The sequence below is a fragment of the Salvia hispanica genome, chromosome 2 (genome assembly GCF_023119035.1).
Source record: "Salvia hispanica cultivar TCC Black 2014 chromosome 2, UniMelb_Shisp_WGS_1.0, whole genome shotgun sequence".
Lineage (NCBI taxonomy): Eukaryota > Viridiplantae > Streptophyta > Magnoliopsida > Lamiales > Lamiaceae > Salvia > Salvia hispanica.
In genome coordinates this window covers 39,181,677-39,295,660 of record NC_062966.1, presented here as the reverse complement: position 1 = coordinate 39,295,660, position 113,984 = coordinate 39,181,677, and the positions used below count along the sequence as shown (strand labels likewise).

General features: G+C 36.9%; 17 protein-coding genes and 2 pseudogenes across 25 annotated transcripts; 5 read left to right on the top strand and 14 right to left on the bottom strand.

Annotated features, from left to right (window-relative positions):
- Positions 1-5,665: 5,665 nt before the first annotated feature.
- Positions 5,666-7,698, bottom strand: LOC125208158 (salviol synthase-like). Its single transcript, XM_048107733.1, has 2 exons — positions 6,777-7,698; positions 5,666-6,419 (listed from the first exon to the last, which is right to left on the bottom strand). The coding sequence occupies exons 1-2, from the start codon at positions 7,671-7,673 to the stop codon at positions 5,781-5,783; spliced, it is 1,536 nt and encodes a 511-aa protein (XP_047963690.1). The 5' UTR covers positions 7,674-7,698; the 3' UTR covers positions 5,666-5,780.
- Positions 7,699-10,535: 2,837 nt separating this feature from the next.
- On the bottom strand, positions 10,536-13,638 carry LOC125207988 (annotated as a pseudogene).
- Positions 13,639-20,539: 6,901 nt separating this feature from the next.
- On the bottom strand, positions 20,540-22,471 carry LOC125204937 (annotated as a pseudogene).
- A 6,085-nt stretch (positions 22,472-28,556) lies between these two features.
- LOC125207014 (desmethyl-deoxy-podophyllotoxin synthase-like) lies at positions 28,557-30,898 on the bottom strand. The gene is made up of 2 exons (XM_048106224.1): positions 30,004-30,898; positions 28,557-29,078 (listed from the first exon to the last, which is right to left on the bottom strand). Exons 1-2 carry the CDS (start codon positions 30,889-30,891, stop codon positions 28,557-28,559), a joined length of 1,410 nt encoding a protein of 469 aa, XP_047962181.1. The 5' UTR covers positions 30,892-30,898.
- Positions 30,899-34,385: 3,487 nt separating this feature from the next.
- Positions 34,386-37,784, bottom strand: LOC125204938 (cytochrome P450 71D9-like). Its single transcript, XM_048103712.1, has 2 exons — positions 36,810-37,784; positions 34,386-35,150 (listed from the first exon to the last, which is right to left on the bottom strand). Exons 1-2 carry the CDS (start codon positions 37,695-37,697, stop codon positions 34,515-34,517), a joined length of 1,524 nt encoding a protein of 507 aa, XP_047959669.1. The 5' UTR covers positions 37,698-37,784; the 3' UTR covers positions 34,386-34,514.
- A 1,423-nt stretch (positions 37,785-39,207) lies between these two features.
- Positions 39,208-42,887, bottom strand: LOC125204939 (26S proteasome regulatory subunit 7-like). Its single transcript, XM_048103713.1, has 10 exons — positions 42,724-42,887; positions 42,084-42,165; positions 41,903-41,994; positions 41,745-41,822; positions 41,452-41,513; positions 40,812-40,956; positions 40,490-40,708; positions 40,217-40,398; positions 39,677-39,852; positions 39,208-39,598 (listed from the first exon to the last, which is right to left on the bottom strand). The coding sequence occupies exons 1-10, from the start codon at positions 42,808-42,810 to the stop codon at positions 39,441-39,443; spliced, it is 1,281 nt and encodes a 426-aa protein (XP_047959670.1). The 5' UTR covers positions 42,811-42,887; the 3' UTR covers positions 39,208-39,440.
- Positions 42,888-43,724: 837 nt separating this feature from the next.
- LOC125205536 (uncharacterized protein C23H3.12c-like) lies at positions 43,725-47,120 on the bottom strand. 2 transcript variants are annotated; one of them, XM_048104549.1, is made up of 8 exons: positions 46,752-47,120; positions 45,690-45,754; positions 45,441-45,539; positions 44,984-45,031; positions 44,629-44,698; positions 44,455-44,526; positions 44,247-44,375; positions 43,725-44,101 (listed from the first exon to the last, which is right to left on the bottom strand). In XM_048104549.1, exons 1-8 carry the CDS (start codon positions 46,944-46,946, stop codon positions 43,958-43,960), a joined length of 822 nt encoding a protein of 273 aa, XP_047960506.1. In that variant the 5' UTR covers positions 46,947-47,120; the 3' UTR covers positions 43,725-43,957. The 2 variants fall into 2 exon arrangements, with proteins under 2 accessions (XP_047960506.1, XP_047960507.1); XM_048104550.1 differs by lacking the exon at positions 46,752-47,120 and adding an exon at positions 46,498-46,560.
- Positions 46,796-50,847, bottom strand: LOC125205535 (O-fucosyltransferase 36-like). Of its 4 annotated transcripts, XR_007173772.1 has the most exons (5): positions 49,332-50,847; positions 48,999-49,248; positions 48,441-48,629; positions 47,706-47,797; positions 46,796-46,914 (listed from the first exon to the last, which is right to left on the bottom strand). XR_007173772.1 is itself a non-coding variant. In XM_048104546.1 (4 exons), the coding sequence occupies exons 1-3, from the start codon at positions 50,624-50,626 to the stop codon at positions 48,453-48,455; spliced, it is 1,722 nt and encodes a 573-aa protein (XP_047960503.1). In that variant the 5' UTR covers positions 50,627-50,847; the 3' UTR covers positions 47,583-47,797; positions 48,441-48,452. The 4 variants fall into 4 exon arrangements, 3 of the variants coding, with proteins under 3 accessions (XP_047960503.1, XP_047960505.1, XP_047960502.1); XM_048104546.1 differs by lacking the exon at positions 46,796-46,914 and having other exon boundaries at positions 47,583-47,797; XM_048104548.1 differs by lacking the exons at positions 46,796-46,914; positions 47,706-47,797 and having other exon boundaries at positions 47,991-48,629; positions 49,332-50,371; positions 50,448-50,559.
- Positions 50,848-53,006: 2,159 nt separating this feature from the next.
- Positions 53,007-56,463, bottom strand: LOC125205437. Its single transcript, XM_048104364.1, has 7 exons — positions 56,222-56,463; positions 55,464-55,919; positions 55,334-55,386; positions 54,885-54,922; positions 54,351-54,669; positions 53,918-54,237; positions 53,007-53,749 (listed from the first exon to the last, which is right to left on the bottom strand). The coding sequence occupies exons 1-7, from the start codon at positions 56,232-56,234 to the stop codon at positions 53,146-53,148; spliced, it is 1,803 nt and encodes a 600-aa protein (XP_047960321.1). The 5' UTR covers positions 56,235-56,463; the 3' UTR covers positions 53,007-53,145.
- Positions 56,464-60,502: 4,039 nt separating this feature from the next.
- LOC125204685 (RING-H2 finger protein ATL3-like) lies at positions 60,503-62,171 on the top strand. Its single transcript, XM_048103392.1, has one exon. It carries the CDS (start codon positions 60,948-60,950, stop codon positions 61,797-61,799), a length of 852 nt encoding a protein of 283 aa, XP_047959349.1. The 5' UTR covers positions 60,503-60,947; the 3' UTR covers positions 61,800-62,171.
- Positions 62,172-62,346: 175 nt separating this feature from the next.
- Positions 62,347-65,851, bottom strand: LOC125203242 (probable ubiquitin-conjugating enzyme E2 33). 2 transcript variants are annotated; one of them, XM_048101552.1, is made up of 10 exons: positions 65,674-65,851; positions 64,645-64,761; positions 64,476-64,530; positions 63,905-63,943; positions 63,657-63,720; positions 63,497-63,558; positions 63,366-63,405; positions 63,252-63,279; positions 63,023-63,114; positions 62,347-62,793 (listed from the first exon to the last, which is right to left on the bottom strand). In XM_048101552.1, the coding sequence occupies exons 2-10, from the start codon at positions 64,699-64,701 to the stop codon at positions 62,517-62,519; spliced, it is 714 nt and encodes a 237-aa protein (XP_047957509.1). In that variant the 5' UTR covers positions 64,702-64,761; positions 65,674-65,851; the 3' UTR covers positions 62,347-62,516. The 2 variants fall into 2 exon arrangements, with proteins under 2 accessions (XP_047957509.1, XP_047957508.1); XM_048101551.1 differs by having other exon boundaries at positions 64,645-64,758; positions 65,674-65,850.
- A 1,035-nt stretch (positions 65,852-66,886) lies between these two features.
- Positions 66,887-70,762, bottom strand: LOC125207575. The gene is made up of 9 exons (XM_048106975.1): positions 70,731-70,762; positions 70,460-70,581; positions 70,221-70,374; positions 68,840-69,092; positions 68,492-68,620; positions 68,369-68,418; positions 68,000-68,097; positions 67,639-67,926; positions 66,887-67,533 (listed from the first exon to the last, which is right to left on the bottom strand). Exons 2-9 carry the CDS (start codon positions 70,502-70,504, stop codon positions 67,057-67,059), a joined length of 1,494 nt encoding a protein of 497 aa, XP_047962932.1. The 5' UTR covers positions 70,505-70,581; positions 70,731-70,762; the 3' UTR covers positions 66,887-67,056.
- Positions 70,763-75,481: 4,719 nt separating this feature from the next.
- On the top strand, positions 75,482-79,501 carry LOC125207357 (pectinesterase-like). The gene is made up of 3 exons (XM_048106656.1): positions 75,482-76,006; positions 77,126-77,621; positions 78,636-79,501. Exons 1-3 carry the CDS (start codon positions 75,506-75,508, stop codon positions 79,325-79,327), a joined length of 1,689 nt encoding a protein of 562 aa, XP_047962613.1. The 5' UTR covers positions 75,482-75,505; the 3' UTR covers positions 79,328-79,501.
- A 1,170-nt stretch (positions 79,502-80,671) lies between these two features.
- LOC125207585 (alanine aminotransferase 2-like) lies at positions 80,672-84,943 on the top strand. The gene is made up of 15 exons (XM_048106986.1): positions 80,672-81,026; positions 81,775-81,825; positions 81,915-81,965; positions 82,230-82,295; positions 82,377-82,438; positions 82,664-82,742; positions 82,839-82,943; positions 83,038-83,148; positions 83,225-83,362; positions 83,440-83,514; positions 83,635-83,755; positions 83,848-84,002; positions 84,080-84,154; positions 84,307-84,510; positions 84,643-84,943. Exons 1-15 carry the CDS (start codon positions 80,775-80,777, stop codon positions 84,757-84,759), a joined length of 1,662 nt encoding a protein of 553 aa, XP_047962943.1. The 5' UTR covers positions 80,672-80,774; the 3' UTR covers positions 84,760-84,943.
- A 1,160-nt stretch (positions 84,944-86,103) lies between these two features.
- Positions 86,104-88,751, top strand: LOC125203943 (proteasome subunit alpha type-5). 2 transcript variants are annotated; one of them, XM_048102466.1, is made up of 10 exons: positions 86,104-86,193; positions 86,301-86,338; positions 86,422-86,503; positions 86,625-86,705; positions 87,189-87,302; positions 87,375-87,476; positions 87,908-87,966; positions 88,120-88,222; positions 88,340-88,405; positions 88,501-88,751. In XM_048102466.1, the coding sequence occupies exons 2-10, from the start codon at positions 86,325-86,327 to the stop codon at positions 88,591-88,593; spliced, it is 714 nt and encodes a 237-aa protein (XP_047958423.1). In that variant the 5' UTR covers positions 86,104-86,193; positions 86,301-86,324; the 3' UTR covers positions 88,594-88,751. The 2 variants fall into 2 exon arrangements, with proteins under 2 accessions (XP_047958423.1, XP_047958424.1); XM_048102467.1 differs by having other exon boundaries at positions 86,125-86,183.
- Positions 88,752-91,525: 2,774 nt separating this feature from the next.
- On the bottom strand, positions 91,526-95,404 carry LOC125207967. The gene is made up of 5 exons (XM_048107493.1): positions 94,903-95,404; positions 94,238-94,799; positions 93,221-93,704; positions 93,061-93,142; positions 91,526-91,852 (listed from the first exon to the last, which is right to left on the bottom strand). The coding sequence occupies exons 1-5, from the start codon at positions 94,957-94,959 to the stop codon at positions 91,598-91,600; spliced, it is 1,440 nt and encodes a 479-aa protein (XP_047963450.1). The 5' UTR covers positions 94,960-95,404; the 3' UTR covers positions 91,526-91,597.
- Positions 95,405-99,199: 3,795 nt separating this feature from the next.
- LOC125205159 lies at positions 99,200-100,406 on the top strand. Its single transcript, XM_048103981.1, has 3 exons — positions 99,200-99,463; positions 99,794-99,900; positions 100,082-100,406. Exons 1-3 carry the CDS (start codon positions 99,305-99,307, stop codon positions 100,158-100,160), a joined length of 345 nt encoding a protein of 114 aa, XP_047959938.1. The 5' UTR covers positions 99,200-99,304; the 3' UTR covers positions 100,161-100,406.
- A 230-nt stretch (positions 100,407-100,636) lies between these two features.
- LOC125205158 (1-phosphatidylinositol-3-phosphate 5-kinase FAB1B-like) lies at positions 100,637-108,364 on the bottom strand. 3 transcript variants are annotated; one of them, XM_048103977.1, is made up of 12 exons: positions 108,050-108,364; positions 107,024-107,712; positions 105,973-106,719; positions 105,668-105,821; positions 105,241-105,585; positions 104,362-105,165; positions 103,959-104,290; positions 103,733-103,856; positions 103,462-103,632; positions 101,888-103,375; positions 101,380-101,646; positions 100,637-101,294 (listed from the first exon to the last, which is right to left on the bottom strand). In XM_048103977.1, the coding sequence occupies exons 2-12, from the start codon at positions 107,635-107,637 to the stop codon at positions 100,944-100,946; spliced, it is 5,397 nt and encodes a 1,798-aa protein (XP_047959934.1). In that variant the 5' UTR covers positions 107,638-107,712; positions 108,050-108,364; the 3' UTR covers positions 100,637-100,943. The 3 variants fall into 3 exon arrangements, with proteins under 3 accessions (XP_047959934.1, XP_047959937.1, XP_047959935.1); XM_048103980.1 differs by having other exon boundaries at positions 107,024-107,600; XM_048103978.1 differs by lacking the exon at positions 108,050-108,364 and adding an exon at positions 107,811-108,006.
- Positions 108,365-112,003: 3,639 nt separating this feature from the next.
- LOC125207013 lies at positions 112,004-112,974 on the bottom strand. The gene is made up of 3 exons (XM_048106223.1): positions 112,960-112,974; positions 112,582-112,740; positions 112,004-112,501 (listed from the first exon to the last, which is right to left on the bottom strand). The coding sequence occupies exons 1-3, from the start codon at positions 112,972-112,974 to the stop codon at positions 112,271-112,273; spliced, it is 405 nt and encodes a 134-aa protein (XP_047962180.1). The 3' UTR covers positions 112,004-112,270.
- Between the last annotated feature and the right edge of the window lie 1,010 nt (positions 112,975-113,984).

Genomic DNA, 113,984 nt, shown 5'->3' with positions numbered 1-113,984 from the left:
CCCCCATCCTCTCCTCACACAAGAAAAAATTCGCTATCAAAGCCGCCTCCACCTCCTCAACCAATCCACCAAACCCCTTCCTTCCTCACCTAAAAGCAGCCGCTTGCGCCGTCATATTCTCCGCCGCAACATTCTGGAAGCTTCCCACCCCTGCCCTGGCGCAAAGCCTAATAGGTAGCGCTGAGTATTCTCTCCCAATTGTTGGACATAATTTATCATCATATATTCAAGAAGACATAATTGAATATAAGTAAAGCAAGATCTTCGAACATCATGTATTTCACGTAAAACCATAAACATAATAGGATCGAAATATACCTTGGCGATCCATAGCGGAAGTGATTGAGGAAGGAGGAGACGATTTCCTTGAACTCCTTTCGGCGTATGGCGCAACTCCAACTCCAAGGATTTGTTTCTCTCTCTTTCTCACGTTTATGTGTTCTCTGTAATGTGTGTGTTTTGATGGGATCACCACACTTGTATTTATAGGCAGAGAGAGGACAAACCCTAATTATGAAACCTTAAAAGCCCTTTCCATCAAAGAGGCCCAAAATAATTAGTAAATACGTTTCTTATTGACCAAGAATATAATCTTCCGTCTATTAATATTACCAATTGATCACAATCAAATCTTAATGATATATACGCACGATTTGATGGCCAAGGGAATGAATATTTATTCCATAAAAAGATTATGTAATCAATCTTTTCCAATCATTGGCAATCAATCGGCACATATATATATATATATATATATAGAGAGATGCGATCATATCATAACTCTCAAATCACATGATAACTCTATAACTAAATCTGGACCACACATATTTTATAATCTTGTGGTTGAGATTCAAACTTAGATTTACTTAATAAAAATAGGCGCAGAGGGTAAATATGTCATTTCGCTAATTTAATTTTTGAATTTCGCTCCAGATTCACTCCAGATTTCACGCTCTTCTCATCGGTTTCTTTTCAGCGATTTTCGATTCTCTCATCTTCTATATATATATATATATATGAAAATATATTCTCTTTGGAGCAATATAACATGATTATTTGATTAATTGATATGTGACAATAATTAATTGATAGTCAATTAATTAGGGTAAAATGTGTCTTATACCAAATATATGTATTATACTAAAAATCCAATTCTATTTAGGATTCTATCACATGTCACATATGTGAGACATAAAACTTACAGTATACCTCATATTCCACTAACTCATTGTTACTCACATTTTATTCTTAAAAAAATACTTTAAAAGGAGGTCCCACCTCCCATCAACTTTTTCAACTCACTTTTCATTACATTTCTTACAAATTTTGCCGGATTAAAGTGTGTCAATATTCGAGGGACGGAGATAGTAAGTTGTAAGTTGTCAACTTAATCGTTGTCTATTCAAATGGGTTCAATATAGTATGTGTAACTGTCCCAATCACGTTAGTTGCATTTTCATTTTCCATCTAATTTTCTAAATATTCCTAGAAATTAAGTTAATATTCTTTATTACTCTCTCCGTCCATGAAATATTGTCAAAGTTTGACTTGGCATCGATTTTAAGAAATGTGATTTGAAAAAAGTTAATGGAATGAGGGTCCTACATTTATATATTAATTTTATAATAGAATGTGACTGTAAAGTGTTGGTGAATAATGGGGTTCATTTATCAAAAATAAAAATAAATAAAGTGTCATTGATGAACCAAAATGGCAAAACCGAATAATATTTCATGTAGGGGGGAGTAGCTTTTAGCTGATTACCCAGATAAGGTATTTAGCTTGAAAGCACCAAGATAAAAAAAAAAATATATATATATATATATATATATATAATTAAAATTTTATGATTTAATATTTATACTGATTACCCAGATAAGGTATTTAGCTTGAAAGCACCAAGAATTAAAAAAGGTTAAAATTTTATGATTTAATATTTATATAAGTTACTTTAGTTGATTCACTCGTTTCAATATTATAATATGTGAAATGGTTCCATCTTGTTATTTGTTTTTCGTTTATTTTGTTGACTGTCACTCTCTTATATCGATTTAAGTAACACAGGTTTGAAAATTAACAAAACTTTATTTACATAATTAAACTTAAGTTGATTCAATCGTTTCAATATTATAATATGTGAAAACGGTCCATCTTGTTAGTTGTAATTATCTGACTATGCCACTTTTTTATATCGATTTAAGTAATACTACAGGTTTGAATATTAAAAATAATTCTACGCAATTATTAGAGTATAATATAATTAGTCGCTATCACGGATAGAAAACACATAATGATGTGGCAGATACTACCACACTTGCTATTTTATTAATTAATTGTGGGAATTTGTTAATAGGTAAATTGACGAAAAAATCTGTAATACTTGGTCAGATTATCGTTAATCCTATAAATTAGTAATAAGTTATTTATGATTTTGACATTTTTTCAATCATCCCATAAATTCAGATTTAGGAAAACTCATAAGAGCATCATTAACGTGGGGTCCGGGCCGGAGTTCCGGCCCATCCCCCATCCCGCGGTGTTGGAGTAGTGAGTTTTCTGGCCTGGGCCGGTCCCAGGGCCCGGCCCGGCTCAGCGTTAGCAGTGGGGTCTGGCCCGGGGTTAAATGGTGTTCGGGCCGGGACGGGCCACAATTTAAATATATATATATATATATATATATATATATTTTAATAAATTCAAAATTTAATCAATAAAATGCATGAATGAAGAACAACTTTTCCGTGTTTTAAAATGTTCGGCATTTTTTATTTTACGAGTGAAATATGTTGAAGTGGTGAATAGTGCAATTTAATAGTTGTGGCTCGGGTTGGGGCCTGCAGGGTTGGAGGAGTTTTGGGCCGGGACTCAAATTTAGGAAAATGATGACGTGGAGGGGACTTGGGGCCTGAACTTGGGATGGAGTTAATGATGCTCTAAGTATCTAACTTGGTATTGAGGTTGATCGATATAATAACTGATCCAATTGTTAATATTGAGGTTGGACTTCGATAAAATGTTTTACAACTTGTGTCTTGAAATATAGGAAAAGGGTCTTACAAAATATACGCCCAATCCTAATTTCAAAAGCCCAATGGGAGAATCACATAATATAGTACAAACCTATAATTTATGTCATAATAATTTTCCTTTTCCTGGGCCATTGTTCCGTGGGCCCCCACTTCGATACGTGGACTCCCAGACATTTTTATTAGACATAGATCATATTTTTGTCCTTTTACGCCACCACTATGAGTTGTCTAATGTATTTTAATTTAATAAATTACCAACATTAGAGATTAAATAGGAATATCCATTCTTAGAGACAAGAGATAGTTAATCAAAATAGGGTCTCTTCCCGTGCCCATGCATTCACCATCTCTTAAGGAATGATGAATTTCTTTAACTCGGATAATTCACGTCAAACGTCGCGGGAGCTATTGCCCGACGATCACTCCGGCGTCAAATTTAGGGATAAAAGGTAATCGCGGGAGCTTTGCCGGTCGATCAAACCAAGATTTAGGATTGAGAAAGAAAGTAAAATACGATAAAAAGGAAAATAAGATAATTCGATCTTTCTTGAATGAAATAGAAGAATACAATATCTCATATTTATAAGACTACCTAACTTAGAGAACAAGAAAATAAAAATCCTAATAATATATGGAAAATATATGCTAAATCAATATTAAACTAAATAATAGAGATATGAGATATGAGATATTCGTAGAGATATTCTCGTATCACCATCCCTCTGGTTCCTGCTGGGATTTCGTAACCATTGATTTCACATCTTTGGGAGTTCAATTTGGGAATAAAAGTGGGGCAGGTGGGTGCAATCTCAGAGTCTCTTTGATAATTAATTTGAGGTATTTTAAGTCATGGAACTTTTCTTCGTCTATATATGATCCCTCGTTGTCAAAAACCTTTCTGACCTCTTGTTGAGCTTTGATGAGTATGCCATGGTTTCTTATCAACTCTGACATAGTCCATTCTATAGTAATAGTTGACGTGTCAGTTCCTGAAAAAAACATATCCTGAATTGGTAATGATTCTTGTTAAATTTCTGCATCATTGCCCAAATCAATAAAATTCTTTAACAAAAAATGACCAAAACTAGTAAACAACTTGATTAAATGCATGCACAAGCATTAAATGTTATTTAATTCTTCCGTCCACAATTAAGTGTCTCAAATTTCTTTTTTTATCCGTTTGATAAAAAGAGCACATACCAGCATGTCAAAGTCCCATATTTTTCATATTTGAGGAGAATATCGCTTCACCTCCGTCATCCGCGGCCGCTCTCTGCTGCTAGATCATGCCATCGAGCTCCTCATCCAATTTGCAGTGTAACCGTCGGATCTTGGACCATGCTCCGGTGATCAACGGCAGCAATTTAACGGAAGCATAGAGGTCCGCCATCATGAACCCCGAAGCCAACGTTATGGATTCCATAAAAATCGAAATCATCATTTCACCGCCGCTGATACGGATCAAAGAGGAGAACTCAGCCCAAAAGACTAGCATGTTAAGTGAGAGAGCCCAGTTAGTCTATTACCCACACCAGTTGTTCTCACAGCCGATGTGGGAATGGAGTCCGTAACAGCCGCCCTCACAATAACATCGAACGACTGCATGTAGAGCCTCTCTGAGAGATCAATTGTTGATCCTTCGCGAGAAGCGATCCAATTGCACATGTTTGTGGCTTCTTCTTCCCTTATGCTGCGGAAGGACCGCACGCGCCGAGCGCTGAAAAGCTCGACGGTGCAGATCTTCCGCAGGTGGCGCCAGTAGTCGCCGTGGGGAGAGGTGGTGATGCCGGTGGAGGAAAATTTTTGTATATGGTTATTCATCTATTTATAGAGGAATATTTTGTCAACATGCATGTTAATTGTTTTGTCAATGATTTATTCGGTAAATTAACCTCCACACCAAAGAGTTGGAGAACTCATACTAAAAGACTGGTCTGTTAGAAGAAAAAACTTATTTAGTCTATAAATCGTACATCGGTTGCTCTTACGGCCAGGATGAGACATCGAGTCCGTAATATGATTCACATGATGGTTCTACCATATGTAAATAGGAGTAATTCTTATCAATAATACATTACATGTTGTACTTTGTACTCCCTCCGTGAAATGTTGTCCAGTTTTGATTCTTCGATCCGTCAGCGAAATGTGTCCACTTTGCTTTTTTTCCATTTTTCGTAAATGGACATCACTTTCCACTAACTCATTATACTCACATTTTATTTTATTATAAAACTAATATATAAATGTGGGACTTACATTGCACTAACTTTTTCGATTGACTTTTCTTTACATTTTCTTAGAATACACGCCGAGTCAAATTTGGACAATATTTTGCCAACGGAGGAAGTATATATTCATTGTTAGTACGATATTATATGTATCAATTTAGGTTTCTTAAGAAAAGAAAACATAAATAGTAATTTTCATTGTTACTTCTAGCTTTTAGCCCGATGGAAAAACTCAGAACCCAATCATTTGGATAAGCATTTGAAAATTCTAATAGGCAAACGCAAATTGACGGAAAAATTAAAGAGTTATATCAAATCATGGTTAGTCCCGCGAGTTTAAAAATCAGTATATTTTTTGCAATTATCCCATGAGCTCGGACAATACACCTAGTCACTCATATTTATCACTACAAAATGACGCCATTTTATTTCAATGATAAATAATAGACTGGCATTACATAGTGAGAAGTGTATGAAGAACCATTCCAAATTAAAAAACTCTATCACTCAAAATAAATCCACCCTAAATTAATAAATCACCTTTGTGTAAAGGTCGCTTAACAATAGGGATCAAATGCAAAGGGTGTTTCCTATGAACAGTGGCGCCAAAGCCCTCTGTCATATCCAATTCTTCACATTTCATCCCGTTCGGCATTTCCCAATCAAAATGATAGAGAAGCATAGCCAGTGGAAGCTCCACGTTGGCGAGCCCGAACAACATGCCGGGACAAATTCTCCTTCCCGCGCCAAAGGGTATGTACTCAAGATTGCTCCCATTGAAATCATGGGAACTTTCCTCAAATCTCTCGGGCATAAACTTCTCAGGATCGTTCCAATACTCGGGATCTCTTCCCAGTGCCCATCCATTCACTATAACTCTTGTTCCTGCTGGGATTTCGTAACCATTGATTTCACATCTTTGGGAGTTCACTTTTGGGATTAAAAGTGGGGCCGGTGGGTGCAATCTCAGAGTCTCTTTGATGATTAATTTGAGGTATTTTAGCTCATGGAACTTGTCTTCATCTATATATGATCCCTCGTTGTCAAAAATCTCTCTGACTTCTTGTTGAGCTTTGACGAGTTTGCTAGGGTTTCTAATCAGCTCCGACAATGCCCATTCTACGGTAGTGGCTGACGTGTCAGTTCCCGCGATAAACATATCCTGAAATGGAAAGTATGAGCTCAAATTTAAAAAAACAACCATATCTATTATAATTGGGCATAATGGAAAGGATAAGCTGTTCCATAAAATCCGTGCATTAGATGACTTTTAGACTTTTAGTTATGTAAATGTTTTTTTTTAGAGTTTTAATGATATTAATAGTCTTTACATGTGACATTAAAGATTAAAAAAAATAGTCATCAATCTTAACTACAAAATGATTAATTGCCTATTTTAGCCTTATATATAAAATAAATCTTATAAATCTATCATAATTTAGGCGATCGATCGCCTTAATCTAATGGCTCTAATTTGGCCTCGGTTTCATATTTGGATTAAAAAAGAAACAACACATACCAATAGCACTGCTTTGACATTGTCTATAGTTAAAGTCCCATCTTTCTCAAATCTGAGGAGAATATCCAAGAAACCTTCAAACTTGGCCTCATCATCATCCCCGTCATCCGCGGCCGCTCTGTGCTGCTGGATCATGCCATCGAGCACCTCGTCCAACTTGCGACGCATCCCCCGGATCTTGGACCGGGCTCCGGTGATCAAGGGAAGCAATTTGACGGAAGGATAGAGATCCGCCAACATGAACCCCGAAGTCAACTTTACAATTTGCATCAGTATCGAAACCGTCATCTCCCGCTGCTCGGTTTTCGCCTTGTTCACGGCCGCCCTCACGATGACGTCGTACGACGTCATGTAGAGCCTCTCCGAGAGATCAATCGCTGATCCCTCGCGAGAGGCGATCCAACTGCGCATGTCTGTGGCTTCCTCTTCTCGAATGCGGCGGAAGGAGCGCACGCGCCGGGCGGTGAGGAGCTCGGCGGTGCAGATCTTGCGGAGGAGGCGCCAGTGGTCGCCGTGGGGGGAGAAGGTGATGCCGGAGGAGTCGTAGGCGAGCTCCTCCGTGGCCAGCATGAGGGGGCGGTTGGCGAAGATGGTGTCGTGAGTTTTCATCACTTGCTTTGCGAGATCGGCGGAGGAGGCGATGAGGAAGTGGAGCTCGCCGAGCTGGAGGTGCGTTAGGGGGCCGTGTTTGGCGGAGAGGGAACGGAAGAAGCGGTGGGGGCCGGAGGAGGCGCGGAGCATGAGGTGGAGGTTGCCGATGAGAGGGAGGGGTTTGGGGCCGGGGATGTGTGAGTAACTCTTTGCTGATTTTGAGATTGTGAGAGATTTGAGGAACATCAAGAGAAAGAGGAGAAAGGGAAGAAGAGGGATGAGTGTTGAAAGGATGCTAAACTCCATGGTTTACAAGTTCTCTACTTTCCTATGTGAAGTTGTTACTCTCCTTATATGAGCTTTTAGTTAACTTGTTAATTCATGTAACTATCATGAATAGGCTATTTAGGGATAACACGGGTTTTAATGCGTAATTGGTATACGAAGAAAGAATGATAAAAAAGTACTCCCTCCGTTTCACTATAGTTGAGGCGAAATTTTTCGGCGCGGAGTTTTAGAAAGTAATGTTGGGTGTGTTAAATATATAGATAAAAAAAGTAAGAGAGAGAAAAAGGTAGAGAGAATAAAGTAAGAGAAAGTAAAGTAAGAAAGAGGAAAAAGTTACCATATAAGGAAATGACTCAACTATGAAGAAACTTATCGAAATGGTAAAATGACTCATCTATAGTGAAACGGAGGGAGTGCTAGTTGAACTTATATAGTGGAAGGTGAGATTCATAAATTATAAAGTAAAAGAGAAGGAGAAAATGTTATTGTAGATTGATATGGAATATTTTTATGGGACGGACGAAAAAGAATATTCTGCCTATTTCTATAGCTTCAAATTTATCAAAAAATATTAGTACTCCCTTCGTCTCACTACAAGTGAGGCATTCTTATGTAGACGTTGTTTTATAAAAATGATAATAAATTGTTAAAATAATAATACATGCACAACTTTCTTCTATATTTTTTTCTCTCTTATTTTACTTTCACTCCACTATAACTATATTTATTATCATTTTTGCAAAATAACGTTAAAAAAGAAAAGCATTAATTGTAATGGGACAAAGGGAGTATTAGTTTTCAAACTTTGTTTGTCATATTGACAGGACACGTACTATGTGATAAAGTCTATATTCTAAAAAAATTAGTAACATTAATACGAGTAATTTTTCTTGCATTGATCATACATTTCCTATTGTATGATTTCTTTAATCTTAAATTCAAATATTTATGTATTACTTCCTCCGTCCCTGATTAAGAGTCACACTTGTATTTCTGCACTCGTTTTGTAAAAATAATGATAAATAGTTAAAGTGGAAAAATGGTAAAGCTCTATCTTATTCTCTCTCTTACTTACATTATTCTCTCTCTTATTTTACCATTTTTCTACTTTAACTATTTATCATTATTTTTACAAAATGAGTGCAGAAATACAAGTGTGACTCTTAATCAGGGACGGGGGGAGTATCAATCTAGATTCCTTAAAATTTAGGATTATGATTTAAAATTTTAAACCTCGAAATATTCTATTACAATTAGCCGCCAATCCAGACTAACGTGAAATACGTCGGCCGTCACCATGGACTTATATAAAAAATTTTAGTTGTATAGCATGTGAAAATGTCCAATCTTGTTAGTTGTTTTTCCCTTATTTTGTTGACCGTGTTTGTATTTGTGAAAGGATCATGGTTTTAATAATTTCAATGGAATACTATAAAGTAAACAAAAAATTCAACGCAATTATGAAGTGTCGTCTATATAATATAATTACACGCTATCACTGAAATAAAATAAATTTAAAATGGAAAGATTCGGTCAAACTGTAGTATCCCATAATTTAGGTGTCCTTACATCATATTTAGATTACTAATGCAAAAACTGTTTTATTTTGTTGTTAGTTGTCTCCATCCACCAAAATTTGTCCAACTTTGATTCAGCACCGATTTTAAAAAAATTAATGAAAAGTTAGTTGAAAAAGTATGTGAGTCCTACTTTTATATATTAATTTTATAATAAAATGTGAGTAGGAATTAGTTAGTGGAATATGGGGTCTATTACCGAAAATGGTATAAGTGAAATGCGATAAATTTTGAGGGACGGATGGAAATGAAAAAATGGGATAAATTTTGGTAAAGGGAGGTAGTAATATTTTTGGATCTCAGTTTACATAAGATCTCATTAAAAGAGAGTGATAGTGATACAACTTTATCATTTTTATAAAAAATCCTAAAGTGTACATATAAGTGTTTTAGATCCAGTAATATATTCTATTCTATTAATTAAATTTGTTTTCGTAGGATTAGTGTTATGGAGGCAGTATCCACCATGAGCCCACTAGTTTAGGCCCAATATCCATCAGCATTAGGTATGGAGTAGGCAGATCACAGATGCACATGAGAATAGCCCACATATTTGATCATCCCATACTAGTAAATAGCCCACATATTTGAACATGTTCTATTGGTTAATATTGTGAGCATTTTCCTCTTTCCTAGGAATTCCATTATAATCCCTCGGTCCACGAAATATTATCTACATTTCACTCAGTGCGGGTTTTAAATAATTGTCTGACTTTGTTAAAAAAAGTGATTGAAAAAAATTAGTGAAATATAAGTCTCACATTTATATATTAGTTTTATATCAGAATGTGAGTATGTGAGTGTAATGAATTAGTGAAAAGTAAGATTCATTTATAAAAACGAAGAAAAAAAATGGATAATATTTTGTGGACCGAAATGGCAAAAGTAGAGAACATATCTCAGACAAAGGGAGTACTTAATTAGTTAGTTATTGATAGTATTGCATGTTTTCCTTTTCTAGTAGTGGATAAGATAGCACGTTTCCATTTCTAAGTAGTGGTTAGTAGCTTATAAATCTTGTAATCCCTGTTGGGGCAATCATCGAACACCAAATCTCCTTAATTATTACTCCTTCCGTCCGTGAATAGGAGTCCCGATTCACTTTTACCATAAATGGTAATAGGGTCTCACCTTGTACTAACTCATTCCACTCACATTTCATTTAAAACTAATATATACAAGTGCGACCTCTATTCCACTAACTTTTTTCCACTCAATTTTCTTAACATTTCTTAAAACTCGTGCCACCAAGAAATGCGACTTCTAATAGCGGACAGAAGGAGTATATATGACTGAGTGTCCTTTATACCTAAGAATCCATCTCAAATTTCTTTAAGGAGTAAGATCCTACTCCAAAGGATCTATTTTGTAAAAATTAGAGATCTATATATTGCATTCGATAATCCTAACAAAACGTGCTACATGTCTCAAAAGTAGACGATCCCAAATCAATCATACAGACACACGCATATATGAAGAGTGGCGTTTATGTCAAACGATAAATTATGGTGGGCTGGTGGCATTATATATTACTATGTGTTCATATTCTACGTCTTGGAGGAAGAAAGCGATGTGATGTCTTCAGTTGCTTGCTCTTTTTCCCTTAAGCGAGGTGTCAAGCACCAGGCAAAGGTCGCTTGATAATAGGAATCAATCGCAAAGGGTGTTTCCTATTAACAGTGGCGCCATATCCCTCTGTCATGTCCAATTCCTCGGGTTTCGCCTCATTTGGCATTTTCCAATCAAAATGATAGAGGAGCATCGCAAGCGGAAGCTCCACGTTGGCCAACCCGAACAACATGCCGGGACATATTCTCCTCCCCGCGCCAAAGGGTATGTATTCAAGATTGCTCCCATTGAAATCATGCCCGCTTCCCTCAAATCTCTCGGGTATAAACTTCTCTGCATCTTCCTAGTCCCCATCCATTCACTATCACTCTGGTTCCTGCTGGGATTTCGTAACCGTTGATTTCGCATCTTTGGGAACTCATTCTTGGGACTAGAAGCGGCAATGCAGGGTGCATTCTCAGCGTCTCTTTGATGACTAATTTGAGGTATTTTAGCTCATCAAACTTTTCTTCGTCTATGTATCCCCTGTCATCAAAAACCTTTCTCACTTCTTGTTGTACCTTGCTGAGTTTGGCAGGGTTTCTTATCATCTCCGACATTGCCCATTCTGTAGTAGCGGCTGACGTGTCTGTTCCTCCTAGAAACATATCCTTAAAATGGAAAGGATTTTAAATATAAAACTACTACTGTCTTTATTATTTATGCATCATTAATGAATACTCTCTCCATCGGCCATCAGATGTCACACTTTGATTCAGTGCGGAATTTAAGAAATGTAATGGAAAGTGGATTGAAAAAGTTAGTGGAATGTGAATCTTACTTTTATATATTAATTTTATACTCCCTCCGGCCCTCATTGATTGACACCAATTTCCTTTTTCGTTTGTCCCCAATTAATTGACACCCTTATTGTTTACAATTTTTTTGTAATGGACATCATATTCCACTAACTCATTCCACTAACATTTTTATTATAAAGTTAATACTCTCTCCGTCTCATTTTAAGTTATTGACTGCTTTTCGGCACGTGTTTGGGAAAAATTATACTCCCTCCGTCCCAGATAATTCGACCCAGTATTCCATTTCGGATCGTCCCACATAATTTGTCCCACTTCACTTTACCATTTTTGATAGTGGACCCCATATTCCACTAACACATTCTACTCACATTAAATTATAAATCTAATACTTTAAAAGTAGGACTCACATCCCACCAACTTTTTCAACTCATTTTTCATTAGATTTCTTAAAACCCGTGCCGAGTCAAAGTGTCCCGAATTATCTGGGACGGGGGGAGTAATAAATAGTTAAAGTGGAGAGAAAGTAAAGTAAATAAGAGAATAATGTAGATACGACTCTCATCTATATTATTATCGCTTACTTTACTTTCTCTTCACTTTTACTATTTATTATCATCTTCGCCAAACAACGGCCAAAAGAAATCAATCACTTAAGCTGGGACGAAGAGAGTGTATAAAAGTAGGACCCACGTTCCACTAACTTTTTCAACTCACTTTCTACTACATTTCTAAAAACACGTGCCAAGTCAAACGGTGTCAATTAATAGGGGATGGATGTAGTAATAAAAAATGAGTGAGAATAAGTTAGTGGAATGTGAGTTCCATTACTAAAAGTAGTTAAAGGTAAGTGTGACAAGTATTGGCGACGGATCAAAAAGGAAACTAGTGACATTTAATGGCAGACGGATGGTATAATTGAAAAAGTAACCATATATTTAGCACTACTATAATTACTCCCTTGTTCCACAAGAATATGCACTCTTTCATTTTTAGTCCGTCCTACAAAAATTTGCTTTAATTGCTTTTTCTCTAAACCTTTTTCTCTTACTTTTTCAATTTTGCATTAAAACTCATGCTGAACTCAAAATGCATATTCTTTTAGACGGATAGACGGAGTGTAATTTAGCAAGAGAATGGAGGAGAATATACCAGTAGCAGTGCTTTGACGTTGTCTATAGTCAAAGTCCCATCTTTTTCATATTTGAGGAGGATATCCAAGAAACCTTCCAACTTGGCATCATCATCACCATCCCCGTCATCCGCAGCCGCTCTGTGGCGCTCGATAACGCCATCGAGCACCTTATCCAATTCGTGGCGTAACCATCGGATCTTGAACCGGGCTCCGGTGATCAACGGCGCCAATTTCACGGAAGGAAAGAGATCCGCCACCATGAATCCAGAACCTAACTTGAGCGATTCCAACAACAGATAAACCACTCTCTCACGCTCTCCGGTCTTCGCCTTGACAGCCGCCCTCGTCGTAATATCATACGCGGCCACGTATAGCCTCTCTGACAGATGAACCGGCGATCCACATTGAGAAGCAATCCATTCGCACATGCTCGCGTTTTCTTCCCCTCTTATGCTGCGGAAGGACAACACGCGCCGAGCGCTCAGAAGCTCGGCCGTGCAGATCTTCCGCAGCTGGCGCCAGTAGGCGCCGTGGGGGGAGAAGCCGACGCCGCAGGAATTGTAGGCGAGCTCATCGGTCGCCAGCATGCGGGGCCGGTTCGCGAAGACGGCGTCGTGAGTTCTCAACACTTGCTTTGCAGAATCGACCGATGAGACGACGAGGAAGTTGAGCTCGCCGAGCTGGAGGTGCATCAAGGGGCCGTATGCAGCGGCGAGATCTTTCAGCAGGCGGTGGGGGGTGGCGGCGCGGAGCATGAGATGGAGATTTCCGATCAAAGGGAGGGGCTTGGGGCCGGGGATGTGTGAGTAAGCGTTTGCGGATTTTGAGATTGTGAGAGATTTGAGAAACATCAAGAGGAAGAGGAGAAAGGAAACAAGATAGTATATTGATATGCTAAACTCCATACTCTGCAATTTCTCTTATCTTCTCCTCATTTTGTATCTATTTATATAAAATTTGAGTTGTTAACTTACTAAGTTTCTAATTTAACCTTTTGTGATTCACATGGGTTTGTTTATTTTTGGGTTGGGATTTTGTCAAAACTTAAACCAAATTAAGGTAAGTTGTATCGCTAACTCACCCTTAAATTATTAACTACAACTAAATAGATTTGGGTTGGGATTATTAAATCAGCACAAGATCATACAACCACGGATATCACTACAGTGTAAAAAAAATGACAACAATTAGGGTATTAATGTTAATTAACAAAAAGTTAATTATAACTAACTTTTAAAAAATTTCTCAAAACTTTAAACAATTATAACTATCTTAATTTAAATTATTTTTTCACACTACATATATCAAATTAAAGATAATTTTATAAGGATTCTAACGAGATTTTATATGCATATGTTCTGATGTCAAAATCTTTAAAAAAATTATAAGTTTTCAATTTTTCAACAAACAGCCTAATATCAATATAGATAACATAATTTGTCAACATAAGAGTAAAGGCCAAAACTGGTCCTGAACATATGTCCATTTTATGATTTTGGTTCTATACTTTATCTTTTAAATTTTTGCATCCTGAACATTTCAACTCAGATCACAATTGGTCCTACACTAACAATTCCGTCAATTTTTAAACGGTTTTAACCCGATTTTTAAACGGTTTTAACTCGAATGAGACTGTTAAAACCATCAAAATCAGTAAAAATCGGGTTAAAACTATTTAAAAATTGACGGAATTGTTAGTGTAGGACCAATTATGATCCGAGTTGAAATGTCAGGATGCAAAAATTCAAAAGATAAACTATAGGACCAAAATCGTAAAATAGGCATATGTTCATGACCAGTTTTTGCCTTTACTCATTATTATGTGTACAATGTCGTCAATATTAAATTGTGTTGACATATTCAATGCATTGTGTTGATATCTTTAATACATTGTATTGACATTACGATTCAACACCCTAAACATGGTAGTTAATCTTATATTTTTAATATAAAAATATGAAAAATGAATTTACACATGACAAAGATCATTAGATCTCTTAATTCATATGGTCTTAAATTAGTTATAGTTAGCAATTAATGAGTGAGTTAGCAATTGATGACTCCCCATTAAATCAAGCTATAAAAATCAATTCGAACTGGAAAATCATAAATTTACATGTATATAAATATTGGACCAGCTAATTAGGGAGTGAATGTTTTGTATTTGAGTTACTAGAATCATGACCATATTCTCACGGGTGAGAAATTTTAGTATTGTAATAAGTTCTCAATACATAGTGATAACTTTACCGGCTCAATGCCATGATTTTTCCCTCCAATTACTAGGGCCTTACCAAGTGTCCCTATTTTATTTGATAAGTATTGATGAGCCCTAAACCCTAAATCTTAGATGATCACATGGTTTCAATATACACTTTCTTAGAAAATTTCAGTTGTCAACTTAAAAGTTTCTGTCACTGAGATTTAATATTCATTAACCCTTAGATGATTCAAATGGCCGGATTAAATATACAATTTATTAGAAATTTTCAGTTGTCAACTTACAAGTTTCTGTCACTGATTTAATATTCATTAACCTTAGATGATTCACATGGTTTCAATATACACTTTATTAGAAAATTTCAGTTGTCAACTTATAAATTTCTGTCACTGATTTAATATTCATTAACCTTAGATGATTCACATGGTTTCAATTTGAGCTGTCAACTTATAAGTTTCTGTCACTGATTTAATATTCGTTAAATTAATCATTAGATGATTCACATGGATTCAATAAATATTTTATTAGAAAATTTCAGCTGTCACTGATTTAATATTCATTAAATTAACCTAGACGATCCACATGGATTCAATATTATAATCCTTTCGTTCGCTGATAGATTTCTCAGTTGCTAATAGATTTCTCAGTTGTGACCGATTCGTATTTATAAAAAAGAGTGAACTACGTAAACGGTATCTGATCTTTCACTTTCGCACATAAATGATACCTGATCTTTATTTTATATCGTTTTTGGTACCCCTTGACAAAAATAACCGTATGTACTAAATATGTGATTTTTTCGTTATGGAGGATATTTTTGTAAATTTAAATCAAATAGAACCAAATATGTGATTTTTTTAACTTTTTTATTTCTTTTTTTTTCTTTAGTTTTATTCTTCTTCTTTCTTTTTTCTTCATTTTCTTCTTTTTTTTAGTATTTTATCGTCCTTTCTTCTTTCTCTTTTCCTTAGTTTAAGTTTCCTCTTTTTCTTTTCTTCTTTTTCTTCTTTCTTTTTAGTGTTTTATACATACATCTAATTGTATTCATAATATAAATCAATAACAAAACACCTAATTAAATTAATTATTTTAAGTAATTAAATTAATTAAATATTTTAATTAAAATTATTTATACTCATTTTAGGGTTGAAACACCTAACTAAAAATATTCAACTCTTTATCATTATAAATATAATTCACAATTTTAAATTTTGACTAAGACTATATTGATTAGTTATTAATTTAATATAAAATAATAATTATTATTTATTAATTATTACTAGTTTTTACTATTATAATAGTAATATTATTATAATAATTAAATATAATTATAACTATAATTATGATTAAATATATATTAAAAAATAAATTAATTATTAATTTATAACATCAAAATAGTAATATTAATATTGATTAATCATAATAGTAATATAAATAGTGAGGAGAATGAGAGAATGCATTATAATATCACTTTTGGTACTAGTTTTGTCAATGCCCAAAATACCCTTTATGACACAAATGGAAAAATGAATTTATTTAGAGGGTATTTTCGGATGAAAATTACATCAGATACCAAAAATGTGATTAATAGGTACCAAAAATGATATAAAATAAAGACCAGGTACCGATTATGTAATTCACTCTATAAAAAATTGATTATTTGATTTTACAGAAGAAAATGGTAGATAAAATTAATAGATTTGACTCAAATTTTTACAAAGTGATTTCGTAAAGTAGTAAAAATGAAATGAGTTACTCAACGACGGACAAATAAAAAGTACTTCCTCTATCCCAAAAAAATATGGGTTCAGTACAGGTTTTAATGCAAATTGTTAAAGTAAGATAGAGGTAGAGTGATAAGGTAATTAAAGTATTATTAGTGGAGAATGGATTCCACCTTATTAAAAAGAAAAGAGTTTACAAAATTAGAAATGCATATTATTATGGGACGAACTAAAAAAAATAGTAGTACATATTCTTGTAAGATAGAGGAAGTACTGAAACTTTGAAAGTGTTCCATCATGTTAGTTGTTTTTCCCTATTTTGTTGATTGCGTAATTTGTAATTTACTCGAGGACGCTATGCCACTTAATATATTCGTTTTGCAACTTGTATTTATCTAAATAGATGTTTCATTTATTGTTTTAAGAAACTATACAACTTTGTAAAAAAGTACTATTAAAAAAATTAGTAATATATGAATTTTACTTTTATATATTAAATTTATAATAAAATATAAATAAAGTAACTCAACGAAACATAAAGTCAACCTGCAAAAAAAATAAAACATATACTGACTGATATTTTATGTCAAATGGAGGAGTATCATCTTAAGGACACATGGTTTGAACGTTAATACTAATTCAACACAATTATTGAAGTTTCATCTATATAATACTCCATTCAGTTCCTAATAAATGTCCCATATTTAAATGATACAATAAAATAGAACAGCTGGGAAAATTTACTTCTCTATTCTCATAATCCTTAACAAAATTCCCAAATCTGAACCTTAAATATCTAAAGAGTGAATTATATAAATGGTATCTGATCTTTCACTTTTATACATAAATGGTATCTGATCTTTATTTTATATTATTTTTGGTATCTATAAATCACATGTTTGTTATCTGATGCAATTTTTACCCCAAAATATCCTCTAAACAAATTTATTATTTCATTTGTGTCATAAAGGGTATTTTGGGCATTGACAAAACAAGTACCAAAAAGCGATGTTATAATATCTTCTCTCATTCTCCTCACTCTTTAGAATATTATTATTAACCAATATTAATATTATTATTTTGATATTATAAGTTAATAATTAATTTATTTTTTAATATCATTTAAATATAGTTAATCAGGGTCTTATTCTAATGCTCCCTAATCCAAAATCAATACCAAATCTCCACCCTAGATTTTAAAATGAGTGGACGAGATTAAATCTTACGAATCTCAATAAATAGTAGACAAAATATTAACAAAAGGGTAATATCGTCATTATATTATCATATGATAATTTTTGTGAATGTTTTTTTATATCAACATAGTGTATTACAAATATCAACAATATGACATAAGAATATCAACACTAGTATAAGATAATATCAACACATATTTATTGAGATTTTACATGGTTTTATTGATATTTTTACATGGTTTTATTGAGATTTTTTGATGTATTTGTTGATAAAAATCTGGTTATCAACATTTACGAAAACTAAAATAAAAAATATCAAATTTCATCATCCGAACGTCGTCGGAACATATGCAATTGAGATCTCGTTGGAATCCTTATAAAATTATCTTTAATTTGATATATTTTTTGCGAAAAAATAATTTAAATCGAGAGAGTTACGTAAATTTAAAGTTTTAAGATGATTTTAATGAGAGGGAATCGGCATTAATACCCTCTAATTTTATTTATTAATTTTCTTAATTAAAAATATAATTCATATGATATTATTTTAACTACTAAATTTTCTAATCTAATGGCTAAGATTTAGTTTTAATCTGAAATTACTATTACTTAGCAATTGATCAGCCCACAGTAAGACTGATACAACTTTTATCTTTTTCAAAAAAAACCTTATTCCATGTTTTTAGGCCCAGTATATTAGAGGCAGCAATCACCGAAAGCCCATTAATGCAGGCCCAACATACGGGCCCGTTGAAGATATTATACATTACCTTTGTACTTTTTTGGTATTAAATGTCAATGTTATATGTATCAATTTAGGCTTTTTAGGGAATAAATAATATATAATTTATCATTTTAACTTTTAGTTCACTTTGGGGATTAAAAGTGGGATCGGTGGGTGCAATATCAGAGTTTCTTTGATAATTAATTTGAGGTAATTTAGCTCATGGAACTTGTTTTCTTCTATACATGATCCCTCGTTGTCAAAAACCTTTCTGACTTTTTGTTGAATTTTGACAAGTTTGCTAGACTTCTACTCCCTCCGTCCCAGATGTCTCAGTTTTCCATTTCGGTCTGTCCCACATAATTTGTCCCATTTTATTTTTACCATTTTTTGTAGTGGACCTCATATTCCACTAATTCATTTCTACTCACATTTTGTTATGAAACTAATATATAAAGGTAGGACCCACATTCCACTAACTTTTTCAACTCATTTTTCATTACAATTCTTAAAATCTGTGTCCGGTCAAAGTGATTCGAATTATCCGGGACAGAGGAAGTAATTATCTCTGACATTTTTCATTCTATCGTAGTTGCTGACGTGTGTCAATCATGCAATGAAAATAACCCGAAATGGAAAAATATAAGCTCAAATTGAAAAAAGTAACCAACTGATAAGCTGTTCCATAAAATCCGTAAACAATAATTGACCAAAGCTACAACTACTAACAAGAATTGAATGGTTTTGTCGTAATTGCTTAGACTGAAAATTTGTCTATTTTTACCTTTCAATACATTTTTTTAATATTTTATAGTCAAAGTAATGTATTCCCTCTGGTTTTATTATTTCCAACTTCCATAAATTAAAGTCTCATTTTTTCAAAAAAAGAACTTAATAAATAGATTTCATACTCTATTAAATTATCATAGTCGCATTATAAAAATAGACTAACTTTCTTCACTTACATTTTTTCTACAAAATCTAATATTTTCTAAAAATTTGTGTGTCGAACCAAAATAAGACTATAAATGACGGACTGAGGTAGTACTTCCTCCATCCCATTAAAAATGACTCACTTTCATTTTTGGTTTGTCTCAACCAAGATGACTCATTACTTAAAATGGAAACCCCTTTATCTCTACTTTATCTCCTCCCTCTTACTTTATTCTCTGCATTTAACACACAAAATAAAGTTGCATAAAATCGCGTGTCGCCCAAGAAAGGGGTTATCTTCCTTTGGGCGGAGGGATTATTTGTTAATACGCATTTAGCATGTATAAATTCAGCACATACGTTTTGACTAAATATTTTATGTACACGCGTCGATTCTGTTGATCTTACCGTCATGCAGTATTTTATATACATGAAAATGTCGGAAATATTAGAAAAACTAAATAAATGAAACGAATTTATTTTTGTCGGATGTATAAATTCTAATTTGACCTCTAAATAAATGAAAAATACAAGTGATGATAGCAGAAGAAATTAATTTTTAATGAATCTTTTCAATGCTTGAATAAATGAATACTAGTATTAGTTGAGAAGTTGAAATCTGCTCTTGACAAGCAGGAAGTCATGAACATGATTTTCTATGAATAGAATATCGGTAAAGGTAGTACTCATGCCGATTTATCCCACAGTCCAAAAGGTGTTTGCTGAAAGTCCTGTCCAAATAAATTAAAAAGAACAAAGAAAGCATGCCAATGCTCGAACGCACAACAGATGTTTGCTGAAATTCCCAGCATAATATAGTCAAAAAGTCAACCACAAGACCAAAACGAAGAACAGCTTGGGGGGGGGGGGACTGTTGACTTAGGCCCACCAGGTGTTCGTTGAAATTCCCGAACAAAAAATAGATCGCAGAAAAAAAGAGTACTCGATGACTTGACAATGGAAATCATTCCTTTTTGTGATCTTCAGCACATATGATTTTAAGTAGTATTTAAAATTTACAATATCAAGCAAACAAACTCCCATCGCTCAAAGTAAAGACTCCCTAAATCAGTACAGCACTTGCACGCAAAGGTCGCTTAACAACGGGAATCAGACACAAATGGTGTTTCCTATTAACCGTGGCACCAAAGCCCTCCGTCATATCCAATTCTTATGCTTTCATCCCATTTGGCATTTTCCAATCAAAATGATAGAGAAGCATTGTAAGTGGAAGCTCAACATTGGCAAGTCCGAACAACATGCCAGGACATATTCTTCGTCCTGCACCAAAGGGTATGTATTCGAGATTGCTCCCTTTGAAATCATGCTCGCTTCCCTCAAACCTCTCGGGTATAAACTTCTCTGCATCGTTCCAATACTCAGGGTCCCTTCCTAGTCCCCATCCATTCACTATCACTCTGGTTCCTACTGGGATTTCATAACCGTTGATTTCGCATCTTTGGGAACTCACTCTCGGGACTAGAATCGGCAATGGTAGGTGCAACCTCAGAGTCTCTTTGATGATTAATTTGAGGTATTTTAGCTCATCAAACTTTTCTTCGTCTATGCATCCCTTGTCATCAAAAACCTTCCTTACTTCGTGTTGTGCCTTGTTGAGTGTGGTCGGGTTTCTTATCATCTCCGACATTGCCCATTCTAACGTAGCAGCTGACGTGTCGGTTCCTCCAAGGAACATATCCTTAAATGGAAAAGATGTTGGAAAAAATGAAATAAGTGTATGTAAATGGAGAACTAGAACAATTATGTAAGGCTTATCAATAAATCTACTTGTCATCAATTGTTTTAAAATGAAATCCATGAACTTTTAACATGGTATCAATAGGATTTCCGATTATGCCTTAAACAAAATCGGGTTAAAACCGTTTAAAAATTGACGGAACTGTTAGCGTAGGACCAATTGTGATCCGAGTTGAAATGTAGGACCAAAATCGTAAAATGGGCATATGTTCAGGACCAGTTTTACCTTTACTCTTTTAAATTTATGCATCATTAATATAAAAATTGAAAAAACAACATACCAGGAGCACTGCTTTGACGTTGTCGATAGTTATAGTCCCATCTTTTTCAAACTTGAGAAGGATATCCAAGAACCCTTCAAACTTCGCATCATCATCATCATCATCGCCGTCGTCAGAGTTGGCTGCTGCTCTATGCTTCTCGATGATGCCGTTCAGCACCTCATCCGACTTGCGACGCATCCGTCGGATCTTGATCCATGCTCCACTGATCAACGGCAGCAATTTAACGGAAGGATAAAGATCCGCCAGCATGAATCCCGAAGATAACTTCAAGTATCCCACAATGATCGAAACCATCGCCTCGCGCTCTCCGGTTTTCGCCTTCACGGCCGCCCTCGAAGTGATGTCGTACATCGCCAAGTAAAGCCTCTCGGAGAGATCGATTGGCGATCCATCGGGAAGCGATGGATTCGCATAGATTTGAGCTCTCCTCCTCTCTTATGCTGCGGAAGGACTGCACGCGCTTGGCGTTCAGAAGCTCAGCGCTACAGATCTTCCGCAGCTGGCGCCAGTAGGCGCCGTAGGGGGAGCTGCCGACGCCGGTGCTGCTGTAGGAGAGCTCCTCCGACGTCAGCAGCGCAGGGCGGTTCGCGAAGACGGTGTCGTGGGTTCTCAACACTTGCTTCGCGAGGTCGACGGAGGAGACGAGGAGGAAGTGGAGCTCGCCGAGCTGGAGGTGCATTAAGGGGCCGTGTTTGGCGGCGAGGGAGCGGAAGAGGCGGTGGGGGGCGGAGGAGCGGAGCATGAGGTGGAGGTTGCCGATGAGAGGGAGGGGTGTGGGGCCGGGGAAGTGTGAGTAAATCTTTGCTGATTTTGAGATTGTTTGAGATTTGAGAAATATGAAGAGGAAGAGGAGAAAGGGAAGTAGAAGTGTGAGTGTTGATGGAATATCAAACTCCATAGTTGTGTGTTCAAATTTCTCATGCAGTGTTTGAGTTGAAATTGTTGTTATTATATACCGAAAATTTCAGCAGTAATTTGTTAATATCGGTCAAAGATTTAAGAGTGTCCACTAGAGTAGAGGCGGAAAAGCTACGCCACAGCCACAAAAACTTGTCCGCCTAATCATCAGAAAATAAATTAAGAAAATTTAAAAAAAAAAAACATTTTTGACCGCCGCGGCGGTCTTGGCGGCTCATAATAGGCCGCCAAGGAACCGCCGCTCCGCCTCGTCCACCGCCACGGCGCCCTGCAATAGACTGCCGCGGCGGTTCCACTGTGGACTCTAATATGTCCCACAATGTTACCCACTCTGTCCCTTAAAGTTTGTCCCATTTTTCTTATTTGACTTTTTACCATTTTTTGTAATGGAGTCCATATTCCACTAACTCATTCCTACTCACATTTAATTATAAAACTAATACTCCCTCCGTCCGTGAAATGTTGTCCAGTTTTGTCATTTTGGTCCGTCCATGAAAAGTTGTCCACCTTTTTTTTCTATTTTTGGTAAATGGACCCCACTTTCCACCAACTCTTTACACTCATGTTTTATTATAAAACTAATATATAAATGTGCGACGCTCATTCCACTAGCTTTTTCAACTCACTTTTCTTCACATTTCTTAAAACTCATGTCGGATCTAACTTGGACAATATTTCATGGAGGAAGGGAGTATATAAAAGTAGGACCCTCGTTCCAACAACTTTTTCAACTCACTTTTTCAACTCATTTTTCATTACATTTCTTAAAATCGTATCAAGTCAAAGTGGGACAATATTTGGAAAACGGAGGGACTAGTTTTTAATTTGTGTTTTTGGTTGACTATAAAGGTTTAAAAAATACTTTTAATATTGAAGTAGTCAAGCACGAGGTGTGATGATTGAATGTCTTGGCTATAGTGAAAGCTAGTGTACCTGTTTGTGCAAAGAAAATAAAATTTGTGACTATCTATTTTTCGTAGCTTTGACTAAAGATTGTAGAATTTTTAATCAAAGCATCTGTTTGGTCAAATAGTTTGTATGAATTAAATAACAGCCAGTAATCAGTATACACGTTTTGACTTGGATGCCTTATTGATAGGTTCACTCAAACCATCTAGAAGAGCAGATATAGGTTGGCTAGAAGGATGGCTGAATAAACTGAATCATGAACAAATCCACAAAATAAATTCACTTTCATTCTGATCAAATTACATTTAAACAAGAAGAGTTCGGTACAGAGTGAGCAGAGATACTAAATGCCAATGTCAACTGAAATAAAAGGTGAATAATGTGGTTTCTAACTCACAAATCTCTCACTCTCTTCTCTCATATATCTGCTTGAATAAGCAGAGATTATAGCTCTAAATTGCTTTGAATAATAGAGAGTAATATGAGAAAAGATGAAGACAGAGAGATGATCGAGTGTAGAACTTGAAATTTAATTTGTGATGATCACTCGATCTTAAATAGACAGAAAAAATACTAGCTTAACCACTAAAACACGTAATGCAGCAACTAATCCACTAACTAAGCAACTAATAAGACTCCTAAAAAATAGCAACTAAACTTGACTAGAAAGATACTGCAGAGAACAAGTCAAGACTTGCTGTTACAGATTATTCGAATAACAGAAATACTAAATTTGAAATACGAAACTTAAAATTCAAATCCAAGTCTAATTCACTTCACCACATATCTCCTCCTTGGATTAGACCCCTGGACACACTCCAACTTCATGAATGAGTTGACTGAACCTGCTCACAGCAAGAGGTTTAGTAAACACGTCAGCAATTTGATCTTGTGTTTTTGCAGTAGCTCAACTTCACTTCATCATCTTGCTGCACTTCTCTAAGATAGTAGATACTTAGCTTGAAATGCTTTGTCTTGCCATGAAACACTGGATTTTGTGAAATGGCAATAGCTGCTTGGCTGTCCACATGTAGTATTGTTGGATTGCTCTCCTTCATGCCCAGATCGATCACACAACAATTTCCTTAGCCAAACAGCATGTTTAGCAGCTGCTGTTGCTACTACAAACTCAGCTTCTGCAGTGGATTGTGCAACTACTTCTTGCTTCTTTGTGCTCCATGAGAAGCATCTTGATCCCAAAGAAAACAAAAACCTGTTGTACTCTTCATGTCCTCTGCTGAACCACCCCAATCACTATCCACATAGCCAACCAGCTTCATTTCTTGAACTTCCATAAATCTCACACTATAGCCTTGAGTTCCTTTCAAGTACCTAAGTACTCTCTTTGCTGCTGTAAGATGTTCTTCATTTGCACAGTGGAGAAATCGAGACAGCACAGCATGTTGAATATCCGGTCTGGTAGCTGTTAAGTACATCAAGCATCCCACCATCTTCCTGTATTCACCTTCAAGTTCTGACTCCTGCTCGCTTCCCTTCTCAACTTCTCCTTCTGATTCGCAGGAGTTGAAACTGACTTGCATTCACTCATATTGAAACGCTTTAGCACCTCCTTGGTATACTTCTTTTGACATAGAAAAATGTCACCTTTCTTCTGATGAACTTCCATGCCTAAGAAATATGCCATTTTTCCAAGATCAGTCATTTCAAACTCCTTCATTAATCCATCTTTTAGCTTCTGAATTTCACTTTCTTCATCTCCAGTAACTAACAGATCATCCACATAAATGGACACCACAACCAGACCACTCTTATTTTGTTTAAAATAAAGAGTCACTTCACTCAAGCTTTTCTGAAATCCGAGCTGCTGAAGATGAGCATCAATCTTGTTGTACCAAGCCCTTGGAGCTTGTTTTAAACCATATAAAGCTTTGTTGAGTTTGTAGACTTTCTCCTCCTGACCTTCAACAATAAAACCATCAGGCTGGTTTACATAAATTTCCTCACTTAGCTCACCATTGAGGAAGGCTGATTTTACCTCTAACTGGTAGACATTCCATCGTTTCTGAGCAGCAACAGCAAGTAATAGCCTGATAGTATCCATTCTAGCAACTGGAGCAAATATATCAGAGTAATCAACACCACTTACTTGAGCATACCCTTTGACAACTAGCCTGGCTTTATATTTGTTCACCGTGCCATTTGGATTCAACTTTGTTTTGTAAATCCATTTGACACCTATAGCCTTTTTGTGTGAAGGCTTATCCACCAGCTCCCAAGTATTGTTCTTGTTAATCATCATCAATTCTTCCTTCATCGCATTCAACCATTCTCCACTTGCTTTAGCTTCCTCTATGGAACTTGGTTCGATCAATGCTACATTACACCTAGCATAGATCTCACCAAGTGACCTGGTCCCTCTTACAGGTTCATGGTCGATTGATTCCTCAATCAGGAACTCAGTTTCAACTTCACCATTTTGCTCGTTTTTGCTCTTCAATGCAGTCACTTCTGGAGCTTCATTGTTCCCCTTTTCATCTCCTGTCTCCTCCCATTTCTTATCTTCAAAAAAGGTCACATCTCAGCTTACAATAACCTTATTCTCGGCTGAACAATACACTCTATAAGCCTTTGATTGTGGATCTATAACCCATAAATATTCCAGCCTTCTCTTTTTGATCTAACTTGTCTCTTCCAATTGAATAAGATAGAAACATAAACATCCAAATATTCTCAGATTACTGACATTTGGCTTGTAACCATGCCAAGCTTCAAATGGAGTGAGATTGGTAAGTGCCCTCGTTGGCAATATATTCAGCAAAAGCACCGCAGTATTCACAGCTTCTGCCCAGAAAGGTTTGGCCAGCTGTTTCCCATGGAGCATACATCTTCCCATCTCCACGATACTTCTATTTTTCCTTTCACTCACTCCATTTTGTTGAGGAGTGTAAGGAACGGTGAATTGGTGTTTAATACCAGCAGCTTCACATATTTCTTTGAATCTGTTGGAGGTGTATTCACCTCCATTGTCTGTCCTCAAGATCTTGATCTTGCAATTTGTCTCATTCTCCACCTCATGTTTGAACTTGAGGAAGATTCCATCAACTTTTGCTTTATGTCTAAGGAAGTTTACCCAACAAAATCGTGTAGAATCATCTATGATTGTCACAAAATACCTGCTCCCATTCAGAGACTTTTCTCGCATTGGACCACAAATATCTGAGTGGACCAGCTGAAGCTTTTCCCTCGCTCTCCAGCTTGATCTCTGAAATGGTTTCCTTGCAAGTTTCCCTTCCAAACAAGTCTCACAATCATGCATTCTTTCTTCCAGCTGAGGCATATCTTCTGCAAGACCATTTCTTTGCATATACTCCAGGCCTTTGCAATGAAAATGACCCATTCTCCTATGCCATAACTCCTCCTGTTCACCTTGCACACAAGCCATAGCTGTGCTCCCTCTTTTTGCAGGATCAAATGAAAAGACTTATTTTGCATTGGAATTTTGAAGAGTAATTTCTCATCTTTGCTGGAAATGACACATCTTTGATTTTCGAAAGTCACACTCATTCCCTTCTCCACCAACTGTCCTACACTTAGAAGGTTTTGGTCTAATTTGGGAACAAAGTAGAAATCAGATAATAGCTTCATACCTCCGGTTCCTTCAAGCAATACATTGTCTTTGCCTTTTACTTCTAGCAATTCTCCATTTCCTATCCTCACAGTGATATCAACATCTTTGTTGTCTATCTCAGTGAAGATAGATTGGTTTCCAGACATGTGGTTTGAACACCCACTATCCACCAACCATCCTTCACTTGTAGTTCCAGTGGCATGACACGAAGCAACAAACAATTGCTCCACTTCTCCTGTAGCAGCATGTGCCTCTCCTTGTGGTGAGTTATTCCCCTTGCAAATCCTTTCAATATGGCCCATCTTTCCACATTTTCTGCATTTAACATCTGGTCGCCTCCAACATTTAAAGAACGGGTGACCAGTCTTCCCACAATGTTTGCAGGCTTCGTTACTACCTTTTCCAGAATGAGATCCAGCAGCATCAGTATTGGATATTTTGGTGTCTGCCTTCTTCTTCCAGGGACTACCATGCTTCACCTTGGCTCGCATTGCACCTTCAATAGTTGCTTCACCCGACCTCAACATCTTCCTTTGCTCTTGTGCTTGAAGAGCATTCACAACTTCAGCAAATAACATCTCCGAGATTTCTTTGGTGTTCTCTAGAGAGGCTATTGTTGCTTCAAATTTTTCAGGCACAGAACATAGGAGTTTTTCAATCAGCCGTTCATCTCCTAGATCAGTGCCTAAAACAACCAATTTGTTGGCAGTCTCCAGTAGCTTATCTGCAAATTCTTGAATTGATTCACCATCCTTCATCTGCAGCCTTTCAAGTTCCCGTTTCAGATTCATCACCTTCATGGCTTTGATTCTTTTGTTTCCTTCATACTCCTTCTTCAAGAACTCCCAATTACTCATAGCAAAATCTAGATGCATGATTCTGTTGAATATTATAGGAGTGACAACAGCATATAGACTGGATCTCGCCTTCGAGATCCTGGTAACACGTTCCCTATTAGCCCTGATTTGGGCTACTGTTGGATTGTCTCCCAAAGGAGGTACTTCGTAGTCATCCTCCACAGCCTCCCACAAGTCAGCCCCTTCCAGAAAGGCCTGCATCCTTATTTGCCAGATCTGGTAGTTGCTCCCATCAAGAATTGGAAGAGCAACACTCATGACTCCTGCAGCCATCGATCCAGTTTCCATCGCCCTTAAGATGCTAAAGGCTCTAGATACCACTTTGTGGTTTCTAACTCACAAATCTCTCACTCTCTTCTCTAATATATCTGCTTGAATAAGCAGAGATTATAGCTCTAAATTGCTTTGAATAATAGAGAATAATATGAGAAAAGATGAAGACATAGAGATGATCGAATGTAGAACTTGAATATTGATTTGTGATGATCACTCGATCTTAAATAGACAGAAAAAAACACAAACTTAACCACTAAACACGTACTGCAGCAACTAATCCACTAAATAAACAACTAATAAGACTCCTAACAAATAGCAACTAAACTTGACTAGAAAGATACTGCAGAGAACAAGTCAAAGACTTGCTGTTACAGATTATTCGAATAACAAAAATACTAAATTTGAAATACTCAACTTAAAATTCAAATTCAAGCCTAATTCACTTCACCACAATTCCAATCAAAATGATAGAGGAGCATCGCAAGCGGAAGCTCCACGTTGGCCAACCCGAACAACATGCCGGGACAAATTCTCCTCCCCGCGCCAAAGGGTATGTATTCGAGATTGCTCCCATTGAAATCATGCTCGCTTCCCTCAAATCTCTCGGGCATAAACTTCTCTGCATCGTTCCAATACTCAGGGTCCCTTCCCAGTCCCCATCCATTCACTATCACTCTGGTTCCTGCTGGGATTTCGTAACCGTTGATTTCGCATCTCTGGGAACTCATTCTTGGGACTAGAAGCGGCAATGCAGGGTGCAATCTCAGAGTCTCTTTAATGATTAATTTAAGGTATTTTAGCTCATCGAACTTATCTTCGTCTATGTATCCCTTGTCATCGAAAACCTTCCTCACTTCGTGTTGTGCCTTGTTGAGTGTGGTCGGGTTTCTTATCATCTCCGACATTGCCCATTCTAAGGTAGCGGCGGACGTGTCCGTTCCTCCTACGAACATACCCTTAAATGGAAAAGATGTTGGAAAAAATGAAACAAAATGTCTCACAGTGTAAATGGAGAACTATAACAATTATGTAACTCTTCTCAATAATTCTACTAGTCATCAATTGTTTTAAAATGAAATTCCATGAAGTTTTTTAACATGGTATCAAGAAGATTTCCAAATATGCCTTCAACAGAATAAAGTGATTTATCTAAATTTATAATGTGTTGGGCCAATCCAAGCCCACAATTGAATCGGGTTGGGCTTTTTTTTGGTAAATTTGGACTCTGCTTACTTCCACTTGATAGAAGGAACATATACTCCCTCCGTCCCCCATTACTAGACACGGTTTGACCCGGCACGGGTTTTAAGAAATGTAATGGAAAGTGTGTTGAAAAAGTTGGTGGGATGTGGGTCCTACTTTTAAAGTATTAGTTTTATAATAAATGTGAGTAGGAATGAGTTAGTAGAATACGGGATCCACTACCAAAAATGGAAAAAGTGAAGTGTGTCAAGTATTCGGGGACGGACCAAAATGGCAAACTGTGTCAAGTAATGGGGGACGGAGGGGGTATAAAATTATGTTAAAATCATAGTAATAAACTAATAATTAAAATATAGGATTAGTAGTTGTGGGTCTTATTTGGGCTGGTCTTGGGCCTGGGCTAGGCTTATGATGGGCCTAAGTTGGCTATAGGGTAAAAAAATGACCCAATTGGAGCTCACGTCAACCAATGAGCCTATATCATGGTTTCACTGGTAGGCTAAGCCATACAAGGTTTAAGTCGTGCCGACCCAGTTGACAACTCTTACTCAAGTAATGAGTTACGGCCCGGAATAGAATATGATTCAAGTAATTTGGGACAGAAGTATTAGAATTTTAAATTCTAATTCTAAATTTATGCATCATTGAATAAAAATTGTAGGGAAAAAAAAAACATACCAAGAGCACTGCTTTGACGTTGTCGATAGTTAAAGTCCCATCTTTTTCAAACTTGAGAAGGATATCCAAGAACCCTTCAAACTTCGCATCCTCGTCCGCGTCGCCGGCTGCTCTATGGCGCTCGATGATGCCATCGAGCACCTCGTCCAGCTTGCGACGCATCCGTCGGATCTTGATCCGCGCCCCGCTGATCAACGGCAGCAGTTTAACGGACGGATAAAGATCCGCCATCATGAATCCCGAAGCTAACTTTAACGACTCCACAATGATCGAAACCATCGCCTCGCGCTCTCCGGTTTTCGCCTTCACGGCCGCCCTCGAAGTGATGTCGTACAGCTCCAAGTAAAGCCTCTCGGAGAGATCGATCGGCGATCCATCTCGGGAAGCGATCCATTCGCAGAGATTCGAGCTCTCCTCCTCTCTTATGCTGCGGAAGGACTGCACGCGCTTGGCGTTCAGGAGCTCAGCGCTGCAGATCTTCCACAGCTGGCGCCAGTAGCTGCCGTAGGGCGAGGTACCGACGCCGGTGCTGCCGTAGGCCAGCTCCTCCGCCACCAGCATCTGAGGCCGGTTTGCGAAATTAGTGTCGTGAGTTTTCATCACTTGTTTTGCGAAGTCGACGGAGGAGACGATGAGGAAGTGGAGCTCGCCGAGCTGGAGGTGCATCAGGGGGCCGTGTTTGGCGGCGAGGTCACGGAAGAGGCGGTGGGGGCCGGAGGAGGCGCGGAGCATGAGGTGGAGGTTGCCGATGAGAGGGAGGGCTTTGGGGCCGGGGATGTGTGAGTAAATCTTTGCTGATTTTGAGATTGTTTGAGATTTGATAAACATGTAGAGAAAAATAAGAAAGGGGAATAGAGGGATGAGTGTTGATAGGATGTTAAACTCCATGGTTGTATGTTCAAATTTCTCTTGTGTTTGAGTTGAAGTAGTTGTTATGATATATAAAAAATTTCAGCTGTCAATTTGTTAATATCGGTCAATGATTTATTATGTCCCACCATGTTAGTTGTTAATTTGTATTATTGGTTGACAATTTTAGATGTTGCTATGATCGATGAAAATTAAGGTTTAAAAACTACTTCTTTTGTGAAAAAAAGGTTGTATCGCCGACCCTCATGCGCCCCCGGGCCCGACATCAGTGAGGGGAGTAATTTTAAAAACTACTTTTAATATTGAAGAAGGAGGTGTGATGATTGAATGTCTTGGCTTTAGTGAAAGCCAGTAGTGTCTAGCTATTTTATAGCTTTGACTAAAGATTGTACTCTCTGTTACTCTTTGTGGAACATGAGACCCACCTTTTTATACTCCCTCCATCCTAAGATATTAGATCCACATTTTTTTGGCACGGGAATTTAGAAAGTGTTGTAAATGGAGTTGGTAGTAAAGTAAATTTTTACCATAAATAGAAATGGATCAAATATGTTGAGACATCCCAAAATAGTATATGAGTCTAATATCTTGAGACGGAGAGAGTATTAATTTTACAATAAGAGGTGAATTAAAGCAAGTTAGTGGAATATGAAACCTACTTACCGTGATATTGAAGTGTGGGTGTTATTATGGGACTGATCAAAATGGCAAAGTGTTACTCTTATCGTGGGACAGATGTTGTAATAATTTATAATAAAAGTAAAAAAATCTAAATCAAAGCATCTGTTTGGTCAAATAGTTTGTATAAATTAAATAGCACGCAGCATGCACGTTTTGACTTGGATGCCTTACACTGATAGGTTCACTCAAACCATCTAGAAAGATATAGGTTGGCTAGAAGGATGGATGAATAAACTGAATCATGAACAAATCCACCAAATAAATTCGCTTTCATTCTGATCAAATTACATTTAAACAAGAAGAGTTCGGTAGAAGGATGGCTGAATAAGCAGAGATACTAAAGCCAATGTCAACTGAAGTAAAAGGTGAATAAAGCCAGAGTTTGCCACTGCGTACCATTTCAAATTGGCAGCCAAGATCAAGACGTATGTCGCTCCAGCTGTTGTATCTAGCATACGGAAAGAGTAACGTGATAGACTGATTAATTGTAAACCATATACTTGGGTGTAGCACTGAATTTCTGATATCCTTTGATGACTTTGTTGACAGCGTCCAGAAAATCTTTCTCGGTGACCGTCTTCCTTCTAGCACGGATAGCATACATTCCTGCTTCTGTGCACACACTTCTAATGTCGGCACCTGAATATAGACAGAGAGCCAGTTAGCATCCCATCAAATTAATATGGCCCATCTTTCCACATTTTCTGCATTTAACATCTGGTCGCCTCCAACATTTAAAGAACGGGTGACCAGTCTTCCCACAATGTTTGCAGGCTTCGTTACTACCTTTTCCAGAATGAGATCCAGCAGCATCAGTATTGGATATTTTGGTGTCTGCCTTCTTCTTCCAGGGACTAACATGCTTCACTTTGGCTCGCATTGCACCTTCAATAGTTGCTTCAACCGACCTCAACATCTTCCTTTGCTCTTGTGCTTGAAGAGCATTCACAACTTCAGCAAATAACATCTCCGAGATTTTTTTGGTGTTTCAAGAGAGGCTATTGTTGCTTCAAATTTTTCAGGCAGAACATAGGAGTTTTTCAATCAGCCGTTCATCTCCTAGATCAGTGCCTAAAACAACTAATTTGTTGGCAGTAGCTTATCTGCAAATTCTTGAATTGATTCACCATCCTTCATATGCAGCCTTTCAAGTTCCCGTTTCAGATTCATCGCCTTCATGGCTTTGATTCTTTTGTTTCCTTCATACTCCTTCTTCAAGAACTCCCAAATACTCATAGCAGAATCTAGATGCATGATTCTGTTGAATATTATAGGAGTGACAGCAGCATATAGACTGGATCTCGCCTTCGCTTTCCTGCCTGTTAGCCCTGATTTGGGCTACTGTTGGATTGTCTCCCAAAGGAGGTACTTCGTAGTCATCCTCCACAGCCTCCCACAAGTCAGCCCCTTCCAAAAAAGCCTGCATCCTTATTTGCCAGATCTGGTAGTTGCTCCCATCAAGAATTGGAGAAGCAACACTCATGACTCTAGATATCACCTTAAGATGCTAAAGGCTCTAGATATCACTTTGTAGTTTCTAACTCACAAATCTCTCACTCTCTTCTCTAATATATCCGCTTGAATAAGTAGAGATTATAGCTCTAAATTGCTTTGAATAATAGAGAGTAATATGAGAAAAGATGAAGATAGAGAGATGATCGAATGTAGAACTTGAATATTAATTTGTGATGATCATTCGATCTTAAATAGACAGAAAAAATATTAGCTTAACCACTAAAACACGTACTGCAGCAACTAATCCACTAACTAAGCAACTAATAAGACTCCTAAAAAATAGCAACTAAACTTGACTAGAAAGATACTGCAGAGAACAAGTTAAAGACTCGCTGTTACAGATTATTCGAATATCAGGAATAATAAATTTGAAATACTAAACTTAAAATTCAAATCCAAGTCTAATTCACTTCACCACAAATAAAGCCAGAGTTTGCCACTGCGTACCATTTCGAATTGGCAACCAAGATCGAAATGTATGTTGCTCCAGTTGTTGTACCTCGTACGATACAGAAAGAGTAACGTGATAGAGTGATTAATTGTAAACCATATACTTGGGTGTGGCACTGAATTTCTGATATCCTTTGATGACTTTGTTGACAGCGTCCAGAAAATCTTTCTCGGTGACCGTCTTCCTTCTAGCACGGATAGCGTACATTCATGCTTCTGTGCACACACTTCTAATGTCGGCACACACTTCTGTGCACCAGAAAATTTGTCTCATTTCACTTTTTACCATTTTTGTAGTGGAGTCCATATTCCACTAGCTCATTCCTACTCCTATTTTATTATAAAACTAATACTCCCTCCATCCGTGAAATGTTGTCCAGTTTTGTCATTTTGGTCCGTCCATGAAAAGTTATCCACTTTGTTTTTTTTCTATTTTTGGTAAATGAACCCCACTTTCCACCAACTCTTTACTCTCATGTTTTATTATAAAACTAATATATAAATGTGGGATGCTCATTCCACTAACTTTTTCAACTCAATTTTTTTCACATTTCTTAAAATTTACGCCGGATCTAACTTGGACAATATTTCATGGAGGAAGGGAGTATATAAAAGTAGAACCCTCATTCCAGCAACTTTTTCAACTCACTTTTTAAACTCATTTTTCATTACATTTCTTAAAATCGTATCAAGTCAAAGTAGGACAATATTTAGGGAACGGAGGGACTAGTTGTTAATTTGTGTTTTTGGTTGACTACTAAGGTTTAAAAAATACTTTTAATATTGAAGTAGTCAAGCAAGAGGTTTGATGATTGTATTTCTTGGCTATAGTGAAAGCTAGTGTACCTGTTTGTACTACATGCCACTAACTTTTTCAACCCACTTTTTATTACATTTCTTTAAACCCATGCCGAATTAAATGGTGACAAATTATAGGGGACGGAGGGAGTACAATATCAAGCAAACAAACTCCCATCACTCAGAGTAAAGACTCCCTAAATCAGTACAGCACTTGCACGCAAAGGTCGCTTAACAACGGGAATCAGACGCAAATGGTGCTTCCTATTAACCGTGGCGCCAAAGCCCTCCATCATATCCAATTCCTCATCTTTCATCCCATCTGGCATTTTCCAATCAAAATGGTAGAGGAGCATCGCAAGCGGAAGCTCCACGTTGGCCAACCCGAACAACATGCCGGGACATGTTCTCCTCCCCGCGCCAAATGGTATGTATTCAAGATTGCTCCCATTGAAATCATGCTCGCTTCCCTCAAACCTCTCGGGTATAAACTTCTCTGCATCGTTCCAATACTCAGGGTCCCTTCCCAGTCCCCATCCATTCACTATCACTCTGGTTCCTGCTGGGATTTCGTAACCGTTGATTTCGCATCTCTGGGAACTCATTCTCGGGAGTAGAAGCGGCAATGCAGGATGCAGCCTCAGAGTCTCTTTGATGATTAATTTGAGGTATTTTAGCTCATCGAACTTATCTTCGTCTATGTATCCCTTGTCATCGAAAACCTTCCTTACTTCGTGTTGTGCCTTGTTGAGTGTGGTCGGGTTTCTTATCATCTCCGACATTGCCCATTCTAAGGTAGCGGCGGACGTGTCCGTTCCTCCTAGGAACATATCCTTAAATGGAAAAGATGTTGCAAAAAATGACATTAAGTGTATGTAAATGGAGCAACTCTTATCAGCACTTCTACTTGTTATCAATCGTTTTAAAATGAAATTTCATAAACTTTTAACATGGTTTTTTTCGGAGCGGATCACCTCATTCAAATAATACACCATTTCATACTACACTAATAAAATAATGACATATGGATATTTTTTAATCAGCGCCATTTCAGTGAATATTAGGCTGAAAAACAACTGAATCATCTTCTTTCTCTTCACTCGCTGCCTTCTGCTGCTGCTGCTAGTTTTTCAATTTTCAGTAGCTCGACAAAATCTAAATTTATGGCATGGATGGGATGGATGAAATCAGAGATGGAAGAATGGGGTTTTATTTTAATTAGAGGGATTCATAATTTTGAAATGAATGTTTTTTGGTGATTAGGGCTTTGATTTTATTTTTTTTCAAATTCTTCCTCCGCGTTGCCTAAGTGCCATCATTAATACGGATTATATTATTAATTTCTTGTAATTATAATTTTAGTTTATATTGATTCCTTTCTGTATTTCTGAATACAAATTTATCATAGACAGGATGAACAACCACAATTAAAAAACATCAGAGTGGAATTTCTATTGGGAAGAAAAAGGGGAAAAAATAAAAGAATGATAAATAACAAAGTGAAAGTGAAATTTCAAGAACAATAATGGTGTTTCAAGAATGAGCAGCTCGAAAATTTGCATTCATGACTTGAAGTAATATGGTGTATCTCCTCCAACAAGATGGAATTGGAAGTACGTTTATTTATTGGTTTGATTAATTAAAATGTTGGTGTATGATGATTAATCTTTTAGTCTTTTATTTTATTAATTTAAAAAATATCCACATGTCATTATTTTATTAGTGTAGTATGAAATGGTGTATTATTTGAATAAGGTGATCCGCTCCAGGTTTCTAAAGGAGTACGTTCCGAATATGCCTTAAACAAAATAAAGTGATTTATCTAGATTACAAATGGGCTGGGCCAATACAAGCCCACAATATAAGGGGGTTGGGTTGGGTTGGGTTTTTGTTATAAATCTGGACTCAGCCCAGTCCCACTTGGTAAGTGGTTACACATAAAAATTACTTTTATTAGATATAATAAATTAAAAATTTAGGATAAACATACACAAAATGACAATTATTAAAATCATAGTAGTAGAAGTAATTAAGATATAGAATTAGTAGACTTGGGTTTTATCTGGGCTGGTCTTGGGCATGGGCTGTGTGCCTTTAAAAATGACTCAATTGAAGTCCATTTCAACCAATAAGTCTAGATCATACCTGTTTCGTTTCACTGGTGGGCTGATACCGAGTGACAACCCGAAACGGAATACGAGTCGTAACTTTGAGATGGATATTACTCCCTCTGTCCCCTATTAGGAGTCACTTTTTGGCCGGACACAGATTTTAAGAAATGTAAAGAAAAGTTGGTTGAAAAAGTTAGTGGAATGTGGGACCCATTTTTTTATATTAGTTTTATAATAAAATGTGAGTGAATTGAGTTAGTGGAATGTGGGACCTGCTTACTATTTATGGTAAAAATGAAGTGTGACTATTAATGGAGGACAGATAGAAGTATAATTTTAAATTCTAATTCTAAATTTATGCAGGGAAAAAAAAAGACATACCAGGAGCACTGCTTTGATGTTGTTGATAGTTATAGTCCCATCTTTTTCAAACTTGAGAAGGATATCCAAGAACCCTTCAAACTTCGCATCATCATCGCCGTCGCCGGCTGCTCTATGGTGCTCGATGATGGCATCGAGCACCTCGTCCAGCTTGCGACGCATCCGTCGGAACTTCATCCGTGCTCCGCTGATCAACGGCAGCGATTTAACCGAAGGATAAAGGTCCGCCATCATGAACCCCGAAGCTAACTTGAGGGACTCCAGCAACAGAGAAATCATCTTCTCACTCTCTCCGGTTTTCGCCTTGACAGCTGCCCTCGTCGTAGTATCGTACGCGGACGTGTAAAGCCTCTCGGAGAGATCAACCGGCGATCCATCCCGAGAAGCGATCCATTCGCACATGCTCGCGCTCTCCTCCTCTCTTATGCTGCGGAAGGACTGCACGCGCCGAGCGTTCAGAAGCTCGGTCGCGCAGATCTTCCGCAGCTGGCGCCAGTAGGCGCCGTAGGGGGAGAAGCCGATGCTGCTGGAATTGTAGGACAGCTCATCGGCCCCCAGCATGTGGGGCCGGTTCGCGAAGACGGTGTCGTGGGTTCTCATCACTTGCTTCGCGAAATCGACGGATGAGACGATGAGGAAGTTGAGCTCGCCGAGCTGGAGATGCATCAGGGGGCCGTGTTTGGCGGCGAGGGAACGGAAGAGGCGGTGGGGGCCGGAGGAGGCTCGGAGCATGAGGTGGAGGTTGCCGATGAGAGGGAGGGGTTTGGGGCCGGGGATGTGTGAGTAACTCTTTGCTGATTTTGAGATGGTTTGAGATTTGAGAAACATGTAGAGGAAGAGGAGAAAGGGAATTAGAGGGATGAGTGTTGATGGGATGTCAAACTCCATAGTTGTGTGTTCAAATTTATCTTGTGTTTGAGTTGAAGCACATGTAGGATTATATAGAAAATTTTGTTAATATCGGTTAAAGATTTAAGAGTATCCACAATAGAGGCGGAACAGTACAGCCACAAAAATTTGTCCGCCTAGTCATCACCAAATAAATTTAGAAAATATAAAAAAAAAACGTTTTTGACCGCCGCTCCGTCTCGTCCACCGCCGCGGTGGTCCCCTGTGGACACTCTAATAGGGGTGGGGAAACGGTCGGTTCAGTTTAACCGAACCGATTAGCCGGTTAACCGACTCCCTTTTTAACCAAATACGAGAACCGTAACTGAACCTTTAGTCGGTTCGGTTCCTTGAGGAACTGGTCGGTCCTAACCGACCGGTTCTTCGATCCACCGAAGGAACCAAAGGAGAGAGCATCGGCGTGGAGAGTTGGACAGCAGCCTCGTCGAAGAGAGCAGCAGTGTGGCGAGAGCAGCAGCCTCGTCGTCGCCGGCGTGAGAGAGAGCAGCAGCCTCTCGTTGCCTCGTCGGAGAGAGCAGAGCAACGAGGAGAAAGCAGTTGCCTCGTCATCGCCGGCATGGGAGAAAGCAGTGGCGCCAGTGTGCTACGAGAATTTAGATGAAAGAGCTCACGAGATATTTGAATTGACTTCATTGCAAACACTATGTAATTTTTCATGGAAGATAAGTCGATGTACCTATATCAATATGAGAATTTTAAGTTATTTGCTAATGATCCATATTTATCTAATACATTGATGTTCCAAATTTAATAAACAAAGTAGCTGTTATGAGATTGGTTATTGAATCAGAGAGATGATTCGTGGTTTCTCTTGTTTGAAATGCAGACAAATTACAGGGATATAGAGTTTGGTTTCTATCACAGCATTGTTTTTTCAAAACTTAAAAGGTGTAGGGTTTATGAAATTAAAATAATCTACAAAAAATTAAAATTAAACTCACTAATCAATTCTTCGATTCTAACCTTTCAGTTCTTGGTTAGAACCGAGAACCGCCTATATCCCAAATCCACTATCCGGGACCGAACCTTAACCTTATTTTTTCAGTTCTTAGTTAACCGATAACCGAAAAAATAAGGTTTGGTTCTCGGTTAACCAAGAACCTAGAACCGTTTCCCCACCCCTACACTCTAATATGTACCACAATGTTAGATATTAATTTGTGCTTTGGTTGACTAAGGTTTAAAAAATACTTTTCATATTAAAGTAGTCAAGCACGAGGTGTGATTATTGAATCTATGGATATAGTGAAAGCGAGTGTACCTGTTTGTGCAAAGAAAGTAAAATTTGTGACTATCTATTTTTCGTAGCTTTGACTAAAGATTGTAAGAATTTTATAACCAAAGCATCTGTTTGGTCAAATAGTTTGTATGAATTAAATAACAGCCAGTAATCAGTATTCACGTTTTGACTTGGATGCCTTATTTGATAGGTTCACTCAAACCATCTAGATATAGGTTGGCTAGAAGGATGGCTGAATAAACTGAATAATGAACAAATCCACAAAATAAATTCACTTTCATTCTGATCAAATTACATTTAAACAAGAAGAGTTCGGTACAGAGTGAGCAGAGATACTAAATGCCAATGTCAACTGAAATAAAAGGTGAATAAAGCCAGAGTTTGCCACTGCGTACCATTTCGAATTGGCAGCCAAGATTGAGACGTATGTCGCTCCAGCTGTGTATCTCGTAGCATACAGAAAGAGTAACGTGATAGAGTGATTAATTGTAAACCATATACTTGGGTGTGGCACTGAATTTCTGATATCCTTTGATGACTTTGTTGACAGCGTCCAGGAAATCTTTCTCGGTGACCGTCTTCCTTCTAGCACGGATAGCGTACATTCCTGCTTCTGTGCACACACTTCTAATGTCGGCACCTGAATGTAGAGAGAGAGCCAGTTAGCATCCCATCAAATTAATTTCAGGTACAATGCAGGCATTAGTTAACATCTTACCAGTAGAATTTGGGCAGAGCCGAGCAAGAAGCTCAAATCGAATGTCCCTCTCACAGTTCATTGTGCGTGTGTGAATCTTGAAGATCTGGGTCCTGCTCTCTAGATCTGGCAGTCCGAATTCGACTTTCCGGTCCAGTCGTCCAGGACGTAAAAGGGCCGGGTCAAGGGTGTCAGGTCTGCATAGAGAGAACATGTTAAATGAATGAAGTGCTTGGAAAATTTATGCAAAGCTCAGTGACCAAAAGCAATCATATTATGTTCAAACACATTGCTTTATTAAAGATTCAGTCAATAATGCATTTAATGTGGCTCTTGTATCCTTAACTTAAGAAAGTAGACAACTCTGGCTTCAAAAATGCATAAATAAGCTAAGCTAGTAAGTACTTGTTATAATTCATCAAATGGAAAAGGGATGATGAACCGGTGTAGGTGCATCTCCTACATATTTGATAGTTATGATCCTACTACTGTGCATGCTAAAAGTGATGCCCACTGTGAAAAAGCTACAAATTAAGGCAAAATACAGTACCAAGTACGAACCTGTTTGTTGCCATAAGAACTTTGATGTTCCCACGAGCATCGAATCCGTCCAGTTGATTCACGATTTCGAGCATGGTGCGTTGAACCTCATTGTCTCCACCAACCCCATCATCAAATCGTGCACCTCCAATGGCATCTACTTCATCAAAAAATACAATACAAGCTTTTTTGGAGCGAGCCATCTGCAGAGGGGAACAGAGAAAAGATACATCAAGTACATTCCAATTAAGATGATAATGTGCAAGGAAAATAGCAAATCAGAGGGTGTGGCACCTGAAATAGTTCACGAACCATGCGAGCTCCCTCACCAACATATTTCTGGACAAGCTCACTACCAATAACACGGATAAAGCATGCATCAGTTCGATTAGCCACAGCTCTTGCTAGCAGAGTTTTGCCAGTTCCAGGAGGACCATAGCACAGAACACCCTTTGGAGGATCAATCCCCAGCTTAACAAACTTTTCAGGGTGAAGCATAGGCAACTCAACCACCTGAGGATAACCGTTAATATTCATAAATTCAGTTCCGGTTGATAAATTAAACCTATAATTATAGGGCATGCCGACAACATTACAGCATCATCACATAACAAACCTCTCTCATCTTTTCAATTTGCTCCTTGCATCCCCCAACATCATTATATGTAACATCTGGCTTTTCCTCCACTGTCATCATTGTAACACTTGGATCAATCTTTGGAGGTAAAGGGATCTGAACTTGATATTTATTCCTGTCCACACTGCAAGAGAACAGGCATTAAACTTCAGATTACGGGCAGCAAAAGAAACAAATAAGAAAACCCCACACGACCAGCAATCAGAATCTCAGGCTTAAGCATGCCGACTCCAGAAAGATAATGTATACAGTTTATCTTCTATATCTGCTTATCAATAAAAAGTAACAACTGTGGATTGGTGAATTCTTTTAGGTCCTAAGCCATCTCACTTTCGCAATGAACAAGATAAGAGGAGAAGACAAATATTCAGGTCCTAAAGGACAGGAATTCTCAGATCACAATATGTTCAGAGTCAATGGATATTCATGCGCTGATTAACCCAATTCTTAGTGGGAGACAGTGAGTTAACATCACACATACAGTTCAGTAAAGAGAAGAATAAACCATGAAAACTCCAACTGTGCAATGCATCAAGACACTTTAGGTCCACAAGAAAAAATGACTGCTACAGATAAACCGATTGCTTGGACAGATGAAAATAAAGATGGAAAATCTCACCCGACACGCATGCCTTCTTCAATATCAGTAGGTGAAACTTTATCACCCAGTCCCACAACAAACTGCAACAGAAAAAACACATGAATCATGATAAACAAGATTAACCACACAACATTAGCAACAAAAGAAAAGTATAAATGTCAATCAAGTACTGCCACTAGTATGAGGTAGGATACAAGAGAGGTTAGATATATGTATAGATAAGGCGGTGTTAACCCATCTCTTCTTATTTTTACAGGAATGAACAATAAAAACATTATTGGGGCAAATCTAAGAATGAGGCAAGAACATACCTTGGCAATCTGCTTGACATTTATAACATATTTAGCATCCTCTGTGTTTGGATTGATAATCTTTGTGCATCGTGCAACCTATACCAAGAGGGGGGGAAAAGCTATATCACAAGTTGTGAGTCTAGAGGGATGTTTAGTAGACATCTAGAAAGTAATACCTGAAGAGGTTGTTCCTCCTGCATCATTTGCTTATCAGATACAAGATCCCACTGACTTGGTGCAGCTAAACCTGTGTCCGATTCCTTAATACCTGTTATGAATTGGAAAACTGCAGATTAGCAACAAAATAGTATACTAACTAGGCACAAAAATGAGAGCGGAAGCAGCACATTTGCATACCACATAAATCATTAATCTTCTTTGCCATCTCCTTGATTTCCTTCTCAGCTTTCTTTATGCTGTTCGAGTAAGGTCCCAAACCCTGCATATACCAACATACAAACAATTTCAATTGCCACACCGAAACATACCATGTGTCCCCATACAAAGCCAGTCGGCGTAACAACTGCTTACACATTAAAAAAAAAACTTTCCCAGTTCAAAATACAGGAATTAGAAATTATTAAGCTCAAAAATAGTAAACAGAAAGTTCTCTAAATTTTCAGCAGATACTAAAAGCACTTGCTAATTGAGCTAAAAATTAGCAAAAAGCAGAAATTTCAGCACATCCCAGTTCAGAACCAAAACCATCTACAATTAGCATACACGAAGCATCATCAATAACATTAAAACTACCTAAGTTCAGTCCGACAATCAGCTAATTAAATTCATGGAAAACTAAACAAATCCAATTTCCACTAAAAACATTCATCAGCTAGATCCTAATTCCCTCAGTCTACAAAAATAAAAAAAGCACGAGTTACAAAGATAAACAGCACCGAATTTCAGCTATTTAATGTCCAGAGACACAAACACACAAGCAATAGAATCCGGTAAATTAGGGCTAATAAACAAAATTGAGAGAAGAGAAAACACTTACATAGGTTTTGAGGAGGGCGATGTCATCCTCATCGAGTGGCTTAGGGTTCTTCTCGTCCTTGATCTCATCCTCTGGATCGTGCGCCATCTCCCCAAATTGTAATCAAATTTTTCTTCTGGTTTTCGGTGAAGTGAAACCTTTCTTGGGGAGAAAGAAGAAGTGAGCAATTTTAAGGAGTGAAAAACAAGTTATTACTATTCGAATTGTATTGTGAAATTAGTAATGGGCCGATTTGCAGGCCTAATAAGATATGGGCCTAGTGTGTCACAAAGCCCAGTTTAGGAAATTCTAGTTTTTTATTTTATTTTTTTATTGTCAAATTTAACACAATCTTTTACTAAATTCATAATCACATACTATGATAGGGATATTATGATAGGGATGTGATCAAATCAATAGTGAAATTCTATCAAAAATGAAAGCAAATTCCAGTTGGATTTTGTGATGCAATCGTTAGCTTAATGTCACGTGTTATCTAATAATGTAGATTATGTAGTCTAATAATGTATTCCCTCCGTTCTATAGTAGTGGAGGCATTTCTTTTCGGCACGGAGATTAAGAAAAAGTTGTGTTAGGTGAGTTATGTAAATGAAGAATAAAATAGGAAATGAAAAAGGTAGAGAGATGTAGAGAGAATAAAGTAAGAGAGAGTAAAGTAGGTGGAAAGAAATGTGTTGACTTTTACCAAAAAACGAAATGACTCTACTACTATGGAACGTACCAAAATGGCAAAATGACTCTACTACTATGGAACGGAGGGAGTACGTTTTTTTGTTTAATAATATAGATTGTGTAGTCTAATAATGTGGCTCGGCTAATAATGTAATGCTTTAAGTGTAATGATTCAAGAGCTAAAATTTGCCTTGATTTTTTACAGAATTTCATTTATTGACGATAGTGCACCCTATGATAATAATAACAATCTTTAAGTGATATTCTTTCATGAACTGAAAATAAGTAAAAAAAATAGTATAAGCATTTGGCAAAAATGGAGTTACATATCTAAAATAACAAATCCATTGCATTTGTCCCAATTTCAGAATTCATGAACCCAGATTATAGTTTATTGCACCATTGCCTTAACTTAATGGGCAATTTTTATTGCTTTTTCTACAAGGGACATATACAGATTTGCTCAAATTCTAACCAGGAAAACAAGGGTAAATAGCAAAGAATTTCTCAAGAATGAATGGAATTCACTAAACTGGAAAGTAGCATCTAACTAAACTGATGGCTAAACAGAATCTCTGTATTTCTTCACATCTGCATCTATCAGGTAGTGTTTCTGGCAAATCTTCGATATCGCGCACTCACTCAGACCATTCTCGCTGTCCTTCTTTTGGATAAGCTTTTCCAGTTCTTCCGACGGCTGAAAAACCTAAGCAAGATAACAAAACATCCCGAGGCAATTAGTTTCTAGCGGAACCTAATAAGCCATGTTACGAACTTTCACACATCAAACTATTGGCTGGCATAAATTTTTATTCCAAGATGTGGAGGTAAGTTGGAAATGATGCTCTTACGAATAGAGAATTCGTCGAATTTCCACTGTTTTTGTCTTGAGTGGAACTATCTTCGGTTTTGGACGTCTGATCAGAAGGATTAGGTCGATAGGAGGCATCAGTGACTAAGTGCATCAGCTTTTCACTTCCCTAAAAGGAAAATGAAAGTCGTAAGCAAATAAAGAAAACGGTTGTGTTTTTGACAAAATGTTTTCTGATGATCCCATACCTGTGATGCTCTCCAGTGAGAATAGGCGCGGAACGAGAGCCAAAAGAATGGGATGTTAGGCAAAGGAAGAACCTGCATATGATTACCAAGATTTGATGAAAAAGGATTGACTTATTGAATAGAGGAAATAGAGCACAAGATAAAATCGAATCATATTTAGGTTCAGTGGCATACCATGAAAACTGATGTCAAAGGCACCATCATGGCTGAGCAGTAGAAGTATTTTGTGTGAATAACCGATCCCCTGGTAATCATGTTTCACATTTTATTCGAATGATAAATGTTTAAGGGGTATGCATTCATTGCCAGAAAGATTAACAACCTAATCAAATAACAGTAAAAAAATGGGGAAGCCGGAAGTCTATAGACGATGAAACCTAGGCACAGAAGCCATGCTACATTTATGATACTCATGCCTTGGCACAATAAAGCCAGAGTACAACATGAGATATAGTGCTACTCTTCAATTAAAAATCGATGATTATGATCAAGCTTGCGAAAATTATCACATAAGATTCAATAAAGTTACCTGAATGCTAGATGTCGGAGTCTTCGACGAACAAGTCTTGGATTCAAACTGCCACGGGTAGACGCAGAGTATAAAGAAAATATATCTCCACAAATCAAATCATGTAACAACTGCATGACATTTTAATCTTCTAATAACTAATTTTGTTTTCCCATAAATTTCTGGTTGCTTGAACTTTTAAATTCTAAAAATTATTCCTAGTTCTATCATTTTGTGAGGTGCATAGCAGTATGCATGCACTAATGAAAATGGGCTTCGCAATATACACCAATATTATGATCTTTCCCCAATGATTTCTCTTGCACAAGATTTCACATGCTGTTCTCCAGCAAGATATGCAGCTCAAAATTTGCATTTTCATTTTATCTTAGATTTTAGGCCGGCTTCAAAATAGGTGGAGAAGAGAGGGGTACTGACTAAAGATGTCATGATCATACATGGAATGGAATCAGATTACCTCGATGGATACACAATATCCACTCTATTAATCTCCTTTGGAATAGATTTAAAGAAGATTTCTGATGGCTTCACACGTGACAATAACTTCACTCCCAACCTACATGTTAGAAAGATCAGCTAAATTTAAACGGTACTGAGAACACATTTTCCCCATTCCACAAACTCTAGCTTAGTGGCTAGTGAGCTGCAAAAATAATTCACAACTCAAAAGAAAAGACCACGAATAATATCATGCATGTAAATATACCCATGAATTTTACTCTTTAAAGTTCCTTGGGGCGCCTTCTCCAGCTTAGTCCAAGCTCCATTCATCTATATATATTACCAATGCTAACAGTTAGATTGACACACTCAAAACCTAGTAACTTTCCAAACATTAATTAATCCATTCACACTTCATATCAAGATACCATTATTGGTACTACTACTTTGTGATGTCAAATATGTTCATCTTAATTTCTTATAGCAACCGATCTTTCATAGTACTATGTGACAAACTTTACACGGAGTATTACTCAATGATAACAACACTATCCAATGGAGAAGAAGGGATGTATTCTAGTAGAAATACATGAACAAAGAAGATAGACATATAAATTGATCAGTAAGATAACAAAACAAAATCAATCAATGACAACTCAGAGAGCCACAACCATAATGCATTATGTGACTGGTTTCATATGATATTACTGTTACTTATCACTCACCACTCACCAGTGAGATCATTCACCAAAAAACAATTCATGCAATCAATCAAAATCACACGAACCTTCTCAATGATAACAACACTATCCAACGGAGTATTACTCAATGATAACAACACTATCCAACGGAGAAGAAGCAATGTATTCTAGTTGAAATACATGAACAAAGAAGATAGACATACACTGATCAGTAAGATAACACAAAATCAATCAATAACAACTCAGAGAGCCACAACCATAATGCATTATGTGACTGGTTTCATATGATAACACTGTCACTTATCACTCACCACTCACCAGTGAGATCATTCACCAAAAACAATTCATGCAATCAATCAAAATCACACGAACCTTCTCCTTATACATTTCCAGCCAAATGCAATATCAGTACTGAATTTTCACATTAGTCGCCCAAAAATCCCTAGAAACACCAAATGCACAATAAACTACGCAGCACAAAGCAACAGCGACGGTATATCCACTTAAACAAGTGTAAATCATCGCAAGTGACAAAATCATTTACCACTAAACCGTTCCGCACGAATCAAGATGAAGATAAAACAAAATGCAACCGATCAGAAACAAACAAAATCCAACATCAAGACCTTGTTTGCGAAGAAATCAACGGCGAGCTCGACTTTCGAGTCCTCGGATGGCTTATCGCTGGAGAGTTTGCTCCAGAGCTCCTTCACCGTCGACGGAGCGGTGGATGGCTGAGCGGCGGCCGCAGAAGGATCAATCGATCGGCTGAAACACCAATTCCTCCCTCTGATCGGAAACACCACAACTTTAGCCCTCATTTTGTTAAAAAAAATAAATTAAAATCGCTGAAATTGGAGCTATTTGTGTTTGAGAAGAGATTCACGGTGAGGGAACGTTGTTTTCGGAAATTCGAGACGAAGAACTGATTCCTATTAGAGAAATGAAATCTGAGAGCGAAAATGTTTGCAAATTTACAAAATTCAGCGGCGGCGGTTGTTGAGTGCTTAATTTTCTACATTTTTGCATATGTTAAACGTGACCGAACCGAAAATGTTGAATCTCGGTTAACCGACAATCGAAAATTTTCGGTTATTGGTTCAGTTCGGTTCCGGTAGCAAGGCATTGATCGGTTATCGGTTCGGTTCCGATGGTTAGAACCGAGAGAACCGATTAATTTCATGTTTATATATTTATTTTTATTAAAAACCGAGAGAACCGATCATATTTATGAACCGCAATTTTTTTTTTTAACTTCAGTTCAGGTTCGGTTAACCGAGGAACCGAACCGAGGCCAATGTGGTTTCAATTTGGTGCTTCAATTTCGGTTAACCGGATATTCGGTTCGGTTAGAACCGAACCGATCGAATACCCTGTGCTAATTATATTCAAGATTCATATTTGTGGTTATAAACTTATTTGAGTTCAATTTAATTCTTTAAAAATAATCAAATATAAACATAATTTGCTAGTAAGATTAAAAATTCAATTGAAGTTTTTTATGAATGTGTACATAAATCGAGTAGTAAATATGCCTATACAATTCAAAACAGTTAAATCAAAGGGAATCAACAATGCACCGGGAAAAGGGTTCGCAAACGAAAGACGAGACTTCCCAGCAGCGAGACGTGATCGTGGCCGAGGAAGCTCGTAAACGAGAGTCAACAGCTCGCTGTGAAGGGAAAACGTCACAAATTGTGATAGTGTGTCCAACCCAAAATTACCAAAATCAAAACATACCGAACTTTCGAATCAAACCATACTCAGACAGTTCTAGTTATAATCGATGAATTCTTCACACATACGAACCACATGTAGATAGACGATAAATGCATCATCGAACGAAATTGATCAAGTCTCGCATCGACAAGAAAACATAGTGACAAAGGAACTTCAAAATTTGGTTCAGAGATAGTTCACAAGGGATATTCAACATTTTCTCTAATGTACATAAGTAGACCTAACCTAAAGATTAAATGGCACTGTATACAACAAACAGACTCCTACTAAGGCTAACTTTTATGGAGAACAAAACTGCATAGCAAGTAGAAATTTATGGCTGAAGCTCTTATTACATTTATGGAACAATATAAATCAGGTAAGATCACATTTACACTCAGTGTCCAAATAAATATAGCCGTCCCGTCCGTCACCCTCAGCTTCCCATGGTAGCATATTCAACGGATTCCACGAAAATAAATAAAGATTCAGCAGTTTAAGCTATTAGATTAGTAGAGTCGACTCAATTTTGAAGGATTGGCATGTCAAACAGTAAAAGAGAGCAGAAGAATCTTCACAGGGAGAGATGGATGTACAAGATTCGAGATTCACTCATCTTCTGCAATGAAGTTTGGAAGCTCGCCCTGGCACAAGTACTCGTCACATTGTGATGATGATCCCCAGTCCTTGCGGAGGCGTAGAATATCATCGGTGAAAGTGGATCCAGAAGATCCAATGAAGACGGAAGAAAGAGCGCAAATAGTCTTGTCCAGCATCGCCTCAACCTTCACACATTTGAGAATTACAGTGTTGGGTAAATTTATTCAAATAGTAGTATCCAAAAGTCTCTGATATCTCACTAATCACTCCAAAGTTGGGTTTGATAATCTAAGTATCCTCCAAATCTATCAATTCTATCAATCTTATCTATCCTATCGACCAAAACGAAATTCCACCCCCTAGACAACGCCATGCATAACCAAGAAGATGTAAAGCTAGTTCTTAGTATGTATAGATTCAAGATCAAGTGTCTATTTTTTATTCTTAAGAGTGAAACAATTGTTTGAAACCAGACCCAAACAGTGATAGACTCATAGAAGCAACAAAATGGAATGAAATAAGATTAGAGAAACCAGAAAAAAAGGTAAGCCCACCTGAGAATCTCCCTCAAGTCCGTGTCTGTACAATAAAGCATCCCACTTTTCAGCTGAATTACGAGCTGGTCTCCGAACAAGTGGTACAGTCTTCCCATTCAAGACAACAAGTGATTGAAGTAAACCAGTTTCACTTTCTGCAGCATCGGTAGATAGATATATTACTGGAGTACTAGCCCTCTCAACAACTCGATTGATGCACTCTGCAGCTTGCGGAACAGGATAAAAGCAGCTCGGTTGTTTGGCATTGCTGAGAAACCATTGAGAAATTCATGTCACATAGAATCACTAACTAACATGTAACAATGCCTGAAAAGATAGCGTAAAAAGTACCAGAATTTCAAGAAGCCGTGGCGCCTGAAATGAAGAGCCACGAAGTCTTTCCCCAAGAACGTCTGTATGAAACGTTGAGCAGTAAGCAAAATAAGCCTACTAGGCTCAATCAAAGTCTTGCATTTATGTGCAATCGGACCTCCTGGCTGCATCACCCACTCTCTCTCAACATCAGCAAAGAACACATCTCCGATTGCAATGACATCACTGTCTGAAGAAAACTTTGCCAAAACATCCTCAACAGTCCTCTGATTTGGCTTCTTAACATCCTCCTTCCAAACAGCCTCAACCTTACTCAAAGAGACCCCCGACCCCTTCAACTTCTTCACACGCTCATCATCCATAAAGCACGGCTGTGGCAACGAGAAATAACACATAAACTTGTCAATATGCAAATGGTTCTTCTTGCTCTCTGCAAACTCTTCAAAGGTCACCACAACTTTCCTCCCCAAGCACTTATTAATGTGATCAATATCCAACACCCGATGGAACTCATAGTCCACCTTTGAACTTGGGATCACCAAAACCCGATTCAACAAAGCCGCAAAGAACATATGCTTCTCCAAACAAATCAAATGGTTTGACATTTGGCCTGACACACAAATAGCAAACAAATACTTGTTCGGTTTAGGATTCCACTCTATCGTCTTCCTATCAGCCAATCTCTGATCCACCTTCTTGCACCTAGTCCAGTCAGACAAACTCGAATCCGAGTAATTTGCAGACAAATCCACAGAAGCCTCACTCTCATGACCTGACAAAAGAGTCCCCTGAATTTGCCTATTCAACGAAATTTGCCCAAAAACTCGCGATTTAAAGTCCTCCAACACGCTATCATCACTACCAGAGTTCAAATTCACTGAGCCACTACCATTTACCAAGCTAAAATTCGATCCACCAACCACTGTAGTATAATTCCACATCTTAACAAGCTCAATTTCCTGCTGCTTAAGCAAATACAAAGCACGCAGCTCAGATTCACGCATTCGATTCACCACAAGACCACCACCCCCAATATCCCTAACCGACGGCACTCGCATCTGGAACACGCTCTTCAAATCGGTAGTCAAATACACAATCAAAATCACCAGGGGCAGAAAAATCGCGAGAATGTACCTCTTATTGAACCTTCGCGCGGCGCCGGAGACTCTGCCCCTCAATTCGTCTTCGATTCGGAAAGCCGAGCGGTGATTGTGGCGATCGGGCGACTTTACGGCGTCGTTCTGGTTCCGCCTCGCATTTTGCGAAATCAGATTCTCCCGATCCCCCTCCTCATCCGATAGCTCCCTCTCCATCACACTAATTCACGCACTGGGCGTGAAATCGAGGAAATGCGGCTGTAGAAGTAGCAATTAGGCTTGTATGCTTATTCTCTCCGGTAATAGACGTATCGTTTTTGTGTGAGAGAGGGAGAGGGAGATTAAGGCGTGTTTGGTTGGAAGGGAAGAGTGAGAAGCCACAGCTAACTCTGTATAACTGGTTGATCGGAGAAGAAGATCGTCGGTGGAAAGTGACCTGCAACCGTCTCAGCCAGCTGCAACATTACCCGTTTTATATGGGCTTTGTTTACATTTATCGGCCCAAAACTTTTATTGGGCCCGGCTCATATTTTTTAAGACTATCGGCCCATTACCGAATTTATTATGTGTTTAAAAAGTGACTAGTTTTTAATAAGGCAAATTGTGGTTTGGGTTTTTCCGTTAATTTTAATTATTGCATGAAAAGTCATGAATTTTATCGGACTGTGTAAATTTCACATCTGATCCGATTCGATAGATTTTTGACACAAACTTATCCTACGTGGCGCACCGAAGGCGTGATTTGACAAAACTCCACTAATTATAATTGTTTCTCTTGTATCTTTGCAATCTTTGACCTGGATTTATCACAAACACATAAGTAATACAAATGAAAACATACAAATTGAATTCAGCATACAAATCGACATAAACATACAAATCGAATTCAGCATAAAAGTAGCATTAGTTCCACGATTCGAATTGAACCCTAAATTTGGCATTTGCCAAGTCACGCCTCCAGCGTGCCAAGTAGGATAAGTTTGTGTTGGAAATCTATCGAGTCGGATAGGACGTGAATTTTACACAGTCTAATAAAGTTCATGACTTTACATACAATATTTAAAATTCACGGTAAAAACCAAACTATTTTGAAAATAAATAAATTTAGAGGCAATTTGTCCGACATCATGAATTCTGGTTGGTATTTTTGCACAAACTTAAAATTTATAGACTTAAACATTGTAGTGACTAGTGAATTAGGCACGAAAATTCACTGTCAGACATATATTTATGAATTTTATCACCAAAATTAATATGTTTAACTAAATTTGTAAAAGAGAAAAACCATGACATAATCATGGATATCGGTGGGATTGCCATGTGGCAGTTTTCAATATTCCAGATGTCTCTAGACCAGACTACTTAGTTCTCTTGTGTATTTATGATTGTTTTCCCACTCTATCATGCAACTAATTAGTTGAATTCAAGGCGAAAATATGTTGGGAATAACCAAGGCGCTGAGCAGAAACCACGGCGGAGCTGCCGTGTTCCGCCTCGGGCAGCGGTGGATGGTTGGCAAAGCGGCCAACCGCGCTGCCGTCCATGGCACTAAGCTCCCGGTGCCTAATGCGATTCCGGTGAGTTTTTTTGCCCTTCAGTTTTATCAGCTCATAAATCCAAATTTCTTTATACCTTTGGCTTTGGAGCTAATTATAATAATTTTCTTGAAATAGAAGTTTATAGTTAAATTGAACGTGAGTATATTAATTTTATACTCTCTCCGTCCCAGATTAAGATTACTTTTTGCTATAAAAGTCCATCAGTTTAAGATTAGAATTTTTCATATTTAATCATACAATTTTACTTACCTCATTGTTTATCAAAATTACATCAAAATGTCATTATCTACATAAAAATAAACCAAAATAAAAATAAAAAACTTAACCTACCCCAAAAAGTCAAGAGGGAACTACATTCAAACAACTCACTTCATTTATTACACACTCTACTATCTCACTTCATTTATTACACACTTCAACTCTTTCTTAAAATCTGGTGACTCATAATCTGGGACGGATAGAGTAATAAAATATGAGTAGAATATATCAATAGAATGTGGATCTATTTACCATTAGTAGTAAAATTGAATTGAGGTTTTTATTGGCCGGTGGATCAAACTGGCAAAATGAGACTTTTATTGCCGAACAGGTACTGGCAAAATGAGATTTTTATTGTCGAACAGGTACGGTATTTATTGGTGGAAAGAGGAAGTATTTAACTCTGGTTTAATGGATGACATAAATGGTGTTCAAATTATTTGAATTCAAATAATTTGATTAAGCTTTTGTGTACCATTCCTTAATTAATTTGCATTGCATATTTCATACTAGTAATCATAGTAAGCTTTTGCAGGACAAGGAATTGGATATGGAGATCCACCAATCTATAGAAGAAAAGACAAGAAAGAGAAGGGAGATAGAAAATACAGTTGATTCCCATCTCAAAAACTGGCCACTTCTCTACTTTGAACAAGTAGTGTGCTCTAAGTAAAGAGCATGTGACATTTGTTACATTTCTTGTCTCCAAATAATCTTCATCACATGTATAAATATAATCCCATCAATGTAATGATATTTTGACACTTGAAACATGAAGATGGAATGAATCAGATTCATGGCTTTTACTGAGATTTAAGTATGATTCTTGGACATCAAAACCTAGTATTGGACACTCTATACTTCCTAGCACAAATGTATAGAAACTATGCATGAATTCTAAAACTTGCTAGAACTAACCTAGGCTGCTTCTTCCTCTTCGACTTCAACGAGCCTCCCACGAACCCATTTCTTGGTCACGTTCGCCTCTCTCTTAGCCACCTTTTCATCCTCCGGCTCCAGCCGGTTGACGACCGGAGTTTGTTTATGAGCTGAGATCCCGTTAGGGTTTGGTTTATTATCAGCGCAGGTCGAACCAGAGCCGTTGATCATGCCATCCAACACTGATGAGATACAGCCATTGGACCCGGTTGCTTCTGTTTCAAGAGGGTAAGGACTCGAGCCGTTGCTGTTGCCGTTGATGAAATCTGCGAAAATGAACTCATCGAAACTGAAGCTGTCGGATTCTTCAAGATCTTCGGAGATGCTGTGGACCCCGTTTACTTTCATTGGCTCTATGAGTTCCAAATTTTGCTCGTCTGCATACGTTTCGTTTTCAAGATTTTGAATTCCATTCTCGTCTTCAACGGATGCTGTTGCATCTTCGCTTTCTATTGATTCGATGAGCTTATGTGCTTCCGCGATCAGCATCCGGCTTTCCATCAAAGAGGCGTGCGCGAGAGGGCTCGTCTTAGCAGCTATTTCAAGCGCCTTGGCTGCCTTCTCAGCTTCTGCAATCAACGACCTGCGTATACATATATGCACACACAGAGAGGATCAAATGAGAATAGGTTTATTATACAAACACATAAAATCAATTAACCTAACATAAACAAATAGAAGTATTATCTACAACCACATATAAATTCCAGAAATCAAATAGAAGCAATCGACTATGGATATAAGAACTTACTTGGCCTTCATGACGGCTTCAGTTTTCGGGTCGTCAACAGCAGCAGCTCTCTTGGCTCGAATGTTTTTCAGCATCTCCAGTTTGGTGCTTGCCAGTGGGTCCTTGTATGATGGTGCTTTGCTTCTCTTTGCTCTAATTCGTTGGTTTACGCTTTTCGTCTTGCGAGTATCATTGTTCTCGTCTTTGTCATTGTCTTTGTCTTTACGACCTCTGTTTTGAGTCTGTCTCTCACCAGGAGGTTTTCTCTTACGCTTCCATTCTGTCCCCTCTGGTATGCCATGATATTTCGCTAGACCAGAGTAAACCCGAGTCCGGTATTCCTAATTTATACGAGAAACGTAAATGCAAGATTCAGATGCTGGCTTAGGACATGCAGTAAAACATATAGAAACTTTAGAAAACAGAAGTTCGATGGAAGGAACAGAGATCTTACGGGATCAGCCCATTTTGCAGCTATGGCCTCTGATATCTTCCTCTTCTGCTCTGCTGATTTGGGCGCTCTCTTGCTTCCCTTCAGTCTAGGCATGCTTCTTCTTTTTTCAACACTCTGCTGCCATTCCTGCTGGAGCTCTTTATCCAAGATCTTGTACGAGTCCCATTGCAATTGTTCCTCGCCTTGAAGACCCTTCCGGGCAGTCTCTGCAATTAGATTTTGCCAGCTGTAGTAGCAAGTATCCTGGACCATCAATTTCTTACGGCGTTTCTCCCACCCAAGTCGGACACCAGCTCCAATTTTCAACCTCGTCTTTTCACTGCACGGATGCAGAAAAACAGTGATCTCCAAAGCCAATGAAGACATACAAATGAGATCAGTTTCCTTAAATCTATCAAATGCAGCCCAAATCATGTGAACTCTAGCATAAACACCTAAGGCACTCATTTTCATAGCCTAAAGGAAAACAAGTAAAAATAGTGGCTAAAATGCCAGACCAAAGAATGTGCGAAATATACGGGAAAATTAGCCTACCTTTGAGCATGCCCCAGGTTAATCAGTTTGGCTTTAACCTACATTGTCATAAATCATTAGAACGTCAGAAATCAATACATAACTTAATGATAGAACTGATAAGTGGAATAGATGAAGCTAACAATGAAAGAGAAGGCCTTACCAAAAGAGATGCAACAGAAAGCAATAACGCAGTGATCAAGAACTAGATTATACTCCATTAGACAACAATTAAACAACATCAACATGATGTTTTAAAACTGCTAGGCCTTTAGATTTATATTTGATTCAAGACAACTTCCAAGTCTATTCAGAAAGAGATACAAACAAATATACCAAATTATCACCAATCATATAAAATTTAGTTAGAAAGTTTATTTAACTATGATACCACGAAATTGGTTCTCCTATTTTCTCGTTCCTATATTGATGTTTTCACAGAACTATCTCAGTTTCTTACATGACATCACCTTAGGATTTTGCATTGCCAGCCTTGTTCTTTCTTTTATCCGCCTCAAGGTTTCTGCACATAAACAACAATTTAAAACATTGCTCGATTCATTAATATGATTCACTTAATAATGCCGAGCATTGCATCACCTGGGCTGTGCTTCCTGCCTTTGTTCCACGGCGTATTCCCTTTATTCGCTTTGGAAATCCTCATCCGTCTCAACCTCTCCCTCTCGTCCACGTCTGTTGAGTCTTCACTTGAAGATTGTGGCGGTTCAATTTCAGTGGAATTCGACCTCACTGAATCAACATCCATCATCAACACATTCTGAAGCCTCTTCACCCCTCCACTTTTGCAAGTTACACTCGCAATTTCAAGCGTACCAACGGCCTTTATCGTCAGCCTACCCCGCCATACCCCGGCTCTCCCCGAGGTGAAGCCCCCACCAAATTTTCCTCCATTACAAAAGCCCCTCCCCGAAAATGTGGATGCCAATACCAATCTCCTATCATTCCCAACTACAACTCTCTTACCAAGATCGAATTCCGGCCTAAATGCTATTATATTGTTGAGGAAACAAGAGCAAGGCTGTGAAATAGCAATATCTGCAACACAAACACAGAGACAAAAAAACATTCCACTTTTCAAATTCATTCAGGCAATTACACAAACAGTTGTAAATCACCAAAACAAAAGCATTGTAAATCAACAATTATATTGTTGAGGAAACAAGAGCAAGGCTGTGAAATAGCAATATCTGTGACACAAAACACAAAAAAACACTCAACGTTTTCAAATTCATTCAGGCAATTACACAAACAGTTGTGAATCACCAAAACAAAAGCATTGCAAAACCCTCACAGCTGCACAAGCACAATAAAGTAGGGGTTTTTTCGAGGTAATTCACCTAATAAAGGCATGGGGAGCTCATTAAGTCGGGAATCCAAGCTCACTGTTCAGGTACAGCCACAAATCGCCGCCGGTTGATGGAATTCCATGCAATAACTTCAAAAATCGGAAAAGCAGAGTGGAATTCGGATTAATCCGGAAGAGAATTCGAGAATTGATAGAGAAAGGAAGTGAAATGTGATAAAACGGAGGAGCGAAGTGAGAGCCACACACAGATTGTTTTGGTGTGGGAGACCGCCGGTGGATAATGATAATATATTTTTACATTTTTATTATTTGTTTTTTCTACAAAATTTTAGTATTTTCTTTTACATTTACCTATGTTTATTTGACGACGTCGTATTAAGATTATGGTTTACTTAATTTTTTTTTTTTTTTTAACCACATGTAAGATTATGGTTTACAAGTCTCTCCGCGGATGGCAGGGTTTGAAGTCGTGACCTCAAGGTCACCACAGCTCCGCTGCCAACTGCGCTACGTCCCGTTGGTTTTTACTTATTGTTTTTGCTATTACTTATGTGATTGTTTCTACACTATTACTTCATTGTTGGCCAATATTAAGCTCTAAGCAAATTTTATCAAAAAAAATTTACTATACTTGATAGAATTGGTGGTTTTTTTAATCAAATTATAGGGTATGCATATATTTTTGTTCTTTCGAGTTGATTTTTATGAAGAAATTGTTAGTATTGGTCATAATTGAAATACAATCACAAAATATATAAACAATAATTTGTTTGTAATTAATACTATGAATAACTTATTTAAGGTTATAAGGTCAAAAGTAAAAAAAAATTATTAAATAAGGTTGTACTCTACCCACTAAAAAGGAATTATTGCAATGTAGTATACTTTTAAAATTAAAACTGAAAAATTAATGGGCTTTTTTCACAATGTTTTAAATTGGGCTTGAACCTAGGAGACATGGTTAATTGGGTCTAGTTTGGAGCAAATAAATCATTTTTCTACTATTTTTGATTGGACATAATTATATTTATATGTGTCCAAATTGAGAGGGTGAAGACAATAATATACGAATAAAAATCGTGAAAAAAGTATAATGCCAAAAAACTTTACAACACAACATCAATCGATTAATTTGGTTGTCACTTGTCCCATGTAGAGATACACATTAATTTTGTCTAAACATTAAAAATTTAAAACCAACATACCATCATTAATTCTTTTACAAATATAATTTCTTCAATAATGCTTATTGCCAACACTCTAATTAATGCTTAATGCTTAATGTCACTTGTCCCGTGAAGACAATAAATGCTTATCCGAATTTTTTAAGTTTTGGTTTATAGTTTCGATTTCGATTCCGTTTCGATTATAATTGACAAGGTCAATTATCAATAACAAGATTCGTTTAACTGAAGTATGAGTTTTATTGGCCATGTTAAGTAAAAAATTGAACATCATACTAGTCAATTTTGATCGAGTAGTAAATACAGATTTTATCGAAGAAAGTTGTGAATACGACTAGCACAATTTTGCTATAGTTTATCCTCAAACACCAACAAAAGTCATCGAATTGCACCTTAAAAATGTTTGGTCCTAATATGGTCGATTAAGTGCATGTACCACTTGAACAAATCTTGTATTAATAGGAATGAAAAGAGTAACATTTTACTCGACATTACTTTTAGTGTTGCCTAATAGTACTAGTACTACTAGTATTGAAAGTAAATTCATGAATTGGGCTATAATTGATTTTTTTTTTTTTCCAAAATTGTTATATTTGAAAGCTTTTTCGGTGTGCCACATTTATTATAGTTAAATCGTAGAGTGGAACAATACCTAGGAGTCAAAATGAAAAAAAAAAAAAAAAAAAAAGAGAATGCTATGATTTTGTCCCAACTACATACACTAAATATGTCATAATTATCGTCGCAAAACCATGGCTTAAGATTTAATCATTACATCTTGTGGGCTGGCTTTCACCCTTGTCGACAAAATTGACTTTATACAATGTGACAACATTGTATTATTTCATAATATGTGATCGATTTTCTTATTACATTTTCATATTAAATTCAATGTTTCTTTTAACTTCAATGTAGGATATAATAGTCGTAATAAAATATTTTTATAGATAAATTAAATAGTTTTACTAATTAACTAATCAATAAATCAATTTTTATTTAAATTTAATTGTGCCAATTAATATAATGGCATTACTCTTTAAAAAGTGGCTATTATATTAACAATATAAATTTAAACCAGCAGTACTTATTAACTAACAACAATACATAGACACTTTAGAATATAAATAGCGAAATCAACATAACAAAAAAACGGTATAACTAAAATAATACAGTAACATAAAACACGCGAAACATACACAAGAAAATAAGAGCAAATGTGCAACATCAACACACACACATTCTGGTATTATCTGTCAATCTCATCCATCGTAGAGCAGCACTCGTTTTACAACCGCTTCAAACCAAATAATTGTTCCAAACAACAATTATAACACACGATCACACACAATGTGGCCTTTTAATTGAAAAATAATGAATTCGAATAATGATATTGATATAATAATTAAAAATTTCAATCTAATTTAAAAAATTAAACTAAATTAGTATGTATACCATCCGTAGCCCTATTTCAAAATTTGAAAGGTGGATCATTTTTAACTATTATAATCCTATCCACATCTATTCGTCCCATAATTAATCACAGATCTTGTCGCATGTTCCTATTCAAACTTAAATAATTAGGCTATGGACTAGGCTACTTAAACGTATATTAAATTCAAATCGTAATCAAGTAAAGAGTAAGTAAAAAATATGATATGATTATATCTAATTAGGAGGGAAAATCATTTCATATTCATCATTTTGTCCTAATATGGTTTAATAAATTTCAAGAATTCATATATACGCACCACTTTTGACTTTTTTGTCTACCTTACCTAAGTTAGGAGAAATATTTCTTTCGGTGGGAGAAAATAAAATCAAACTTTTGGAAAGTTTGTTGACCAAAAATCCTAAATTATGGGGGAAATGATAGGTAAATGGCTGAATATGTTGAGACCATGATCAAAATCATTTTTTTAATGTCTAATATCAATAATTATTTGAATCAAAATTAAGTTTTCAAGAGGATAGGTTAGGTAAAAATGGGTTTAATTCGAACTCAATAGGTTTAAATAACAATAAAATTATACTCCATCTACATTATAACAATAAGTTTTTAATTGTTCTATTTAATAATTTATCTATATTTTAAATTTTGATATAAATAATTCTATTTTTAAAAATATGTCAACATCTTGGCAAATTCAAAAATTGAGTGGTTGAACAATGCAAAAGCCAAAAGGAAATGCTTATCGTTATCAAATTTGGCTAGATTAGTTATCAACAAACTTCTTGATCTTTACTAATAACAAGATAATTAATCTCAATTTATGTCTAATGAACCATGCATAAGTCAAGACTCATCATCATAATGGAAAATTGCCATTTTGATGAAAATAACTTTATTTCGAATTTATTATCTTTAATTGACATCTCCACAAATATTTTTTCAATCACTTCTGTTTTTTATTTATTTATTGAGTTATGCCAACCTTAGCTTTAGTACTATTTTCTGTATTTTATATGGTGCTCTAAGTATTCGACTGCTCAACATTAAATCGATATTATTTGATATTAAATCCCTTATAATAAAAATAAAACTCGATTTTATTGTATTCAACCAATAAAAACCAAACTAGCACCCCAATATATATTCTATATTATCACTTTGAACGCATGATGGGATGCGTGCTGCGTGCATATGAATATATTGATTTGAAGTAATAAATGTACATGTGATAAAACCCATAAATTTATTGTAAATTTAATATTATTGGATAAAAAAAATCCATAATCTTATCCCAAATCATCCACATACATCTCACATATACTTAGTAATTAGTAATTACTCCTTCCATCTCATCTAAAATTGACACATTTTTTTTACCTATCTTACAATAGTAGTAATAAATAGTTAAAGCGAAGATAAAGTAAAATCAGATAGAATAATATAGAATAGGCTCTCTTCTATATTACTTTTATTTTCTCTTTTATTTTATTTTCTATTTAACATTAACTATTTATTACTATTATTTTCTCAAAATATATGCCAAAAAGAAGAATATCATCTTAACTAATTACCAAATTGTTCAAAAAATTAATATGAGTAAATAGGAGTAATACACATATCCTCTTCCTATATCACTTCAATTGGAAATTTAGAATCATTCTTCAAATTGCAGTTGGTCTTTGGCCCCTATTCTAGGCGCCTATCTCTCTCTCTCTCTTTGCCTCACACCATTTCATCACCTTCACTACTTCCATAGCCAGCTTCTTTTTATTCTATGCATTTAGAATCCAATCACATTCCTCAAAAGATCACATTTTCCAGTAGCAAAATATCACATTTTTTCACTTAATTGGATTTTCAAACTTCATCTTCAAATTCTAGCCCCCTTTTCACCCTCTTTGAACCTCAAGAGCTCATCTCAATTTCAAGAATCACTCCCCTCAGCCGTTTGAAGGAGCCCTTTTGAGTTCTTGAATCACTTCACAAAAAGATTCAATCTTTCAAGAAACCCATTTCATTTCTCTCATCACATCACGAAAAAGATTCAATCTTTCAAGAAACCCATTTCATTTCTCTCATCGCATCGCAAAAAAGATTCAATCTTGGCCCAATTCTTGAGAAAAATGGGCGACGCGGCGGAGAGAAGCGGCGGCAGATTCGGAGACACGGGAGTGATAGAGCTGACAGGGAAGATACTGGTGGTGGCGATCGTCCTCCTCTTCTTCGTCGTGGTGTTCGTCTTCTGCCTCCACCTCTACGCCAAGTGGTTCTGGTACCGCCGCCAAGAAACCAGCACAGCCACCGCCACGAGGCGGCGCCGCCGCCTCGAGTTCCCCCACGACGCTCCGCCGCCGCCCTCCGCCCTCCGCCGCGGATTGGACCCTTCCCTCCTCAAAACCATACCCATCACAATGTTCGATCCAAAGGAGTTCAAAGAGGGGCTGGAATGCGCTGTGTGTCTGTGTGAAGTCTCTGAGGGGGAAAAGGCAAGACTTTTGCCCAAATGCAACCATGGATTCCATGTTGATTGCATTGACATGTGGTTCCAATCGCATTCCACCTGCCCCCTCTGTCGAAACCCCGTGGCGAGCTCCTCGGATTTCGCCACGGGTGATGCTGAGGAGGGTGTGATTCAAGCTCCGGCGGTGGAGGATTCGGTTGTTGTTGCAATTGAGATACCTAATTTCCCAACCAATGTGTTGATTTGGGGGAATGAGACTCAAGTTAGCACCTTTGGCCCTTGTGCTGAAGAGGGCCATCAAGGCAATGCAGAGACCTCGAGCTCATCATCACCGTCGTCGTTGTCTTCGTCTTCAGTGGCTTCCACGAGTAGTGGGTCTGAGGAAGACGAGCAGAAATCCGCAGTCCCAACGAGGCTGAGGTCGTTGAAGAGGCTGCTTAGTGGCAGTAGAAGGGTGAATCCTTCTAGTCCTAGAATTCTTGATCTTGAACAAGGAGTTAGAGGGTTGAGTTGATTGATATATGGTTCAAGAAATGAGCTTTGATTTGGTTTTATGATCAAATTGGAGATTGAGGCTTCACTATTTGATTGATTGAGACGATTATGGTTCAAAACTTTTGAGCTATGATTTGCTTAGAATGATGGAGAGGTGGTGAGATGGATAATTTGTTCTATTTCCTTTGATTCTTGAAGCATATGAATTGGAATATGCTAAAATTGTTGTATAAATGTATAGGTTGGCTTCTCTGTTTGAGGGAGGAGATGTTGCCTCATCCTCTTAACAGAAGAGTGTTTGGATAGAAATCTTGTCAATGTAATAGCTATCTATGTATTCAAAGAGCTTATTATATCTATCAAGATTATCCAAGTTTGATTCTTTGCCTCATCTTTGATATCCTCATCTCCTTTTCTCATTCTATATTGTTAGAGATTGGTACATATTTCAGAACAATAATTTTTCTTACCACATGCTAACCCATAGTGCAGTAGCCCCGTCCCAACGAAAGGAATAAACGCACACAAAAAACGAAAAATGGGGCGGACGATTAAGAGTATGGAGATGGATACAAATCACATTTTCTTCATTTGCACGACCACTGTATAGGTCCTGTTTAGGTACATTAAGACTTATAAGATATCAAGTAATTTGACAGATTGCGACATCATTACAGATGCTAATATAACACCTAAATCACACTCAAAATATCCCTTTCAAGGTGGTCATATGTCATCAAAGTTGAAGCAGGGGCAGAGCCATTACGGCAGCAAAAATGCAAACAAGCATCAGCGACAGCCAGGTAGGGAAAGACCGGCGTTTCTGCTGGATATTCATCTCTTTCGGGACATCTATATTATTCTGGTCCACCTTGGATCCGCGTTTCTTTAAAGTGGGGCGGGGGTTTTCATCCCTGACGGGTTCTTGTGCTGCCTGATTTGCAGATTGCTCGCTTGCCAACTGTTGTTCGTATTTCTCTAGGTACTCTGGAAATAGTTTCCTAAAAGTTGGGCTGTTTTGAATGCAAAACAAGTAATTTATGTTTCTCACTAAATAGCAATATATTGGTGAATGAATTATCACATTCCCCTAAACATATGGTGGAGCAGTGCAGATTTAGCTAATGATTTACCAACAACAAATGAAATGAAATGAAAGTTACATGTGGCAACCTCCAATTCATCTTATGCAGACAAAGAAATGACGATAAAAGAGAAGCCATTGCTTTAAGTAAGACTTACTTTTTACAATTGAAAGCCAGAGAGGCACTTGCAAGCCTCTTTTTCTCCGCTTCTGTACTTGAGACACTGCCAGTGGTAGGGCTGTTATCCATCTGCAACAAAATAGGAGACAAACAGCACATGGTTGTAAATTTCGACTGTGGAAACTAGTTTAATATGTAAGGGATTAAATGTCAAACATATATAATAAAATGAACAAACTCTCCTCTACAAATAGTATGGAACCCACCATGAATGAGAGGAGCCCATTCAGTATGCTGCATAGAAATGGGAAAAATCAGCACAATATACTTGAATTTGGTAGAGAAAATGAAGTGCAATATTTTTCTCGACAACCCTTTACCTTGAGACAGACCACATGGGGTTCCAACTCTCAGGATGGTCTGAAAGGAAATCAAGCAAGAAGTGTGACACAAGAAAATGAGTACAAAAAACACGAGGAATAATATGCCTATTCAACCCCGAGTAACTTACAATCACTCATGGACAGGCACAACTTCTTTTGTGTCATAAAGCGTCCATTTGGAGTAGTCATGCTACAGAGAAAATAGAGAACATTCAGACTAAAATATTAAACAGTAGAGTTCCAGATCATGCCTAAAGCAGTACACATGGCATAATGTCAAAAACTTACGTGATCCCTGGAGGTTTAAATGGGTACTCTGGTGGAAACTTTATTTTTCCATAGTAATATCCACCTTGAATGGTCAGAGATTGTAATAGAAAATCAAAGACAATAATTTAGTACAAAGATATAAATCATTCAAGAGTTAAAAGAATTAGTAGTTCATCTGCAGATAAACATGATACACATGCAACCCATTTATAACTTTTATCCAGACTCGGACATGCTGAAGATGAAAAAAAGTTAAGAGCCAAAACCTGCAAAGGGTGTTCCTTGACTTCCCTCCAAAACATAATCTGATCACAGAATTAGGAAACAGAGCCATATCATTAGTAGATGAAACAGTCACAAGATATCATTAGAAGTTGAGAGCAAAATAATCAACATCAAAGGCTCTAAACTTCACGAGCATATAATTGAAAAGAAGAAACCCATCACACAGGAAATACCCTCTTCGTCTTTTCAACAGTCAGTACCATGAAGAACATCTTAGACAAGAATAAAAGATGGGAAATAACCTCCCATCAAGGCATCAACTAATATGATTCAGCAGGAAAATGTGGATGAGCAGCCATTATTAGCTGATCTTATAGTTTAACTATGTTACTTGTGGACAAGTAAATTTTGTCGAATGAATGAGAAATAAACTAATGTATATTCATGAGGGGAAAAAAAAACGAAAGCAAACAATGCTTATGAACATGTTTGTAATTTATATAGAGAGATAACAAGACCATGAAAATTCAGAAAGAGTTGGGAACCACATCCTGTTTAAAAATTATAAAAACATTGAGGTCAAATTAAATGAATAGGCCGGGAGAAACTCACGCCACTCAAGAATGTCATTTGGTAGAGGGCGTGCCACCACATTGGAGACAGGTTCCTGCATGTGACATTATTAGAATATACTTATAATACTAATGAAGTTCACTATAAAGAATACCCATAGCCTGATGCCTGAGATTTCAAACATTTCCAGAAGTTAAAGACAACTTACTTTACATAGGGCTCTATATTCCTTTTGGAGGCGCTTTAAACATGCTTTTTCGCCCATTTTAAGGTCACCTTGCAGGGGATATTGCTCTTGCCACTGTCTCTAATGGGTAGTTCACTGCTAAATGAAAGTTTATCTCTACAGTTAGAAAACATTTTTTCCCTTCCTTCTTTAAATTGCCAATAGGCGATAAGACTGACACTCTGTGAAATTTCTACAATAGGTGTTCCAAAGACAAGACAAATGAAGCAATTCCATGATAGACACAACAAAACAGAAGATCAAAATCAGATAGTACACATACAAAAAAACAGTTGCCAAATTGGAAGAATATCAAATTCAGATGCTTTCCATACATATACATACAAACCACGCACATTGTACAGTGTAGAGAAAAACCTTTAGTGCACTGGAGCATTTGGAAATATCGATAATTACACCAAACACCTATTTAAGGTATTATCCATTATTTTTAAGCAACCTGCTCCTACTCTCTAAATCCTCGTGATTTAGGACTAAGCCCCCGCTAACCCCCCTACCATCCTGATCAGTATTCAGCAAAAGTAATCACTATTCCTTGTAAGCATAGCTACATAACATAAGGAATCACAAAAGTTCAATCAATTGATGCACAGAATGGTGTTTACACAGCCTGAGACCAAATCAATGAGGAAATGTTCACAGCACCTTCTTCTCCACAATTACAATTGCTACAAAATCCAAAGATTGGTCAATGAATAAGCACATATTTTCCTAGAATCCAATCAACACCATAGCTCTTATTCCCCAACACTCCCGAACGAATATGCTGGCATTTCTAAAATTCGATGATTTGATTTCCCAATTTGATCTAGCCCCAATTTCGCACACAAACAGAACCAATTATCAATCAAAATCAGAAAATTACACAAATCGGTGATCTCCATCTCATTCTAGAATTGAAAAACAGTAAAATCTCAACCTAATTAGCAAACGAAACAAAAATCGAAAAATCAAAGCAGCCAAATACAGTAGCACATACTGAGTCCTTACCGGAGTTTGAAAACCACAAATTAAGCGAAAAATTGAACGAAAATCCTTCAACAGAATTCAACTTCCAGCTAAATTTTCAGCACGGATAATACAAATTCGATTAATTTTAAGAAATGATTCAACAAATCTGCGCGTTGAATTTGGGAGGAAGATAAACATTTGGGCTTTTAAATTGTGAATTTTTTTGGGGGGGAATGAAATGAAAAGACGATTATAGCCCTAGACGATTTGTAGAAGTTTAAATAGTTTGGTGAACTTTAAACATAACCCTTCAAGTTTAGTTAAATTCCATCCGGCCCCTAAACTTTACTACTTCATTCGCCATTAGTAGTCTCATTTATGGGTGGCGCGGGATTTTAAGAAATGTTAAGAAAAAAATGGATGGATAAAAAGTTGGTGAAATAAGGGTCCCACTTATATACTCCCTTCGTCCGCCATTAGGAGTCTCATTCATGGGCGACACGGGTTTTAAGAAATGTTAAGAAAAGTGGGTGGAAAAAAGTTAGTGGAATAGGGGTCTCACTTGTATATATTAGTTTTAAATGAAATGTGAGTGGAATGAGTTAGTGGAAGGTGGGACCCTATTACCATTTATGGTAAGAGTGAACCGGGACTCTTATTCGCGGACGGACTAAAATGGAAAAACGAGACTCTTATTTACAGACGGAGGGAATATATATTAATTTTAAATAAAATGTGAGTGAAATAAGTTAGTGGAAGGTGAGACCATATTACCATTTATGGTAAAAAGCGAACCGGGACTCCCATTCACGAACGTACTAAAATGAAAAAACGGGACTCCTATTCGCGGACAGAAGGAGTATTTTTTAATTTTGGTATATTTTGGTTTAAAATCTCAACATCAAGATTGTTAAAATGAATTTTGCAAGTAGCCGTTTTGGCATTTCAGTTGGGAAGAATCAATCAATTGCTCAAGCTTTGGTGAAGTGCAGATTCTATATACTCCCTCCGTTCCATAGAAATTGGCCCTTTACGGTTGGCACGGATTTTAATGCGTAATTTGGTAAAGTAGGAGAGAAGGAGAAAATGTAATTGAAATTGTGTGGTGGATGATAGCCCCATAAATGAAAAGTAAAAAAGAAGAGAAAAAGGTTACCATAAATAGATATGTGACTATTTGTATAGAACTGACGGAAAAAGAAATATGGTCAATTTCTACGGGACCGAGGGAGTATTTTGTTAGTATATGTACTTTTACTAAATGTGAGCCATGCTTGAATATATAATTAGTTGAACACAGCCAATTCAAAAGGAGAAAACAAAGAAAGAAACAAAAAAATTGATCTGACTATAATCACCTAAATAGTAGTACAAAAAAGCAAAAATTAGTAAAACTGAAGCAACCAGAAGTCCAGAACCATCTCATTCTTCCTTCTTGGCAGCTTCGTCTTTCTCTTTCCTCACATCCTCAACGAGCATGCGGAGAAGTGCTTCGCACACTTGAGACGCGTCTGCTTCTAATGGATCATCGTTCAACGATGAGTACACCATCCAGGCGTGGTCTAGCTTGCGCTCTGGCCTGACCACGATCGAGCCAGGAACCTCTGCATCGCGGCAAGTGACAAGCCCATCGCTCTTCTCACCGTACCTAATCTGAAGCAGCTGCGCGCAGGCAGCCATTGCAGCACCCAGAGGTACGATCACAGGCAGCGTTGTAGGTTGCCCAGAGAACATGGGGAGCTCTGCATGAGCAACACGAGATAATGTGGCCAAAACTGCAGGGGAGATCCTCGCCTCGGTGTGGAAGGAAACGACAGGCAGCTCCCTCGGTAATTGGTATTTCCTCAAGAACTCTTTCCTTTTCTCATAAGTCAAGTCTTCTAAAGCCTGCATATCGCCCTATATAACACGTGCAACATTAGCACAATGTTAAAGTGTTAAACCATACGAGCAAGCGTAGTGTAGCCTTCCAAATTCATAAAATCATACGTATAACTTCCATACCTTGATTACTTTACATATGAGGATCTCCATCAGCTTACGCATGTTTACATAATCGCCAAGTTGACCTTCTCGGAGGATATCAGAAGCGATTGGACTTCCACCGTATGGACTCTGCGCTAACGCTAATCCAGCAACCTTGTCTTTCAGTTCATCCCAATATATGGACAAAGCGGCCGCAGCATCTATTCCGCCTTTACTATGACCGAGCAGCAACACACGTTTCTTGGAACCCCAATATATTTCTTCTATATAGTCCTTAATCTCTTTGGCATTCTTTTCCACTGAAGCCTAAAACTTTACTTCGTCAAGGAACAGAAGAACTAAGAAGCACACAATGGACAGCACAATTAATCACACATACCTCACTGTGAATTTTGGCTATATGACAAGTGAGCCCCATCTTCAAAAAACTTGTCTTTGTGCTCATGAAATAAAGAGGACCGTGGTTGCTGAAGAGACCTAACGAACAGCGCAAAACTACAGTCAATATTGGCAATGTCCTCACAGATTTTATGATATAACAGCAAGAGAGAAGCTATCTTTATAGCCTTTTATACAGTATGAAATGTTGACAATGTCCTCACAGATTTCGTTCTCGACCAATTTTCCAACCATATAATAGAAACTGAAGATTCATCATTTTCTTTCATATATACGTGATATTGACACTGAACTGCTCGATTGCATTGAAATCAAGAGAAAGTGAATACAAGGAGAGAAACATCAGTACCTGGGACTAACAAGTAAATCATTGTGTTTGGCAACCGGTGCACACCATGTCTGATTCACAAGGCCAACACCCTGTTATAACGTTGGACTATGGGACTAACTTGTCAGATTTAAGACTAAATACCGTATTTCATCAAGTATTTCTGTAAATCTTTCAGTTCCATCTTCAACCGGTGGCATGTCTGGATCTTTTTGTAGCCAGCCAATATCATCGGCAGAGCCCTGAACTGTCCGCCTAACCTTTTCAATGAGGCTAGTAGCAGAGGAAAGTTAGAGAAATCAATTCCCGGAAGGAACAAGATAATATGGTAACAGAATATAATTGTAAAGCATCCAAGATAGCTATTTAGAAAGAATTTTAAAGGACAGTTGCAGATATTGGTTTTTAGCATGTCATGCCAATATACCGACTCCTAAGTGTCGTGTCCATAAATAAAAGATATATCCACAAGTGGGTTTAAACTATATGTACCCCTGAAAAATGGAACTGCCATTTGGGTTGGTATTTGCTGGCACAATCGCATTAGAATTTTGAGAAGACGCTCGACCCGAGCCCATAGTGATTGCACCATGGACTAACGGAGCATCAAATTCGGAAGCAGATAAATCATGTCCACTTGAAGAAACATTTCTGTTAGTTACTAAAGATCTGGTCTCTTCTATAGCATCTCCCGACACAAATTGAACCATTTCATTTCCAGGAGGTTCTTCAGATGCAGGGATTACTGCAATGAGCGTGGAAGCAAATGTGGCATCAGAGGAGAGTTTGACTAAGATATGTATACTGAACATAGCAACTATCTTATCTTTTGTGTTTTTGTTGAGAGAGGCATCTGAACAACAAGAAACATATAAAGATGGAGGAGCTGTCATCAAAGTAAAATCTTGCACGAAAAACTTACAAGAACTAACATGGGAATTTGTTACTACTAAACAAAAGATTAGTTCCGACCATTATCCATCTTAAAAGCTTAGCTTAAACAGACGATGCATCCTTCATCCCTCGACTCAAACTTCACACAAATCTCATAATTTGTCTAGCTCATGCTTCTAGCACGATATCGTATTCGAACACCATGCCTCCTTATTGAACATCAATTCTCAGTAAGGTTGCATCCCATCACAAAACATATTCTGAATCAACAGACAACATCCTAACACAAAATTTTGTCCAGTAAACATCATGAAATCAAGCAACCACGCTTCCCTGTCACTGAAATTCAACAATCAAACCCTAGCATTTAGCCCACATAGCATCCAGTTTCAAGATTTTCCTCCTAATGCAAACAAAAGATGAGCTAAAGAAAACAAAATTGAATCCCGACTTCCAACAGTTGAAATTCTAAAACATACAAGAACTAATTGAGTTGACCAAGGTAAGGGATAGCAAAATCACAAAACATGCGAATTTGTTACTACTAAACAAATGATTAGTTCCGGCCATTATCCATCTTAAAAGCTTAAACAGACGACGCATCCTTCATCCCCCGACTCAAACTTCACACAAATCTCATAATTTGTCTACCTCATGCTTCTAGCACGATATCGTATTCGAACACCATGCCTCCCCTTATTAAGCATCAATTCTCAGTAAGGTTGCATCCCATCACAAACATATACCGAATCAACAGATAACATCCTAACACAAAACCTTGTCTAGTGAACATCATAAAATCAAGCAACCACGCTTCCCTGTCACTGAAATTCAACAATCAAACCCTAGCATTTAGCCCACATAGCAACCAATTTCAAGATTTTCCTCCTAATGCAAACAAAATATGAGCTAAAGAAAACAAAATTGAATCCCAACTTCAACAGTTAAAATCCTAGGTCAATAGCGATTAAGAAATTACTTGAAATATCAGGGAAACAGCGGGTGAAAATCGACGTGGTTCCGGCGAGATACGCCGCCGCCTCATTCAGAGATGGCACTGAGCTAAATAATTGAGGAATCCCGGGACGATCGTCTCCCTCCGCCGCCGCGGCGCTTCCCTTTTTCATTGCAATCCAGAAACAAATGCAAATTATATTCGAAAGTATATCAATAACGAAAAAAAAAAACAATCTTTTTTTTAACAAAGGGGATAACTACCATAAGCGGTGCGCCCTCACCGCTATCGGAGCCTCTTTCTTCCATACCCAAGAGGGTTTTTCCTAAAATTGAAGGAGATGAGATTACGCAGCAAAGCCCCCTTTTTCCCAGATGATGATATGCTGCAAATATTCAAAGATTCTTATGTCTAGAGTTGAAATTCGAAGAAATTAATCATGGGGCGGATAAAGAATGTAGAAAATCGTTAACTGCCAAGCAATATTAACGATTTTCAGAAAAAAAATTAACAGAATGAAGGAATTTGAGAAACTTCTCCATGTGAGAGATTGTGTAGGTGGCCAAGAAAATGCTACCTGGGCAGGGTAACGACGTCGTTTCTCTATTCTAGTTTTCTTTTAGAGAGAAAATACTAGTAATAAATTATATTTTAAAAAAAAGAGTTCATCTTGATAAGCACAAATAAGAGTACATAAATATATCTATGTAGATAAAAGAAATAGAAAACAACTGGAGCTACTACACGTAGCTTTTGAGGGTAATTATAACTTTCATACGCATCAAAAGATTAATTAGTGTTTAAAATTAGTTCATTCCGTTAAAAATCATTAACACCGTTATTTTATCTTATTTTTCATCTTATTCACTCTAAAATTATCATTTAAAAATATTATTAGAATAGATAAATATCTTCACGAGAAGTTTGCATAACGAAATTGGGGTGGAAGAAGGTCATTTCGGTGCTGCAAGTCATCCAAAAACTAGCTACTATAGTTGTAGCAGCGCATTCATTTTTTTTTTACTATTTTTTTTAGAGAAAGAGATTGAATCTATGTGTGTTTGTCTCTGAAAAAAAAGGCTAAAATCAATTAAGAATAGGATAAAGGAAATAGAAAAAATTACATGGTCAGCTAGAAGGAGATGAATCATTTACTGAAATATTATAGTATACTATATGGAAATATTATAGTATACTGTATGACTTATATACGTTATCTTTTCAAAGATAACGTGGAATTGTTTGTGCATGCGTTCAGTTAGGGAGGATGAAAAATTCGTTGAAAATTATTTATATAGATTAGCTGCAATTATTTGCATATTTGTTGTGTGATAAGATGCCTATATGCAATGCACGAGGTATTATTTGAAGAAATAATATCAGTAAGAAATAATTTTGAAAAAAAATAAGATAAAAGTAACGGTGATAGTGGTTTTTTAACGGAATGTACTAATTCGAAATACTAGTCAAACTTGTTGTATGATATATGCTAATTTAAAACTATTTGTACTAATTTAAAACAGTGGTTAAACATTTTGTATGTAATAGTGTAATTACCCCAACTGTCTGAAGTTCATATTTTGTTGTATTTATTTATTAATTTTTCTCAATATGCATAGTTTTACTGTTCACGAAATATTTAGAGTTAGAAAACATTTTTTTAACTCTATGAGAGTTATGAACCACAAAATGGGGACTAGGAAAAAAGTCAAATATGACTAGTTTGGCCATACCAATGAGAATATATGGGAATGGCATAGGAAAAGAGTCAATAGTGACTAACGAGGATGCTGACACTTAGGAGGAATTGGTTGTATAGATTGTACTGAGATACTCATCTCAAATCAGTTAATAGGACAAATAGACAGTCTCACAATTTATTTCAACTTTTTTTTTTCTTTTAAACGTGTAGAGTGCAATGTGTACAAATTGTGTTATTTTGGCTACTCGTAACGATCATTTCATCTTTACGAGTATGCAATTCCCGTCTCGTCGAGCACCCGAGCTTCTATTCTTCCAACTGACCATGAGAAACATCCCAAATTCCTTTGCAAGCCCGATACCTTCTGCATGGAAAAAGTCATTCGAAATTGTAAATGTTAACAATTTAAATTGAACATTTAATAATTGAATCTTATTTCCTTAAGGAAATCCCATTAATGAGGCCGATAGCATCTACAAGCCCAAAGTCGATGCATTATTGATTAATGGGTCACGTTTGATAGGTAACATATTAGGGGCCTTTCAATTTGTTTAATTTGATGTGTGATTCAAATAAAAAAGTGGGCTAAAATTCACTATATTCTCATAATAATTTACACAAGTAGCCTAAAAAAACTATCAAATCTGATCAAATTTCGTTCCATTAAAAGTTGTCTGAAAATCATAAATATTGTTCTATAATTTCACGGGATTTAAATAAGCCGTTTTGGACTAAAAGCCAATTTTATAGAGCTTGTATAATGAAGAGGAATTCAACTCTAAAATATTGTTCGTACACACAAATAAAAAAATTTAAAATAAAAAGAATATAAATAGTCATTTTTAGGCTAAAGGGCAATTTTATAGAGTGTATAATTATTTTTGATATATCCATGAAATAAATAAAATACGTGACCAAATACAATGAAAACACGTAATTGTTTAGAACCCACAACCCATTTCAATCGAGGATCGAAAATTCTTCATATATATAATATATTCTTGAGTTCATTCGATTTGTGAGAAAAAAACTCAAACCCAAATAGGAATAATTTTTACAATAGAAACATGCCAATAAATTCGGGAATATATTAATACTTGATATATTATATTTTATATCTATATTCTATAAGCCGCATAGTCATAGATCTATAAATTACTATTAACACTTTCGAAAATTGGGTCTGTTTTTTATGATTTTTTTGAAATTTAAATTGCAAATTTATAATTAAAAGGTATACGGTCTTGCTTTAATCCATTTACACATTATGTAAGATGAGTCGAATAATTATCCGAATAAAGGAAATCCCCTTTATTAGTGGGCAGTGGCAAACGAATCCATTTAATTAATTCAACGTGTACCGTGATTGGTGCGACCAAAAAAGATAATAAAAAGATATAAAGACACAAATTTTCCTTAATAAAATATTGTCAACTTAATTGAATTGAGCAATTTTTATTAAATATCTAAAATTGATTACGTTTTTTTCAAACACAATAATTTCGATAATAATCAATTGGCCGATAATACAAAGTGGGGCTTTAGCATAAGTTGTTGTAGTGTATTGTAAATTAAATTTGTACCAATTAATCTGCTTAACTTAAACCATATAATAAATTTAATACATGATTATAACTATAGAGACACAGGATAAGACAACAGAAAATCATTAGCCAGGACTCAAAATATTGTCTAATAATTAATTAATACGTCTACAACTATTCACCTACCACATGCATGTGAAGGTTTGACTAAATGTCCTCAAAATACAATTAAATTAAAATTGAATAAAATTAAAACATATATTCTTTCAGCATACCATAGCTGTACACTTATCATACACATATCCAAAAAAAATTATTTATAAATCGGCTTGAAGAATAATGCATTTTTATAAGCCAATTTAACAATGCGAAGAATATATGGTAGTTACATACATAATATAGTGCCGAAAATGAGGCATTAAACAAAAGAAAGCCTACAAAAAAAATTATATTTACTTGATCATTTACATGGTGATTGATTTTAATTAAATTAATTTTTTTTTCAATTGATCAGTCGAATTCGAACTATCATACCGTTTTTGGTCATGATTAAAAGGTGTAGACGTCATTTTGATATTACTAAAACTAATTAATGATTGTATATTTTACTGTGATTTATTTTATTCATATAATTTGTAGATTATTCCATTTTTATAGTTCTTAAAAAGTGCGACGTTTCCAAATATAATCATAATCATGTTTCCCATAGGTAGTTTACTAGTAATAAATTACTACAATTTGCTGGAAAAGGGTTAAAAAGTAGTAATTGTTTATATTTAACAGCTAGTAAAAAAAGGTTATGTAAATTGTATAATATTATCAAGTAAATACTTTTATTAATCCATCATTTCATGACAACCAATCAACTAACAATAGGGTTATCATGAGGAATGTATTCGTTGTTATAATAAATATATTACCACATGGTCACACAGCTACAATAAATCAGAGATAAACTTTAAGCAAAATCTCACATAAAATATTTTTTGCTTGTCCTCAACATTCATAAAATTGCTAAGAGTCGATTAATTAATTATTTTCTTTGTTAATGAATTCTTTCACGAGTCGAATCAATCCTAATGTCCTAAATAACAAGAAATAACAAGAACTTTTTATTATTTGTGTTTTACGTCTGCAAAACTCTAAATTCCTCTCGAATTGTCAACGGGATTTGTTACCGCAGCTTTCAATTCTCCGAGCATTGGGTATTATCTCGCCGCCGATCTTGATAAGGGATCCGCACCCTTATCACAACCTAAACAATTATAAAAATTAAATTATTCTATTCGTTATCATCTTAAAATAATTAAAGGTGCATGTAGACGCTCTAACATGCATCCTACTCTATGATTTCTATTTTTATTTTAAATTGGCACATAAATGGACCACGTAACCATATATGATGTGCGTATGTTTCAATAATACATACTATATAAGATTTTATTTAGTAACCTATGTAGATTGTATTTCCTTTTTGTTCTTTCGATAATTCCAAACTTATAAGTACTATAAAATGTTTTGATGAGGCAATTATATTTCGACGAGCGGTGCTTGAATATATTTTATTTTCTAGTTAAAGAAAAGGAATTAACAACTAACAAACACAATTCAATTATCCAAATATCCACGTGTCATCTAAAATTGATATTGTCATCATACATGCATTGTATATCTTTTGAAATAATTCAAAGAATTTAAACCTCGCTATAATATTCTAAAGCTAGATTAAATTAATACTTACGTCATTTCTCTTTTTCAGTTAGTTATAACACTCATCATTTATAAAAAAATCAAACTTCGTCATATTTTGTTGATTAAATTCGATAAATTTTAAATTTTGTTTTCATAATCATAAAAATACAATGTATCCTAATCCTACTATAGAAAATATTACACGACTCTACACTAAACAATCCAATTCTCAAAATGGTCCATTGTATAAACTTTTTATACTATAATAAAATATTAGTATTAATAATTAAATATTAATCTTTAACATTATAAATTAAAGGTTCACTCATTCTCTCCATACCCCAAAATCCACTTTTCCAAATAAAAAAAAAATGTTACACTTTCAACAATTCTTCGCCGGAAAGTCATTTTCCGGCGAAAAAAAACTCCTCCTCGCCACAATCATACTCGCCGCTGCCGTGGCCGCCGCCGGCGACAGCGCCACCCTCAAAATCTCCGCCGCACACGCCCTCGCCCGATCCTCCTGCAGCGGCACATTGTACCCCGAGCTCTGCTACTCAGCCATCGCCGCCTCGATCGACGGCGGCAAGAAGGTGGAGTCCGGCAAGGACGTCATATTTCTGTCGCTGAACGTGACGATCGCCGCCGTGCAGCGCAACTACGCCGCCATCGGGAGGCTGATCGCCGACAATAAGAGCAACTTCACGAAGCGGGAGAAGTTGGCGTTGAACGACTGCCTCGAGACGCTAGACGAGACGCTAGACGAGCTCAAGACTGCCGTTAAGGAGCTCAACGAGTATCCTTTTAAGAAGTCGATCGAGGCTCATGTCGACGACCTCAAAACCCTACTCTCGTCCGCGATCACCAACCAAGTACGTTTTTTTTTTGGTAACTGCAACATTAAATTTTAAAAATCGACTAGGAACTCTGACACGTAACGTAGTCTAGTTCCTAAAATAGAAAGTTCAGCTCTCATATTTTATCAATCATGAGCCTATTTTTGGGGATTATAATTTACTTGAGATATCAATTTTTAAATTGATTTTAGATCAAAATTAGTTCACTTTAGTTATTGCCGACGGCCGAAATGATTTTATTTGTTGGGATATTAATGTTTATAACTATAGTGAAATTAATTCGCGCCTATATAAGTGGCGGCTAGTAATAAGAAATTAAATAATATAACGCACCTAACTTATAGCCATATCTTATTATAAATTTTCAAATAGGTTGAATATTGTTACAATTTAATGATGACCGCTTGAAAATGGTATAGTGACAAATTAGTTGACGTTAGTTACCAAAATATTAGTTTATTTCCAGCTGACATGCATATTATCAACTTACATCCATTTGAATCATGTTTCATTACGAAAACAATATTAAATTTGATATTCCCTGAATTATTAGACAGTTTTAATTGATTCGCAAATCTAAATTTATGCTAAATTAGAAAATCATCAATATTAAATTCAGATTCAATAATTACTCCCTCCGACCACGAAAATTCGTCCCGGTTTAACCGAACATGAGTTTTAAGAAATGTAATGGAAAGTGAGTTTAAAAAATTAATGGATTATGGGTTCTACTTTTATATATATTAGTTTTACACTAATAAAATGTGAGTATGAATGAGTTAGTGGAATATAGGGTCCACTAACAAAAAAAAAAGTGAAATGAGACAAATTTTGGGGGACGAACAGAAATAAAAAAATGGGACAAATTTTGGTGGACGGAGGAAGTATTAAACAACTTTTAATTTGAGTTGCAAAACCTAAATTTGATCAAATCTCAACGAATTTTCGAGTTATTATTCCAAATTATGAATTAAACTAAGATAAGTTTCCCTCTTTAATATTTCAACTCGTTTTTTTCTCCAACCATTTTCTTATTTTACCGATTTTACGTTTATTAAAATCTGTATCGTTCATTGCCAAGATATTTTTGCGTAACGATCTGACACAAAAAATTAATTTTATTTCTCAATTTAGGAGACCTGCCTAGACGGCTTCTCGTACAGCGACACAGACAAGCACGTACGAGAAGTCTTCATCGGGGGGCAGGTCGTTCGCGTCGAGAAGCTCTGCAGCAACTCGCTCGCGATGCTGACCAACATGACGCGGAAGGACATCGACGACGAGAGGAGGCTCCACGGCGGGAGGCGGCTCGCGGAGGGGGTGTGGCCGGAGTGGCTGTCGGCGGGGGATCGGCGGCTGCTGCAGTCCTCCGCCGTGACGCCGGACGCGGTGGTGGCGGCCGACGGCACCGGAGACTACAAGACGGTGGCGGAGGCCGTCGAGGCGGCGCCGGAGAAGAGCAAGACGAGGTATGTGATCAGGATCAAGGCCGGGGTTTACAAGGAGAACGTGGAGGTGCCGAAGAAGAAGACGAACATCATGTTCGTCGGCGATGGGCGGACCACCACCATCATCACCGCCAGTAAAAACGTTGTCGATGGAAGCACGACTTTTAAATCCGCTACAGTTGGTGAGTTACGGTTCTCGCTTTTTTGTTTGTTAGTCGCGTTTGATTTTTAATATTTTGCATGCATTATCATTTTTCACCGATTTTGGTTTTTCCTTTTTTCTTTTATGTTTCCACTTTACCATTATCATTTTTTTCTTCTTTTATATTTAGAATTACTCCATCCGTCTCAAATAATTTGGGACACTTTGACCCGGCACAGGTTTTAAGAAATCTAATGAAAAGTGAGTTGAAAAAGTTGGTGGTATGTAGGTCCTACTTTTAAAGTATTAGTTTTATAACAAAATGTGAGTAGGAATGAGTTAGTGGAATATGTGGTCCACTACAAAAAATGGTAAAAGTGAAATGAGACAAATTATGTGGGACGATCCGAAATGGAATACTGGGTCAAATTATATAGGACGGAGGAAGTAATATATACGTATATGCATGAATTGATAAAGTTGGACGCGCGCTGCGATTTCACTGCAGCAAGATCTGCCCCTCTATTGTCAACTGCACTGCTCCTGCGGGGTACGTTTCGACTTCATTCCTTTTTAGATTTAGGTGTTGACTAATTTATTTGTTGATGTGATGGATGTGATGTTTCATAAGTTAAATTACATGTTCTTCGCCTATTTCCCTCCTGTAGTTACGCTTTTAATTGACATTTACAACCCGGGCCCCACCTATTTCACCGACACAAAATATTTGATTGCTTTGTTTGTCTAACATAAATTAATAACTCTCCGTAATTTATGAAGTTCGCATTAGGAATTTAGGATAGATTTAAATCTTATTTTTTTTACTTAGATATAGTTATTTATGATAGGTTATGTGCATGTAAAATATTATGATGTCAACATCATGTATAGTCTAACGCTTATACATTATGATGTCATACTTTTGCATTTCAACTTGCTTTAATGCTTTAGACATTTTAGTTAATGACATTACTTTATGAAGTAGGTGATATCCATTTTTTAACAATTTTCTTGAAATAGCATCTAACATTTTTCAAATGTTGTTGGTTTGCAGCTGTGGTGGGAGAAAAGTTCTTGGCCCGAGACATCACATTCCAAAACACGGCGGGGCCCTCTAAGCACCAAGCCGTGGCGCTACGGGTCGGGTCGGATCTATCCGCTTTCTACAAATGCGACATATTAGCCTACCAAGACACGCTCTACGTCCACTCCAATCGTAATTTCTTCATAAATTGTCTCATAGCTGGCACGGTTGACTTTATTTTTGGCAACGCAGCCTCTGTGTTTCAAGATTGCGACATCCACGCCCGCCGCCCTAATTCAGGCCAGAAGAACATGTTCACGGCTCATGGCCGCACCGACCCAAACCAGAACACGGGCATCGTGATCCAAAAAAGTAGGATCGGTGCGACTTCTGACTTGCAATCCGTCCAGAAGAGCTTCCCCACGTATCTGGGACGGCCGTGGAAGGAATATTCTAGGACCATCATCATGCAGTCGTCCATAACGGACGTGATAGACCCGGTCGGGTGGCACGTGTGGAGTGGCGATTTTGCCCTTGACACTCTGACTTATAGAGAGTACCAAAACACTGGGGCCGGGGCATCCACGTCGGACAGGGTTGATTGGAAAGGGTACAAGGTGATCACGAGCACGGCCGAGGCGGAGGGCTACACGCCGGGGGAGTTCATCGCCGGTGGGAGTTGGTTGCCTTCAACTACTTTCCCTTATTCACTAGGGTTGTGATTATTGTGATTATTGTGTTTGAAATATTATTTGATGAGATTTGTTTCCATTATTGTGGCCCACATATATTGCCCATAACTAAAGGCTTTTTGAGTTGGATTAATAATCCTAAGTGTGTATTCACTTTTTAGTGGCGAAATTAAGAATAACTTGTATCTTGTGGATTGTCAAAAATGAGAGCAAGGCCCATCTTGGTATTGTAAAATTAATTGGAGTATGTTCCAACAGGCCATCAAACCAATATTTTTACAATGTGGACTTCTTTTGGCCCATCAAGGACCAATTTATGGTTAGTGATCTGATCATTTTTCACATCTCTATCAAAAACTATAAAAAATTAAATCAAATACTCTCCCGTCCCACATTTGGAGTCACTTAGGGTGTCTCCAACGGTGCCCTTCCCACTCGCCCATCGGGGACGGGCGCCATAGTGGGCTGGAAGGGCGCCCACGCCCGTCCTGAGTGCCCCTGCGATGGCCTCGCCCCTCAGCTCGACGTCCTACCTGACGGACGCCACTGTGGCGTGGGTAGGACGTCCCACCGATTTATTTATTTATTTATTTTTTAAAAAAACTCTATAAATACGGCTCGTGTCGAAATTTTAATTCTGTAAATTTTAATTTCGTAAATTTTAATTTTAATTGTGAATTTATTAATTTTATTGCGGGAAGTCCTAGTGGGAAGTCCTAGTGCAGTGGGAAGGGCTAGTGATGTGGCAGTGGAATGGGAAGGGCTAGTGCTGACGTGGCATGAGAAGGGCTAGTGGGAGGGGCGCCATCGGAGACACCCTTACTGTTATGGCTCGGGTGTTAAGAAAGAGTTGAAGTGTGTAATAAATGAAATTAGATGGTGGAGTGTGTAATAAATGAAGTGAGATGGTGGAGTTGGTTGAAGGTGGGTCCCTTTTGACTTTTGATTTTTGTTTTGATTTATTTTAACGTAGATAATGACATTTTTATGTAATTTTGATGAAGAATGAGGTAAAATTGTATGACCAAATATGAAAAATTATAAAAGTGACTCTTAAACTGTGACAGACTTTTATGGCAAAAAATGACTCTTAATCTAAAACGAGGGGAGTACAAAAATATTTGAGGTAGGATCATGTTTTAGTATGTAGTAAAAACGTTCTATGCATAAAAGTAATCACTCTTGTTTAGAGAGAGTTGCAATAAATTTCACAAATATTTTAATATAAAAACCACTATGATATTGATAGTAGTAGAACAAGGTTTTTTAACACACAGACTATCAATAGGAATATAACCAAAAGTGGGACCCAAATTGTAGGCCATATATAATTTCTTTTTTTAATATTAGAGGTGTAAAGTTTGGTGGGCAAGAAATCCATAAACAATTCATCACTCTTCGCCATCTGTGGCAAAAGAGATTAAATCTTTGGGCAGCTGCGGAAAAACCCAGCAAATCCCGTCACGCAAACTCCAAGATGAGGAAATTTGCCGCTGAAAAATCCAAAAATTTATTAGCCCACAGGAAATTCCTGGCTGGCGGTTTGCTGCATCCCACCGCTTCTTCTTCTTCACTCGTCTCGTCGCATTCACATCATAATCTGCTGCCTCATTCGTCGCTCCTCCTGCGTTTCCTGACCACTTCTGCTGCCAATCCCTCTGCCCCTTCTGAATCCATGTCTTCTGATTATTCCTCCACTCCTGTTAAGATTGATTCCATCAATCCCAAGGTGATTCTTTTGGGGGTTACCCTTATTTTTGTTTTTTGGTGTTTTTTTTGGTTTTGTTTTATTAATTGTGATTTGGAAATTGGGGGTGATTCTGAATTTGTGCCAATTTTTAGTTGAATTGACTTGTTGAGGTACAGTGAGCTTGATTAATTTGATTAGATTCTGCAGATTCTTGTTTAAATGAGCTTGTGGAATTTGGACTATCGCTTTCCACTAAAAAAGTGATCTTTTATCTATGTTAATTGGTTATGGTTTGAGTGCTAAGTGTTTCTTAGCTGAATTAGGTGATCTATGATTCTATATCCACTGTGTGACTGTGTGCAAAGAATGTGATACCATCTCTCAGATTTGTTCCCTTTTCTTTTCATATTAATTTGGGGGTGATTCTGAATTGGTGTCAATTTTTAGTTGAGTTGACTTTGTTTTTTTGTTGAGGTACAGTGAGCTGATCACTACTCTGAATCTGCTTTTATGGTTGATTAATTTGATTAGATTCTGCAGATTCTTGTTTTAACTGAGCTTGTGGAATTTGGACTATCACTTTCCACTGAAAAAGTAATCTTTTATCTATGTGAATTGGTTATGGTTTGAGTGCTAAGTGTTTCTTAGCTGAATTAGGTGATCTATGATTCTATATCCACTGTGTGACTGTGTGCAAAGAATGTGTTGCTTAGTGTCTCTGCATTTAATTGCTTTTTCAAATACTAATATTGGAGGAAAACTTGTAATAATTGAACTTCTTTACCAGGTTTTGGAGTGTGAGTATGCAGTCCGCGGTGAAATCGTGAACCTTGCCCAGGTAAACGAGTTCTCCCTCTATCGTTGCGATGCATCATCTCTTCTGTGAACTCTGAGCCTGGTTGTTATTTTATTTTTTCCTTTTGATAGAAATTGCAAGAAGATTTGAAGGTCAATCCGGATTCTCATCCTTTCGATGAGGTGAGTTGAGTTGCTTTGATGTGTGAAGTATGCTAGAAATTTGATCCACTTGTTGTATGAATTAAAAAGCGAGGATAGAATAAGTAGGATCTTCGAATTTTCTTGAATGTGTTTTTAGAGTATGATGTGATTTTTAGTGATTGTAGAAGCTTGCTTTGGTGATTATAATCTCCATGAAGGTTTCGGTGCTGTTACAGTTTACTAGAACCGCAATGACTTTGATCGAAAAACTGCTTTTGTTCATTTTCCTCATTGTTTCCGCAGATCATATACTGCAATATTGGAAACCCTCAATCTCTTGGCCAACAGCCAATCACCTTTTTCAGAGAGGTGCGTATACTGTAATGGTGTAACGAAGTTCAAAATTTTGTCGTTACTGTATTCAAAACATCATATAATCTCTTATTTCAGGTCCTTGCTTTATGTGATCATCCTGCCATTTTGGATAAAGGTGAAACACAGGGGATATTTAGGTAAATTTGTCAAAACTGCGTTTACCTAACATTTAATGGTTGGATTTGTTATGCTTTTAGAGTTTTTTAGTTGTTTGAGTTATGCGGCTGCCCTCTTCAAAGGATCTTGATATGTGTAGTTTCAACGAGATTTTAGCACTGTTTTTGTCGAATGTATATATGTGAAGCACTTAGTTTTGGTAGAATCTTCGATTTGCTAACAAAATCTATGTTGTGGATCGCTAGCGCTGATTCCATCGAGCGGGCATTTCAGATACTTGACCAGATTCCTGGACGAGCCACTGGAGCTTATAGCCACAGCCAGGTAATAACGGGCACTTTTGAGACCTAACTCACCAGATGAATCTATGGCTCGTGCACTGATGTATTGAAGTTTATCGTCTTGTACTCATCAAAATAGGGTGTCAAAGGCCTGCGCGACACAATATGCGCTGGCATTGAAGCTCGTGATGGATTCCCAGCTGATCCCAATGATATCTTCTTGACAGATGGTGCAAGCCCTGCGGTATTCACAAATCCTTGTATATCTATATTCTATCACCGTTGAGACGAAACGGGTACTGATTCTAGATGCAACGATGTCTGCATTTTATTTTCAGGTGCATATGATGATGCAGCTATTGATAAGATCGAAAAATGACGGCATCCTTTGTCCTATTCCTCAGTACCCTCTGTATTCCGCTTCGATTGCCCTGCATGGAGGCTCTCTCGTACGTTTCACATACTTTTTTTTTTCTAAAATGAAGGATGATAGAAAGTCATCACATCACTTTATTTGTCTCATAGGTTCCTTATTATCTCGACGAGGCAACAGGATGGGGTTTAGAAGTCTCTGATGTTAAGAAGCAATTGGAAACTGCAAGATCAAAGGGCATCGACGTCAGGGCTTTAGTTGTTATAAATCCAGGCAATCCCACCGGGCAGGTAAAAAATGGTTGATCCTCGTGTTTGTTCAATTTAATCAATGCTCGCGATTCACATATTTATCGCTTTCTCTGAAGGTTTTGGCTGAGAGCAACCAACAGCAAATTGTCGAGTTCTGCAAGAAGGAAGGACTCGTTCTTTTGGCCGATGAGGTGACTTTGTTATTCATATCTTAATTAACTTCTCGTCAACTTTTACACGCATGATTGGGCTGAAAACAATGAACTTCAGATAAAAATAGTCATTTGCTGATGTGGGCCATGCCTCTGCAGGTATACCAAGAAAATGTATACGTGCCCGACAAACATTTTCACTCGTTCAAGAAAGTTGCACGTTCCATGGGCTACGGGGAGAAAGATATTTCCTTAGTTTCATTCCAATCCGTGTCGAAAGGTACGACAACAAGCACCCCTAGTATCGTGATTGTGATATTCTAAGGTGCTTTCTCAATGAAGTAGTTGAATATTTTTGCTCGATGCTCCCAGGTTACTACGGAGAATGTGGGAAACGAGGAGGTTACATGGAAGTAACTGGTTTCGCTCCCGAGATAAGGGAGCAGATGTACAAACTAGCATCAGTTAATCTTTGCTCTAACATATCCGGTCAGATTCTTGCAAGCCTCGTCATGAGCCCACCAAAGGTTAGTACTTTTCGCAACATCTCAGCTCGATTTCATGTGCGCCATGTATCGAGAAGTTCATATTTGATGCAATGCAGGTCGGTGATGAATCGTATGAATCTTACACCGCTGAGAGAGATGCAATTTTATCCTCCCTAGCGAGACGGGCCAAGGTTAGCCCTTCCTCTCGAACCTTAGTAATGAAACATCAATGAAAACCTGAACGAAACACAAGCAAAAAAATGAAATGCGAATAAAACTTGCAAGTATCGATTGAAAGAGGCGTAAAGATTCGATTTTTAACTCGATTTTTGTGCATTTTCAGACTCTTGAAGATGCACTGAATAGTTTGGAAGGAGTAACCTGCAACCGGGCCGAAGGAGCAATGTATCTGTTCCCTCGCATTGCCTTGCCAAACAAAGCAATCGAAGCTGCAAAGGCGGTGAAATCTGCCCCAGACGCATTCTATGCCCGTCGCCTCCTCAATGCCACCGGAGTGGTAGTCGTTCCTGGTTCTGGCTTCGGACAGGTAACAACCAGTAACTCGACTTATCTTAAATTGAGTATATGTTCGATTGAGTATACGGATCAAAATTGTCCATGAAATTTCCAAACCAACGTGACATCGAATAGCAATGATGATGCACCTGTCTCGTTGTAGGTTCCCGGCACGTGGCATTTCAGATGCACGATTTTACCTCAAGAGGACAGGATTCCAGCCATCGTGTCTCGCCTCACGGAGTTTCACCAAGCGTTCATGAACGAGTATCGCGACTGAGCAACGCTCGGTAGTTCGAATTCTACGCACCAAGGTTATGTCTGTACAATTTAGGACCATACAAAAATGGTTTTGGTGAGCTAGATTTGGGTAGCTCAACATTATATCTTGGAATTTTGGGTTCATAAATTGGTTGTTTCTTGACTCACAATAATAAATGAATTCGACTTGGATGTTTGATATTTTTCTTTATCTTGGAAATATCGATTCATGTTTGAATTTGTTCGGTATTTTCTCTTTTTTTGCCTATGGCGGATTTTTTTTTGTTCATCTTTAGTAACTAAATTTTACTACATACTACTAGTAATTTATTCTACTCACATTGTAAAATATAAAACATTAATTAACATTTAACTAACTTTATACTGCATATGGTTATTTTATTCATTACACATTTTTAAAAATCCTATCAAATCAAAGTAGGACTCTAAGTTGGCGAAGAAAGTATATATAATGATGCTAAGAATGTGTTAAAAATTTTAACTAATTTTTTCATTCATATAGTTATTTCATCCATATAGTAGTGATATTATGATAGATTCAATAAAATTAAGATGTGTAATATTATGAGAGATTCAATAAATTAAAAGTATTAAATATTTTACTTCGGTAAAGTCAAGATTTGTAAAATTATGATAGAATCAAAATTACTAGAAATTTTGATTTATACTCCCACCTTTCGATTCAAGTTGCAAAATAGTATGCTCCCACCTTTCGATTAAAATGACTCATTTTTCTTTTCCTAACCTCCTATTCATGCAGACATGTCCAAGATTTATCGAACCGACGGTTAAAATCGAAACTGTAACCGCCGATTACGATTCCGAACCGAAACCGTGAGAATTTATCCGAACCGAAACCATCGATTTTTAAACTGGTTTAAAAATTTTCAAACTGAAACCGTATCGGAACCGCGAAAAACCGCCGGAAAACCGTGAAACCAAGCCAGAACTGCAAAAAACCGACGGTTTAAAATCGTAAAAAAAACGCCGGAAAATTGCCGGTTCGGAACCGAAATCGAAACCCGCGGTTTTGGAACCAGAACCGTAACCGCGAAACACCCTCGGGGTTCGTTTCTGATTCGACAATTTCTAAAATCGGAACCAGCAGTTCCGAACCGTAACCGCCGGTTTCGGAACCGTGGCCACGTCTATATCCATATATTTCCTAAATATAGAAACATTTTTTCTCCACTTTAATCGTGACGACAGCAGTATTAACTAGGCCCAGGCCCAGGCCCAGTAGCTCCCAAATATATCACAAACGGGCTTTTTAGCCCAAACCCAAACCCAAACCCGGGTAGCTCTTCCGGGTAACCCGAATATCATCTCATTTTTTCTTGCTTCACACGAAGGAGAAAAGCTCAGTTGCAGAAATATAAAACTGAAATCCACTCCGAATTAATCACAATCCAAATTCATTTGGTGAGCTAAGGTTTGTCGGATTTAGATCCGTTTCAAGTTTTTTCTTCTGCTAAAATCGTTATTGTGAGAACGCACTTGATTCATCGAAATTTAGCTGTTGATTTGATCTGTTTGCAGGAAAGTTTGGGGTCGGAATCGAAAATGTTTCTCACAAGGTAATGAGGATGAGATTTTTAGGGTTTCACTGAGGTTTTTGAGCTGATTTATTGTGATTTGAGTTTTTTTAATAAAATTTTAGGACTGAGTATGATAGAGGAGTCAATACTTTCTCCCCTGAAGGGCGATTGTTTCAAGTTGAATATGCAATTGAGGCGATTAAGGTATTATTATGCTGATTTGAATCCGCCAATTGTGTTTCTGAGAATCATTTGTGTGTGTGTGTGTGTGTGTGTGTGTGTGTAATTTTTGAATAAAGAAGGTTGTTTTTGTGCATTCCTTTAGTTGGGTTCAACTGCAATTGGTGTAAAGACTAAGGAAGGAGTTGTTCTTGCTGTCGAGAAGCGGATTACCTCCCCGCTGCTGGTATGTTTAGCATCCTTTGTAATGACCAAGGAAGGAATCATTGTTTAGGAGCTTGAGTTTTAGCTAATTTGAGCTTATACTATTATCATTATGTGAATAATATAGATGAAAATAAGAAGTGTATATTGTAAATTATTGAATGGTTGAAGGAGTCAGCTGTTTTTTAGGCTCTGTCGATCGACATGACATGGCATTTTCGTTATAAAATGATGTTGGCTGGCCGTATTTGTCTTCGGTGAAACGTGAATTAGATTTGTTATGTGTAGTAGTAGCATTGAGGTAAAGAATGATGAAGGGAGAATAGTGAAACATCAAATGATACTGGCGAAAGCTTTAGCTTACTCCACTATCTAATCTTGCTTGAATGCGTTTTTTACACGCTTTTTGAAAACCAGGTTGGATTTTTTTTTGTTTTTTGAGGCTTTCTATGATGATTGGTGATCTATACTTATTTGAATGGATTTCACATTTTACTGCTCATAGGAGCCGAGCAGTGTGGAGAAAATTATGGAAATTGATGAACATATAGGGTGTGCCATGAGTGGCTTAATTGCTGATGCCCGCACACTGGTTGAACATGCACGAGTTGAAACTCAGGTACTCTTCAGTTCACAATCCTATCGTGATTTGGTTTCTTAGTTGTTAACTTGAATCTCTTGTTTCCTCCAGAACCACAGATTCTCTTACGGTGAGCCGATGACTGTTGAGTCTACTACTCAAGCCCTTTGTGATCTTGCTCTACGATTTGGTGAAGGTGATGAAGAATCAATGGTTAGTCTCTTAACTTACAAGTTTCATACATATATCTTGATTTATATTAAGAATTGTAGCTATCTGTAAATCCGGGAATCCCCAAGGTAGTGCAGTGTTCAAAATTCATTGCTCCTTACATAAATCTTCTTGATGATGCCAAAATCTTAGAGTTGAATGCTAAATTACTTTCTTTACTATATCACCGGAGACATTGTTATTACTAGTTAGATCTTCTTGAGCTGTTTGTTTCACGCTTCTATCTTGTCATTTCAATGCCTTTCAACAGTATAAATGCCTATAGTTTTATGTGTCATGAAAGTTCAGTGTTTGATATGAGGAAGTACTTGTGTCAAAGTGTTCTCGATCCTGCCAGGCTCTACTTCAGTGCAAATTAAGTTACAAATCATATGCTTGTGCTTTTCTTATTTTTGTATCTCTGTTTCGTGCAGTCCAGACCTTTTGGCGTATCTCTTCTCATTGCTGGTCATGATGAGAATGGCCCTTGCCTGTAAGTATTGTTTTTATTCAATTAGGATCAAGCTTATATGGCCTTTGCGAAAGCTGATGCTGCTTGTAAAGTGGTTGTGCCACTCTACACTTGCTAACTGAGATGAATATAGCTCTCCTTCATTACAACTTACACAAATTGCGTTACACACAGGTACTACACCGACCCATCGGGCACTTTCTGGCAATGCAATGCAAAAGCCATCGGGTCAGGTTCTGAAGGTGCAGACAGCTCTTTGCAGGAGCAGTATAACAAGGTATCTAATTCTTCCCCATTTTACATCTAAGCAATGATAAATCCCAGAAACACAATTATCTGCTCAATTGGTTATCAAGATTTCTTTCGTTACATGATTCATTCGTCATGCTTGCAGGAACTGACCCTCAAGGAAGCTGAAACCATCGCACTCTCCATTCTGAAGCAAGTCATGGAGGAGAAGGTAATAACTATGTATACTACTTTCTCATCAGTTTCTTCGAATAAGCTTCCCTCTCTCACGTATTGTTTCTCGATCGCCACGTCATTTGGTCTCAGGTGACGGCCAACAATGTCGATATTGCTAAGGTTTCGCCAAAATACCATCTCTACTCCCCCTCAGAAGTTGAAGAAGTCATCAGCCGCCTATGAGGATAGGGATTGGTCTGTTTCTGATGGCTTTTCTATTGTTGCAATAAGTTAGTTTTAAACCTTTATTTTCCCTTTTTCACTTCAATGTTCTTGTGACTTTTTATTTTTGGGGTTACATTGTGATCTTACATTTCTAAAATCAAAACTTTACTTTTTCATATCAATCTAAAATTTAAGAATCAACTAAGCTAGATTTGGTATTTATATTTTATATCAATTTAAGTGTGTATGCATCTTGTTTATTGTATAATACTCACATTTTGTTACTCCTATAAGATTACCAAAACATGAAAAGCAAACAAAAACGAAAATTCAATAATTATTAGAATAAAGTGTGGAATGGTGAAGACTAGTCTGAACTGAATTTTAGAAAATTCATGCATGTAAAATAATATCACCATTTTATTAATTATTCAAAGAACCCCACCTTTTTTGCTATGTTTTTGTTGCATGAAATGCATATTACTAAATGCCATCATATTTTATCAACACTAAGCAAAAAAAATATATACTCACTCCTCTCTCTATAGTAGATTATTTCTATTTGGCACATAATTTTAAAAATTGTGGTAAAAATGAGTTAAAAGAAGAGAAAATAAAGTAGGAAAAGAAAAAAATGTATAGAAATAATGAGAGAATAAAGTGAACGAGAATAAAATAAAAGATAAAAAAATAAGTAGTTTTTTGCAAAAAGAAAAAAAAATTGACTTAACTAAAGTTTGACAACACAAAGAAATACGACTTAGCTGCATATAGACATGCCACGGTTCGTAAACCGGCGGTTCCGGTTTCGGGAAATGTGGAACCGGAACCGAACCGTGAGGCTATTTCAAGGTTCCGGTTTCGGTTCGAAAACCGGCGGTTCCGGTTCCGGTTTGGTACCGTCGGTTTTCCGGTGATCTTTTACGGTTTTTCACGGTTTCGAACCGCCAGTTTCCGGTAGTTTTTCGCGGTTCCGGCTCGGTTTCACGGTTTTTCACTATTTCGGTTCGTTAAATTTAAAACCGAAACTAGCCCACGGTTCAAAATATGGCGGTTTCGGTTCAAGAAAAAAGTCACGGTTCCGGTTCCACGGTTAACCGCCGGAACCGAAAACCTTAAGCATCTGTAGGTGCACAGAGAGATATCGGGGGAGTACAAATCACCATGCAATATCAAGAAAACATAGTGTGTGAGAGAGAGAAAAGAGATTTTTATCTTGTCCAAAAGACCAAACAATCCATGCAGGAAATGCAGCCTTTTGATATATCAAAAGGTGGAAAAAAAGCAAAAAAGAAAATACTAGAGAGTATAGTATTAGTAGTAGTGATATGATGACTGCAGCTTTAAAGCTTTACAATCTTCATACGTAAAGATTTGCAGAAATATCGATTGCTCCTACTATTATCCAAACCCCTTCTTCTTGTCATTTTCTCCATTTTTCACTGTGTGAGCTGTGTTTTTCTTGCAATGCAACACATCTAGAAATTGCTTTTTACATTTAGAACCTGTTTTCAATAGCTTTTCCTTTCTCCTTTCCCAATTAAAGATCATTTTAGGAACTTATCATTGTAAAATAATCGAATGAAATAGTATTTCAAATAAAATAATTGGGTTTCTTTACCTTATTTTTAATAATAGTAGTGTAGTACTCCATCCGTCCCCTATAATTCGTCACTATTTGACCCAGCACGGGTTTTAAGAAATAGTAATAGAAAGTGGGTCGAAAAAGTTAATGTCAGTGGGTCCTACTTTTATATAGTCCCTCCGTCCCAGATTTATAGTCACATTTAGTTATGGCACGAGTTTTAAGGAATTGGTTGAGTGTGTAATTAATGAAGTGAAATGGTGGAGTGTGTAATAAATGAAGTGAGATGGAGGAGTGAGATAGTGGAGTGTGGAGTGTGTAATAAATGAAGTGAGATGATGGAGTGTGTAATAAATGAAGTGAGTTTGTTGAAGGTGAGTCCCTTTTTTACTTTTTTGTTTTTTATTTTTGTTTTGGTTTATTTTTGTGTTGATAATGACATTTGGGTGTAATTTTAGTGAATAATGGGAAAAAATTTTATGTCCAAATATGGAAAATTCTAATGTGACTATAAATGTGGGACAGACTTTTATGGCAAAATGTGACTATAAAATTGGGACGGAGGGAGTACGTTTTATAATAAAATGTGAGTGAGAATGAGTTAGTGGAATATAAGGTCCACTACAAAAAATAGTAAAAATGAAATGTGACAAATTTTTAGGAACGGACGAAAATGAAAATAAGTGATAAATATTTAGGGACGGAGGGAGTATTATTTTTTATCCTATGCACTTTATCTAATGCATTCTTGTTCAATTTTGCACGTCTATTTTTATTTATTTTTACCCCCAATCAATCATTTTCCCCCTGTACCTACAATTTTTCTGTTTATTTTCACACTTTCCCAAGTTGTTTTTTTTTGTATTTTAGCTCTTGGAACACTGCAAAAAGACATAAAGAGGGAAAATGTAAATGTCAAAATAAAAGGGGTAAAAGTTTATTTTTTAGTACAATATGAAATTAGCAAAATAAATTAAAATGCAGTGATAAATGAGGAAAGTACAGCTTAACATTATTTTTTATGTCAGTAAAGACCTAAATTTGAACAGTGTTCAATTAGTACTACCCATCATCACCTGAAAGCTGAAACTAAATATGATCTGTCACTCTTTCTAGTCAAACTAAAATTGTTCTTACATTTTTAGACAATTGAAAATAGCAATTATAGACATTTTTTTTGAAAACATAAGCCCCATGAGAAGACATCTTTTGCCCTTTCCCACATCAATAATTTGTCATATTGCAAGGCATTACATTTAAACTTGTCGTATTGCCTTTCCCCATCATGCAAAAATGATCAAATTTCATCAACAAAAGTGAATCTTTTTACTGAAAAATATTCATGTGCCATCCTCCTAGATTTTGCATTAAACTACAAGATTCTCTCAAAGCTAAAATATTTATGTTTTTTTTTTTTTTTTTTTTTTCATTTTACATCTATAGATGGTTATTACAAGGGAAGCAGCCACAAGACTTGTGCCCTGAGAAGTGAGAGTTATTGTTGTTGGTGTTGTTGTTTTTGCTATGTTTCCTTCTGTTCATCACCTTCTGTGCTTGCAGCCCGACTTTCCGAACCTGCTCCGAATGCTGAAACTGCGCCTCGGCCCTCCACTCCTCAGCCTTCCTATGCACGTCCGCCATCCTCTTCATCAGCTTCTCCTCCAAATTGGCCCTCATTTTCTGTATCTTCACCTGATGCAAAACCAGAAAAAAAAATTGGATCTTGGAAAAATTCGAGTTGTCATCCGCACGAACACGACTCAAACATGGATATCGAGATCAATTAAAAACGTGGGATCACTAAAGATAGCATTTTTTTGCTTATGACAAGGTCCTGAATTATCGTGTAAGAAACCGACAGCGACTTTTATCCACACGACGAGCTAATTTAGTACGGAACAAGCAACACAATCAAGAATTGGAGCCACTTTGAGAACATGTTGCAAGAGACAAGAATGGCTCATTTTAAAATTCATGCAGAATAATGTGTGTTGTGTGTGTGTGTGAAGATGCACATCCTAATGTGTGTGAGAGAGTGAGAGAGTAAATGTGAGAAGTGGACACCACCAACTGCATAGAGTTCTGCAGCAATGCACATGAGTTTCAAGTTTCCAATGCTAATGGCCTTGCAAGAAATATTATGATAATGCAAAAAATGCTGACAATTTCTTGCTCTTTCCTTGCTTCTTCTGAAGCACGAGCATATTAAATTATGGTGAGAAACAGATTAGGCCTCAGCACGGGACTAAAGGGTGTCGTTGTCCGGTGGGGGGCTCGATGTCTATGAAGACAAAAACAAGCCTCCAAAGTCCACTATATGGTCAATCCAGCCTGAAATATTGAGATTAGTTAAAGGGGAGAGTGAAGGGTGAGCATTGCTAAATGACCATTTTGCCCTCCATCACCAAAATGTCGTTATGAGACTACGATCTCCGGTTCTGTAGGAAGCACGTGTAAAAGAAATACCTTGAACTAGAGAATTGGAGGGAATGAGCAAGGAAGGATCTCTTAGCTAGTGGCTATTTGTATTAAATAAAATTAAGAACTAACTCTAGCTTTTAGTAAGATCCAAGAAACCAAACTCGAGGACCTAAGACGACTGCCTCAATTGAAGGAAAAACATCCCTAAGCCCGAGCATAATTACAGGTGAAAGAACCTATTGTGCATATAGATTATATAAAATTCTAGGCCATTCTCTACACCATTAATGTTGGTAAATATCTTGATTCCAATGTACTAACTTGTTTCAGTACATGATGCCTTGGAATTCACTGCACCATTAATGTTGGTATATATGAGTGGTTATGTGACACTATTGGAACTAACATAGACAGAAAAAACACTATTGAATTCAGGAGTTAAATTGCATGAATATGATAAAATTAAGTAAAATAGCTACCTCAAGCTTTCTTGATTCAGCTTCTGCTTTTGCACTTTGTAGATTCACCCAAGCTTCAATGTTTGCTTCTTCTCTTTGATACCTGAAATCCCACCTCATTTTAATGCCACCAAACTCCAAAAATATGATAAAAATTAATAAAAGCCATCATTTTCCACACCTTAGGCAGCTCTTGGTTTTCTCCTCTTCCTGCCAGCCGGCACTCCTGGACTCCGATACGCTTTTCCTGCACTCGGTGCTCATCTCGAAGTGCCTCAAGCTCTTCGAGACGTCTTCCTCTTCCTCCTCCCTCGAGCTCCAATTTGAGGCGACCGAATCAAACTGTGTGCCAAGGTGCAGCTTTGCTAAATGGCACTCCTGCAGCTGAGTTATGTCCATGGTGTCTGCGCCACTCGGGCCCAACGGGCCGGACCGGTTGGCGGGCGTGGTGTGGCGCGCGGGGGACGTGCTCTTGAACGGAGTCGGGCACCTCGAGGTGGTGGAGCTGCCAAGAGGAGTCATTTCTGTGCCAATGTCTCTGTGTTTCACTTCCTCTGTTATTTCAGTTGATTTCTTGAAACTGTTTCCAAATAGAAACCCTTCTTGCATTGGCTCAGAGCATCCAAATTTGGGGATTATTTGATTCAACTCATTTGGGAATTTATCTGCATTGGCTAAATACATGAGCTATGAACAATTCAAAGTAATAAAAATTGAATCTTGAAACTGAAACACTGAAATATCAAATCAAAATCTCCCAACCAATAAAGCTGGATTCCCCCTTTAAAGAAAAAAACCAAACATCATTATCAAAAGGAATCTTCTCAATTCTCTCAAAATATAATAAACCAAACTCCCAAAGCCAAGCCCTTATTTTATTTACAAATTTCCTTGCAAAAACACAATAGTAAATTTTGTGGGTGCCATAAAAACTGAATCTTGAAACACAATAGCAATGTGTTAATGATAAAAACTGAATCTTGAAACACAGAAACATCAAATCAAAATCTCCCAACCAATAAAGGTGGATTCCCCTTTTAAGGAAAAACCAAACCTCATTATCAACACAGCCACATTTCACTTTCAAGAACCAAGCTTTGTTCAAGCAAAACTCCAAAAAACACAGAAGCAACACATGGGCCAATGTAATTATCACAAAGCTTATAGAGGCAAGAATTAATGGGTTCTAAGTTCCAACCTTTTAAAAGTACATCTTCTGAGGCTGAAAGTGCAACCCCATTTACTGGTCCACCTCTGCTGTGATGGTGATCAAGAACCAGAGGCCCTTGAAAAGATGAAATCACCTTTGAGACCTTCTCCTCAGTGATCCTTGACTTCTCAGCACAGATTTCACCAAGGTTGGGCTTGTACCCACTGCATTGCCTGGAGTACATCCTTGAGGTAGTGTGATCCAGTGACTTGAACAAGCCATGATTGTTAGCAGGGGAGTCATTGCAAGAACTCCCACCAAGAATCCATTTCTCAGCATCATCCCATTTTGAAGGGAAGCTCTTTCTTGCAAAATTTGAAGTGTTGCTGAAGCTGAAAACAGGCCTCCCAGGAGTTGGGGGAGCCTCCACATTCCTCCTTGTCACTGAAATCTCAGAAATGCCCCTGCCCTCTCCCACTGGAAATGACTTGACAAAGTCTGAGGTCTCCTTGAGATTCAGCTTGCAAAGAGGGTCAGAAAAGGAATCCAAAAATGGGTTCTTTAAACCCCCCTTGCACAGCCCATTATTCCCCTCCATTGCTCCTTCTCCCTAAAATAAAATTCAAAACAATATTTCTTAAAAAAATCCATTCTTGGACAAAACCCACATTTCTTAAAACAATTACAAGCATGAAAAAAAAAATTACACTCACCCCTTGACATGAAAACAAGGTTGCAGGCTCTAAATACTTGGTGCTGCTGAGATCCATGGCAGCAAAACTTGTCAAGATTTGAGCTTTTTTAAGCTGTATTTGGGTGGGAAAATAAATAGTACTCCTACATGCTTTATTGTTCAAAGTTATGCAAAATGCAGAAGGAAAAAAGAGAAAATTGAGTGTGGAGGTTTGAAGGAGGAGGAAGTAGAAAGGGTGGTGGCTACTGGCAAAAAATGAGGCTGGTCTAAATTACTGTTCAACAATCACTAACATGCAAAAAAGGACAAAAATTGTTCAGACCAAAGCTCTTTCCCCTAAATCATCTACAACTCTATGGACTATGTGATTAGTCTTACAGATAGGGGTGTGTGGAGTATAGTTGGGAATAAAATATTTTATCTTGATTAGAGGAAGATTTGTTTTTCTTAGTTACAATTACTTTTTTACTATTGTGTTTAGGCTTAGCAATGGAATTTGTAAATTAGATAAAGGGTTTGGCTTTGGGAGTTGAGAGAGGAATTATTTTTTGAGAATTGAGAAGCTTCTTTTTATGCGGGTTGTTTTTTTTATATATATACTCCCTTCGTCCCATTTAAAATGAAACATTTGGGAATCGGTACAGGATTTTATGTAGTGTTGTTTTGTGAGTTAATGAAGAGAGAGTAAAGTAAGAGAGATAAAAAAGTAGAGATAGAGTTATTTTTATTTTAGGAAACGTTTAATATTTAATGGGATAACCTAAAAAGGAAAACGTTGCCTTTTTAATGGGACATATGGAGTATTTTTTTAAGTTTTGATTAGTGTATCCTGGTTGTCACCATAGTTCCAAACACAGCCTTTGGCTTTTTTCTTGATTACAGAATTATTGGAAATGACGATTTTGCCCACCGGTTAACACTCTTTTACATGATGGAACAAGTCCCCTTTGCTCAATGCTAGTACTATTTCATTAGATGACAAATAAGTACCTTTGTAAACGCGATTTTGAAAATGCCAATGTATAAATCCATCAATAGGCTGTCGAATAATTGTTAATTTGTCATTTATAAATAGAAAACTTAGGGCATCCTTAACCCTATCTCGGATTTGTGCAGCAAGTCCCCTCTACGTCATCATTCTCCTAAATTTAGGAACCCAGGCCACAACTTCATTAATCCCGCAGGCCACAACTCAAGCCACAACTATTCATTTGGACTATTCACAACTACAACCTATTTTACTCGTAAAATAGAATACGTTGAACAATTAAAACCGAGAAAATTCATTGTTCAGTTGAAAAATAGAAAATTATAACTTTGAAATTTAAAAATTCCAAAAATATAGTGTGAGAGTGAGAGAAATGAAGTTGAAGTAATATGAAAATGGAGGGAAGAGTGGTATTTATATATAAATTTTTGAATTTTATAAAAAAAATTTATTAAGTAGAGTCTCGGTCTGGCCCGAACCCCAAATAATGCTGGGCTGGGACTCTTTGCGGCACGGCCCGTAACAATTAACCCTAGGCCAGGGCGGGACTCGGGAGCGGCCCAGGGACGCAACTGCGTCCTCAGGACCGTCCCGAGCCGTGACTCTCCTCCCTCCAACGCTGATTTCGGGCCGGGACTCGCGAGTTGCGGCCCAGCCCCGTAGCATTAAGGATGCTCTTAGCTCTTTTTTAGAGATTTTTTATGAATAAAAGTTCATGGTTATTTTTATAAAAGAAACAGTCCATCAGTAGTTTACAAAATATTTGGGGAAGTCCTATAATTTTTAAAAGTGTTTGGCCCAATACCAATTAATTTTGATGATTGGGCTCTCGCTTCCTCTCCTTGTCAACCAATATTTTTTCCACATTATCAATAGTTAATAATTAATGGTGTCATTAAATTAGTGGTTAATCATTTTGTTATCAATTAGTTATCATAGTCACTTCGTTCATGTGTGTGATTGTGAATGAATATGAAATGTTAAATTAATTGAATGAACAATGCATAAATATTTTAATAATGATTAACCAATAATAATGGAGAAGAAGAAACGTACTTTAATACATATTAAATTGAATGGTGGAATTACTCTGCCACCGTTATGGATCTTTTCAGATTATCAAAGACGTTATTCAGAGTAGTCTGCAGAAAGAGAATACCAAAGATATCGAAATGTTATTCTGAAATCTGAAAACCATAGACTAGCTTATATATTTATATAAAATATAAGACCTACTATTTGACAATAGTATTATTATTTCGTTAATTTCATTTTCGATTGGAACAATAGTTAATTTCACTACTCTTTGATTCTTGTTTATATTCTGAATTTTTTATTGGAAAGTAGCTAATTTTTTGTTTAAGCGTATTGATCTCCATTAAGAACAATGATCTCTTGTTATTTCTTAGATCTGTCAACAAAGTGACATAATGATATTTTATGAGTAGTATTAAATTACTAATATATTGTGTCTTAATTAAGACCACATAATTGTATGACCCCATTCCTATTTTACCTGATATAGTTGGTATGAGAAAAGGAAAGTTGATTAATAATTTATACAACTATTATCAGTGGCGGAACCAGAAATACAAACAAGCAGGTGCTGAAATATTATTAATAATAAAATAATTTTAAAAATGATACTACCTCCGTCCACCAAAATTTGTTCCAGTTTTTCATTTCCATCCGTCCCCCAAAATTTGTCCCCTTTCACTTTTACCATTTTTGGTAGTGGACCCCATATTCCACTAACTCATTCCTACTCATTTTTTATTATAAAATTAATATAAAGTAGGACCCACAATCTACTAATTTTTTCAACTCATTTTCCATTACATTTCTTAAAACCCCGTACCGGGTCAGAGTGAGACGAATTTTAGTGGAAGGAGGTAGTTATATATTATACTAGTACTAATATTTACTTTTACATATAACCTTTTTACAAAAGTTAAAGAGAACATTTTTTCAAGTTAAATCATATGCCAAAATTCTAGGACACTTGATATAAAAAAAATATAATAATTCAAAATAAAACTATAAAAAACTTTCTTCTTCCTCGGCACTTCACGGAGCTTCTGCAACTGGCGGCGCCCTTAAAGTTTCCGGTGATATTTAGTGATCAGGAACCGGCCAAGCCCCCGCTGGCGCGGGGGCTTGTCCTACGCTGGTTCCGCCACTGACTATTATATTCAGTTGTAATTTAGTAGGAGTATATAATTAATTAACGATAGCAATGATCACAGCTAAATTACATTTTTAGGAAAAAATAAAAATAAATTACATTTTAAGAATCGACTGTAATTTGATCCAATTAACATGATTATCCATGAAATTACGTTTTTAAAACTGGCATTGAGTCAAAATAAGATTTAATTCGTAAAAAGACAAAGTAATTTATTTTTCATATAATATTGCAGAATATATAACATTGTGATAGTTCTTTTCAAACATAATTACATGACTTATCTATAGACCCACACATTGTTTTGTCAAGTTGAATTATTGTATAATATTAATTGGTACGAAGATTCACTCAAAGAAATTTATGCCTGTATTGAAAGGCTACAATAGTTTGGCAAATGACATTTTACCTAATCCTGTATTTTAATTCAGTATTTATCACCTAAACTAATTAATTCTAAAGCTTTGAAAATCTCCTGAATTTTAGTTCACTTCAAAGAATTAATTATAGTCTACTGACAAATTAAGTCATGATAACTTCGAGTCTCTTAAACAGCCTATTATAATTAATTATAAAAAAAAATATTTTGAGAGTTTAATTATAAATAGTGTAAATTTTGAACAGAAAATTGAGTATAGATGACTAATGAGATTGTGAACTTTTGAGATTATATATTGGAAATATCAAATAGTGTAATTATTTTTGTGAGCTTTTTGTTTATAAGATTGTGAAAAAATAGAACAAGGTTTATGGATTTATATTTTTCGAAGCACATACGCTATTTAAGCTTAAGTTTTTTTTTTATTAAAATATGATCAATAACGACTCTCTAATTATCTTATGATAACTCGAACTATCGACCTATTATTATTAGAGAGGAAACGTGTTACCGCTAAACACTCCTTCAAAAGCTTATTTTTAATGGAAAAAACATAAATTTGAAATATAGATCACATTTTAATAACAAGTATGACTCATTTTTCATCACCATCAATAAGTTGAATATAAGCTAAGTGGGACCTCCAACCATTGTAATTATTTAATTTAACATGAGATAATGTAAAAGATTAGGCAGCATACAATGTCCTTGTTTCTTCCAAAATTATTTAATTAGTATTGACTTTGTAGTAAACCTAAAAGCCAAGAATCCCAAACCTCAAATCAACCATTTCTTTATATGTGAACCAATGTAATCTTTGATACACCATTCCCTCTTCTTTCTCCTCTTCACAAAACATATATGATTTCATGGCTACGAGTTTTTCAACCGGTGTTTCATCTTCTATTGCAATATTGAGCCGAACTTCGAGCAAACGGGCCTCGAGGGGTAGTATGGTCATTATGTGTGTCACCAAACCCGTCCCAATCGGCCTCCGAATCAAATCATATGATCACAACGAGATTAAGGTAAGTAATGTCTTTTAGATTTCGAAGATTAATCAAATTCTGATCAGTTAGTAGTAGTATTTAAAAAATAAAATATTAAATCACAGAGTTTCATTTTTTCTCAATTGTTTCATCGGTGCACGAAACAGCACCAACATTTGGCGATGTTCAAAATTATGTCATTTCATTAAAATAAGTAGATAAAATTACTTATTGAAATGAAACGACGTCATTTTAAGCATCACCAATGTAGACTAATGAGAGATGGTTACTAAACTAAAACTTCGTAATTTAAACTACTATTATTCCTATTATTTATATTTTTTTCTTCTTTTTTCACATGATATATAGGTGTTTGAAGATAAATTAAATGGTATCATATGCTACAAGGATAGAAATGGTGAAATTATTTGCGAAGGATACGATGAAGGCCCTCGTTTTTCCCAACCAATTTCAAGGTAACATAACATTTTGTACATAGTATTTGTAACACTAACATTTATTTCACGTGTTTAAGACAAGAAAAGTTCTGAGTTTGAGTTCGAACCCGTTCGAACTCGCCCCAAAAAATCAATTTGCCGATAGGTCTTTTAGTAACTCGACTCGTATTTGACTTGACTATTTATTGAAAATTGACAGTGAAGATGCTGAGAGAGTTGGCTTGCTTCAAAGATGTTGGCTTCATGAGTGTGATGAGAAAGAGCTGCCTAAATTTTGACATCATAGAATTATGTTTTTGAAGATTTAGAAGTTTTTTGTACATTTAAACAAAAAGTATTTATCATCATGAACAAAACCCAATGTCCATAGTTCTTTGAAGCCATGTATTTCTTTCTTGAATTTTCTTTTTTTTTCGAGAATTCGATAGTGTAAAGGGATGTAAACGAGTCGAATCGAATAAAGAATGTTAACTATATCCCAAGCTTGATTCAAATTTTTGTGATCAAGCTCGGTTTGGATCTGAGTTATGAAGCTTTTAAGTAGCTCGAGTTCGATAAATAAATGACTTAATTAGATGAAGTGTCGAAACTTCAAACAAAGGATCGTGAATGAACCTTCTTCGCTCGAAATTGAGGTTTAAGCTTGACTCGTTAATTAAATGAGTGAAATTCGTATAGCTCGTGAGTAGGTCTGATTCATCTACAAACGTACGAGTTAAATACAATGATACGAAAGCGATCGAAAAACGAGAGATCTGCAAAACTGCATCGATATATATTCCAATCGATTTACAAGTTACAACTTCAAATTCTTCCAATTCATGGTAGAGAACAAAGCAACACAAAAAAATGTGTACAGGGGAAGGGGGATTTTAATATATTTTCCCCTAAAAAATAATAATGAAATCTACCTATAAAACAAGATTCAAATGGCCATTGCTTACAAAAAAGAATATAGAAATGAAGAAAAATAGATATACAAAAAAAAAAAAAAAAAAAAAAAAAAAAAAAAAAAAGAATGAAGAAGTGAGCTTCAAAATATACAAGCAAATGAGGTTTCTTCACTCAGCAGAGGGCAGCATACTAATATGTGCAGCATTCTGTGCCTGTGAGTTCTCTTCTGGCATCTCCGTCTGCGACTGGCTACGGACGATCTTAGAAGGTGACCATTGGTCCGGGACCATCAGGAAATACGTCGTCATGGCCTTCCTGAATCTCCTCTTGTACTGCTTCGGAGAAATCACGGTTGGTGAGGCGTTCTTGGGCCCGCCCAGAATGCCCGATGCCTTCACCCATGTCTCGAGATGCTTGTCCCATGTGTACTGTCTCATGAAGTCGATGATTCCAAGTACAAGCTCGTGCTTCTCTTCATCAACCCCGACTAGTAGTGAGTAGTCCATCACATCTATAGACTGCAGCCAGAGATAGGAAGCAATGAAATGTAAGTCGAGGTGGGGTGAGTTCGTGGATGATAAAGAGAGGAGATGAGAAACTTACAGCGAGAAAAGCAGTATCGTTCCACACAGCTCTTTCTAGTACTCGTTTGGCCTTGTTTCCGACAAATATGGGAGAAGTGGGCATTGCTTCGATCAAGTTCTGATCCAACAACACCTTATTACTTCCGGAAGAATCTGGATTGTATCGCGACCTGGATGAACCTTTGAGATCATAGAGACGTGTCACGTTTCTTCCGAATAGCAGATTCTCCATCACCAGCACATCCATTTTGGTTTCTTTCCCTCCTTTAAGTTGTTTCGAAAATACCTTTTCGACAAAATTCAAACAGTGTTATAATTTACCAAGATTTCCATCACTTCAAACCAAGAAAACTAAAGATCAACTTTTTTCTCGACTAGCATATGTTGTATGATGTACCATTGAAAGAAATTGTCTACACTAGACACGAACCCCAAAGATAGCTCGATAGCTCATTCGTGGCAAATATCAGGAAGTGATAAATTATTCAGCAATAAAGATTCAGCTTTTTGGATGAAGACAGAAATACCTGATAGATACCGAGGACCTTTGCCAGGCAGGTGGGGCTTCCTGTCCCAATTGATTCAGACATGTATTTGAAGTAGCCCGGGGCGAACTTGATGAACGACTCCAGCTCAGTCTTCGTCACTTGCTTGATGATAAACCGATCATCCAAAGTTTTTGCAAAGAAGACGTTGCTCTTCCCACCTTGGGCGCCCCACTTCTTGCAACGGCTGAGGGATCTGACGAAATCCACCTCCGATGGGCAACTTATCCTCCTCAGTGCATCAAAACGTTTTGCATAGTAACAGGTGACCATGTATTTAACCTTCCCAAGGGGTCCATCATCTGTAAACGACACTCTGGCGTGCAAAGCTTTTGTGTACGAGACAGGGTCCGAATTCAAGGAACTACGGAAGCTTGACAGCATGCTCTCGTCTCCCGAGCCAACGCTTTTGTACGATTCCAACATCACCTCGTCCAAAGATGATAATGACGGAAAGGCCCCGACATCAAGGGAGTGCATTGAATACATCGGTTCTGCAGTGTCCCTGGGTTTCTCGGGCTCATCAGAGATTTGGGCAAAGTATTCATGAGAAACGAGGGCGTGGGATATAAGACTCGTTGGCTCATCATCATACACCGGGATGACAGTCCCATTAATCCCCATCGGGAGAAGTAACATGGCCTCACCTTGGAGTTCAGGGTCCTGGAACAAGGAAATGTACACTGGATTATATCCACTTAACGTATCCAGCTTCAGGTCTGGCCACGAGGAATTCTTGCTTGGTGACCGGTAGTAGATAGAAAACGGAGTGGTCAGCCAGCTCTCAGCATCATCCAAATCACCAGAACTTTTGGTAGACGAGCCGGAAGGCGAGTCCTCTCTCTCATACTCTGTATCCAACTTGTCAACACCTTTGACAGCGGATGAAGTATCAACGTCAGCTAATTCCGACACATTGCACTTTTTAGGGACGTCTATACCTGGATGACTCTCACCAGTCCATGCAGCATCAAGAGTATCCGACAGAGATATAGGACTTTGACCATCTAAGTGAGCCAGAGGATCCGTTACATCAGTGAACCTTACTTCATGAGAGAGTTCAAGCGGATTCTGCTTTCCATGATCAAGATTCAAGGATGAATCAGTTCTTTGTGGAACCACCTCAAGGTGATTGTTGAGCAGACCGATTTGGCTATGATCAGGATTTTCTTTCAGCTTTGCATCAGCAGCAGTGGACTCAGAACTGCTTAAAGTTTTACTGGTCGGAACTGGGACATTTACATCGAACATTCTTTCAGTGTCACCGAGAGATTTCTGAACAGCCACAGAAGTGGAGACCTCCACCTTATTTGGTTTGCTATTGGAATCTAGGCTAGCTGCATATATCAGGCGCCGGTCCCACACATAAGACTGGAAGACTAGCTCTCTGCGCAGCTGATTGAGCTCAAGAATATCAACGAGTGGTTGCCCTATTGTTGCCTCCTTTCTCAAGATTTTCCGGAGCATTTCCTGACAAAAGAAAAAGAAATTGAACATAAGAAGCACATAAACATTGCTTTGAAAATGAAACTCTTGATTTGAAAATGAAACCAGACCTCAAATATTGACTTCTCCTTCTGCAAGAGCCCTTCTAGATCTATAATCAGGTGCCTAGATTCATGATCATTCGTGCCACCATTCATCGCACCTACACCACATTTTCTTTCTGCCAAGAGGCGAAGAGCATTGAGCACCTCGGAGAACAGAAGTTCAGCTCGCCCAACCACCTGAGAGATAGTTAGGAAGTGTAAACGAAAGAGTATTTGACATATCTCAGGAGACAAGAGATCCCCAGGGAATAGAAAGAGAGAACGACGATGGTTTCACCTCATTTATTTCTTTTTCTATCCACTCTTGATTTTTGTAGTTGAAATCAAGTTTTGAGGGAGGTAGGTACACCGAATGAACATCAATCGATGCATACCGAAAGCAAGCAACCATTTGTCCGAAGCTGCATCAACCCAAGTGGACTTGATTGTAAAAAGATCCAATATGCATTCATGATGCTCAAAGGGCGGTAATTATATTAAGGACAATGAGAAATGGATCATACCCGTAAAACCGAAGACAGTCTCTATGCAAAGAATGGCCACAGCTCGCCACTCTACTCGCAGCTGCATGGTTCGAAAAGCTTAGCTCCAAGAACTTTCCAAAGGACAACCCCCATGCAGCATCTGACATCGGAACCCGTCTAGTTGCAGGTGGATATCCATTAGCCCTAGGACATCTCAAGCAACGGTGCCACATCCAAATCTTACCGTCCCCTTCACCAGGTAAAATAATTTCAGGTAGTTTCTTCACTGAAATTGTCAGAGTGCCTTGTCGATGAGTGTAGCACTGAACATGAGCCTCGGCAGCCATCTCACATGAGCGGCATACAAAACTCTGTTGCATATGTTAGACCTATCAGTAAGACTGAGAAGTGTGTTCAGTTTGAGAGAGGGAGAGAGAGATACCTTATCAAACAAATGATCGCGTAGAAAACGGCCTAGTGGCTTGTCAAAGCTACCATAATATTTGATCCGGAACAAATGTGACCTTTCACAGACAGTTCCCTTCCATACACATCTCGATGACAACGAGACTAAGATGCTTTGATGGTCTGAGGGAGAGGGTGGAAATTCTTCTTTCAAAGAAGATTGTTCATCAGGAATCTTTAGACCATCCGTTTGCAAAGATGCCAGATTTGAAAATTTGCTCTTAGTATCTATGTTATAGTCATCTGTTTCCATAATTTTGACATTTGAATCTTCAAAATGATTAGAGGAGTGGATATCTACAGCCGCGCCAGCAGGTTCGTCTAATTCACTAGGTTTTGCCTCGGTGGACAAGCCCAAGTCTAGAATAGCTTTTCCTTCAGCAGAAGATGATATAGGAGGCTCACCATACTGAGAGCTCAAAGAAGCAGGGAGATTATGTGTGTCTGAATATTCGTGAACCGATGCAATTGTTTCCCTGATTAGATCTGAAGGGGGTAAATCATTCGACCTCTGTGGATCACCAACAGATTGTGGTCCGGGAGTCTTATCCCCAGATGGAACTGAAAAACCAGGTACAGTTGAGATTGATCGGTCAATTGTCGATTGCTTATCTGGTAGTGCCACCTTGATAGGAGAGTTCAACGGAAGTGCTGGCAAGGAAGCACCTTCGTCAGCAAGAAAAGATGTCTCCAGAGCCAAGTGATAAGCCGCAAAAACTCCATACTGTACGACATGCTTCACTTTCTTCAATTCATCCCCACTGGCGCCTCGAAGTATTATCTGAATAAATCAACCCCTAAGACAGCTAAATTTAAATAATGAATTTTCCAAATGATAAATTTGTCACAAACTTACAGTGCATCCTTGTGGCTTTGGGCAACCTTCGAAATACATCAGAGTCTTCACCAGCTTCTTTCCAGCCTGACCAGCACTACCATGCTCTTCCGTAAACTTCATTACGTTGAACATATCACAATATCCCACCTTCTCTGATGATAGGTGATCAATTGAAGGAACGATTTGGGCACCAGTGCAACGGGCTATGCGCTCCAGAAGTGGTCTTTTAATATTTAGAACAAGAGATATTTCTTTTGCGAGAAGGTACTCTTGTGCGTGGCGCGAAACAGATTTCTCAACAAGAAGAATATTAGGAGTGTGCACACTTATCTTTGCAACGGCCATCTTCAGATGATCCATTTCCTGTGAACAAATCACAAGTCAAATGCTATGACAAAGGAAAATATGCACTCAGTTAAGCAGAAGTGAAGTCAATAAATTTTACCTGTTGTAACAGTGTATCAAAGCTTGAAAGAGCATTAGAAACCCGCTGGTACTCAAGAGCCCCTCCGAGGATCAGTAAGCGAGGCTTCTCTACTTTTGATGTCATCCGTCGATGAGCCACATTTTTCTTGCAAACAACCCCTCTGACCACCAAACTGATAAAGTGAAATTGTCACCATCAGAGGAATGCTAGGAAAAACATAATGATACAACAGCATATACACAAGAATGATGTTCTACTTTCAACCTCCATAATCATCTGCATTGACTGTTGCAAGAAATCCAAAAATAGTTCAATGTACTTACCTCTCGCTTCGAAGCCCTGAAGCTAAACATTTTACTTTGACATATCCTCCGGGGTCCATTTGCCCCCCCTGGCTCATATCTGGTTTTAACAATGTGGCAGCCTCCCATGACAAGGCAATGATTATTTCCAACCAGCTCTCTTTGTCATTTTCATCCTCTGAAAGAAGATTGTCTACCTGCAAGAGTTGAGCTACTAAAGCCCGAAAATGGCCTTCGACCACACTCTTCATGACTCTCTTATGCTCCTCATTTGATTTTTCCCGACTACGAAACTCCCCGCTCCCAGAGCTGTTTGAATTGTTCAGATATCCCCATTCTCCTGCAGCATCCCCATCACCGTCGTCCTCGAATGAAAGTGCTTCCCTTTCATCTTCTTCGTCCTCAGGATCGGGAGGGAGCCACAAAACTCCATTGTTTTCAAAATCTACAGGCTCAATATTGACATCTTCTGCCACATATATAGAAGAAGGTGCCTCACATTCGTCACCAAAGTCGTGCTCAGCATCTTTCTCGCCAATCTGCTGTGATTCTTCAGAGTTTTCAGAATTAAGACCATATGGCCACGGGGAGCTGGTCGTACTTTTTGAATCAACCGCATCTCCATCAGGATGAACTTTACGTGAGTTGTAATCACTGTTGATGTCCTCAAATTTAACAGGACCATAGTAGCCATTAACCTGGGAGAAGTCACTAGCTATGGGATCTAACTGAGATATTCCATATTCATCATCATCGTCGTCATCACTCCTGCTAAACATACAATGATGAGATTCATATAGCAAATGTCAACAGGAAATATCAACCATTGATTTCATTGCTTATATTCATGGTCTTAAAATTTTGGCTACATTATGCACATATATTACACAGCCAGCACTGTTTCAACGTCTATACAACTTATCACCATTACCATCATGTAATCATAATAAATTCCTTCATCAGAAATAAAAGTTGAGCTCCTGTCCCTCTGTTCAGACTTAATAAAATCTCTTTATATGCTCCCAAATAAACGTGCTATCTATAAAATTATTGAAGGAAGATCAGAAGTAACCTGTTTCGAAAATAATCAAATTGGTCTTCACACATGTTTTGCTCCTCCGAAACCACACCAGCATCATTGATCTTTGCTGCTCCAGCATTCTGCCTATCTAAATCTGCTTCAGTCGACGGTGATTGCATCGGGCTGGGTGCAGGCGACTGTGACACTGACATAAATGTAGTGCTACTGCTACCACAGGTGCCACTTGAAATGGTGCTAAGGAAACTGGCTGATGATGGAGAAGTACAGATGGCGTCGGGCAGATCCACCTGGCGCCCATCATCAACTGCCCCAATCGACTCTTTTCCCCATTGCTCTTTCTCCCTTTGCTTGAAACAGTAGTTGCAGACCCTAATCCTATCCCAGTCTTCTGATGAAATCTTTGGCCCACTATGCCCACTATGAAGCCGATTTGACGTACACTTGGCACAGAAAATCCGGCCACAGAGGCGACAATGATGTCTCCGGTTAATCAAGTTAAACTGTGAATCACACTCGTAGCACACCCTGCAACTCTGGTCGGGCATCCAGAAATCCCTCGACACATGTGCAGGTTCCGACGGCCATGACATCCAAGATCTAAATAAGCCTACCAGAGCAGAAAATGTCCTATCAGGCTCATCCATCGACTCAACAACCCTCCATCCCCTCTCATTGTGACATGCTCATTTCTTTCCAACTCAAACATCCATTCCCAAACCCTGACACATACAATCACAAGAAATTAATAATGAATCTTCTCCAACACAAAAATTAACCCAGGCAGTATAAACAAACTAATCCAATCTAATTGGCAAACCTAAATCCTTTCTTCAGCTCACAACACTCAAATTCAATGACTAAACAGCTGCAACAAACTCGATCCACTCAAAATTCAACACAAAACTCAAATCCAATAGTCGAATTTTCCTTGATCAATAACTAATAGCCCTAAATCCCCAATTTTAGCAAATTCCACAGCTACAACAATCACAATAACTAAAAGCAATCCACGATCAATCAATCCCTCACATAAAACAGAGCAACGAAAAAACGAACCTTTATACATACAACCTCCGAATCGGAAATTCGGAGAAACACGCAATCAGTGGATTAAATTAATCAATCAATCAATCTGTATCCTCTCTGTCACAAAATTCACTGAAAAAAACGCGGGATTTCGGGGTGAAAAGCAGCTGTTCCCTTCACATACAAGATTAATCACCGAATGTCTGCCCTAATTCCTTGATCCTCAAATAAATGGGAAATCGGAAGTTGAATCACCGAATTAATCAGAATTGGAGCGTGGATTAATACAATTAATTAACCAATTTTTCGAGATGATTCTTCCTCGTCAGAGATTCCATGATTATAGTAAAGGTTGGAAAAGCGACTGAATGGATGGTGTGAGCTTTATTTTTAATATAAATTTAATATTAATAATTTCTCAAACTTTTATCTTAATTTGCTGACTAGATTTGTTTTATTCGGCAATATAAAATACTCCCTCCGTCCTAGATAATTTGGGACACTTTGACCCGACACGGATTTTAAGAAATCTAATGAAAAGTGGGTTGAAAAAGTTAGTGGAATGTGAGTCCTACCTTTATATATTAGTTTTATAATAAAATGTGAGTAGGAATGAGTTAGTGGAATATGGGTTCCACTACCAAAAATGGTAAAAGTGAAAGACGACAAATTTTTAGAGACAGACGAAAATGGAAATAAGTGACAAATTTTCAAGGACGTAGGGAGTAATAATTTCTCAAACTTTTATCTAAATTTGCTGACTAAATTTGTTTTATTCGGCAATATAAAATAAATGGTTTTGACTAGTTCAATTTGATACAATAATTTGATTGATGACTTGAAAATAATGAATTTGTCTTAATCAATTACCAATTCATTAGGTGTTATTGAATTGGAAAATGAAATAAATTATGCATTGTGGAGTATATGAGGTTCTTGGAAGGACTACCAAAAAGGTATTTTCGTCATGAAACAGTGAAAATGACCATTTTCGAGATAAACGCTTAGTCCAAGGTTGTTTGGGGATATTTTGAAAGTCTAGGGTTCATTGGCGAGATAAACGCATAGTCCAATGACTATTTTCGACTAGTTTTACCACCCGTGCTATGCACGGGCCAAGTAATTTTTAAAAAATAAGAAAATATATTTAAAACAAATTAAATAAAAATAAGGAATATATAGGAAATATGTAAAAATTATTGAAAATAAAGAATAGAAACTATTTATATTTAAGCCTTGGAAATAGTCGAGATGGTGGAATCGAATTAGACTGCGTTCATATTTTTCTAATTCAATGGGGATTTTGGATTGGTTTGGGTCGAATGTTTAATATCTAATTTAAAACAAATACCCAAACAAAAATACTAAATAATGAAAAAAATATTAATACTTTAAACTTCATTGTACATAATATACCAAATTACATAATATTATGGCTGAAATAAATAAAACAAATTAAATACACCTTATACACAATTAGATGGCCAAACACAATTAAAAAAATTCATACTACTTATTACATATTCATAATACACACCTAAATAACCCAGCACATTAAATAGAATTTCATACTTATACAAAAAATTTCAAACATTATTTAAAAATAATTGTTCATAATATTACTAATTACATGAAATTATAAGAAAAATACATACCATAAACTTTATAATTAACCTATAAACTAATAAAAAATTAAAAATTATCAATTAAAATAAAATTTAATATTTATATATATTTATATATAAATATTAAACAAAAATATTAGATAATAATTAGAAAATGTTATATTGGCCCAATAAATTGAAAACAATACCCAAAAAAAAATTATTAAAACCCAAAACGATTTTTAACTTAGGCCCAATAATTTTGAACCGAAGCCCAATTCTTATATAAAATACGTTATTGGGGAATTAATTAAGATTTCTAAACTATAGATTAGTAGTATTAATTAACACACTTAAGGATTAAAACAATACCTTAATATATATATATATATACACATTTTCGAGAATGAAAATGTCGGCGCCTTAGAGAAAGCCCTAGTTCACAACCATCTCCTTCGGCGGAAGACGACGTCTTCTCCTCTCAATCGGCGCTGACCGGACACCACAATACCTTATCGACTACATACCACAACTAATCTCCAGATTTGCAACTAAAATCTACCAAAACAACCCTAAAATCTACAAAATCGACAACGAAAAAAAATCGCCAACAATTTCTTCGCCGACTGCTAAGCGTCGCCTCCGTCATCGGTTCAAGAATTGCGACAGAACGGCAGACCACAGATCGAAATCGGAATCTATTACAGGTATATTCCAACAAAATTTCGCGAATATACCAAAATAGTCGAAGATTAGGTCTATTCTAACTTTATCAATTGTTTTTTTCACAGTATCGGAGAAGGATTGGATGCCTTTCGAAGATTCAAATCATAGATCCAAAGTATTGCAAAGTCAGACAACAATTATTTCGAGAATGATGTTCAAATCTACCAGACTGAGATAAGTTACCTCAAACAAAGTTCATTTTTTTCAGATTGTTGTCAATTTCATTCAGCAATGTTGTTAGTAGACTATATTCAAGCATATTTTTCATTCGGAAAATAGAAAAAAAAGGGATATCACTATTAGGTTTCAAAATTTAGCAAGTTATTGAAAATATGAAGATTTTGATAAATTTCAGAAGTGATATAGCACTTGTGTTTGATTATTCTGCTGTGAAATGGAGACTACATAACATTATACTTCAAAATGAAAGTTATATGCGTATTAAACTGTTATGCATTTCTGGGGTCTTAAAAAAGTACTTACATTGTTCATTGACAGGAAAAAAATTGAAAGAAAGTGAAATATGCAAGAAGAAGGAAGATAAAAGGGGATTAGAAGGCAGTTCAGCAAGAAACTCAGAGGTATAATACTCACTTGAAGCATCAGATGATACACCCTGAGATGAGCAACCCTTTATGATTGTAGAACTCTTCAACTTTTTCATTGCAAATAGCACAAAATCTGTTTAACTTTCTCTCTTCAAAGTTGAATGATATATTTAAAGAAATTGTGTTCTTAAAAGGTGTTCATTCCAAAAGCAACACAGATTTCAACATGACCTTTGAGTTTCCAAAAAAAAAAGGATTGATGGTTCTTTTAGGTGTTAAAAACACCTGGATATGAATATTTAGAAAAAATATTGCAGAATTTGTAACACATGCTGATAGCTAAGATCTGTTTATATGAATGATAGGAAAATTTAAATACTATGTATGATGTTAGTGAAAGATAGTTTCAGAAATATTTTTAAGAGAATATCTGTTTGAAATTTTTTTTATTCTATATGATTGTAAAAACAGATGCATGCAATGTGATAGTATTGAATATAAATCAAGAATTTTGGCTCCATCTAAGTAGATTTGACACAAATAAATTATTAATTTGAACCTACAGCACTTATAATTCTTAATTTTCATGAGATTTACATAATTTAGAGGAAGTATTATTTGGTTTCAAATAATACTTATTTGTAGTATGGTATATAGATATATCAGAGACTGCCTCCTTTTGCTGCAGAGAGTTACTAATGTTGTCCTCTAATAAGGTTTTAGGTTGGCTTATACTTGACTGACATAAAACATGAATATATATTAGAAAAATAGTTTCGGATGTCTTTAGGCTGATTTAGAAAGAGAAAGTATGTCATTTCTGATTGAGTTAGAAAGTTGAGTTAGAAAGCTGAGTTAGAAAGAGATGAACATGCAAATTAATAGGTACAGAAGCCTTTAAAAAACTTACTAATTTGAAGGCATAATTTTTAAGATACTTAGGATTTAAGTATGTCCTTGTCTGAATATGCTAAACCATTTTATAATTCTGTATATTTACTTTAAAAACCCTTTCTTTACACTGTCTATTAATATAACAGAAAAAGAGATAGTGAAAAACCAACACATAATATGGGATTGCAAAAATAAAGATTAAAGAGAAAGAGTGCAAAATCTTTCTCTTGATTAAACAAAAATCAGAATGCCTTATCCTACATCCCCACTGGAATGCAACAAAAAGATACAAAAGTGATGAAAAAGACATAAACCATCATTACAAAGAACTACCAAAAGAACACAGAACTGATAAGAGTTGTAAGATAGTCCACTAACAATCCACCAACTAAACCAACTAACCAAAATAGAAGTTCAGATAAGTTCAAAAAACACTTCAACTAACTTAAAACAGTTAAGAACTTAAAACATGTCTTCAATTAATCAGCACCAGATAAATCCTGAGTGTAGCTAATTGCTTCCTCATAATCATCATCTTCAATGACATTCACCTTCTTCATTTTCTTCTTGATCTTATCAGAACAGATTACTTCCTCTGCATCAAATTCATCTAACAAACATCGCTTTACACTTCCTTCACCGATGTTTTCATAACCACTTTGCTTAGTAACAGTTGAGAAATCAGGAGTGACAAATTCTTTGCTACATACCTAAAATAATAAGATAATAAGAATTTCAGATGACTAAGAAGATAAATAACAAAGCTAAGCATAATTTCTCAAAAAAATACCTCAACAATATCAGCTCCAAAGAGTAAATCAGCAAGCTTGACATCGGTATTGAGAACTTGTGAAGCAATATTCTTAGGAACATATTTCTCAACAATTTCTGGAATATTACAAATCTTGTTAACCGTATATGGATATCTACGGTAAAATTCCTTGCTATTCTTGTTTTGAAGATTTTTGTTTCTTTACAGTTTATTTGAATTTTAATGAAGTTATTAAGTTCAATCCCTTCTTTCTCAGGTTTAGGTTTGTGGTGAACATTGTTGATGACTCAAGTAATGCATCACTTCTATTATGGGACAGAGAAGTGGTTCAACTTATTGGAAAAAGGGTCAGTGACATGATAGGGAGTAATATGGAGGTAATTAAAAATTATTGACACATCTTAAATTCATTAGTGTTATCCAAAAATATTTTACTCAGTCTTTCTTACTTCTGTTCCAGAATTCTGTTATGGAGTATCTTTCTAAGAAAATTGAGGAGCTTTTGTTGGGGAAAGAAATTTTGTTTAAGATTCAAAACAAGAATAGCAAGGAATTTTACCGTAGATATCCATATACGGTTAACAAGATTTGTAATATTCCAGAAATTGTTGAGAAATATGTTCCTAAGAATATTGCTTCACAAGTTCTCAATACCGATGTCAAGCTTGCTGATTTACTCTTTGGAGCTGATATTGTTGAGGTATTTTTTTGAGAAATTAAGCTCAGCTTTGTTATTTATCTTCTTAGTCATCTGAAATTCTTATTATCTTATTATTTTAGGTATGTAGCAAAGAATTTGTCACTCCTGATTTCTCAACTGTTACTAAGCAAAGTGGTTATGAAAGTATCGGTGAAGGAAGTGTAAAGCGATGTTTGTTAGATGAATTTGATGCAGAGGAAGTAATCTGTTTTGATAAGATCAAGAAGAAAATGAAGAAGGTGAATGTCATTGAAGATGATGATGATGATGAGGAAGCAATTAGCTACACTCAGAATTTATCTGGTGCTGATTAATTGAAGACAAGCTTTAAGTTCTTAACTGTTTTAAGTTAGTTGAACTGTTTTTTGAACTTATCTGAACTTCTATTTTGGTTAGTTGGTTTAGTTGGTGGATTGTTAGTGGACTATCTCACCGCTCTTATCAGTTCTGTGTTCTTTTGGTAGTTCGTTGTAATGATGGTTTATGCCTTTTTCATCACTTTTGTATCTTTTTGTTGCATTCCAGTGGGGATGTAGGATAAGGCATTCTGATTTTTGTTTAATTCAAGAGAAAGATTTTGCACTCTTTTTCTGTGTTGGTTTACTTAAAGAAAGTGTTTTTAAAGTAAATATACAGAATTATAAAATGGTTTAGCATATTCAGACAAGGACATACTTAAATCCTCTTAAAATTTAAAAATTATGCCTTCAAATTAGTATGT

Coding starts and splice junctions, on each gene's coding strand:
- LOC125207967 (XM_048107493.1), bottom strand. CDS start 94,959: ATGGATCTCAGCAGCACCAAGTATTTAGAGCCTGCAACCTTGTTTTCA. Junction 93,705..94,237: donor AGAAGATGTACTTTTAAAAG/GTTGGAACTTAG, acceptor TAGCCAATGCAG/ATAAATTCCCAAATGAGTTG. Junction 91,853..93,060: donor CTGAATCAAGAAAGCTTGAG/GTAGCTATTTTA, acceptor GTTTTGCATCAG/GTGAAGATACAGAAAATGAG.
- LOC125204685 (XM_048103392.1), top strand. CDS start 60,948: ATGGGCGACGCGGCGGAGAGAAGCGGCGGCAGATTCGGAGACACGGGA.
- LOC125205535 (XM_048104546.1), bottom strand. CDS start 50,626: ATGGAGAGGGAGCTATCGGATGAGGAGGGGGATCGGGAGAATCTGATT. Junction 49,249..49,331: donor CACGGCTTCTTGAAATTCTG/GTACTTTTTACG, acceptor ATGGTTTCTCAG/CAATGCCAAACAACCGAGCT. Junction 48,630..48,998: donor GACTTGAGGGAGATTCTCAG/GTGGGCTTACCT, acceptor AAATGTGTGAAG/GTTGAGGCGATGCTGGACAA.
- LOC125207014 (XM_048106224.1), bottom strand. CDS start 30,891: ATGGAGTTTAACATCCTATCAACACTCATCCCTCTATTCCCCTTTCTT. Junction 29,079..30,003: donor ACGTCAAAGCAGTGCTCTTG/GTATGTTTTTTT, acceptor TTTCCATTTAAG/GGTATGTTCGTAGGAGGAAC.
- LOC125208158 (XM_048107733.1), bottom strand. CDS start 7,673: ATGGAGTTTAGCATCCTTTCAACACTCATCCCTCTTCTTCCCTTTCTC. Junction 6,420..6,776: donor ATGTCAAAGCAGTGCTATTG/GTATGTGTTGTT, acceptor TTTCCATTTCAG/GATATGTTTATCGCGGGAAC.
- LOC125203242 (XM_048101552.1), bottom strand. CDS start 64,701: ATGGGCGAAAAAGCATGTTTAAAGCGCCTCCAAAAGGAATATAGAGCC. Junction 63,944..64,475: donor AAATGACATTCTTGAGTGGC/GTGAGTTTCTCC, acceptor TTCTGTGATCAG/ATTATGTTTTGGAGGGAAGT. Junction 63,406..63,496: donor GTGCCTGTCCATGAGTGATT/GTAAGTTACTCG, acceptor ATTTCCTTTCAG/ACCATCCTGAGAGTTGGAAC.
- LOC125207013 (XM_048106223.1), bottom strand. Junction 112,502..112,581: donor TTGGAGCTGATATTGTTGAG/GTATTTTTTTGA, acceptor TTATTATTTTAG/GTATGTAGCAAAGAATTTGT.
- LOC125204938 (XM_048103712.1), bottom strand. CDS start 37,697: ATGGAGTTTGACATCCCATCAACACTCATCCCTCTAATTCCCTTTCTC. Junction 35,151..36,809: donor ACATCAAAGCAGTGCTCCTG/GTATGTCTTTTT, acceptor TTTCCATTTAAG/GATATGTTCCTAGGAGGAAC.
- LOC125207575 (XM_048106975.1), bottom strand. CDS start 70,504: ATGGAAGAAAGAGGCTCCGATAGCGGTGAGGGCGCACCGCTTATG. Junction 69,093..70,220: donor CTGTTTCCCTGATATTTCAA/GTAATTTCTTAA, acceptor CGCTCATTGCAG/TAATCCCTGCATCTGAAGAA. Junction 67,927..67,999: donor TAGCCAAAATTCACAGTGAG/GTATGTGTGATT, acceptor GTAAAGTTTTAG/GCTTCAGTGGAAAAGAATGC.
- LOC125205536 (XM_048104549.1), bottom strand. CDS start 46,946: ATGAGGGCTAAAGTTGTGGTGTTTCCGATCAGAGGGAGGAATTGGTGT. Junction 45,540..45,689: donor TTAAAGAGTAAAATTCATGG/GTATATTTACAT, acceptor TCTAACATGTAG/GTTGGGAGTGAAGTTATTGT. Junction 44,699..44,983: donor CTCCGACATCTAGCATTCAG/GTAACTTTATTG, acceptor CATGATTACCAG/GGGATCGGTTATTCACACAA.
- LOC125204939 (XM_048103713.1), bottom strand. CDS start 42,810: ATGGCGCACGATCCAGAGGATGAGATCAAGGACGAGAAGAACCCTAAG. Junction 41,995..42,083: donor GAAGATTAATGATTTATGTG/GTATGCAAATGT, acceptor AATTCATAACAG/GTATTAAGGAATCGGACACA. Junction 40,399..40,489: donor TGGTTCGTGAACTATTTCAG/GTGCCACACCCT, acceptor TCCCCTCTGCAG/ATGGCTCGCTCCAAAAAAGC.
- LOC125207585 (XM_048106986.1), top strand. CDS start 80,775: ATGAGGAAATTTGCCGCTGAAAAATCCAAAAATTTATTAGCCCACAGG. Junction 81,027..81,774: donor TTGATTCCATCAATCCCAAG/GTGATTCTTTTG, acceptor CTTCTTTACCAG/GTTTTGGAGTGTGAGTATGC. Junction 81,966..82,229: donor ATTCTCATCCTTTCGATGAG/GTGAGTTGAGTT, acceptor TTGTTTCCGCAG/ATCATATACTGCAATATTGG.
- LOC125207357 (XM_048106656.1), top strand. CDS start 75,506: ATGTTACACTTTCAACAATTCTTCGCCGGAAAGTCATTTTCCGGCGAA. Junction 76,007..77,125: donor CGTCCGCGATCACCAACCAA/GTACGTTTTTTT, acceptor TTCTCAATTTAG/GAGACCTGCCTAGACGGCTT. Junction 77,622..78,635: donor TTTTAAATCCGCTACAGTTG/GTGAGTTACGGT, acceptor GTTGGTTTGCAG/CTGTGGTGGGAGAAAAGTTC.
- LOC125203943 (XM_048102466.1), top strand. Junction 86,706..87,188: donor GGATTACCTCCCCGCTGCTG/GTATGTTTAGCA, acceptor TACTGCTCATAG/GAGCCGAGCAGTGTGGAGAA. Junction 87,477..87,907: donor AAGGTGATGAAGAATCAATG/GTTAGTCTCTTA, acceptor TGTTTCGTGCAG/TCCAGACCTTTTGGCGTATC.
- LOC125205159 (XM_048103981.1), top strand. CDS start 99,305: ATGGCTACGAGTTTTTCAACCGGTGTTTCATCTTCTATTGCAATATTG. Junction 99,464..99,793: donor ATGATCACAACGAGATTAAG/GTAAGTAATGTC, acceptor CATGATATATAG/GTGTTTGAAGATAAATTAAA. Junction 99,901..100,081: donor TTTTCCCAACCAATTTCAAG/GTAACATAACAT, acceptor GAAAATTGACAG/TGAAGATGCTGAGAGAGTTG.
- LOC125205437 (XM_048104364.1), bottom strand. Junction 55,387..55,463: donor AGGCAGGAAGCACAGCCCAG/GTGATGCAATGC, acceptor GTTTATGTGCAG/AAACCTTGAGGCGGATAAAA. Junction 54,923..55,333: donor TGGCAATGCAAAATCCTAAG/GTGATGTCATGT, acceptor ATGACAATGTAG/GTTAAAGCCAAACTGATTAA.
- LOC125205158 (XM_048103977.1), bottom strand. CDS start 107,637: ATGGATGAGCCTGATAGGACATTTTCTGCTCTGGTAGGCTTATTTAGA. Junction 105,586..105,667: donor TTGATACACTGTTACAACAG/GTAAAATTTATT, acceptor ATTTGTTCACAG/GAAATGGATCATCTGAAGAT. Junction 101,295..101,379: donor ACGATACTGCTTTTCTCGCT/GTAAGTTTCTCA, acceptor CTCTGGCTGCAG/TCTATAGATGTGATGGACTA.